Source organism: Struthio camelus, chromosome 1 (genome assembly GCF_040807025.1).
Source record: "Struthio camelus isolate bStrCam1 chromosome 1, bStrCam1.hap1, whole genome shotgun sequence".
In the NCBI taxonomy this organism is placed as follows: domain Eukaryota; kingdom Metazoa; phylum Chordata; class Aves; order Struthioniformes; family Struthionidae; genus Struthio; species Struthio camelus.
The window spans coordinates 149909948-150054126 of NC_090942.1; the positions used below are offsets into that span (position 1 = coordinate 149909948).

The following is a 144179-nucleotide window of genomic DNA, read 5'->3' on the forward strand; positions in this document are numbered from 1 at the left end:
CTCCTAGCAGTATTCCTAAGGGAAGGGGAAAAGGAGAAGGAAAAACGGGTGGTAAGAGAAGAAATGCAGAAAAAGGACCCTGCTTTTTTTCCCCTTGATTAGTGAAAATCTGTGCTCTGGCATGGACCGGTGACCACCAACTGCAGCGTAACCAGAATTAGGAACGGGCTAAGTTTACGTTGTCAGCAGAGCGCGGTGCAGAGGTCCCTGAGCCGGCGCTGACAAAGAGCTGGCTCTGGAACCAAAAGCAACAGAGCCGAGTCAGCGTGCCTCTGTTTCCACGCCAATTAGCCCCGCGGAAAGGGCTAATCAGCCCGGAAGGAGGTTAATAATAACAACAACTGTGCTGTCCTCCAGCCCAACTCATATCTCATGCAAAGTTAAGGCTCCCCGAACACTCACGGGTAACGCAACGGAGAACCCACCGTTCTCAACAGCGTGTACGTTTGGCACCAGCCCAGTTCCCCTTCGTTCCCCTTCGGCCCCACGCGTAAGGGCTGCACCCGCTTCGAGGCCCGCAGCGGTTTTGCTTTCAGCAGGTGCTGGAGCAGAAACACCAGGACCTCGGTCTGGGCTGACGGGGTCCTCAAGAGGCGTCGCTGAAGGCAAGGCCTCAAGTCGAGCACCTCTACCTGCGGCCCGCAGCCCTAGCCGCGGCGGGGCATGCCCTCCAGCCCCCCCCGCGCCCACTGGCGCCGCCACCGCCTCCCTCCCCGCTGCGGGGAAGGTGGGCTGCGGTGACCCCCCCACCGGGGCCCTGCCGCCGGGAGCCCCGCGCCCACGCCGGGGGCAGGGCGAGGCGGGGCGGGGGGGGGCGCTCTCAGCCTCGAGGTGGGGGCAAGGAGGAGGCGGCGGCGCCCGCCCCTGCGACGCCCCGGCCGGCGGGAGGGACGGCGGCGGCGGCGCCCTCTGCTCCCTCCCCGGCGGGCGGGAAGGCGGCGGCGGCGGCGGCGGCGGCGGGGGGGGGGGGGAAGGCAGGCGGCCGGGCTCCGGCGGAGGGCGGCTTCCTCCGGGGCTCGGCGGAGGGCGGCTGCCGGAGCCCGTGGCCGCGGTGCCGGGGTGGGGGATATATATATATATATATATTTTTTTTTTTAATTTTGGGGGGGGGGAGGGAGGGAGGGGGAAACGGGGACTGTCGCCTCCGCCTCTTCCTCAGCGGCAGCCGGGGCAGCAGGATCGCGGCGGCGGGCAGCTGCTGCGGGGAGGGAGCGCGGAGCGGAGGGATGTGGGGCTTTGGGGGAGGCAGGATCTTCGGGATCTTCTCCGCTCCCGTCTTGGTGGCCGTGGTCTGCTGCGCCCAGAGGTAGGAGCCAAAGTGCCCCGGCGGCGGCGGCGGCGGCAGGGCGACGCGGGCTGCGCTTGGCCGCGGAGACGAGCTGACGGGCTCTGCCCTGCCCTGCCCCGGTCCCCTCCGTCGCCCCCCTCCCCCTCACCCACCCCTCGCCGTCTCTTTCGCCCCCACAGTGTGAACGATCCCGGCAACATGTCCTTCGTGAAAGAAACTGTGGATAAATTGTTGAAGGGCTACGACATCCGCCTCCGCCCGGATTTCGGAGGTGAGTTGCCCCGGCCGGGCTCGGCGCCCCTGCCCCCTCCCTCCGTGTGCCGCGGGGCGGGGGCGGGGGGGGGGGGAGCTGCTGCCTTCGCCGCCGCCGTTGCGGCTTTCCCCGCACCGCTGGCTAACGGTCGCTAACGGGTAACGGTCTCTTCTCCCCTGCCCGCTCCCACCCCCTTCCAGGTCCGCCCGTGTGCGTGGGGATGAACATCGACATCGCCAGCATCGACATGGTGTCCGAAGTCAACATGGTGAGCGGCGGCGGGGCCCCTCCGGGGGGCGGCAGCGAGGGGCGGGCGGCGGCGGCGGCGGCAGCGCGGGGCTGCCCCCTCGGCCGGGCAGCGCGGGGGCGCCCGCTGCGCCGCCCGGGCCTCCCTCCACGGTGATGTCCGCCCTCTTTTGCGAGAGGAGGTAGAGCTGAGCTGAATGCTAAGCGCAGCCCTGTCTGGCTGCAAACTTTTATTTCCCGGGAGACGCGCTTTGCTTTTTTTTTCCCCCTCTTTTTTTTTTTTTTTATTTTCCTCCTCCTCCGTTTTCACTCCTGCCGCCGGTGGCCGCCTGCCAGCAAGGCTGGGGTCGCCCCGGCGGGCGGGCAGGCAGCCGCGGCTCCCCGGCGCCGCTGAGGGAGAAGCACCTGGCGGCGGCCCGGCCGCGCGGCACCGCACCGCACCGCACCCGGGGTGGGCGCAGCCCCCGGGGCCGGAGCCGCAGCCGGGGCCGGGGGACGGCGGGGTCCGCCGTGGGACCCGGGTCGGGCACGGCTCTTGAGGCGCCTGGCTGGCAGCAGCAGCAGCCACCGCCGCCGCTCTTCTTCGGCGTGTCATTCCTCCGAGAGGGGGAAAAATCGGCTTGCTGGGGGATAAACTCTGACATACGCAAGTGTAGGCATTATTCGTGAGTGTCTGGAGCCGGCGTGATTATGTATGTAGTGTGGAGGAATTAAACGTTTTTGCTTCTCAAAGTGATTATTTCGAGGCTGTCAGATTCGCTAAGAGAAAGGCATGTATTTAGTGCGTTTCCACAGTTCGGTCCTCGGAGTCCGCATAGTTTAATACTTGGGGTTGCAAGCAAGAATTATTATTTCTTGTCCTGATCCTGAATCTGAGGTGGATTTTCCATAGGTTTTTGACTAAATTGCTCACTCCCCCTGAATCTCAGATTCTTCCTTCTGCAAGCCTGAGGTAAAAAGACCAACCTACTCTGCAAATTGTTAGTTACGTTTATGGTGTTAAAAAAATTTCTGCAGGTTTGAAAGCTGAGCCCTCCTTTAGTAAAAATGACACTACCACCAGCACCAGCTCAATTTCTTTGCTGCGGTGTTACAAGCTTGAGTAGTGCGACTTTATGTATGATTGCATATTTTCATTACTCTTGACCCTGCCTTCACCTGCTCTACCCCAAATCATGAGGTACAAACTTCTTGTTACACTTGTGATGGCTTAAAAATGTTTTTAACAGAGATAGTAGTTACCTGTTTGCAATTGCAGTATCACTGACATCTGCCTTCTTAGTCATTCAGAAGAGAAGTTTTTAAGAGAGTTCACTTTAGGCTTTCTGCAAATTCAGGCAGCTGCAGAGACGTCTCTTATATTCCACTGATCAGGCTTTTTTGTATCTGCAGAGTTGCTTCTCAGTAAAGTAAAAGCTGAGGCTTCGGAGGGTAGTTCAGAATTCTGACTTCACTGTCTCCACAGTCACCTCCCTAGCTTTGGCTATACTCCATACTTCAGGGAAGCACTGCATTACAGATTGAAGTAATATTTATATAACACTTGCTATATGTAAAGTGCCACATAGGCCATAATAAATGCCGGAGGGAAACAGAGACATCAAGACTGGGAAAGAAAATGAGAGGGCGTATCGTGTATTTTTTTTAGCATTGGGAAGGCCCCTTAGATCTAAATAATAGCTTTACCAACCCACCGTAGCAGGGGCAAAGGGAAAAGTAAGTAATTCTACTGGTCAGTGGTATGCTGCTGGACTGGGTAATTAGATCTTATATGCAGCAGGACCTCCTCAAGACCAAAAGGTGCCCTCCATTCTTCCTGAACAGGGGTACGAATTACTGACATTTTCTGGCTTGACCCCAGGTTAGTACCTCCTGTTGCCCATCAGTTAGCAGACCTCCAAAGAAGTGAAGAGGTCATTTTCCTGGGGCAATGCAAAGTCTGAAAAATAGCAATATAGTTCTTAAAACGGAAACAAATATGTGTTTCTGAAGGGAATTGCTACAATCCTATTGTTACAGAAACTGTGCTAATTTGCTTCAGATGAAAAATAAGCAGAAAGTGCTTCTGATTGGTGAACACTTCACTGCAAGTAGACTGTCAGCTGATCTTGTCTCTTCTCCCCTTGAAAGAAGTCTTTCACTAAACACAACTATATTCAAACACTGCCAAAGTTGTTTCCTTTCACTTAGTTTAGTTGATTCTTGAGTAAATACCAAGCAACTGGATAAGGATGATAAGACAGCATTTCAAGATTGCCGAAGTATACGTTTGGAGACAGTACTTTGGAAAGAGAAAGTCACAATTAGTTCAAAGACCTGAGCCATATCTGTTGAGCGTCGTGCTGGCTACCAACTAAACTTTTAATCTTTATGTCATTCTTTCATTTGATTCCAGGCAGAAACTGCTATCTTTGACCTTTAGCCTCATTAACTATTGAAAAATATTGCAAGAATTTCTATCTGTAAAGTGTGGTAGTATGGACATTAATTCCTTTGATTTAAATCTAGACACTGGTGTAACCTTTTATAAATTAGCTTGTTAAAATTCATCTCTAGATGAAAAAAAATAAGCAGAGGATTAGCATTCTTAAATTTTATGAATATAAATAAATGTATTACAATAAATTTTATTATTCTGCCTTGTGGGCAGCTTGTAATGTAGATTTCAATGATATGATGACAATTCTTTGTAACAAGAATTATTGTTTGTATCATATTCTTTTCTAGTCTTAATCAAACTGTAGGCTCGTATATAATATCCTCCTCGATGAATCTTTAGTTACTAGCTATTAATTCATGTAACGTTCCGTGATTTTGTTAAATTTCTTTGTGTATTTTTAGTGTTTCTGTTGATAATTATTTAAAATCCTTTGGCCCTCCATACATACAACCTATACGTATTTTTTTGAATAGACATTGAATATTAATATGCATCTTCCACAGATTACATGAAAAAGTTAACATTTTTTTACTTTTGATGCCAAAATACTAAGCTGGATCAGGAGGACTGATGCAAGTATCAGGACTGCACAGCATCGAATCATCTTCCTAAAAAGTTTTAAATAATCAGCAATTTCTGTTTGATCTCATAACGTCGTGAAAACATTGAGTAGCATTATTGAAATAGTTTGTTACTCAGCTATACTGTTTACATAATACTGAAAATATATAACAAATATGAAATAAAACTAATATTCTTTCATGTTTATACTTTGATATATATGGTAGCAAAAATGGATTAATGAAGCTGAATGTAATAAGTGCCTTTTTCCTGGAAGGGCTTGCAGGCTGTTAGTGACCTGCACATATATGTATGTTTGTGTGTATGTATATGCACACACATATATGTATATGTGTCTATATGGGCTTTCTTATCCTCCTGTCCTTTTGCATGCCTTCCCATTATTATATGCCCATTTTACAAATTTTGTCTGCTGTTGGGTAACCACCTACCTATTTTTGAGCATGCTTCCAATAATTGTTTTTAAAACTGCTCTAAATGCCTGCAAAATATACCCTCGTGTATGTCTCCAGACAAAATGCTGACCAATAACATCAGATATGATACTGAAAAAATAACAGTCCTTAGAAAAGGAGTATAGGAGATTACTATTGTCAGCTTATAGCAGTACAGCTTTACAGTTTATCATTTCACGTGAATTTGGTTGACTGTGTTCTATACCTTCTGTCTTTTGGAGGTATGTTTTGCTTTGATGAAGTGAATTGAAAAAGAAATAGTTCTCATGCTTTTTACTGATCTGTCAGCCTCTTTCTCATCTGATAGTGTCCACAATTTGTGAAATTTTATACTGTGATTCTTGTTCAACATTTGGTGTGTGAATCAAAGACATTAGTTCCAGGCATATAATTTTCAAACACCCAAATACTTCCATTGCTTTTTATCCTTCAGAGATTAAATAATCATACATTGATTCCCCAAACAACCTTCTTTTTAAAGTCATCATTACAGCTGGAAGACTAAGGTGCTGTACTTTCATTTTCTCATCATTTTAGGATGTGGTTTATAGTTTATGGGAGGTAAAGCTAAAAAGCGGATGGTGAAAACAGGGGATCAGGGCAAAAATGAATCTGCTTAGAGATAATGTTTTGCAGAAGATAATATGATCTTCTGTACAAAAGAAATCTGGTGCTACTGCTCCCTAAACTGCTGTCTGTATTCTCTCTGTGTACAGAGGGGACTTGAGAGCTGTTGATCCAGGGTTTTTCAAAGGCTCTAATTTCAATAAAATTAAACTCAAACCAGCAAAACCCAGGAGGCATCATTGGCTATATAGTCATCCTGCTGTTTTTGAGAATACTGTACTCAGAAAATTAGTTTGACATAAAGTCAGACCATAAAACTTACGAGTTGTTGTTTCTGAAAAAGATTTAATCTGTTCTATGCTAACACTGAAATTTTTTATTTTTACATGTGTTCCATTATAAAACTGCAAGTAGGCATATGGGCTTCATTGGGTCCCTGCTGATTTTTAACGCAATTTTGACATCTTTTTGACAAACCGTGTTTAGTTGCTTCTGTAAGGTCAACTAAAGTTGTTACTCACTGAGGACAAATATTGTCTGCTTTGCTTAGACAGTGACGCATAGATAATTGTTTTTAGGTGAATTACCCATATTTCTGTTGATGATGTTCATCTTGTCTTAACGTTCAGTGTTTGAAAAATGGGGTTGGGCTCAGTGCATCTAAACTGAGATGTATACAGTCAGATATCTAAATGTGAGCTGAATTCCTAAACTCTGCAATTAGAGTCAGTGGAGATCTAGGACAGGTTTTTATTGCTTAGGTAGAGGTGCCTAGTGTCATTTTTGGTTCTCTTGGTATCATACTTGCCCTACAATTTCCAGTCCAGACTGATGTGTGTATCTCAAATCCTGTGCCATATCCGCATGCTTTGTGCACATAACTCTGTAGGTGCTAAAGTTCAAACAACTGGATCTTATCCTAGTCAATAAGGCTGATGGAGTTTAGAGAACTATTTATCTAAGATAAAGAGGACACGTAAATAGTGCTTCTCAGATATTGTGGATACCCCAAGGTATCCCAGTTGGACTCCAGCTGCCTCTCCAGAAGTGTATGGATCCACCATAGCTTCTGTGCCATACCTACCAGCCCCAGGCAGATGTCTTAGATAATCTAGGGCATCTAAAATGGCACCTGACACTCATGTTTAGATAAGTGAATTATTTCCTAGTTGTCTAGCCTGAACTCTTCATCAAGGCTCGCTCTAGAATCAGTAGAAGGAGAGAGGCACTGATTCATCACATATCTTCGGCAACTACTTTTCAAGGTGGAAGGATTGATCTTTTGGGAGGTATTCCTCTTTCCTGAATGGCTATGCAGACAGTCTTGACAATTTGATTAGTCTGCAGTTGGTTACAGTTAGGGAAGGTGAAGCCTAACCTGTATTTCCTATCATGAACAGCTAATTTCTAAATACTTGACAAAGAAAATCTCTGAAGTTACCTCACGCAGAAAATTATAACTGAGGTATGGCATATTTTGCTTTAAATATTCAGATGGAGAAATGAGTTGAGTTGTAGTAAGAGAGCGATTACATAATCATTTTTGTTACAAACAGAAATTTTCTAATTAAAAGAAAATCTATGTGTGCAGTGCTTGTAACTTGATCACAAACTGCAAGAGTATAAAGTAGGCTGTCTACTTTGATATCCCTAAATATTTTTATTTTTATATATTTTATAATTTTATACAGATAAGGAGACTACTACATCATACTAAATAGACACTGTAGATATATACTTTTATAGCATAATATATATGATCTATGGTTGATAGATCATATGTATAGTATGACCCAGTAGTCTCTACTTTGGTATGGACTACCTCTTTTTCAAGTGTGTTAGCTCCAACTCTTAAAAAGTACATTCAGGCCATTGTCATCCAACTGTTGCAATCAGTAAAGGAAAGATATTGCAGTCTGGACAAAAGGAATTAAGTTTTCATTCTCAGGTATCTCTGTTGCTGTGGAACCTGTGCTCCTGGGACTCTCTTACAGAGGTGAATAATTTGTCAGTGTGAGCCCAACTAATGAGCCTAAACTAACAGCCCAAGCACGTAGAGATAAAGTCAGAAAGACAGAAGTGAAAATGGTGTGCCAGGATTTTTCATGTGAGACCCTACAAGTGATTCCTAGGTCTACAGCACACAAACATCCACTTCAGACTACCTTTCCTCTGATAAAATACACTCGCTAGTCAAGAATCTGTTTCCCAAGCAGAGAAACGTTTCCTCAGGCCAGCATAGCCCTACAAAAATAGTCACAGCTGTGCTGGTGCTGCCACCGAGAAACAGCTAGGGCTAGGAGAGGAAGTGGTGGTACTACAATGCTTTTGATGGTTCCTGCTGACGGACAGACAGAAGTGCTTGTAGTGGAGGGTGTCATAAAGGAACGACTCCTGTTTGGCCAAGGAAGTGGATGGTAAGCTTCTGCTCATTCAGAGGAAAGTGGCTACTGTGATACAGAGGGCTGTCACTGTAAAAGGGAAGAAATAACCTGCTTATGCAGAGACAAGGAGGTAGTTACTGTTGCTGGAGGTTACAATGGGCCTGTGAAAAACACACCTGCCCAAGCTGAATCATCCTGACTTGGATGATGAAATAGCTACGATCCGTGATGATATCGAGCTGGAATGATTGCAAATATTTTAGGGACAAAATGAAAATTGAGAAAGATCTTTATGAATTAGAAGAATGGCCCGAAAGGAAGAGGGTATTAGTAAGGGCAAGCACAAAGTGTTATATATTTTAAGGAAGAAGAAATCCAGTACTTGGAATGAGGGAGGCAGCAGGACAGCGAAAAAGGTTGCAGAGGTTTTACTGGACCTGAGTCTAAAAGCAGGTCAGAAAGTTAATCCAAGTCACCAGTACAATGCAATTGGAAAAAGATGCATCTTATTCTCAGGTACATTAAACAGGAGTGTGATTCACAAGACACGGGCTTTTCTGTTCTATTAGTTCTCACTATTAGTGAGGTCTTAGCAGGAATGCTTCGTCCATTGTTTTTGCACTAGCTTTCAGGGGAGATGTAAATAAAAAAAAAAAACTGTAGGAGAGGGAAACAAATGTTTCTAATTAAAATAATTAGAAAGTAGGGTGTATGAGGCAATGTTGAAGTAAATGGGTTTGTTTAGCTTTGAAAAATAGTTGGAAAGAGGTGGACATAAATTTTCGAATATGCAGGAGGTTCATGGTGAGAGGATGATCAGTTGCTCTTTAGAACCAGCAGGAGAAAGACCTGAAGAAATTAATCAGTTCAGTGCAGAATAATGTTCAGCTAGCTAAATTTGTTGTAGCATCTCCTTTGTTGCACATTTTGAAGAAGAGACTAGAAAAATACCTCTTCCAATGGCGTTGCTCTCATCTCTGGAAAGGCTGAGTTAGCAGATACTTTGAAATCTTTTCCAGCACTGTATTTCTGTGAATCTGTGCTATAATTCAGTTACTATTTCAGACAGTGTGAGGTTCACTGAGTTGCACACACAAATGTGTCCAGCATGGTTTCAGATGCCCCAGCTGGTGTCCTGCTGATTCTCCAATAGATCATGGGTCTCCTGTAGGCCCTTTGTAATATTTGCCAACCTCATGTGGATATGCCAGGCTATCTGAGATGTCATTAGATACCAACATGTTATTTTTGTTGACAGCCTTTCAAAATGCTAAATTGGTGAAGTATTATAGTGACTTGAGTTTTACTGGTGTTGAAAAATCTTGGAAACCTTATGGATATACATCCATATTGCTGTGACTAGCAATTTTTCCCATTTGAAAACAAAGGAAGAGAAAGGAAGGATGCAGTGATATTTATAGGGAGAAGATTTTTATTGATGCAGTAGTGCTTATTCAGGTAACTTTTTAGTCATACAGAAAGCGTAGCATTTTGATAAAGACACCGCAGGCAAGCTCATGTTTAGTAGAAAAGAGCATACAAGCATAAGAACATCCATGACACATTAGACTAAAGGTCCATCCAGCCTGTTATCCTGACTGATACTGGTAGTGGATGCTTAGGGAAGAATGGAATAAATGTGTGTTAATACTTCTCTAGTATACTCTTGTGGCCTCCAGTGATTTGTGGCTTCCTGAGTCAGAGGTAGTGCTTTTTTTTTTTTTTTTAAGTGCCACCAGAGAGTAGGATCATTTAGTAACGAAATACTTTTCCCCCAGAATTTTCATTTTAATCAGGTTTTGATTATATAAAGAATTTTAACTTGGGTAGTGTCAAGTGCAATCCATCAATACTGAAGGATAATAAAACTTTCAGGGGAAGAGATTGAGTTAATATTTAGTTACCGTTAGGGGTTTTAGCTTATCCAGGACAAACTTTATTTTTCCTCCCCTATGACAGAAAGTCATAAAAAATAGCTGGAAGAAGAATCATTTCAAAAGGAGAGTTCATTTAATATTTGTAATTGAATTTCACACTTCTTATAACTACATGGATTGCAAGGAAAAAATCCCTAAGTCTAGGCATGTCTAATTCATTATTCACTATTATGAGTTTGAACCAATAATTTTGGCAAAATAATTTATTCTCTCAGCAGTTAGGAACTGGTTGCAGGTTGCTGTGATAATGTAACCTGCAATATGAATATAACTATTGCATACCGCAGAGAGGGAGGGTAAAACAGCTGTGCTGGGAGGTCTGCACTTCTACTGGATAATTGGCAGTTCCATGGCAGTTAATGACTTTTTTTATTTATACTAATATGAAAGTTGAATTTTCATTAGTTCATGGGTATGTCTACATGGCACAATACAGCACTATGCAGAGAAGGCAGGGGTACCTCTGGTGCAGCTAGTACAGTTACTGGAAACTGTGAAGTTACGTCAATACAGAGTCCTAGCAGGGGCAGTTAAATCAGTGGGAATTAGGCACTTGTATTCAAGGTAGGTATTCTTTTCTTTCACAAATCTTTAAATTGTTTGTCTAACATATGACCAGCATCCAGTCAGAGCTGATCATCAAGGTTCCTTCTGATAAACACTTCCATAAGGCAGTTCTTTATAGTCTAAGACAAGTGTCTAAGACGGGTAGGTTGAATGGCCCTTTGGAAGCACCTGTCTAAAAGTATGGATTAACAGGGAAATGGGGAGGGGGATAGGAGTTTACTGTCTTAGGGTAGATGCTCAGCTTTTAAGTAGTTAATGCTGAGATGAAGCCCACCTGTTCTTAACTACTCCTTAACTTGCCTTTTTGAAGTTAAGTAGAAGAATATACTGAAATGATACACAGCTGATCTTCAGCAGCACTTAGTGATACTACCCAGCAGGTTAAGACGTAAAATTCTGTATCGGCTTTAAACTATAGAGGGTACTTCAGGTAGACCTCCTGAGTGATTCCTAAATTGAAATATATACATATATATATATATATAGGACACAGAGGATAACCCTTAAAAACAAGCGTACATCCACATACCTACAAACAGCTCATCCCCCGATCTTTTAATTGAAACATAAAATGGTCCCACTATCATATTCTGATGATTTGTTAACATTCCGGTTAGTGGAAAGAAAGAGCTTTATTTTTCCTTAGTCACATAAAACCATTCCTTGATCACATCAAGGACATTTTAACATCTCCCTTTCAGATACGTACTTAACTATCATAGCAGCGCTTAGCATGTGAGCTCTTTGCTTTGGTGTAAGTCAAATGTTGTAGGTGCAATGCGATTACCGTGCCATGTGAACCCTGCTGGGCAGGGCCCTCCACTGTGGGCTGGTGCAGAGCTGAGGGCTTCCCATTTCAGGAGCTGATCATGGCTATGCAGGGAAGCTGAGCCCCTCTCACATCTTTCAGTGGGGAAATAAATCTGGAAGAGTAAGAGATTGAGTCTGCCAGTCTTAGAATGCTAAAATGTAGACTAATGGAAACTTAATCGAAAGCTATTCTCTAAGCAGGTAGCTGCTTTTCTTGGTGGGATTGCCAAGGAAGTTGGACAAGCGGTGGTCTGTGATGCTACTATAACTTTTAAAATGCACTGAAATTTTAATGTTGAAAACAATAGACAGTACAAAAATGCGCAGAGTTTCTTAACTGTAAAAATCAACCAACTCAAGATGAGAGTACCGGGTAAAGCAGTAATTCCTGTAATTCATTCAAGATACAGAAGATAAAGTGCCATTTTTTTAAACCACAACACAGTGATGCATCTGTGTTTCTCAGCACCAGCACTCGTTTGCCTTAGCTTTTGACCTCCTGGGCTGTTAATACAATGACACTTAGCCTTTCCCAGCATTTTCCAGTCGTGTTGAATTGGCTTCTTATTTGGACAATAAAAACAACTTCCAAACCAGCTGAAATTTTGCATAGCAGAATATTTGCAGGACTTGCAGAATACATGTGACCCTCAATCATGTTTTCAGAAGAGAAGTTCTTGTGGATTTAAGAGCTATGACTGTCCTGATTGATTATCTGAAGAACGTCAGTATTTCAATATCTGAACTCTGGCGTGCTTCAGCATATGTTAAGTTGTTAGCATGGTTTTGGCCCAGCGTTCTCCTAGATGATGCTGGGGTACTCTCTGGAAGTTAGCGCAGGCCAGATCAATTCCCAGCAGATAGTTTGGATGCAGCCCCCGTTCTGTGAAATAAATGAGTTCAGCTGGATAGATGCAAGCTGGGCTGTGCCATGCCACTTGTCCTTCAGAGCAGAAAACTGTCCCTGCTCTGCTTTATTCACTAGGATAGATGAAGGGAAAGTTCCAAAAAGTGCATTTCATTACATTCATTACATTCACATAAAGGTTATCTAGTCACCCTTTCTAGTGGAGAGGTGTGATTCCAGAGCACAATACATTCTACCTATCTCACAATAGCTATATGAGAAGGCACCTTATTATAGAGGGCTTTCCTCTTTTTACTCTTTTTACAAGGAGCATGGCTTAGGCCAAACGCCTAACTGTTAGGTTGCTGAAAGGAAGTGAGGTGAATGCCACCTGCATGTCCTCTTGTCTCTGCCCTTTTGTCTGAGCTCTCTGCTTTTCCCTGAGAATGTGTTTCCTGAAGGAAATACAGGGACAAATATTCTCTACACGTTTAAGAAACTTCTGTCAGGAACTTGTTCCTCAGGGACAGGTGGTCTTGCTCTTGGTCTTGTTTGCTTTGTACCCATTCATAGTGATTTTTCACATGTTTAGGAAGCTACACGTCAAGATGAATCACATAGCAGAAAGCAGGTAGATGAGCAATAGCTAACAATGTAGAGGAGAGAAGAAGAAGCTTGAGGTGGGATCCTAGCTATGTTAGGCAGTCAATGCACGCTTAAATCCAGGTGGAGACTTCCTCTCAGTTTAGGTAGATACAGTCTTTCTGTGGAGGGTTTCCAGAGTACTTACCTCCCTTCATCAATAATCTAAAGTGCCTGAATCCCCCAAGTAGTCTACATTAGGCATGTAGAAATGAGGTGCAAGTTAATTGCTTAGTGGAGGTGGACTGGACTTCACCTTCACTTTTTGTGATCGAGAAAGCAATTTGACCTTGAGCATTAAGGGGTTTTGCCTATGAAATGTGAGGAGAGGTGGTGTTAGCAGTACCTATGTGTTTGTGTGATGAAGGAGAGGTGATTAAGGGAAATCATTTTTAGGGAGGGAATACTTCATTTCCTTTCAATCAAAAAATGGTGTCTCCTTTGGCTTTTTTTCTGTCTTTTTCCCCCATAAAGTTGGTTGAGCTAGCTTGGTAGTAGATTAGCTATTTTTTAAATGTTGATTATCTGTCTGCAATTCTCTTTATAAACCCTCCTCCTTAAACAGACAGAAAAAAGAGACAAAGAAAAGGATGGGCAGTGAATTAGAAAATGCATTTAAGATAGTTGATCAGCTTATCTTTCCAGCAGACCCACATTAGTCTCATGCTCATATATTATTAACCTGACTGTAAAGCACTGCATCAAGGTTGAAATTGTGTGTATTTCCTGGCATACCCATTTATGTGGGGTTAGGAGTTGCCTTTTGAATTGCATGCTGCTGATGCTTAAATTTGGAAAGGGAAACCAGAAGTTTGCATGAAGTAATCTTGTTATCCATTAGCAAAGTGCTTCTTTACATTAAAAAAGTACTTCCAGCCTCTGGTGAGAAGATACCTTTTGCCTAGCCTTCCTAAAGAAACCATCTAGCACAAACACTTATGATGTTGCACCTTTCCTTCATTAGTCACATCTAAAAGGGTCTCATTTATAATCTTGCCTCTTATTCCTCTAATTTACCCGCAGAGACAAATGTGTAATGTCATTTAGTAACCTGCTGGCACAAAGGTTCCTATATGTGCAAAATGAAAAAAAGAATTATTCCACTCAGATAAATATTCCTCATAACTTGGCTGCTGTTGCTAACTGAACAGCTGTCCTTAAGACAAAAGTCATAATCATTTATTACTATCTTCCTCTAAAAGTTCCCGAATGAGTTTTTTTAATAGCTCAAGGAAGTGACCAAATCTCATGTGACTCCTCTGTGAATCTTTTGCAATTTTGGCTTCTCTTCCCTCTTGACTCTTGATTATCTACGTCTATTGTGCTTTAAAGCAGGAGGCTGCATTCTTCTGATCACTGTTTGTCTGGTCCTTTTCCTAAGGTGGGCAGCCTAAAAAAGAAAAGAAATACTCTTTTCTGTTGTGGGAAAGATGATCACACGCTGCTGAATTAAGCTAAATAGAAATGCAGCCTGCTGTTTACTGGCACCCAGTTAGCTAGTTGTTTTGAGCTTGACTCTAGGTGGTGCTCGCTACTGTATAGCATGGTCATAATTGAATTCTGAAATTCTTTGCAACACTGTATACTGTTTGATTAGAAAATTTACAGACCAATATTGAATTCCACATGTCTCTTTATACACTGTTATTGTGACCTCCTTCATGATTGTAAAACCAAAGTAGACCTGAAATAAAATGTTATGATAAATTTATTGTTAATGGCAGATCACTTCTGAGGAATTCAATTAAAACACAGCAATAATGTAGTAACAATGCTGAAGATTTAGAAGACGGATGTAGTTAATTGCTTCTAGAGGACACAGTGAAATACTGTCTTTCAGAGATGAATGATAAATCTTTAGATATATAGAAATAATGGGTGTGAAGATTGACCAGACGTGGTGTTGATGAAGGCAATCGAAGGATGAAAGTGTCAGTGTTACTTTTCAATCCATTGTCGAATTGTGGCCATCTATCATTGCTACCATGTTTTCCCCATGTTTTCTACTGAAACTGCCAGTATGCTTCCATCTTTTCGTCCCTGTTGTTCCTTGCTGAATTTTCTTGCTTGTAACTCTCTAGTCATCTTTTTGTCAGAAGGGTGATTTTTTTTTTCATCAGTTCTTGCAGCACAACTAACCCATTTCTACCTTTCCATGCCTTTCCATGTTCTTCAAGATGCCCTTCCCTGGTTGGCTTCCATGCCTCATTGCTCAGCCTTTGGTTTCCAATCATTTTCTGTGTCTGATTTTCTACTAGTGTGCCATGGCTGTCAGTACAGGCTGGTTTTTGGGGTTTTTTTTGAAAACAGAAAGTGCTTATTTTTGCTGATACTGTTATGCTACGGCTTGTTTGTTTGTTTATTTTGACTTGGAACAACAGACATTTGTATGATTGTGTAAATAAATACAAAAAGGGACAGATATCTTTGCAAGACTTTAGTGACCACAACTGTGTGAACAAATTGTCTAGTTTATTTGTGCTTTTGCTGTATTGTGCCATGCTATAAACTGTGAATATTTCTAATACAGAGTTAGGGAACACGGAGAAGGGGGAATGAGGAATTGTTCACTTTTAGATTAGTGTAAGATGACAATTGACTGGAAGTTTAATTTTGTTTGGTTATTGTCATTTAGCAGGGGCAGGGTATGTTTACTGTTTTTCACAGAAATCATTGGTAGATAGCCAGTTACTTGGAAGGAGCTGTAGTTGCCACTTGATCAAGAACATATATTTAAATATTCCTCCAAAAACCTTTGCTTTACTGATTGACTGAAACAACTCCAAAAGAGACTGTTTTAGCATATTATGTCATATCAGACCTTTGAGGAACATGTTTTCCATTCCTTTCCAGGGAAAATACAGTGTCAAATTTGACTATTACATACAGCGATGCAGTTCCAGTGATGTCAAAGAGAACAAATTTTGGCCCACAGTCTGGCAGCTGTCACATAAACTGGCAGAAGCAAAGCAGTCCAGCACTAACCCTGATAGCATGACTGCAAACTTAGCCCGTTCTGTCTGCATATGATGGCAAAAAAGCTACAGACTCACAAATCTTCACACTAAGACTAGAATATTTAAGTAGTTAGCTATGATAAGCTGAATTTGTAGGTGCTTTGAGGGGGAAAACGTGGTCATGCTTTCTCTCTTAAGTATATCCCCTGAAAAACTGGGGCTGTGGCACTGTGAGTATTGCACAGAGCTTGTTTAAAACAGAAGAGGAATTATATGTAATTACAAGGCTAAATTCTGAAAACACTTTGCATCTTTATTTCTTAGAAAAAATAGATTGTTTTCGGATGTTACCTGTGTTGTTTCACAGTCTGTATGAACTTTAGGTCTAATTCTGCCTTCTCATTGTTTCTAAAAGCGGCAAAACACTTAGTAAGAGTTGCAGCTGGTGTTCAGTTCATCTTTGCACATACATAAACACTGTTTTGGGTACTCCTTAACTTTACAGAAATATTAGTTGGAATTGTGAAATGCTAATGCGCTTCTAAAATTGGGACTTTTGTGTTAATCAGCCTCTGGCTTATCTTTGTTGTTTATTAAGTGTTCTTTTTAGTGGCCAGCAACTGTAATTCCAGTTGTGAACCACGCTGATATGTTGCCTAACACTTCTCCATGCATTTTTTGTCTGTGAAAAAGGGTTTCTTTAATCAAGAAGTCTAGAAAGTAGCCAGATCCTTTTCTGGAATCTGGCTATTGTTTGTTGTCTCAGTGCAACAGACTAAATAACAAGCTAAGAATTCCCTTTGGGCAGAAGGGAATAAAAACACCTTTAGAAATGCCTTCCTGGTGCGTATGCCACCTTTCTATCTAGGTAAGATATGGAGAGAAGTTTGTCAAAAAAAAGCAGAAGATGGATTTTTTATGCAGTGTGGTCCCTTTTGACATACAGATGACTCAGCAAGCAGTGTCGTACTGGAATAGTCCTTCCTTACTCTGCTGCAGTTCATACTGGGAGCTGTCTGGGACCCATACTGTCCAGTCTGGCATCGGAGGAACAGGAAGTTGGTTTAAAACAACTTTTCCCATTCTTCCCTTCATCTGTTTTGACTGTAAGCTCTACCTGATGAAGATCTGATTAGTACATTTTCAAAACATTGCTTTATTGATTCTTTTAAAGCAAAATCCCCCGATGAAAAACAGAGAGACCGAATAAGTAGTGTTGGTTGGCTCAGTGTCTATTATCTACGAGGAGGTCCAACACAATTTTTTTCTTAGTTTGTGAGGATAAACAAACTGGGACATTAGACACCGAGAAAAGGGGAGAAAAACTGTTTTATTAATTATTCAGTAATCTCCAGAGGCTTAGTGTCATTTTGAGTTAGTGTACATCCCAAAGAAATTATTAAACACTTCACAGTTCAACAGTTATTGCCAGAGCATGAAAAAGTATCCCAAGGAACTGAATTTCCCTTAGCTACCTTCCTGTGTGTGTAGTTCCTTTGTATTCCCACCACTACTCTCAGCTGTTCCTACACAAGAAAGGCAAAGGACATATACATGCAGGCACATGTACAAATAGCCTATGTATATGCTGGTAAATTAAACCATTCCAAAAAACATTCCCGAGTACTGAAGCTTGATCAGCTGCACCGATAAATTCTTAGAATACTTCCTGGGACGGCTTTGGCCTCTGCCCGCTACCACTCTCTCAAACACTTCCCAGACACTGTTCAGGAGTTAGCACAGGCCAGAGACTGTTTCTGATATACTGTTAGCCTACAGCAACCCTTTTCTGAAGGGTGAGAAAGTTTAATAGTAAGGGCTCGAGATGTTCTTGCCAGATGGCCTCAGTGCCAGAGAGTATGTTTGATATTCTAGTCATGTTTAATTCACTAGTATAGACATAAGCATAGAGTGTCTTTGAGAAATATATATCATGACCTATAGCCCTAATAAACTTAGCTTTTTTTTGTACCAGATGTCACTGGCTGTACTGCACTGAGGCATATTAAAAAGTTCCCACCAAGTCATACCAGTCAGACTTTTGAATTAAGGTGAATTCTCAGCTGGAATTAAATCAGGAGTTAAGGAAACTTTCTGTAGTTTTCTGTGCAAAAGGCTGTGGCTCTAGTGATGTTAGCATTTTAGCTCTTTTTCTGAGGCAAATACATGACTCGGGACTCGCAGGCCTCAGATCTATACCTGATGGTGCACTGGCAAATTGCCCCGTATGGTGTGCTGTCCAGCTGGCTTTGCTGGGCCTCTGGGTTGATTCCATCATCTATATGCTTTTTATCCGGGCAGTGTTAGAGCCTTATTGTGTGTACATTTTTCTTCCAGTTTTCCTTGCAGTGCTTCAAAGAAGTGCTTGATTGTCAGCATGTGTAAGAGAGGAAAGAGAAAATGACCATAACGTTAATGCAGATAAAAATTTGTTTGATGTGTACTAATCAGACCAAGTAATTATTTTTAATGCTCTATAGAATTACTTTGCATACTTTGTTATGTTAACAAATGTGGGAAACCGTCTTTTGGAAACATGGCAATGGAGAGTGGAGCAATCTAAGATTACCATTTACAGCAGCAATCTAAGATTTCCATTAAAAGAAATAACCCCTTCCTAAGCTAGTCAGATCTATTTACATTCTGTATAGATTGACCTTTGGACCACTGATGTGGTCTAGAAGGTCTAATGCGATTTGAGTTCAACACAAACACTCGTCCTTTGGAGTGAGGTCTCTGACAAGTGGTACGTGGGCACAGGATAGATAGTTTACAAAACTGAGGTGTAATGCCAGAAGTTTGTAAGTGAATTGATTGCTGGAATATAATAGCACACATTTGAAGTAACTGTCGAAGCAATGCTTTGCATTTGTAGCTTTCAAAGCTCCGTACAGAGGAAGTAAATGCTGTTATGATGAGGGGGTCTCAGAGAGGAGAGGAAGTGTGTCCGGGCTCGTTCAGCCGACCAGTAACAGATCACCTTTTTCTGAGATCCGGTCCAGTTTTTGGTCACAAAGGCCAGTCACGGTGCAGCCCAGTAGGTGTAGATCTGTAGAATGAGGCAGTCGGTGCTGAGTGCCGAATGTCCATATTAAATGCTGTTGGTGAGAGTTTACTTTGTAGTAGTGGTTATAGTTTGGTTCTGTGGACTGCATAACAATTTGTAGTTGGAGCTTTAGGTATGCTTCTGGAGAGCACCTCTGGTTTGACTCTGTCCAAAAGGAGTAAACTTTACATGCTCCAAAACAGACAGGACGATTGGGAGATTCACTTAAAAAGCACATTCCTTATCTAAGTTGCAACGTAGATAACCTAAGGTCAGGCTGACTGCCATTTTTAGAGTCAATTGTCATTTCATTTTGGGACACTGCAGCACATCTCCATTTGATATGTTAAAAAGTCATCACTTACTTAGAGACTAGTTCCAAAGTGATACGTTCATCTTTATTCTCATTTTTCTGCTTATGTTTAAGAGACGCAGTGATAAAGAGATAGAAGAATTGCTGTATCAGCTCAGACCAAATGTCTCTTAGCTCAGTACCATATCTCTGACTGCGGCCAGTATCAGATGATTAAAGAATAGCATAAAACAATGGTAAACTCTCCCAGTCTTCCTGGTTTCCAGCTCAGGAATGTCCATAGTTACAGTTGGTTTCTTGATGTTTAAACTAAGGGATATTAACAAATGATTGTACTTTTTTAGCAAAAATTATCCTAGATGAAGGATATCTGTACATATAGTTGGTCACATTTGTCCATGCGAATCATACTTTTTATAGCATGTTGTTATAACGCCCATCGTCGTAGTCATTAGTTACAGTCACTAAATGAATATCCTAAAGCTATCCAGTGTTAAATCACTGACACTGCAGTGAAATCTACCTCCTTGCACGCATTCAGATTTCTGGAAGCTGCTTGCTTTCACCAGCATTTCCTGTGAATGCTGGAAAACTTGAATTTACAGACATTATGAAGCATTGTGTGTCTTTCTGCTGATGTAAAGGGGAAAACTCTAAACTCTTCTCTAAACCATTCCAGTTCAGAGATCTCAACGCAGCAGTTTGTGTGCTTTAAATTGCACTGGTTCTCAAAAATCCTTCTGAATTAATGTTTGAATTAGATTATTATGAATTCAGGAAGAGGAAGTCCAAACATCTTTGAATATTCAGTCATGGAGTAATTTATGTTTGAGATTGTTTTATTCGGGCTTCTTTTGCCCACAATATTGAGTTCTATGATATAAGGTATAGGATTGTGCGGCCCCTGAGGTGACAGTTTCTCGTGACTTCAGTGAACTTCAAAAAGAGAAACTGTAATGCATTTTGAAACCTGTTAAAATCTATATTTTTTATGCAGAGTAGGAATTCAGAGCAGATGTAGTATTTTTTCCAGCACCTGCGATTCCTCCCTTTCCAGTAACTTTTCAGAACTAAGTCATCGTGACGTCTACGATGGAAAACTCCTTGTAGCTTGGGAGTAAATTTTACCATCAGATGGGCAATATAATTATTACTTGATTCATTAAAATGTGGAGAAATATGATACTTGGAGGAAAGAGGAAGACATTTTGTGGGCTTTTTTTTTTCTTTTTTTATTAGGGTGAGACCTATCTGTCCTTAGCCTTGTGCTTATGCCCTCTGGTGTTTCCCAGAGTCCTGGTCCCTGGTTGTCCAAACTAAGTAAGAGAGCTCTGTGGTTTCCTCCCTGGCTGGAGTTGTGTTTCCTTTGAGGAGAAGCCTCGGTGCCTGTGCGGGGAGCGAGTGCAGGGGCTGAGGCTGGGGAAGGAGGAGCAGTGCACGTTCAGTCTTGTTCTGACCTGTGGTCAGAGCATTCTTGGCACACGCGCCCAGAGACACGTGCCCTTATTCTGGAACTGGGAAGAGCTCCCAGGTGTCTCAGACTAGACGTAGCCTGCGGTTCCCACTGCGCTCAGAGGCCTTTCACTGACACACAGTCTTAACTTGTAAGTACATACTTCCTCGCATTCTTCACCCCAGTAACTTCTTCACTGTTAGCTACCTTAGAAGCAGTACAGATTTTTCCAGATGGATCATTTAGTGTAGCTTAAGATAAGATATGAAGAACAAGAGGAGAAAAGCGAACAGGCAGGCAAAGGGAGAAGCTAATCCTGACAAGAATTTTCTCATTCTGTTATAATGCAGTGAGCTGCTGAAAATCTTCTCTAGTGGGTTATTTCAAGGCATTGCAAGACGTTATTATAGGAATAAGTTGCTGATCAGATAGTGCAAGAGAAGTCACAAGTGCTTGTCGTTCTCCACCCCTCCTTAAATGTATTTATGGAGAATCTTGGAGTTGTCAGACTCCAGCATAGATCCCGTCCGCAATCGGATATGCGGACAACGGGAATTGTGCACGGCGCAGAGGAATGTTACTGTCTTTTGCCTGATGAAGTCTGGGATAGGAGGTGTAGTGTTAGGATTGGTTATACTAGCTAGCAGTGCATGTACAGATACAGCAAGGCATTCTTAAACATACGGTAAGCTGGCTGAACTGAAGGGGAGCCTAACTAAGTGTGCTTTGTCTACACTGGGATTTTAAAAGTTGTTAACTGATGCGTGCTTATACTGGGCTATTAATTCCTAGGTAAGACCATGTTTATCAAAGAAATCGCAGAATGCCCCAGACTGTTACGGCAGAGCTATTACTGGAACCATACTGTGATAATTTCATACTCCTCAAGATCGTGCTGTCATGCTTACAGTCCAAGCTCAGGAAAGTAGCTCCGGGTGCATGCAGTGATACCAAATTTGTAATGACCATGTCACTGTATTAGAATGCTTGCTACTGGAGCAGCAAGTCGGCTTCAGAGATTACTCTAAAATATAGACTGTATCTTCTATTTGAGTCATAATTTGTCCATTTACTTTTGCCATAGATTTATTTAAATCAGTTCTGTTACACTCTTAAATCACCACAGACAGTATGTGTTTTCTATTCTCAGTAACACATATAGCTTCTCTGTGAATTATAGTGAGGAGGAAAATAAATACCCTAATCAAAATTGAAAGCCTTTCTTGAAGTCACAGACTTTCCAGTGCTGACGTGCATCCCAGAGCCTAGCCTGCTCCCTCGCCTTCGTGCATCTGGCATAGCTGACAAAGTAACTTTTTAGCTGAAATCATCCTCTGACTCAATATGCACACCACTATCTGGCATACCTCAGTTCTGAAGTTAGAGATAACATGGAATTTTTATCAGTTGGGAGTTGGTTCAGTGTTTTAGATGCTAGCTTCTTAGAAGTAATTTCACCTTTAGGAAGAACATTTTTGAAGCTGCTGTGTCGTATTTCTTCTATGGAAATAAGATCAAATTCTGCTGTGCTGCGTTTTACTAGTTTAGCTTAGATTCAATACAGTAGAACAAAGCAAAAATGGAGACTTAAGGATTAAAAAAACAAGATATTTGGTTAGGTATCTTAATCAATCATTCCTCTCTAGAATGTCCAGGTTTTGTTCAGGTTATTTTATTTGTCAGGTGTCGCCTGTTCTTCCTTTGTACGTGAAATGATTGAATGTCAGCGTAGCACCGCTTAACCTGTATTAGTTATTTAAGTGGGGAAAATAATCTATTTAAAATGCCTGGAATCACAACTGCAAAACATATATTAGGATCAGTATTTTACAAGTATGTTGATTTTGGAATCAGTTACCCAGACATGTTTCTAGAGCAGCTACTAAAGTATATTGATGTAAAAATTACTGTTTTAATTTTGACTATCTCTTAACAAATGCGTTAGAGTACCAGTATTTTGTGCCTGTTAGTGTGAAATAAAAGTATTCACATAATAATGCTTAGACAAGCTCATAATTATTTATGACTTGTTGATTACTTAATAGAGCATTAGTCACCTTACTTTTAATCTGATTTTCCTTTAAGATATCTCATAATTTTAGAAATAAACAAAAACTTCAAACATTTTACCTAAATTGTTTCATTGCTTCTTGTAAATACTGTTTTCATTGAATTCTTCAAAATGACATTTTGCCTTTTGTTCAGATAGTGTTTCTGCTTGAACCGTTCATAGGCATTTTTGTAGTGTCTGAACGACTTCTCCTCATGAGGCAGGCATTTGCCTCCAAGGTACAGTCCCATATTGCATTCAGTCTTCTACAAATCCAGTTAACATTTTAGAAAGGTGAAATCATGGATAATTCTGTGTTCTCAGCGTGGCATAAATAATACAAAGGAAGCAACGCTAAATTTTGTATTATTTCAGTCAACACTATTTTTTATTCATGTACATTAAAAGATACTCTTCACGGAGTATCCTTGCTTCAGACCTTTAGTACTCATAGAACTAGCTCCCAGTTGCATTCCCACTGTGAGCGTTTTTTCCCAAGCGCTCACTTGGATAGGATCATAGGATAAAAAAAATATATTTTTTATATAGATTTCCTTTTACTGGAGTGATTGAATGAATATAAGCAAATTGTAGAGAAGTGGTACTGAACTGCATTTGCTTCTTTCTTTCTTTCATACAATTTCACTATTTTATTTGAAGATTTCAAAAGCAGCTGTAGACTTCTGCCTATTAACATGTGTGGTTAAAACCCTAAGGTATACTTTTTCATTATTTTTACTGCAGAATGATAAAAGTAATAGCAATTCTAACCTTTTCCCTTCTCTCAGTTATTTTAAATAGTCTTCTATACTTGGAGAGTTAATATTAAATTTATAATGCTAGTATCAATGAAGTTTTGTTACCGGTTCTTGTACTGTAGTTATATACGGTGCATATCATAATGCAGCAGAGCAGCCACCAAAGGAAAAACCCTCTAAACATACTGCGATTTACTTCCAAAATCCCAGGGCACTCCAAAGATTCTGTGAAGGCTCTATGTAGATTTTCTGCTCTGTTAATTAAAAATAATTTCTTCATGGTAAAGAACACGGTAGTCACTACCTTGATTACAGTCATAAATTCCTAATCCCTTTTTTTGTCATGTTGTAGAAGTTTGGATGATTTCTGACTAGAATTCGTCACTTTAGCTTAAATGTTTTTTTCATGTTCTTGAATGAAAGTATAAGCAAATGTGGCTTCACCACTTGGGAACAGAAGCTATTTTGAAAAAGTTACCTCGCTATTTTTATTATTTTCTATATCATGGAGAAGCATAGAACTGTGCAGTCCAGAAAAAAAATTACTCTTCTTTCCATCCTAAATCTACTACTTCCCCCAGAAATTAGATAGAGCTTGCAACGCTTACTGTCCCCTGGAGCTACTGCATTAACTCAAAGCGAGATTACTTCAGTCTTCCAGTTAATGCTTTTGATAAATTACTAAAGGAGCTGATGACTTCCTTTGGTGTGAGCAGCATAGGTGAGGAGGTGAAGGACTTCTCCCAACAGTGAGGATTCCCTGAGGACTCGCTGGAGGGGAACCAGTGCCACTTCTGCCAGGCTATGTGTTGTTACAGCTGTTTTGGTCTTTAACGCCTTTCTTTCTAACAGCACTGCCCACTGTACCCTCTTCAAAGGGAAAGAGGGTACTACAAAAGGGCAGCATAGAAATACAAGAAATGTCGTACGTTCTGTAGGTCAGCATTGCCGGTATTCTTTGCAGTACTGAAACACGCTTAGCCTCTGATACAGCGCAGCCCTAAGGCCCAGAGCTTATATTCTGGCGGCAGCTATGTCCTTTTGGTTTACCTATTGAAAAACACCTAGATGGTGACAGCATTCTGGCCAAGTCTAGTCAACTCCAGTCGTACTTTTATGGGAGTCATTTCTGCCTAGTTTATAGTGTCATTATACCACAGCAATACCGAAAGGATGCAAAACAGTGGAACAGATTCTCCAGAATTGTTAAAACCGGCAGTGATATTGTAAGGCATTGATTCTGCATTCCTATGAGGCATGGTATGGTCAACAGAGTTAAGTACATTCCTAACGTGAAATGATTTGCTAAATAGAGGTAGATAAAGTAAAATGTACTTTTTTGACTTGATATTACAATTGGGAAGGAAATGCTTTGTAAAGTATTTATTCATGAAACAGTTTACTGGATAACATTTTCAAGATTCATGGTCAATTTAAAAATGCAATTCAATAAATGCCAAGTACTTCAAGAGTATAGCCTTACTTCTCTCTCACATCGTTTTTATGCTTCTAATTCTAGCGCAACATCATTCTTATATGCACTATTAAGTGTCATTTGGTATTTTGTCACATGATCTTTTTTTGCACTGTAAATTTTAAGAACAGAAGTGAGTATTCTGTAGGTAGGTCAGAAAATAAAATTAAAGTAAATGCTAATAATTAATTAGAAATAGTGTATTTCTCAATGAAAAAATGACAAATTGCCTTCTGTTTTCTGTGGCATCAGGTCAAGCGCAAGAATAGTTTCTGTGGTCAGCAGATACAGTATAATTTAACACCCTAATCCCGAGGTAATCTGTGCTTCTAGTGTACAAATATCAAAAAGAAAAAGAACAATTCAGAATCACTCATGCAGATAATATATATGTGCTATACAAATAATCTGTATGGCAGTGATTTAGAATAAATGTGAGGGAAGTCTTGTCAGTGGGATGTGTTGGACCGCAGAGCAGATTGACAGTAAAATGGAAATCTCCATTTGTAAACTGTGTACCAGCACACATGTTTAGGAAGAAGCAATTTGAAATCATTAAGTGACTGGATTAGCTTGTTTAGTCAGTGTCTTTTGCCATCTCGAAGATCTATATTTCTACCAAAAAAACCCTCACTTTATTCTGCAGGTTTTTTGTTATTCTTTCAGCCCTTACAATGTAGTCTGTCTCATGCTTTCTCTCTGTGCACCTTCATTCAATTTTCTTCTTTCCTCTTTGATTTCTGTGCGCGGGTTGAAAATGAAGCATACTTCCTTCTGCGCTACTGACGGACTTTGCCTCCAACCTTGAGACAGTGGTAAATTTCACCTATGTATTAAAATATAGAATGAAATCAAATGAACAGCAGCAGATCCTTTAAAAGAAGCATCTAGAGGGATCTGAAGCTCTCAGCTCATCAGTCCTTAGCTGTCTCCAAATGTCAAGACTGGAGAACCCAGGACAACAGAAGCTCTGAGAGAAATGGTCTGCATAATATTTTTGTAGATGCTTGTCAGTACTAATGCGTGGGAAAGCTTTCATTATAGCATTCAATTTTTTTAGTTTTTTAAACTCATTTTTGAGTGTTAATAATGCAATTTTGGGTTTACATATCTTAATTGAGTAAAACGTATTTTATTGATGCCTTTGTGATCTTCAGCATCGCAGCATGGTTGAGAATGCAGAAATGCTAGAATTTTAATATTTGTTTCTGAGAGCCAGATAAACACGTTTTATCGTCAATGGGTTTTTGAATCACGCTCTAAATCATATTGATAGCATGATCTTAATCTCCAAGGATACCTCACAGAATTGGGGCAATATGTAGTCTATATTTGCTGATAAATTACAGTCAGTGTTAGAGCTGCGAGTTGGGCTAGGTGGGAATCATCTGTCAGAAGGCACAATGTTGAGTCGAAGCGTGGCAGTGCTTTGTTTTAGGGCTATATGCCGGGTGAGAATTTTAGCGATGGCTATTGCATGTTGAAACTGATTACAAAGCTGGATTGTATTAGAGCTTGTCAGATGTTAAAAACAATTTGTGAGGCATTTTATTGTTTTATGGATTTTGAGCAGTGAGAGTTCACATTTTCAAGTTTATTTCTGCAACTGTTATGGACTAGAAACCTCTTTAAAAAAAACCCTGAAATTCTTGTGTAACTTGTATGACTCCAGAACCAGAGCATTTCCTGTACCTTTCCTTTTTATGCTCCAGTCTAAAGGTGTGTGTCTTTGAACAGAACTTCTCTAGTCCAGCAGAGGGGCACCGTGAAGTAGACATTTCTAGCAGTATTTCAATAAGAAGTATATCTAAAAATGTTGGAAAAGGAAGGGGTCAAAGTGATCTGAAAGACACCATGATTCATCATTCCTTCTCTTCCCAGTGAGACCTCACTGGCTAGCTAAAGCTCAGTCATATTGCTTAAATCTTCTGTCACTTTGTAGAGTGGCAACAGTGCAGGTATCCACCCTGCATCTTGCATCTGCAATGGAATATATTGACATCTCCTGACCCACGTATTATTGAGAAGGCACAGTAAATAATTGTCCTATTGCTTTATATTTTTAAAGAGGGTTGCACTGTGTGCACAATGTTTTTTGAGGAGGAGTGCTAGTAAACACATAGAGCTCAGCCTTTGGCACATCATTGTCCATGGCAGAAGGGATATATTTGGCGTAGAAATATACTGTAAATGTAAATTGTTTACTTTAGGAATAGTTACTATTTTAGTAGTTCAAGTAACAAAAATAATGTTATTGCTTACAGAGCTTAAGAGCAGTTAATAGTGACAAAATATTATCATTTTTATCATTCAGATTTCCCTAATGGTAGCACCTTTCACAACTTATGATTTTAATAATTGTGCTGTTGGAGAAAATCTGGCAGAGATTTCACCAGGGTCTTAAGTACAGAACTCCTCCTTCTTCTGCCTTTCATCATCCTACCGTGATTTTATAATAGGCTTGTATTGAATGTGTACATGGAAATAATGGCTTTTAACTTACCTGCTCATATCAGGCTGGAATTTGGATGGGTTAAGTTGAAAATGTCTTCTCTGCCTACTTTGCCTCTGTAGAAGAGTGTGTAAAATAAGGATTGAGTGCTTTAAATTGTACAGATGATTCAATAATGTTTGTACTTCTTTTATTAATGCTGGGATATGGTCTCGTCATTTGTATACTCATAAAATGTAGTTAGGTTTTGAATAATTGCCTTCATAAATGTTCAGCTTGAGCTGCCTTGTTTCTAGGGTATTAACGGTGGACCACAGAATGGTACAGATACATTTAGTATATTTGCAGTATAGCATCTCTGAGTTTTCTTCATGAAATGTTTAGTAATATTTTAATGTGTAGTAATATAACATTTATTTACTGCACTGCGTACAGCAAATGATAGGCACGAAACCACTTACATAAGTTCTTAAAAATATATTTAAGTGCCTAGCTCTAAATATTCATTTTAGGAAGATATTGGCTTAAGTGATTTGCCTGGTGAAAGAAAATGAATCATCAGAAAAAATGTGGTAAAATTTGGAAGTTCTTGGCTCTCAGTACTGTGTTCAAACCACTATCTTACGGTGTTAGGCATCTTAAAACCCTTTTTTAACTTCAAATATTTGCAAAAAATTCCAGTGATGTAACTTCTGCACACCTGAAGTATGGCTTCCGAGCTCTACAGGATGTACTTTTCTATTGCGCTTGTAATAGCTTTTAGCTTAGAGGACATTCCAAATGAAGGGCTTAGTAGGAGTATAGATAAGGGAGGTGGATTTCAAGAGAAATTTCCTCTATTTCTGTTGCAATGAACCTGTCATATTTAAAAAAAAAAATTCTCTTTTGCACTCCATTAGTTTACTTTTGGAGGTAGACCTGGCCAAGCATTGCCAACGATTTGGCTACTTAGAATGCAGTATGCGTATAAACACTAAAATGACCTAATCAAGCAGATCTTGATTTGCCAGACTTGACCTGTCAGCTTTCACTGACTGCCCACCTGGATGTCTCTTGCACTCAGTCAGGAGATGAATCTGGGAGTGTTTTAGTGCTGAAGTTAATTGAGAGGTGCTTGCCCAAAATATATCAAAAAGTTTGAATTGTGTATAGGGCCTTAGATTCTGGAAATGGCTTTTTTTTTTTTTTTTTAATTTGTCCACTTGCATGTCCGTATCAGATGCATTTTAGTTAGTATCTAAGAAAACTCTCAAAATCTGGTGATTCCATTCCAGGGTAAGAAAATGAAAACCAAGCTTCCTGGTATCTTGGAGGCACTGTTTACGGCACTGCACTGTTTACGGCACTACACTGTTTATCTGAGTGGACATTGCCTATGTTTATACTGCTGTGTGTGCCTTCTACGAGCATTGAAACAATTTATGCCCATAGGAATACTCTGGGCGTATGAACATTAAAGTTGAAAACTGAAAGTCATGCCTTTTATATAATGATTTTTAGTACGATAGGAAAAGCAGTGGTTGCAACAGTCTGAGAACCTTAATTTAGGAGCCTGATTCTGTTAGTACTCTTAGTGGATGGAACTGTGTATCTAATCATGTCGTTGCAAGGGATCAGATTCAGTAACTTATATGGTACGTTCCTATTCTGTGTTCCTGTGCTCGTAAACCCATAGTGCATTTATGTAAATGTAGCCAGTATTTTATCCAGAGGACTCATTTACAGAGTAAAGAACTCTGGCATGCCCTGTGTGCCACATGAGTGAAGTTTGCAGGATGTGGTCAGTAAGGAGTTAAATAATAATTGTAACCTTTGTGCTAGGGCTGCACAGTCTGGAATTTAGGCTTAAGTTATTTGAATATTTCCTAATCTTATTTAATTGCTGTATCTTATGAAAAGTGTTCCTTTCCCCCATGAGAACTCTCAAATCTTGAAAATACGCTCATGGCAAAATCTCAGCATGCTAAATTAGCCTAGGCAGACAGTCGTATTACTGCAGCTATAGTATTGAAGTAGTCTTCAGATAACCAGGCAATTTTTTTTTTTTTTGGTGTTAGCTTGTGCATTGTTTATCCTCAAACATGATATTGTACCATATAGAGAAACTTCAGAGTTTTTTAAGCATTCTGGTATGAATTACGGTTTTCCTTTCCAGAAACAATTCTCCTAAGGTTGTTTGTCTAATCAGTCTGATCTGTACAACCTGGGTAACAAATCTTCAGTAGTAAATGTTTCTTTTAGCTGTTCTCAGCCAGTCCACAGATGGAAAAATACTGGGTGAACTGTAAGCAATGATGTTCATTTAATGACTGCTTGCTGTTGAGGGCACCCAACTGACAGTAAATGAGTAAAGCTGATGAGATGTGCAGATGCACAGACACCTGTATGGGTTTATGTGTAATAAACAATTTTTACAGAGCATTTCATGATGCTACTCTATACATGAGCCCGATCTGTGCTGCTGCCTCCTTTACCTTGCGCACTGTTCCTGCTCAAGAACAGGCCTGTAATGGGGAGGCTTTCTTGGTTACCCAGCAAAGAGGTAAAATTTGTAAATCACACTCTTCTGCGGTTCAGTCATCCCATTACAGGTGAAATGGTTAGCTGTAATGCTCGTTCAACAGTTGCACAAGTTAAGAAATATTTTTACATTAGAAATGAGATTATAGACATGGATCCATTCCTTCTGAAGCTCTGGAATTTGTGTTGGATATACTGCTCGTCAGTACTCGTGGCACTGAAAGATCCCTCTAATCTATCCTTCGCTTGTTTCTGTTGCCTCAGCATATTATTTCCTTGTGATTTTAGTATTTATGATGGTCCAGGTTCTACAGTGATCTTCTGAAATATACATCAGGTAGTAAAACTATTGTATCAGAGCTTTTGCTTCTCTCAAGTTTCATTGTGCTGTGGAAAGCCTAGCTCTCTGTATTGTCTCTTGTATATTTAATTAGTCAAGACTGTGATCAGACATGGCCCTTGCCATCACATTTTCTCTGCATTGACTGGAGACTCTCTTTCACCTTTTTCATCTTTTCTTATATCCCTTTCCCTGACTCTGTTTACTGTCCTTAAAATGGTCTAATTTCTATTCTGTTATCACTATCTACTGTGGCTTTCTCCACAACCACATACTGAACTTCTATGGGTTATGAAATCAAATCAATAGTCAGTAAATGATCATACAGTGCTCCTATCTCTGATACTTTGCCAGGAGATTACTCAAAAATTTACACAGAAATAATTTACCCAACGGAAAAGAATTGTTACTTCACACTTAAAGGCAAATAGCTTGGGATGTGTGTTTCAAAAACAATTTTTTCTGAATTTTTCTTATATTTTCTTCCTAATTTATTCAAGGCAGATCTGTGTTTTACTGAAAAACAGGATGACATTTCACTTTGGAAAGACAGAGAGTAAGATCTGATTCTGGTATTCCTACCCTTACTGCCCAGCCCTCTCTGTAGTCAGGGTTCAGTTGGCTTATTACTTGGCTTAGTGTAGCAGAATAAAGATATTAAGACTCTAGCCTTTAATACAATTTTCTTACGCAACTTTAGCAAGTTTGTGTAAGATAATGTAACCTTACATGTGACATAATCTATATTAAAAGATGTATCCCCCCCACCTCATTCCCACTCGCACACATATTTTTGGTTACCTTCCCATTCAGAACGTAAAGAATGTTCTGACTGTATCCCTCTATGAAGAATTTTTCCAAATCCCACTAGGAAACTTCTGTTTTGTAAAAAATAGGGTAATTTTTGCCTGCGTAGTTTCAATCCTGGAGAAGACTTCTTTCTTTTTTGATGTGTGCTTATAGACAGTGTTTTATACTTAATGCTGAAGTACTTCTTTCTTTCTGTTCAACCTCTAATGATATACAAAATATCAATCACTGAAATAGTTATTAAAATTCTTAGTCAGAAGATGTAATTTAAGAGATCCAGACTGTCCAGAGGGCAGTAGACATAGATCACTGCTAAAAATGCAAGACATATAAACTACTTTTTGCCAGCAGTTAATCAATAGCATGAAAAATAGAAAACTTCTGACAGTAATAAGTTTAATTATTGTTCTAGTCACTCAGGTAGACAGACCTTTCGTTCTAAATCTGTGTCAAAAGCAACAAAATTTCACATATGTATTAATAAATTTTCTGGGCATGACAAGTCATTAGAGTTCAGATTTTCCTTTTTTTATGTTTTGTCGTCGCCCCCCCCCCCCCCCCCAATTCAGAATTAGAATGTCTGCAGTACATTTGATGCTATTTAATACTATAAATGCATAGCTTCTAATTTTTCTTTTATTTTAAAATTCCTTTTGGTTGCTTAACATATAGAATATTAAATATTCTACACGTTAAGAAGCATTCAGTGGTATTCATGGAATTTGTTTCTACTGGCTGTAACATTCATGCCCTGTTTTCTAATACAAGGATATATGTGTATTTGACTAATCTTTCTCTTTTTTTTTTTTGGTTTTAAATGGTAGATTGGGATTGGCTACATGTGTGCACAGGAGAACTAAGTGGGTTGAAAGAACAGCCTTTCAGCCTTGGTTATGCTACCTACTTATCTTCCTGATGATTCCTAAGTTGTAGGGGAAGCCAATAGCTTTGCAGTTGAATTGTGCCAGCATAGAGAATGCTGATCACAAATCACTCCTGCTCCTTAAAAATGGGAGGCAAGGAGGTAACTGTGACCCTAGAAGATTTGTTGGAGGCAAAATGACTGCTGTCAGTCATAGATCCCGTGATGCAGGAGTATGCATGCATGCACTTATCTTTTCTCAGCATTGACCAAAAACGTGTAGTCCAGCTCAAACGTAGGAGGCAGGAAGACTAATTTACACAAAGGCTGTAGCAGGGAACCCAAAGCTTAGCAGAACAGCAGCAAGTAAGATTGTTACAGTACAGCAGAATGATAATGTATTAGAGCATATACGCCTCCAAAACCACCCCCCCACCACCAAAAGCAGTTTTGTTTTACTAAGAGCAAAATACCAAAAAATTCTGCATTGTAATCTCTACTACAGATAAAGAAGATTGACTTGAAGCTCCAAGAAGCACCTCAGGTAATTGCACTTTCTGCTGCATACAGATTTTTTTGCTTATTTGGAGCTGCTTCAGCACTTTCCAAAATAAAGTCATTGTCACTTAAGTGAACATACGTAATACAACAGCTTCAGTTGATGAATTGCATTGGTCCAAAATCTTCCTGGTGTATATTCACTGGAATTACTCCACAGATGAGATTGGTTCATTTTTTCCTGTAGCACTAAATTGCATTCTGAGTTATTATTTTGCATCAAAAGGCAAATCATAATAATAAAAATCAGCCTGCTTAGTCCAACATCGTAAGTATTTTAATGGCATAATGATTTCAGCTATTGTGCTTATCAGCAATATGCTTGGGGTTGTGCCAGTTGAAGAGTATGTAGTATAAAGTAACACAGCTGACATACTGTCTTTAAGAATTTTAGTATTCCTTAAATGTACAACATGTTTCCAAAAAATATTAAACATAAAACTGTTCTCATGCTGTTCTCAACTTTTTTTTTTTTATTAATACTGAGTATCAGATTTGCTTAAACAAATTGCTAGTGAAAAGATTTGCTTTCTTACTGCTGCATGAAGCTAAGATTCTATACACAATTTAAATTATAGTTGATGTAAGGAGAAAAGAGTAGAGAAATTTAATTAAATTAAAGGACCAGATTGTCTCCATCCAAACACATTTGTTCAAATCTGTGCCAGCAGTCTCTGAAGCAATGGTCAGGCTGACCCCAGCCAAAATACAGCTAAAATGTACTGTCTGAACTTGGAATAAAAGCAAAACAGAACTAAACAAAACAACCCCCTCTTATGTAAGGATTTGGTGAATAGCATTAGAATCAAATAAGAATTTACTAATTTAAATTTTGTGTGTGTGTATCATAAAGAGATACACTTCGTGATGGAGTGTCTTGCTATGCATTCTTTGCATTCCATGCAAAGACTTACAGGAAAAGATCCACTTTTTTTTTTTTTTTTGAAAGTTCCCAGACTGTCCAGGAGACCAGCAGAGTAACCATCTAATAATTCTGTTATTACACATCCAGGGGAGTTAAGACATTAAATGGTTCTGCCTGAATACCCCATTACTCATTAAAAGAAAAAAAAATCCTCACACATGCACAAAATGGTTATTCAGAGTTTTGTGGCTTGAGCTCTTTTAAGTGACTGTCATACTCTTCTGTGTTGCAGAGCTATATGTTCTTCTTTGAGCCCTTCCTTCATCCTGGACTGCAGACTAAAAATAAGTCCTTGGGGGCAGTATTTTTCAGATGAAATAATGCATGCATTCTATATGTTGCATCTATATCTTACATGTTCCTCTAAATACTATTTTGTAGAATTAAAAAAAAAAAAAAGCCTTGGGCTTTATTCTTCTCTACAATTTCATGAACAGAGTTGTATTTTTGTTCATTTTGGTTCTTACTTTTTTCTTCAAGGTTTATATATCTAAGATATTTTAATATGTTGCTGTTGCAGGTGTTGTGATGCTTTGGTGTGTCAATGCTATTTTCTTTGGTAGAAATTTTTATTATAAAACATACATAAAGCACAATAAAGGAAGATCAGAAATACCCCATTGTGTGTGTAAGCTGATAATTTATCTTAATAATCCACTGTAACAGATCTTGGATGGAGACTAAAGCCTGCTCTCTGAACATATACTGCCCTTCTGATTTTAGTGCTAGTGAAGCAATACCAATATTTACAGAAGGATTTAAAAATTAAAGACAATGCATTGACAGTTTGTTTCAAGGAAAAGCAGACTAAGTCCTGTAGGAACTGAAACTATAGTGTCATCAGTATTTTATCCGGTGGCAAAGCTGGCTTTGCTGTGCCCCTAACCACTTCTGTCTCCTGCGTGTCATCCGTTCAAGGCCCATGACTCTGTCAATGCAGCGCTTTGTAAAGCGGCTAATTTTTTCAACTTACCTGCTTCACAAGAAAGCTCTGCAGTAGTTGCATCAGCACAACGGAGGGACAGCATGCAATGATAAAGCAATACAGATACCAAAAGTTGCAACAAGTTTATATGGCTATATGGAAGTATGATTTCAGTTTTGTTTTTAGGTGATTTTTAGATAACGTAAGAGAACAATCTGCTAACTTCGGAAGGTTTTGCAAAGTTTCTCAGAACTGGGATCCAGTTCTTGAGTTTTACTTTCAGGCTAGCTTAGCTACAATAGTGACTACTTTAGATTAAGTTTCCCCTAAAATTTCTCTTCAATTTCTCTTTCCATTTCCAAATCCCATCCAAATTATAATGTTATTGGTTTTGTTTCTTATCCTGTTCTGACCCTTTTTTGAGGGAGCTTTCCTTTGTTGCGAAAAGATGGTTTTGCCACATGTTAGCCAGCTAGCCAGAATTCTTATTTTGTCTGTAAACAAACACGTTTACACTAAGTAACTGTTCCTTTTGCCAACAGAAGATGTTGGTAGTGCTGAGTTCCATTATCTCTGGATATATATGAATTAAGTGCATGATTTTTCTAACATATACATGCAGAACTGATCATCACAGAAATGTATAAACCGGTAAAGGCTAGACACAATCACAGAGTGGTTGAGGTTGGAAGAGACCTCTGGAGATCATCTGATCTAATGAGTGGATGCAAACAAACTGGGGTAATTGTGTGTTTAGTTTAAACAACCAACAGATACCACTTGTTGGGAACACTGAGCTACTCTTAGTGAGAATCTGCACGTATGCTCAGCATAAGTGACCATACTCACAATCCTGCATGCCTGTTAGTGAAGTCCAAGGCACTGGTTTTAGCCACCTGGCTGGTATGCTGGATTGTTCTGCTTCACTGAGGGGCTGGGCTGAGAGTAGTCATTGCTGAGTTTCTGAATAACAGAAATTCTGAAATCACAGGAGCTTAGTCACTTGTGATTGTCCATCCAGTAACTGTCTGCTTAAGCCAGTAGCTCTTAATACGTTATTCTCTTTTACCACTTCTCTCTTGTGCTCCTTCGCGTCTGCCTATTTTTTCTTTTCTCACCTCTATTTGTTTTTGTCACCCTGCCTTATATATCCATATGTAAAACGCATGGCACTCTCTCTGTATAAAGTATATACTAATATAACTTGGCTGTCACTGTCATGCTATTCACTCTGCTTGTTTTTTTGTTTTAACTTTTCTGGATATTCTACGTTCTTTGGTTTGGAGATTTTTGGTGTGAGGTCCCAAAGTGCTGTCTTAATGCAAATCAATGGCAATAATTAACAGAGTCTTCTGAATTCTCTTGTAATGAGAATAGCTTTTAAGTGTCATGCATTCAGCATATCAAAATAATTCTTATATGGGTGAAGAGGAAAGGGTAAGCTGAAAAAAATCTTATGTTATAAAGATTTATAAAATTATGCTGTTGTACAGTACTCTTTTAGACATTGCGAGAGACTGGTTTACAGGGAAATTTTTACACCAGTCTGTAGCTTTAAAAATTGTTTTTAATGTCACAGAACCATCACTGATTTGTGGTCACTCTGCATAACAATACAGTTTTTCTCAAGGAAAAACTCCCTATCTATTCATTTTAATAAAGCCTACTGGAGTAAAGTACTATCAAGGAAGAATGATACGTATTTTAATAATACTTAGCACGTCAGAAAAGTATCAAATAAAATATCAAACCTATGCAGAACACACACGCATTGTAATTATGACTTTTTGACTAGAAATCATTTTTGAATATAGTGAGAGTGATGCTTTCATCTGAACATTTCATTTTTCTTGAAAACTAAAAATAGCTTCTTATTCAGATAGATTATCTAGCTATGTTGCATGGAAACCATTTTTCTCTATTATTGTACTTACGTAACCATACTTTCTCCCGGACGCTGGCTTCAGGCTGAAGAGCACAACTGTATTTTTGTTAAGTTAACATTTTAAGGTCGGGTTGTTTGTACTTTTGTTATTTTATAGACACATACAAGTCTTATTTCACATAACCTCTGTGTCTTTATAGTACATACTTTTCTCCTGTAGCATAATGAAAATGTTTCCAATAAGTATGGAAGTTTGACTTCCATCTTCTGTCCTTAGTCAAGTTATTGGAAATTACAACTTTTGTGTGAGCTCTCCGAGGATCTCAGAAGAATGGTGTTAGGATAAAAATGCAGAAGTTGAATTCAAGTAATTCTGCTTTATTTTTAACTGATGAAAATGACCTGTTCTGTTCTTGCTGAAAAGGGACATCCCAGAGTTACTGAATTAGGTTTTATGTTGTTCTTCTTGTTCCACATGAATAGCTTTTGGACAGATGCAGAGCTTTTTGGATCACAGTGCTCTGAATCTTTGAATTTCAGTTGTATTTAACACATAATTTCCTTCCTTCTAGTGGTTATTTGACCTTGCGTGAAATATTCTTATATTACCTTTAGATATTGAAATATGTTCTTAACTATGATTTTAGCGCAATAAAGATTTTTCTAGGAATTTATTTTCTGAATCTTTTACTCTTCTATGTAATACATTGTGATGTTTCCATGGGTCAGTGGATTCTCTATATTGCTTCACAGTTTTCCATTTTCCCTGCCTCTCCCCCAAGGTTTGGAGAGTTGCATGTGTCCACCTCTGCAGTTTCTCAGTCTTCCCACAGTCTGCATGTAATAATTTTTGCTTTACTCCTTACAGACCTGCAGATATACAGAGCTGCAACAAATAAGGCAGTGGTCCTCAGTGTTTATTAACACAGCATCTGCCTCTGCCACTACTGTTGTGTCTTTATTATAGATAAGGGATATTTCACTGTCAGGGTTTGACGGGTAGGAGAGTTGGGCCACTGAACGAGAGAAAAATGAAATCTGTGTGATAGTGATCTTTAGGCAAACCTGTTGTCAAGGCAGAATGTCGTATTAAATGGTTCTTCTCTCTGTGAAGAGCACCTTTGCTGGTGGAGTTAAACAGGATGGTTGTACACAGAAAAGACTGTACTGAGACTCTCAAAGACCTTAAGAGAGTGTGGGCTTGTTAGGAGATCATGCGTTTGTTCTACGTCTTTATTTTAAGAAGGAACTCTAGTGTACTAATCTTGAGATGAAATTATATATTTGTGTGAGCTGCTATTTGAAATCTTTTTTTTTTCTCCCCTCTTTTTTTAAATGTGTGGTTCGAGCATCTCTATAGACATACATTAGGAAGCCTTCTGTTACTGGTCACATTTCCCCAAAAGAAAAAAAAAAACACACATGGATACCCCAAGCTCAGTTCAATCTGCCAGCTCTCAGCCAGTTTTTTTCATATATAGCTCATCCTTATTACAGCCTGTGAGCAGAAGTTCCATAAAATTTTATCCTCAGAGGAAAGGCTCCACAGCATGCCTTGCGTCCTGGTCCCCAGCAGTGCGGTTCAGGGGCCTGGCTGGCAGGCTCCACAATTCCTTTCTGGCCTCCATGTCAGCACCTGGAAGAGGATTTTTGGGTCCATCTAGACATGATTCGCAAAGGGCTAGGTGTCTCATAACCCTGGGCACATCAGTACATCATAAGTTGTATGCTTTAACATGCTATAACGCTCTTCAGGAAACCTTCAGTGGGACCCCATTTTTCCATTGCAAACTTGAATTTAGCTGATTTGGGCACTAGTGTCATCCTGAAGATGTCTTTTTATGGCACTGCTGACTGTAAAAACCTCCTTGCCATTTGCCTTGAAAATCTGTATCTCCAAACCAGGTGGAACTGAGCTCAGTTCCACCACTTCAACAATCTTGTTATTCCTTTGTTTTCTCCGAAGCTGTGTTAGCTTATAGTTAAGCATAAGGATTAGGACTCCAAATCTTATGCAGTCATTTCACATCCTTTAAAAATCTTTCAAAGCTTATAAGATTCTTCTTACTTTCCTAATTACCAACAAATAATGTCCCAAAATGCCTTTCTGCTTCTTCTAATGGCCCTTTTCAGCTACACCTCACTTCAGATGAGATTTATTTGGAGTTTCTAGAACAGACAGTTTTTGGAGATGTAGCGTGGCAGAAAGTGCGAAGAGACTCTTCAAAACGTAATTAACACCTATTTATCCCGAGTCTTATATCTTACAAGTGGTTTTGCCGACCTCTCAAATTTGGGCCAAAAAAAGGTCTACTAATGAGAAAATGTCTGCAATAGCTAAAAAAAGAAACAAGAGCATTTTTGTTTTCTTAGGATTTTTCTGTTTGTCTGCTTGGGTTCTTTTGAAGGATCTAAAGCATAGAGGTAGAGTTGAGAACAATAGTGTGTTCAGAACGGAAGGAAAGCAAAGGGCCGAATGGTGAATGGCTACAACTTTGTGTCGTTCCTTTGGTCTATACCAGGTTGTGATCTAAGAAATTGACTGAATTTCTGATTCCTGAAAGGAAGATGGTATAGGATCAAAGGCAAAAATCTCACTGAAGTGTTTCCTCAGGTATTCTAAGAAAAATCTCAAATGCACAGCTTCTCTCCCCTAAAAAGCAGATTAAAAATGCCAGATGAGTAAAAGAATCTCAGCTGTGCCATTTCCTTCAGCTACAGGGCTTTTAGTTCCCCTGTATTTTCCATTCACCTATAGCGAAGCAGCCTGACAGGACTGCTGTGCACAGCTATTAGATTTAATTGCCATTGCTTTAGTTTGCTTTTCTTTAACCAGAACATGTTTGTGATGAAAAGTAGAGCTTGCTTTTCTGATTCAGATATAACATCTGTAGGAGCTTCATAGGTTACGTATTGTTTGCTAGCAGAATAGTGATTTACAAAATACTCACAAGGGACCAACTCTATTTGTAGGGAACTTAAGAATTCTCAGTGCAGGATTGTTCTAGATGGTCATCAGTGACTGTAGTTTTTAACTCTGTTGTCCCTCCCCTCTTCAGCCCTGCCTTGCTTTTCTTTTTATTTAAGCAGTTGTTTGGCAAATGATGCATTTCTATGTGCAGAAAGGAGCAGTATGGACCTCATTAAACATAAATGCTCAGATAAAATTAGACGATTACTCTTTTGCATTTTACATGCTCTAGGTAAAGAATAGCGGACAACCCACAAGCAAAGACTTAGGATAAGAACTATAGTATCCTGTCTCCATCTTGACCTGTGTCACCAAATGGAAGTTGAGCCTTGTCAGCTCACCGCTTCGAAAGTCAGTACTTCAACCACCTACCTGTAGCCATCTACATCTCTTATAGTTGACAAACTATTTCCTCCACTGATTCTGGCAAAGTGAACTCAAGGTTACTGTGCAGTGAACTTGCTCTTGTATAAAGTAAACTAAAATTTGCTGGCAGCAATACTAAATCCATCACCACCTGCCAAATATTTTTTCTTTCTATTTGTTATGGTAAATTAATTATCATATCAAACAGCTAGCCTTCTCTTTTCTCTGAATTCTTGTTCACACAGTGTTCTTGATCTCTTCTTACATGCTAGAATATGCTAGAAAAAGAATGGCTTTTGTTTTCTAATAGACTGTAACCCCAGTAGTACAATGTGCAGAAAATAATGTAAAGATCCTCGAGGTAGCTCTGCACCCTGGTTCTCAAAGATAATAGAAATATTGTCATCTTAGATATCTAAAAGATGTGGGCTGACCTATGGGCTACTCATCAGTAGTATGAAAAGTCGTCTTTTTCTTCGATATGTATGTGTTTGTATCTGTGTATACCATTTTAAAATACAATTTTTATTGCTTGTGAAGGGCGCAGAACCAGGCTGATAGCCTTGAGGGATGCATTCTCCTGTTAATGCACAAGCCAGGTACCAGCAGTCAGTGCCATGCCAATATTAAGGGTAAACAGGATGAGAGAGAGCCTAAGGGACCTGATTCCTAAGAATAGCAAGATAGTCCTGGAAACCAAACCTAGTGCAGTGCCGCTCTGGCAATGAAAGGGATGACCACAGGATGGCTAGCTAGGCCTCAGCAGCACAAGAGCAGTTCTGTGCTAATAGACCATACTTTCAGCTAAAGGTGGCTGACCTACAGCTAAAGGTAGCTGATTACAAAATCGGCTATTTCTCAGCTGGACTTGGAACTGCAGCAAGAGGCTTCTTTCATTCCCTGCCAAAACAGATGAGGAAGTGTCAAGGGAGTTCTAGAAACAGAGATATAAGGTGATGCTCTGGGTGAATAGAGTTTCTCCTCCCTTCTTAACCTCTGACAGCAAGTGAAAAAGAAGGTCTGGAAACCTGCTGAGGGAATAAAGATAAAAGTAAGGGGAGAGAGAAGACTCTACGCATGTCAGAAATAAGGGAAACTAGCATAGGAGAGAGAAAGGGAAAGACACTCGAGTGCTGAGGGAATAGGGAATTCACAATGACTTTGACGTTAGAAAATACTCTCATTAGGAAAAAGCAAACTATGTGGAAAAACGGGGTCCCACTGAAGGTTTCCTGAAGAGCGTTAGCATGTTAAAGCATGCAACTTATGATGTACTGATGTGCCCAGGGTTATGAGACACCTAGCCCTTTGCGAATTATGTCTAGATGGACCCAAACTATGATCAGCAAACTACTGGAATATTTCTTTGTTTTTCTCCTGGTGTGCCCCTGAGGAAATGCTTTGGTTTGTTTTTTTGCAGCTGATGTTGTGATAAAATAATGTTAATTGAAAAGACAGTATGGCCAAAACCAGTGTATTTAAACAAGATCTCCATTAGTTTATTAATCACTATATCATTTAATGAAATACACCATAAAGAACAACTGTTTCTCTAGATTGAAAACAGTATTTAGCAAGCGGAATTCCCATCTCGAGATACAATTACATCCTTTCTGCTAAAGAATTTTATCCTTAGTTTTCAGGTACTTTGTTGAATGGCATATGTTTTCCAAAGGTGTTATTAGCAGAGGTTACCCCGCTCTTCCAAGAGAGTTTTTAATCTTCCTACATTATTCCCATTTCTGCAAACAACCCTTCAAATACTGAATAAAATCCACATTCAGCATTTTGTGTATGGATTTCGAGTTTTAATTTGATTAAAGACCATGGTGTTAACATCCTGAAAAACAGTATAATTGCACAGAACATGAAGAGTCAAACTGAGATCTGCTCTGGAGCTAATTTCAGAAGCCTAGGACTTTTGGAGTGCCAGTGGAAGTATTAGAAGGGGTTTGCTATATAATCACTGTCTGTAGATTGCATAGAAAATAGCACCTGTCTTGTCACAAAGGCAGAATTCTCTACATTCCCTGCTGATATAATTTTGCTTGTGTCTATAGGAAGCCAACTCTAGGGGCAAAGTGGTAATTTATTCTCTATGAATTTGGCCTGCCAGCTGAGCTTCCTCACAAGGGTGTAGTTTAGGCCTTATTCAGCAGATCACTTAGGTATATGTTCAACATGGATCATGCAAGTTGTCCTCTTGACTTCAGTGTGATCTCTGCCCAGGGTTAAAGTTAAGAATATGCTAAAATGTTTTGGAAAGTATGAATTTATTTAAACAGGTGTATATCTAGGAAAAAAAAGTGCTCTTCTTTCAAAATTGAGACCTTAACCCTGCTTGTGATATGCTCTTTAAGACTTCATTAAGGAGACCAAAATATTTCATATAAGTGAACCACAGTTGATACAGTAGTGAATCTGGCTGTTGTAACCTGTACTGGATTTAGAGAAATGACCTTGTGAGGCAAAGTTCTGGGCTGTCTATTTTTCATGCTGTTTCTAAAAATAAATACATTTTAAAATCTCTAGAAAGGAGCTCCTCAGCCACTTAACACATTATGTCAGTAGGAGTTGTTTTTGGTTGTTCCATGTTTGCCAGAATGTTTCTACAGGTTTTCGTTTTGCAGCTGTTAGGATTATCCTCATTATGCACATAAATATACCCTGCACTTGTGTACAGAATTACTTTTGTTTGAAGAATGTACTTACCAATGGGATCTTTTCAATACAAATTAAGCCAGCTTGAACTATTTAAGTTAATTTATATAATAGACCTGAGCTATGAAGCTTAGCATTTTCGTCTTGATTATAAACAAGGATAACTGGGAGTACACTCATTACTCCTGTGAAGCCTCCCTACTGTGCAGATGTAGTGAAGTTTTGTTTGTTTAGGTTTTCGAAAGTTTACAGTTAGATCTAAGCCTACACAAAATATGTGTAGACATATTTGGGTAGAAATACTGTTCAGATGCCTTTCTTCTCCTTAAGACATTAGGGCTAATGAACAGCAAACATTTCAGAAGTTTTCTGCGCTAGTACAAATAGCCTTGTCTACGCACAGACAAGGAGACTGGGCACAAGATGCCAGTCCCAATTCCTCTCCTCTCCTCTTCCTTCCGGAAGCAGGGGAGGATACCTCAAATTGCAAGTAGAGAAAGATCAGGAGCCATAAAACTGTCTGCTGAACTTAGCCTGGGGATGAAGAGGGGCTTTAAAGTAGTCTTCTCTTGCTTCCTTTCATGCTTGGCCTTCGAAGTGTGCCAAGAACAGTAGGAGGGGAATAGGAAGAAGAGTGTACAAAGTTCACAGAGAAGGACTAGACTGAGGCTGTAAAGAAGTAAGATGCAAATGATAAGCAACTATCTGTAATTCCAACAGCTGGCCATCTAAGAAAGACTAAACTTTCTCCACTAGAGCCCTGTGTAGAGTAGTTCGGCAATGATTTCAGAAACCCAACCGGAAAACAAAAAGCTGAGCTTTAAATGCACACAATCTTATTGAGTATCTTTCAGGAAGATTTATTCAGCATTGACTATTATAAAGACAAGAGTTGAATTTCTTTCTTTTCATAACTTATACCAAATAATTCACAGAATCAGAGTCACAGAATGGTTTAGGTTGGAAGGGACCTCTGGAGATCATCTAGTCCAACCGCCCTGATCAAGCAGGGTCCTCTAGAGCATATTTCCCAGGGTCACATCCAGACGGGTTTTGACTATCTCCAGCGAAGGAGACTCCACGACCTCTCTGGGCAACCTGCTCCAGTGCTCTGTCACCCTCACAGTGAAGAAGTTTTTTCTCAGGTTTAGGTGGAACTTCCTGTGGTTCAGTTTGTGCTGCTTTCCTCTCATCTTATCACTGGGCACCACGGAAAAGAGACTGGCCCCATTGTCTTTACACCCTCCCTTCAGATATTTATATGAATTGATGAGATCCCCCCCGCAGTCCTCTCTTTTTCCAGGCTGAACTCTCTTTCCAGCTCTCTCAGCCTCTCCTCATATGAGAGCTACTCCAGTCCCTTAATCATCTTTGCAGATGGACTCTGCAAAGTAGCGCCATGTCTCTCTTGTCCTGGGGAGCCCGGCACTGGACACAGTACTCCAGGTGAGGCCTCCGCAGGGCTGAGTAGAAGGGGAGGCCTCACCTCCCTTGACCTGCTGGCAACAGTCTTCCTCATGCAGCCCAGGATGCCATTGGCCTTCTTGGCCACAAGGGCACCTTGCTGGCTCATGCTTAACTTGTTGTCCCCCAGCACTCCCAGGTCCTTCTCTGCAGAGCTGCTTTCCAGCAGGCCAGCCCCCAGCCTGTCCTGGTGCATGGGGTTATTCGTCCCCAGGTGCAGGACCCTGCACTTGCCTTTGTTGAACTTCCTGAGGTTCCTCTCCGCCCAGCTCTCCAGCCTGTCCAGGTCCCTCTGAAGGGCAGCACAGTCTTCTGGTGTGTCAGCCTCTCCCCCTGCTTTACTATCATCAGCAAACTTGCTGAGGGTGCACTCTGTGCCTTCCTCCAGGTCATCGATGAATATATTGAACAAGACTGGACCCAGGACTGACCCCTGGGGCACACCGCTAGCTACAGGCCTCCAACTAGACTCTGCACCACTGACCACAACCCTTTCTGCACCCCGACCACAACCAACAATTCCAATTGTTTGTGTGTATCAGATAGTTAAATTCAGTCATGAATTCTCTTGTCTGGATCTGAACCAGCACTAACTATTTATTGTGAGCGCACTCTTATCTGACATTTGATGTCATTTGTGTCTAGAAGTTTGGTTCATGTTGGTCAACACTGAACAACAGTTAGATGAATAAGGAGCCCCATACTTGCCACTGCATTCATATTCTGTGTTTATTTAAGATAACAACTTAGAGAAGTTTTGTTTTTTCTCTTTCTGTTTGTAACTGCTAATGCAGGTCCAGAATAAATTTCTAAAGCATGTTTTTGTGCTATTCATACTTACTTCAGCATCCTTTAGTGATATTGTCTTTCCTTCTCTGGCCTTCCTCACATTTTTCTAATTTTTCCTTCAAGTCATTTTTTTTAAGTTTAGATAGTCAAGCAATTTTTTTTTTTTTTGTTGGCAGTAAGTTTAAACTCAGAACTCTCACACTGGGAATCCCTCCACTAATTCTTCTCCCTGTTTCACCGCAAAAGCTTTACGTTTTTCATTCTCTGCGTATAGCTGTATCTTTCCTGGCTGGTTTGCTTTTGAATTTTACAGCATTGCCTTCTACCCCTCCACAAGGGGAGCAGTCCTCATCTGTTTCCCCTGTCTGTTTCTTACAGAAAAATGTGCGTGCCTTTTCTGATGCAGCTCTTTATCATGAGTAAATTCTCAGTCTGCTCCTGATGCACTTGTGCTGGAATGCCAGTGAGAGATTTTCAGGTTTTGGTGCTTTGAACTGCACTGAAAGGATAGTGGCGTAAGAATAATTGACTATTGTTTTAATAGTAAAAGAGGTCAATGTATTGGTAGTATCAGTTGTGTTCATATTTCTTCCCAGACATCCTTTTGCATGTCATATATGTCTTAGAGCATAAACAGTACAGCATGAAAACTGTATTCATGTCTACTCTGTACAATAGCTACCAAATGCAGCCAAATTTGAACTAAGACCTTCAGGTGCTGGTTTAATATTACTTTTTAATAATAATAAAAGGAGTCTTTTTTGTAACTAATAGCACTAAATACTACTTCAGTTCCACATTATTGCTTGCTACTGTTTTGCCTCACTGGCTTCTTTTTTTTTTCAGACTATGGGAATGCTAACATCCAAATTCAAAGGAAAAGTCATTTGCTGTGTTTAACATTATGAACTGATGCTTTAAAAAATTATCTGCTTCAGTGCTAATTTTACCTTGTGATGGAAGTTAGGCTTTAAATATGTAAAATGCAATGAGATGGCAACAGCCTCTATCAGTAGCCTGGAGAAGTTGTCTTGTTTGCCTCAGAATAAATGATGACTTGCCCCTTAGAGCCAGGGCTGTTCAGTTACCAAACTAGCTGGAAACGGAAGGGAACATTGTGGAAACCAGCCAGTGGTTTAGCTGAGGAGGATCAGCAGGTGACATCTTGCAGGAACTGCTGAAGTTGGAAGGGACTTGAAGGAAAAGTAGTGTCCTTCAAGTTCGTGAAATAAATGCTTTGAGGGCTGTAGACACCTCGAAGGCTAGGAACTATTGTTCCAAGACTCTACTGAAAGAAGAGGAGTCCAAAAGTCCGTATATATAAGATAACAATTTGTCTTTTGAGTCTTTTGAACTCTTCTTCCGTGTGGCATAATGGGGAAAAGCCTGTGTAGGGCTTTATAAGGCCTATGCTAACAGTAATAACATCTCTTATGACTTCCAAGTGTCGATTATTAGCTACATGTTTTGCATTGATTAATAAGAGAAGGGAAACTCTAAATTCTGCAGAGGGAGGATAGTATTCAGCTGAAGAAAAACTGACAGCCCTCTTTTCTACCTCCCCCTCCAGCAGTGTATATCCGTAATGAATTTCTTTAAACAGTCCAGATTTCATGGTTCATAGAATGAAGCCTCCATGGACTATGACTGAATTCAAGAGACAGTTCTAGAGAAATCTGTGCAACTTGAGCAAAAAAGGCCTTATTAAAGTCAAAATAGCAATTGTAGCCCATGCTAATTACATTATATACACCCCAACAACTGATAGCCATTGACCTGTATGGAACATTTCCAGTTACAAACTGATTAAAACTGCTTCAGGCAGTCGTTCTGTTTTAGGGGGAAGCACTGATGCCTGACATAATGATATGACCAATGCTAAGCGAATGCAAAGCCCTCTAAGCAGAGTAGTACAAATATAGACAGCCAAAAGGCCATGCTTATCAGCTGTGAATGCTGAGAGCAGGTTTCACAGCCATGAATAATACTCAGCTAGCTAGTCATCCTCAGCATGTTCACATGTAGCTGAATGTACAGGGGCTTATTTCTGGGCTGAACTGGATGCATTTTCAGCAATATCTTAGTTTCTGTGGTGATGCAAGAAGTTACAGTCATGTCCCATTTGAATGTGGTAAGAGGATGAAAAGCGTCAGTGGATAGTCATTGCTCCACTCAGGGCAGCTCAAGCATTTTATCTCCTCCTCTAGCCCGTTTCCAGTCCTGAGTTAAAAAGTCCTGAAAGATTTGGGACCCCACTTTCTGGTATATATTTGTGCATGCAAAAGGTGTGTCTCCTTTCCTGCCAGTAGTCCTTGAGGAGTTTTATGTGAAGTATAGGTATTTACATAATTAGGATACACATTTAAGGGCCACTAAACATGAGAATGTAACAATATTTGACATACTGTAGAGCCCTGAAGGCTTTAGAAACTTAGATTTGTTGTATGTGAATAATGTAGTTGTCATAAATTGATGTTATCCTTTCTGTATCTACACATACAGATTTGATAATATAAACCAAAGATTGCCATATGCTGCATGCCACACACCAAGACATTAACATTTATCCAGTTTGCTTTGGCTCTTCTTTATAAGCCAGTCTTGTATAACCCATATAAAGACCCTGTACTACATCAAAGTGATGTATGACTTTCACCATGCCAGTGCTGCTATGAGTGGTTAGGATGACTGCATCTGTAAATTATCCTTTTCATTCTCTCTTGGCACTGTTTTGAAAACTTTAAACCTATTAAAATTCAGAATTTTGATTTTTTTTTTTCTGTGATGCATTGCTAAATAAAAAAAATAATTTTCTTAGCAAATCAATAAAAAGAGTAAGTAAAACTAATGATGTAGATTATTTAAGTATTAGAAATAAGTATGCAAGTCTCCCTTGTCAGTGTCTCTCTCTCTTTTATATCAAATGGTAAAAAGAAAAAATTGTGCTTGAAATTTCCAGGCACTGATTATTCTTATTGGGAAAGATAACATTGGTATACCTGGTAGGTTTTTGGTGAATTTTTCAAAAAAAAAATCTGCAAATGTGAGTCAGAAGGAGGCAGTGTAGCAATAAACAGCAATGAAGATTCTGACATTCTTGTTTGCAGTTCAGCAGTTTCTTTGTTTCCAAGCTCAATGCAAGTCAGATCAACTCCCTTACCTCACTAATGCTTTCAAACCACTGATGTTACAGGTTGCTGGTGATGTTAGTCAAAAAAGCAGGAGGATACGGTAAAGGTATGAATAGCTGGCTGGCTGAGAGAAAAAGGTGAATTTCAGTTAGGAAAAAGATAGTTTCCTCCTCTGTTTTTTTCTACTTAGCTGGACCAGCAAGGATGATATTTAGGTTCAGGAAGGACATACACATCTGGTTATGGAATCCAGTAGATGATACAGCTCCAAGCTGAACAAATGACAAATTCAACCGTTAAGGAAATATTAAAATGTGGCAGTGACCATTTCCCATCTCTCTTTAATGAAAACAAATTCTCTGTGACCCACATGTTATGTAAACTCCTCCTTCCCCCCCCCCCCCGGCCCCCCAAAAGATTCTGGTCTGTTGCTATAACAACTTTGTAGCTTCATCAGAGTAACAAAAACAAACAGCTAAGCTAGGCCGTGGAACCTCAGTTCACCCCCTTTTACTCTGCTCTGTATTTCCTTTCAACAGTAGTTTTGTATAACACACACAGAGAATTCACATGGCCCTCCACACAAATAAAAGTTTCAATCAAATAGTACTCAGCATAACTGTACATCCTTCTCAACTTTTGCATTTTACTAGTTGATGGTATTACAGAGTAGGTTAGTGTTTGGCATATGATTTTAAAAAAATGAAACAAACAGCATACATTTGCACTGTGAAAATCAATTATATTATTGTGTACATTGGGTGATTTTCCTCTCCTGTATCATATGTTATCTTGGTAATGGCTTATGCAGCTGTAATTACATCCACAAACAAGGGAGAGTGAGCCACAGGATTGTGTAAGACTCGTGCCTGGGATTTACTACGTGTCTCTGGAAAACAGCCAGCAAAGTAGCATTTCCATTACTGACATGACTTGGACATCTTTTCCCTTGGAGAATCTACTTCACACCTGAGAAGTATTTTGTTTTAATACGGTGACTGGGAGACAGAGAGGACTTAGCTTTGGATAATTGCAGAGAACGATGTAGCAACCCCAAGAAAGACAGCTGGTCTGTTACTTTCCTTTTCTCAGAGGATCACAGCTTGATTAGGCAGTAATTGTGTTTCTTCCCTCCAGTAGCGGGGAGAAACAGGTACTAGCATGAATTAGCACTAGCTCATATGTGGAAATATATAAATAAACTCAGACGACTTTCCAGTTAAAGATGAAGATGCCACAGAGACTCTTTTTCAGCCATTTCCTTTATTTAGTATTATTGTTTTTCCATAAACTTGGAACATTGCTCTTTATGAGGTTTGAAAGAAAGGCCGGTAAAGATCATGGTCTTTTCTAATATATCTTTTGACTTGTAAACTGATTGGGTTAGCTTTCTAATTTTCTGTTCAGTCTCTATAGGCTTCTTTTGGAGCATGGTGAATTTTTCTTCTCTAAATAGTTTACAATGAGAGTTGTCTTTTTTGTGGAAAAAGTGAGATTGATTCAGGAAAAAAAAAATTGAGTCAGAACACTGAAACAGAAGAGGTTTCATTCTACTTGGAGTCTTTCAGTGGCATTCCTCTCATGCATCAACATTCCAGGGTCAGTTCCTTTCTTTGTTGAAATGGATTTGACTGATTTGCCATTTGGAAGACCAAACTGTGAACATAAGCTAATCACGTACAGGTTCCTTCAATATGTATCTCCTCTTTGTAGGTGGAGTAGTGAGTGTACTTTGCATGTAACGACGTTTCAGTGTTCACTGGAGCAGGAATAGGAGCCCATTTTGTAGGTGAATGACTTAATCATCTGCTGATAGAGTTAACTTCATATTTACTTCCTTGTAGATCCGTGAGTATTTGAGCGTTTAAACTTAGTGGCAGAACAAGAAGCCTTAGAGATAGGAGTAGCTTAAAGGCATTTCAGAATACCTTTTACAATACCCATGGGAAGGGGCATATCCTCAAGAAATCTGAATTCAGATCTCTACAGCTAAAGGTAGGTACCATCCCTGTGAAGTGTTCTACTGAATAAAAATGTTACTCCCTTCCCCCCACCCCCCCATCTTTCATGTATTGTGCATGGTTCAAAGCCTAGCCCTCTGCTTCTGTTACTCTGATCGTATGTAAAATGTTTGAAATGGCTACCCAGTTAAATGATGTCTCTTTGGCATCCTTTGTAATTGTTAGTTTATGGTTAGTTTTGATTAATCTAGGTTGGAGATTAAAGAGATGTAACTTGTCATTACATATGCTAGTGTGGGCAGTCTCCCATATATTTTGGCACTGGAGCAGAGAAAAAGGCAGAGAAAGACCTGTGTGGCTCTCACTCTCCCACGCAAGTTTGGATAGGAAAGAAGAAATGGATGGAATTTCTATTCCAACCTTTCTGTGCATCTGGCTCACAGAGAACAGTAGGAGCAGCAAGAATAAGCTGTCTGCAGCAGAGCAAGTGCTGGCGAAAGTCACTGTTCTTCTCGTTTGGAGGTGATAAGTAGGGAATGCATCATAAGTCTGAACTAATTATTCTATACACAGACCATTGAAGAAGCCACAGTCAAGCCCTGAAGTACCATCTTGAGATTGTTCCAAAGCGTTGGTATTGGTTCTTTTGCTGAATTGTTAATAAAAACACTGTTAATTTGTTGTTGTCTCTCCAATTAAGATGTACTGCGTGAACTTCTGAATTCTGAGGAAAGAAGAAGGGAGAAAGAGGGCAAAACAATCACACATTTACCATGGCTAATCCGAACAGAAAAATACCCACTTAAGAGTTTTGTGGTCAATTTTCTAAACTTGTCTGCTATATAAATAAATATTTGTTATTACTTAAAAGCAAACTGTTTCTGATCCCATAGTTTGCATACTCCTATCAAAAGTGATGTGATTAATTATATTAATTTGGCCTTGTGTCCTTGCCTGGATACCTGACCACAAAGAAATCATAGCAATACTCTGCATGGTTAATGCATAAAACGTAGGAAATTCTGCCTCCAGGTTTATTTGTTTACATTTGCTTATTTGTTTGTTTTGGTTTTCCCTGGTACAGTTTATGAGCGGGTGATGTGCACTGCCATGCAGTTGTGTCTGTGGTTTGCCTGAAGCCTTCAATTTGATCTACAGATGCTTGAACCCCCTCCCCCCCAACCTGGCATCAGTACAAGTCTTCTTACATTAACTTGTTTCATGGGAAGGTAAAAATATACTGCAGCTGCTGACCTCACCTACTGGCATTTAGGTTGGTCTAGGATTTCTTTGCGTTTTAAAAAGCAAAGGCACAATTCAGATTGTGTCTTGCCAGTGGCTACCCCTGTCCGTAAGTGCTCTGATGCAAAGGATGTTTTACAGTTATGTTCCAACTTAAGTAGTTCTCTGCCATCCTGCTCTGTGCACTTGCAGACAACATGGAAACCCCGTGTAAGGGAGAAGCGCAGGAGTGGCTAGGGAGATGTAGGCCTGATCCTGGGATGCTCTTCTAGAACTATCCTGTACTTGGATCTGTGCACATACTTATGCTATCAGTACAACAGCCTGAATCTTACTGAAGTTCACCCAAAATTACTGCTTTGCCATTGCTTAAATTTAGCTTTCTTGTGTTTCACCATGTCATAAGAAGTACCTAACCCGAAGCTCCTCCCTCCTGTCCTCCCTCTGTTCCTTGCCTGCTTCCTTCTGCTCTTCCTTCTTTCCCTCCCTGCTTCCCTCCCTTGTGGCAGCCACCAACAGAGGTAAACTCAGTGCTGAATCTGTTGCAAGAATCTTTTGCAAATTCAGTACTGCAGTTTTCCCTACAGGACCTGCTGTCATGCTTGTTTAAAACACAGCATATCCTTCCAGTACATCTGTCCTGAACAAATTCCCCTAAGCTAACATAGTCAGGAATGACTTGAATGTCTTATCCAAAAGTTTGTGTAGGTCACATTAGGATTGCTTCTTTTTATTTATCCCCAATGAATTTCTTCATGTGGATGCAGACTTCATGGATGCCCCCTGATCAAGCAGGATCACTTAAAGCAGGTTGCACAGACAGCTTTTGAATATCTCCAAGGATGGAGACTCCACCACCTCTCTGGGCAACCTGCTCCAGTGCTCTGTCACCCTCACAGTGAAGAAGTTTTTTCTCAGGTTTAGGTGGAACTTCCTGTGGTTCAGTTTGTGCTGCTTTCCTCTCATCTTATCACTGGGCACCACGGAAAAGAGACTGGCCCCATTGTCTTTACACCCTCCCTTCAGATATTTATATGAATTGATGAGATCCCCCCCGCAGTCCTCTTTTTCCAGGCTGAACTCTCTTTCCAGCTCTCTCAGCCTCTCCTCATATGAGAGCTACTCCAGTCCCTTAATCATCTTTGCAGATGGACTCTGCAAAGTAGCGCCATGTCTCTCTTGTCCTGGGGAGCCCAGCACTGGACACAGTACTCCAGGTGAGGCCTCCCCAGGGCTGAGTAGAAGGGGAGGCCTCACCTCCCTTGACCTGCTGGCAACAGTCTTCCTCATGCAGCCCAGGATGCCATTGGCCTTCTTGGCCACAAGGGCACCTTGCTGGCTCATGCTTAACTTGTTGTCCCCCAGGACTCCCAGGTCCTTCTCTGCAGAGCTGCTTTCCAGCAGGCCAGCCCCCAGCCTGTCCTGGTGCATGGGGTTATTCGTCCCCAGGTGCAGGACCCTGCACTTGCCTTTGTTGAACTTCCTGAGGTTCCTCTCCGCCCAGCTCTCCAGCCTGTCCAGGTCCCTCTGAAGGGCAGCGCAGTCTTCTGGTGTGTCAGCCTCTCCCCTCTGTTTAGCATCATCGGCAAACTTGCAGCCGGTGTACTCTACAGCTTGCATAGCAGTGTCTGGGCTCTGCTTGGGCCTTTTGTGGACCTTACTGGAAGTTGTGGAGGCTTTCTGGGGTTCCCCAAGGAACTAGACAGTGCTTGCTGCTAGCAGGAAAAGAGAACTAAGCAAGGACAACTGCAAGAGGACTTAACTTATCCTGGGAAGCTCTAGCTAGGTGTGGCTGCTGCTAAAGAGCTCTCTTAATTGCCCCTGCTCGGAGGGAGTTGGGGCCTTTGATCCAGGTGGTCCTTGACTGGGGTGAGTCAAGCATCCTGTGAGTCACTGCTAGGCAGAGCCAGGCCTACAGTACAGCTAACAGAGACAGTGAACAGATGCAGCAGTTCATGCAGAAGGGCACGAAATGGCAAGAAGGCACCTTCATTTCTTGTAGTAGTGTGTGCTTCCTCAGGTATGGTCATGACACACTGCAGAGCACATTCCCTGTGGCTTTTGGAGTTGCTGTATCACCTGTGTCTGAAGCTTCAACCCAGACAGACCTTCTGACAGCACATGCAGCTCTGCAGGTGTCAAGCTGCAGGGAGTGCCTCGGGCCTCTCCGTGAGGCCTGGGCTGGCAGTCAGCTCTCCTGCAGAAGGCGTGCTGTGGTTGATGAGTTGTATTGCCAGGTAAAGGAGTTATGGGAGGAAGTCAGTAGGCTGCATAGCATCTGAGAAGATGAGCAAGATATAGAGAGGGTATTCTCAGAGACCATGCAGCCCCAGGAGACCCAACCACCCACTGCAGTGGTGTTGCCAGAGTGCTCTGTGCTGTGTGAAATGGTAACACTGTTGAAGAAGGGTGGAAACTGATCACTTCTTGTAGAAGGAGAAAGACTCTTGCTCCTCCTGAAGACTTGCCTTTGAGGAACGGTTTTAGTGCCCTCCAGGCTGAGGAGGACCTGGGCATGGCTTCAAGGAAAGCAACTGGCCTGACAGACCCTGTGCCATGTGGGAACACCGGAAAGAAGAGGGGGGTGATTGTTGTGGGTGACTCCCTGCTGCAGGGGACAGAGGCACCTATCTGCTGACCTCACCTGTTGTCCAGAGAGGTTTGCTGCCTGCCAGGGGCTCGAATAAGAGATTTCATGGAAAGACTGCCAAGGCTTGTCCATGCATCGGACTATTACCCTCTGCTGCTCTTCCATGTGGGCACTAATGACAAGGCAAATTGGATGCCATCAAACAGGATTTCAGAACTCTGGGGATGGTGGTCAAGGGTCTGGGAGCCCAGGTCGTTTTCTCCTCAATCCTGCCTGTGAGGGGAAAGGACAGGAGGAGGAGTGGATGGGTTTTCCAAGTTAACAACTGGCTGAGCCGCTAGTGTTGGCAGGAGGGTTTTGATTTCTATGACCATGGGACCCTGTTTGAAGATGAGCAGCTGATGAGGAGAGATGGGATCCACCTCACTAAGTGGGGCATGTGTGTCTTTGCCAACAGGTTGGCTAGCGTGGTAAGGAGGGCTTTAAATGAGAAAAGATGGGGGAAGGGGAATGGTATAGTGACAGGGTAGTGAGTAAAACACCACTTGAGTCAGGATGCCTCCAGCGGGTGCATGCAGCCACAGGAGTGCATATGGGACATGGCTATGGAGGATCTTCTTGCACCTCTCCTGGGAAGCTTACATGCTCGATTGGCTCTCTAAAGTGCCTGTACACCAATGCACGCAGCACGAGGAATAAGCAGGAAGAGTTAGAGATCTGTGTGGGGTCGCAGGGCCATGATCTCATTGCGGTTACAGAGACATGGTGGGATAGCTCACATGACTGGAATGCTGTCATGGAGGGCTATGTACTTTTTAGGAAAGACAGGCCAGGAAGGCGAGGTGGTGGAGTTGCTGTTTATGTGAGGGAGCAACTAGAATGTGTGGAGCTCTGCCTCGGGGTGGATGAAGAGCAGGTTGAGAGCCTATGGGTAAGGATTAAAGGGCAGGCTAACATGGGTGACACGGTGGTGGGGGTTTACTGCAGGCCACCTGATCAGGAAGAGGAAGTCGATGAGGCCTTCTACCGACAGCTGGAAGTAGCCTCACGATCACAGGCCCTGGTTCTCATGGGGGACTTCAACCACCCTGACATCTGTTGGCAAGACAGCACAGCTAGGCACAAACAGTCCAAGAGGTTCCTGCAAAGCACTGATGATAATTTCTTGACCCAGGTGGTGGAGACGCCAACGAGGAGAGGTGCACTGCTAGACCTTGTACTAACAAACAAAGAAGGTCTAGTTGGAGATGTGAAGGTTGGGGGCAGCCTTGGCTGCAGTGACCGTGAGATGGTGGAGTTCAGGATCCTATGAGGAGGAAGCAAGGCAATGAGTAGGATTGCAACCCTGGACTTCAGGAGAGCTAACTCTGGCCTCTTCAGGGACCTACTTAGGGGAACCTCATGGGGTAGGGCCCTAGAAGGAAGAGGGGGTCCAGGAGAGCTGGTTAATATTCAAGCATCACCTCCTCCAGGCTCAAGACGGGTGCATCCCTCTGAGGAAGAAGTCCAGCAAAGCGGGCAGGAGCCCTGCATGGATGAGCAAGGGACTCCTGGCAAAACTCCAACAGAAGAAGGAAGTGGACAGAATGCGGAAAAGGGGACAGGCCACTTGGGAGGAGTACGGGGATATTGTCAGAGTGTGCAGGGATGCGACAAGGAAGGCTAAGGCCCAGTTGGAATTAAATCTGGCAAGGGATGTCAAGGACAACAAGAAGGGCGTCTTCAAATACATCAATAACAAAAGGAAGACTAGGGAAAATGTGGGCCCGCTGCTGAATGGGGCGGGTGCCCCGGTAACGAAGGATACAGAGAAGGCAGAGTTACTGAATGCCTTCTTTGCTTCAGTCTTTTCTGCTAAGGCCAGCCCTCAGGAAATCCCAGGCCCTGGGGACAAGAGAGAAAGTCTGGAGAAAGGAAAACTCTCCCTTGGGTGAGGAGGATCAGGTTAGAGATCACTTAAACTGTTCAAGCTGTTGCACCACCTTTCCAGGGATGGAGGTGAGGCTGACAGACCTGTAGTTTCCTGGCTCCTCCTCCTTGTCCTTTTTGAAGACTGGAGTGACATGGGCTTTCTTCCAGCCCTCAGGCACCTCTCTTCCTCTCCGTCTTTCCAAGATGATGGAGAGTGGCCTAGCAATAACATCCGCCAGCTCCCTCAGCACTCATGGGTGCATCCTATCAGGGCCCATGGACTTGTGTATGTGCAGTTTGTTTGAGTGATCTCTAACCCGATCCTCCCCCAGCAAGGGAAAGTCTTCCTTTCTCCAGACTTTCTCTCTTGTCCCCAGGGTCTGGGATTTCCTGAGGGCTGGTCTTACCAGTAAAGACTGTGTAAAATGAGTGATATCTAACAGATACAATACATTTCTGATACTGATTAACTTAATTAATTCAGTGCAGAATTAACCAGAATAACTGAATCTTTTCCTGCTATTCTTGTTGGCTCTGTTTTGTGAGCTTTCAGAGATCACATTTGTACGCTAGAAGAGGAGATGAGTAAGATGTAAACACTCCGGTATTCTGGAGATGCACATTTGCGTGAATACTTAAACTCATTTCTTTTTAGGTCATAAAACAGATAGCAAGTATAATATCAATTTAATTAAATTATGCTTTGATTCCTCTTCCTACTTGGAAAAAGCTGGAGTGCTTGAACCAGAAGACCACTTTTGCATGAGCACAGATGCCACGCATGTAACTGTAACAGAAAAATTTTGCACCAGCAAGATTAATTCCTCCTGAAGTTATTTATATCTTATCATTTGCTGTACATCACAGAGATATTAGGAACTGGTCTATCTACCTATTCAAGATAAAATCCTGCCCTCTTTGAAGCCATTGGTAATAAGCCATTCCGGGAAAAAAAAAGTGTTTACTCTATCAGTACTTATATTGTCAACAATATAGATCTTACAGCTTTGGAAGTTGAAATTCCCATGCTGGTAACTTGTTTTTGGGCATGTCTGGGTAGAAGAGTTGCAAGTGAGCATCACAGAAATGGTCTGAAAAGGAGTTGAATCAGTTAAGTATTTCTTGTCATATTTTATCTCATTTCTCCTTTGACTCATTTGTAAAAAGAAAAAAACAAAAAAAAACCAAAAAAAAACGTGGTAGAGAAACAGCAGGAGCTTTTTATATGAGTAAGTTAGCAAAATAGAACAGAAAGTGGGAGAAGTTACACAGGAGGCATGAAATTTGTTTGACATCAAAATTTGTGGCCCATCCTTTTGCCTGCTACTTGTGACTCAGTCAGCTCTTTCAGTCTGGTGTATCTGTAGCTTTAAAATACTTCTGCTCATCTCTCTATTTTTTTTTTCTTTTTTAATCTGTATTAATTTTGTAATAGACAGACAGGGTCTGGATTCCTTTGATGAATTATAGGCATCTAGTGTCCCTTTAGGTCCTGCAGGTATTTCACCTGGCCTCCAAGTACCGTCCCAGAAAAGGAGCGGGTCTTCTGAAGGTCACTATCCTGTCTGGCAGTCCTATGCAGAAGTGTTAGTTATCTGAGACGACTCTGTTCCTGTCTTCTGGCAACTGAATTGTGGCCCCAGTTACCACAGGGACATGTGAATCAGCTTCTAGGCCAGCCCAGAGGCACTATTACAAGGTGCTTTAAAGCACAGCAGCAGAACACTGAGACCTGCCAGAGCCACCAGAATGCAGAAATGCACCAGCTCCAAGAGAGTGAATTTTTGTCACAAGTCCATTCACGTCTATATATTAACACCTATTGTAGTAAAATACCTGGGCAGGCAGTGTTTTCCAACATTATGATTGAAGCATGGAAATATTTGTTCGGCCTTATGATTAATAAGTCCTCCAGACCAAAGGTTAATTCTCTGAAAACAGAAAGAAACTTGAATTGAGTTTAGGGTCTGGTTGTATGTCTGAATTTGTTCCATAATGTTAGATAGTTTATAGTTGAACTATTTGTTCATTTACGCTGTTTTTTTTTCCTACAATAAATCTGAAAAGAGTTTCTAATAAATAGGAAATTTCAGCTTTAGGAAATGTGCGAAAATTAAGCTAATGATTGTGTGTACAAACAATTTATGTACTGCATTGCGATGAGAATATGGAGTGTATTTGCAAGATGACAGCAGCACACGATTATTTGTCCAGTAATCTTTGAGTGTCTCTAACAAGTACAACTGCCAGAAACAATTTAAGTTCAGGTAGGTGTGTTATTCCTTACTTTATTTCTACAAGCGTATGTGTTGACTGACAATTTGTAGGGGCATGCACTGTGCCAGAAGAGGTTAGCTATCTTTCTAGCTACTCTCTTGAGTGGTAAGTAGACAGTGGTGGATACTTCCTATTCACAGAACATTTAGAGTCAGCAGGAAAGTAAAACAGAAGGCTTTTTCTAAACCTATTAAAAACAAATATCAGCTCTTCACGTTGAGAAATATAATGAGGGACTAAAATGGTGACGAGTTTCTATACATTCATGACTTTCTACATGTTTAATCTGGAGAGGTTTAAGAATGAAATAAAGAGCCAGTGTAATGAAAGGAAAGGAAAAAGTATGAAGAAAATTTGGAAGAGAGGAAAGTGGATGAACTACAATTTCTGCAATTATGTAATGGAAAACAGAATAACGAGAATAAAACTACATTTGCAATAAACATTTGGTTCACATTTTGAGATATTTGAGAGATGGCTTTGTTTCAGTCCTAAATTAGTCCAAATTGAGTAGCATGCCTGTGGAAACTGAATCAAAGTTCAAGAGGTGCCTAAGTTACAAGTGCATTTGTCCTGGGCTGCATGTACAGTGAATGGAAAAAAGAAAATGCATCTCCAGAGGATTCAGTTTGCCTAAGATCTAAATTGCCTTCTGGTGTTGCCTGTATTCCTCCACTGATCTAGGGCAATTTTACTTGGCATTTGTTCAAGTGCCTAAAATTAGTGGGATGAATCTGGGCCTAAGGACACATGTTCTCTGAACAGGTAATAGATGTCTTCTCTTTCTATTTCATGTCTTTCATAAAAAAGAAAACATAGTAATCATGTAGTCTACATTCAGAATCATTATCCGTACAATAAAACAGAAGATTGTCTAGGTTTCAGGTGTTTATTATAGGGTGTAGTATTCCTTTCCTTGGAAGCTTTTGCCTCTTTAAGGTCCAGCAATGTTTTGGCTTATTGGCTGTGAAGGAGTTTTTCAATGATCACAAGTGTTCAAAATATGGAAGCACCAACTGAAGTAAGCAATCACATCTTCCTTCCTGCTTAGCCATGATCACTAATCTGTGCTCAGGAGAGGTGCAGGACTTGAGTATTATAATAAGAAAGCAATACACCAGGACTGAAATACAGTGAGAGTATCCTGGGAAAGCTTTGTGTGGGGTAGCATTCCTGGCAAGACAGATGCTGCCTTCACTACACATTGGATCAAATAATATTCAGTTACAGACTTGGCTGTTGTTGAAAAGAAGAGAGAAAAAGCATGTGGAAAAAGAAAGGAAAAAGGTAAAATGGTTGGGAGTGGGAACATTTGAATCCATGTTAGGTAATCAACAAGCTAATAATAGGTTCAGAAATGGTGTTTTAATCTGTTTGCCTGAAGTTATAAACTGTTAAGTTCATGAGTCATCTTGTGTCAGGTATCCGGTAGAGTGAAAATGTTCTTTTTCTTGAAAGATGTGAGATTGGTTACTGTATTGCAAGGTCACAAGCTAGTGTCTGGGTGCCAGATTCTGAGTACTCTGAAAAAACAAAACCTTGAGCACTAAAAGAGCTGTAAGTTAACACACACAGACAGTGTATTCTAGACTGGAATCATTTTATAAAGAGCCACTAAACGAAATCCCAATAAATCCTTGTACAATAAGTGCCCAACTATTTATTTCATCCACTCAATAAAAAAAAATATTTACCTACTTTCTAAGTTAATTTATCTTGTAATCAATATTCGTATTTCTAGATTTGAACAGGTTTTCTCACGTTTGTAATATTTATATTACAGAACAAATAGGCTTCCGTGACTTCTTTAACGTAGATTTCAGAAAAAAACTTTATGAATATATTCTTTGAAATGATGTGTTCACATACCTATCAAAGGAACAATGCAGAGATCATAAGTCTTAGATTACAATTACATTAAATTTTTACAGACTATATATAAACAATGTTTGTTAGATAGAATTTTGATTTCAGATTCATTTGTAATTGTCTCTTCCTGAAGAGTCAAGAAGGAAAAAAAACCCTAGTAATCATTGCCACTGATTTTCTATCCTGTTTATATATGCTGTCATTTGTTTTATAAAAGACAGAGGGAGAGAGCTTGTACTAGCATCAGTTTTAAGTGATTTACATAATTCACTTGTAGTCACACTATTCATGTATATTGTCAGATCAGCACTGTATACCAACCAAATGTATCCTGATTTTACCATGGTGCTATTCATGACTGCAATTTACAAAAGTTATTTAACATTTGGGTACTTTTTTATACCCGTTCTCCTTTTGGTGCTTGGTCCTTTTGGACTTTCTGTACTCTCAATGAGAATAACATTGGCAAACCCAACTGCTAAGGACAGTTAGAATATCGCCTAAGACAATAAAAATCTTCTGAAAAGGTTCTTCTGCAACTAAAATAGCTTTTTTTTCCTGAAAACTTTCTGAGTGCTTTTTAAGGACCAAGAGCCCACAGGCTATCAAGGATAGGCACAAATATGTGTGGGAGTACAGAAGGGAAAAATATGAAGCATTTTTGTCATAGGGAAAACTGTTTGGCAAGAAAAGAGCGTTGGAATTAGTTCTAGCTAGATTATATTGGTAGACAGAGATCACCTAATAGTCCGAAGCTACCGAAAGAGGCCAGATGCAAAGAAGAAATGTGTTTATCTTATGTTTATGAGGATGCAAATGATGTGCACTTAGGAATGTTGAATAGCCTCTGAAACACTAGTGCGTCTGCCTTTGGAATTTTGTGTTGCTTCTTCACTAAAACTGGCATGGCAGAAATTTGGCAGACACTCCAGTTTGATTATTGTATTTTTTTAAATCTATCTAAAGCAAGCCACTTTTTAATCAAGTTTGCTTTAATATTTTAATTGAGTTGATTTAGCTGAACATGCCAATACCAGTTAACAAAGTCATTACATCCTATTGCATATGCGTTCATTCTGCTGCTGCTAATATTGGCTATTTATGGCAATAACAAAGTAAAAGTGCTGATAGGAAGGTGAGCACTAACAAAGGCAAAGTTATTTCATCCATAGTGCATAATATAAAGTGTTACTATTTTTTTAGGAGAAATGCAATAAAATCTGCATAGCAGGCTGACAGCTCTACTGCCCTCAGCTAACACATATATTTCCCTAGCTTTAGCCAAGTCGTATCATTATTTTTATACAGAAATTCATTGTGTCAGCTGACATTTTACTACTTTCTATTTTTTGCGATCTGAAATGGCAGTCACTGATTCTGAAAGAAAGAGGTGTTTTCACCTGCTACCCCCATCAAATGCATTAAGCTGAAGAGGTTTGCTATTCCTAGGCAGGCAACTTTTTTAAAATTAATTTCATTTCTAAAAATAATAGTAAAGAAATCTTTAAGGTGTCCTACTGTTAGTCTCTGCATTGTATGAGAAAAGAAACCTTGAAAAACTTGGATTTTAACCACACACTCTATTTAGTTAGCCATGCACTGATATTTTCCTGAATTGGACATGCTGAAATGATCGCCTAGTTCTACGAATGAGCTGATTCAGCCTTTGAGTTCAATATACAGGCAATTATGAACTCATTTGTTTACTCTTTTTTATATTGTAAGTGTAGAATAACACGATGTTTCTTTGTTCTAGACATCCACAGGGTGTCAATTACTTTTAACAGTAGCTTAAATCTCAAAAGCTGAAGTGAAAACTAAAGGTTTTACTAAAAATATTACATGTGTAATACAAACACATCAGGATATAAACAGCCTTGAAGCCTATTTCTTCTTGTCTTTTCCATGTATGTAGTACTTAATAATGTATATTCCAGACACAACCAAATTTTAAAACCTAATTAGTGAAATCTATACTGTAAATATTAATTAATTAATCATTAAAACTGTAACAGCACATGTGTGCATAATATCGTGTCATGGTTCGTGTGGTTTAGGGTCTTGTTACCTTTCTGGTGAGAAAGGGCAATGAATGAATTTGGTGCTTTTTGGTCCAATCCTGTGTGTTTACAAAAGCAATATACAAAGCTAAGAACATATATAAAATCCCATTTTCCTGGTCACGCTCTGTGTAAACGACAGGAGTCTCCCAAGTGTTCAGAAATAAGTCAGTCGTTGCCGCAAGCACTCTGCAAAAAATCCGTGGGTCTCAGCTTTCTTTCAGGGCTTTGCACACAGAGTTGTCCTCATTGTTAGTGCGTTTTTACTCTGCTACTCAGTTCCTTTCGTTTATATCTTTATAACTAACTTAAAACTCCAGGATCTGCATTTGCAAACTCTTGTCAGACACTGGCATGTTACGTACCTTTTCCTGCTGCGTAAGGTGCTGTCATGAATCATGCATTGATTCATTACACGTGAATCATGCATAAGGTGCTGTCCTGTAGTTATTTCTGAACAAAAGAGCATTTAATTCCTCCTTTTTTGGTCCAAATGTAGCATGCTTAATATACCTATTGATTTTGTCAGCACTATGATGAATTCTCACTATAAATGTCTTCTAATATAATAAGTAGACTAATAATTAACTTTTCCCTATATACCTTCCTGAATATTTAGTTAATGTATGTATGTATCACTAAAAGACAACATGCCCTCCCGCTGCTGTTTTTCTTCATTAACGCTGTGCTTTCTAGTCCAGAGATAGGTGACACCCCTCAATATCTAGCTTATCCCAGCTGACGCGAGAAGTCTGCAGCACTGATGCATGCCACTGAGTTAGTTAGGAAACTAAAGCACCCTTTGTAGACAGAGGAAAGAAAGCGTTGTCACGCTTTTAGGGTGAGGTTTGGTTGTCTACGTCAGGAAGATGTGGACAAAGGGGTGTCTCAGCAAAATGTCTAGCTACAGGTCTGTGTGTTAGTGAAAAGATTCTCCTGGGTTATCAAACTCATACTGTTTCACTTGCACATCTAAAAAAGCTTTGGAAAGATTTCCATTCTTTCACTGGAACTCTGAGCTCTTTGGGGAAAGCATGCTTGCCCAAATAGCGTATCTCCTTTTGATCGAAATACTTGCCAAGCTTCTTAAGGATAGTGCTTTAGTTTTTTTTTTTGTTGTTGTTTTGTTTTTTTTTAAATCTCTGGCATCAGTGAAGGCAAATGACAGAAAAATATTTTCAGTGTCAATCTCTATTTCATATATGTGTCACTCTGTGTTCCTTTTATTTATACTGGTTTAAAACTTGTCAGCTGCTGGCACATGTGATAGTGATAGATAATCAAAACAAAATACTTCTGTCTTTTAATACCAAACAAGAGAGAGCATGACCCCAAAGCCACTCTATCTGACTTCATCACAACAGAACATTTGCCTAAATCATTGTCATCTCTGCTGTAGGGATTCTTTATACAGTTTAACTAAATCGTGCACATACTTACAAAGTGTTAAAACTCATTTGTAGTGTTTTGTGGGAAGCAATTTCCTCTTGGGAAGCGATAGCTAGACAAAGTGAATGCAGTCTCATTATTGATTAGAGACCTTAGTAACAGCTGCACTGCAATTTGTGAATGTTTAAACGTTAGGGCTGAAGTTGCCCGGGACTGTGATAGTGTTGTTCTAGTTTGCTTCCGAGATATAAAACAGCAAAGAATTTTTGAAGCTAATCAGTAAAGTGCAAAAAATTAAAAATAAGATCAATATTTTAGCTATGCAGAGGATAGCACTGCTCCAGCAACGCTGAGGATTTTCTGGTAACTGGTGAGAATCTGAGTGATCAGTGAAGGAAAAGTATGTACACCCCAAAATATTCTTAAGTACTATATCTAAAGAGTATCTTTTGAGTTAAGAGTATGAACATTTTTTTTACTGTATACGTAAATTAAAATTTGCAGTCAAGATGCAATATTCAGAATAGAAATTTCTAAAGATGATTTTTAGAAAGAAATGTGTGAAATTATGTAGAAAGGTAGAATTTGACTAACCCATCTGTAGTGGAGTTTGAGCGTTCTGAGAAAGCTGAGATTTGTGTTGTATATGAGGGAAACTAATAAAAAAGTATAAGGACTGTATCTGATTAGTCTGGTTGAAATCCACTGTGGGTTGCCCCTTGGTAGTGAGTGTTTCAGATACTCCCAACAGTTGTTCTGAGATGTTTCTGAGGAACTGATTTGAAACCTGTTTAGTTTGAAGGAAAGTATCTCAGTGACTAAATGCCATTTCCTTAATGGTATCTATATAACTATCCAGGTAGTTACACTGGAATGAACTGCCTCGCTCTTCTGTGGATAACTTCTTTTCTGTAGCTCAGCATTAAAACACAGAACAATATCAGTGGAATTTGGCAGAAGGTGAGAGAGATGTAGGTTATAGTCATCTACTTTTTTATCTGCATATAAATCTTAGGATAAAATACAGAATGCTTTTACCTGAACTTTGCAAGCCTTTTAATTTTCCTCTTCTATTACTGTGTGTGGAATTCATGGGCCTGGTAAGTTTGAACCTGGGTGGTTCAAGTTGTGTGTAAAAACGTGTGGATAATGATAAAATAGTTAGTGATTAGGTAGCTTCAATGATCTACTCTATTTTTTTCAAAGGTTTGGCAGTACATTTACTAACTATGTGGATGGGAGAGATTTAGATTAGTGAGGCTGAAATTGAATTAACGATGCTAATACACAGAAGTATGGCAAAAGCCAGTATATATAGCACTCAGCAAAGTTCCCCAGAGCAGCCCTGCGACGTTGTGTGGCTCTTTATTGTTCATCGCACTTTGGTAAGGAAGAGAAATGTTTATTAAAACATATTTACATAAATCCAAACACTCGTTTGCATAAAAATACCAATTCCAACACCTTACAATGTTTTAGTTCAGTTTCTGCACTGCTACTTCTGTGTGAACTTGAACTAACTCCTCAGCAGAGAAATAATGAGGAATTCATTCATTGCTCTGGACTGATAATACTATAACCACAAGTATAATCTAAAAAGTAGGCAGGGACAGAAACATAAGAGAGTGCGTTTAGAGGAGAGGTATGATTTCCGAAAATGGAATACATTTAAAAAGATCAAATAAGATCTTTTGATCTTTTGATTACAGATCAAATAAGATATGCTCAGAAACAAAAATAGAGAAAAGAGGATAAAGCCCCAGTAGGATAAACCATATAACGGCTGATTGTAGATGAAATACTAAAAAAAGCAAGAATGCACTCAGTACACACTCCGTAGATTTTATCTGAGCACTAACTCAATTTATAGAAGCAGAGATCTAGCAGGCAGAAACCAACAAAAGGGCAGTGTTTGCTGTGAAAGCAGGGGAGTTTACATGTTTAATTTTGGGTTGTATTCAGTGCTGCATCATAGTATTCTACATGTTATTTTACTGTTTCCTGGGAGAAAAACACACCTGCTTTACATTAATGCAACCTCATAAAAATCAGTAGAATTCTAAGAGTAAGCTGAGTCCAGCGCATTACTGTAAAATGAGCTTAATCCAGAATCTGATACAGATAATAGAAATATTTTAAAATGTGCAGTCCCTTTGCTGTCACTCTATTCTAGAGAATGCTTATCCAGGCATGGCTATATCACAGGTTTGGTATATTAAAACCATAAGTATGCTGTCATCCGATCTAACTGCGGTATTTACATCTAAATGGCATGCGCTCATTTTTGAAGATGTTCATCAAGAACATCTTCTCCTTTTAGTACTTCCTTTCTGTCAATAATAAAGTTGTGATTATGCTATTATGCTAACATGATGACGTGGAAGTAGTCTGAAAGCAGCAACTGCTTATTACCTGGGCTGTAACTTATACCCTGGTTTTGCCAATCGTCAGAGATGCCAAAGCAAACTTCTCGAGCAACGCTTTACCTCTGCTTTGTGTCTTCTTTCTTCATCAGCCTTTCTCATGAGTTTTCCAGGATCTTGATAGTGGGAGGCACAGTGAAACTCCAAGCTGCAGGTCCACAAAAGCACAGAAGTCTCAAACTCCTATTTACGGACCTGTCAAGCCATTCACAGTGCACTTTCCTAGTGGGCCCTTGTCTCGGTCTCCTGCGCTGCTAGTCCTTTATGTCAGTTTTTGTGGAGGCAGCCCATCAGCAGAGGGTGTCATGCCAGTACCCCTAGAAGACGCGCTCCACTGTTGCAGCTGGACACCGTCATCCCTCCAATATCTTTAGACTAGGTGCACGTGGTTTCACATGCTCCAGAGGTCGGTGTTTCAGTTTCTAAGTTCATACTGATGCATATGTGCGATGTGAAGTAAGCACCTAAATAGGAGTAAGACATGTAAACAGCTTGTTAGCTTTAGCCCTAAGTACACTCAGATAACCTCATAGGACAAATCCATTAGGTTTAGTGCAGATTTTCTCTTTCAGCACTGAATGTTCTAAAATAAAAACCTTGAACATTACATTAGTGCTAATCAATGACAGTGACCAATGAATCGGATCAACATTAAGTTGCCAACTCTTGCTTCTACATATAATTAATACATTTTATTCCTAAACATTTATAAACATGCTAATTAATTTAGTCTAACTTAATTCCCATTAAAAATTGGAAAATGTATTTGATGAGATCTTGGGTAAGGAGTTCAAGATCCTATGTGGTTTAGGAGCCTACATCCTAACTGCAACTTTGAAAAAAAAGATCTGTTGCCTATTTTTTATATAAATTGGAGTTTATTTTAGGTCTACCTGGGAAAGTTATTGTTAAATGATGGAGCAGTGCAGTTGGGTGGCTCGTGAAGCAATCCCTTCTGAATTCTCTTAGATTACGTCTGAATGGAGGGTCTCAGGAACACTTCCTTCCCCAGGATCTGAGTAAGCAAACCACGCGCATCCTCACTGCATGTTGCAAGAAGACATAGGTGCACACATTCCCTCCATCTCTTACTATTCTGTTTGAAAGAAATCAGAGTGTGTGTGCAGGGCAGGAGTTAGGATATGTTTATTTCTCATTTCACTGAGCTAAACAAGCCAGTGTTTCATAACCCAGGTTCTCTCTTCCCGTGACCTTTTTATTAGGTCTTCTCTACATGTTTTCCGGTTTAAGTTTTTGCTCAAAGGTGGTCAGAACTTCATAGTATATTTTGAGTGAAATCTTAACTGATATTTTGTGCGGTGGCACTGGTACTTTCATTACCTGGTGCATGCTAGGATTGCAATAGTATCTTTCGCATAAGTATATCATTAATAACTCATAGTTCTCTTGCAACCAACCAAAATACCCAGCTCCATCTTCCACACTTCAACTTACTAGCTAATGCTCTCATTTTTCAGTCCCTCAGTGCATGACTTTCCACTTTTATGTTACTTAATTTCAACCCCCTTCATCATCCTCAGGGAGTTTATATTTGCTGGAAAGAGAGCTTAACTAAATAAGAATGAGTGGAAAATGTGCTGAACATAAGACACCTTATGAAAACCTAGCCTTATGAAAGGCAGTGGTTAATTTCCAGCTGTTTTCAAGATAATAGTTCTTGGTCATTACTGGAAACACATAAGTGACCGTTACATTCCATAGTCATTTGAGGAGTACTCCTGCGTATGAAAGTCAATTCTGAAAACACAAAGTGTATATAATAAATTCTTCCACTCCAAAAAAGCAGTATTACTTGCTGATATTTTAAAATCAACTCAAATTAGCCTTCTAGAATTCATGGCCGTAGGTAAATGTTTTGAAATAGTAGCCTCAAACAGTCATACTTTCGTGTATTTCAGATGGCTTATGAATGGCCAAAAATTACTTTTTTAAAATAGTAAGATTGACTAAAACAGTAGCTTTGTAATCACAGAATCACAGAATGGTTTAGGTTGGAAGGGACCTCTGGAGATCATCTAGTCCAACCGCCCTGATCAAGCAGGGTCCTCTAGAGCATATTTCCCAAGATCACATCCAGACGGGCTTGACTATCTCCAGGGAAGGAGACTCCACGACCTCTCTGGGCAACCTGCTCCAGTGCTCTGTCACCCTCACAGTGAAGAAGTTTTTCCTCAGGTTCAGGTGGAACTTCCTGTGGTTCAGTTTCTGCCCGTTGCCTCTTGTCCTGTCGCTGGGCACCACGGAGAAGAGACCGGCCTCATCGTCTCGACACGCCCCCTTCAGATACTTGTACACATTGATGAGATCGCCTCTCAGTCTTCTCTTCTGGAGGCTGAACAGGCCCAGCTCTCGCAGCCTTTCTTCAGAGGAGAGATGCTCCAGTCCCCTCATCATCTTAGTAGCCCTCCGCTGGACTCTCTCCAGTAGTGCCATGAAGGCACTAATATCTAGGTAGGTTAGCTATATTACTGGAAATGCAAGCTGGAGTAACTTGAAGCCATTAGATGTTTTTCTCTTTTACACTAGCACAGAACCAGGATTTAAAGCCTACTTAACTTGCATATATAAATGCATGTATAATCTGTATTTCTGGGAAGAAAGATAAATCCTTTATATTTGTATTTGATTATTATATTATCAGGCATCCACTTTATCAATCCATTTGGAATATTTATACCATTTGGAATATTTATACCATGTCAGGTTATTCTAATAATAACACCTACATCAATAATCCTAGCAAAGACCTTTTCTAAGCATAAAATAAATCACTGCACTGGAGAACAGCATCTGATTCCAAAGAAAGTCAATTCTTTTATTAGTGTAAACACATTCATTACAGTTCATTGTAAAAGATAACCAATAAGCCAAGTTTTTCAAAAGTATCTAATTTCCATCAGTAGGACCAGATTTCCAAGAGCTTTTCTCCCGGTGTAGCATCAGATGTTTTAATGTGCTTAACATCCAGCAACTTCTATTCTGAAGGCAAGCTGTGGTATTTGAGATAACACAGAAAAGTTGGCCATATATATGAAGGGATTCTTTGTAAGATGAACTTGGACAAACGTAAGAGAGAGAATGTGAAACTAGTTTATATCCTTTATTACAAATCACACGTGTATTTAGTTTCAGAGCGTAAAATATGTCCTGCTTTTTGTTGTTGTTTTATATAATCAAGTGATTTGGTAATTCTAATTCAGCTAGTAGTTGATAATTGTAGTTCTGATTACCAAAAATTACAAACTGATCCTGATTCTCACAGAAACCAGTTAATTATGTTCAAAAACTATTTGCTTACCTAAACAGAACAGAATTAAAGTTCACTATAACACAGTAAACTGCATGAATAATTATTTTTAGCTTGTCCACTGATTTATACTGGCATGTAATGTGGTTTCTGGTATATCCTTGTCATCTAGCAGAATTTAAACTATTTGTGAGTATCATACCATCTAGTAGATTTGATACTTGATTTGGTAATGAACAGACCCATTTGGTCCACACACTGTGTATAACAGCAGATGATTTAATGGTGAAACAAATGTCCTTAAAATTTAAACAGGTAATAGAATGTATCTACAGATTGAAATATATACCTTAAAGTCAAATGTTTCCTTCTTTATTGCCATAATCTGTGCTCTTTGTATGAGAGTTGATACTCTAACCAACTGTGCTCTTGATGTGAGTAGTACAACTTCTTGATTTGTTTGATGTGATGATGTTGTTCTTGCTAATGAAGCAGTCCACAGAGCTCAGTTTTTCCTGATAAAATTGCCCTGAAAACCTGTCTCTCCTTCTTCCTGCAATGCATTTTATAACCACGAGGAATCAGGAGACTCTCCAGACTACTGCAGTCCGGAGCAGCAGCCTTGCCTGGAACAGGCCAGGCAGTGATCTGTCAGAAAGATGGATCTGGAGCCAGGAGCTACTCCCTTGCAAGACCCTGCAGGTCAGGCCGACAACGGTGTCTGCCTGGAGGCTTGTATGGCAGTCCCATGGCAGCAGCAGCCAGCTGACTGGCAGCAGTTCTTCCCTGTGCAAGGCAGCCAGTCCAAGAGCTGCTCTGTAGGGCTGTCAAAAATTGACCCCAAATCACCTGCACGCAGGTAAGAATGGTGGAGTGTGGAAGATGTAAAAGGAGTGTGAGTTTGCAGAGAGAGAAGGAGAAAATGTTAGGGGCTATAAGACTGGAGGTCCCAATTTGAGAAGACAGGTATTTGAGTATAGTGTCACAGAGGATTTAAGTTAAACCTGTTTCTCCTGAAGACCAGAAATCTATTTCTTTATATTTATTGTGTTGTGTTAAAAAAGGGTAAACATACCTTTAACTGGGATTTTTGCCAACTTAAAAATATGAAAACTAATTTAAAAGAACATGTGCAAAACAAATAAAATGTGAATGGTGTTGTAGTATGAAAGTAAGTTCAAGAATATTTCCCTTATCAACATAAATTGAGAAGAACACTGTTCTGACTTCAAGTTCCAAACTAATTTAAATTCCACATAGAATAACTATATCTATCATCTTTAATAATATTTTCACTTTGAATAATATATCTCCTATGTTTATTTGCTGACTTCCCAGCTATAAAGTAGATATTTTAGTTATCTGATTCATTGCTATGTCGTTTGCTACAGAGGCATTTTACCTTTCCTTCACAGAAATCTAATTTTTTCATGTTCTTATTCATGCTATGCATATACAAGTATCGAAAGGTAATAATTAGACGCATCTGCTTACATTTACCAGGAGCAGATGTTAGATGAATTGAAATGAACATAACTATCACTCAACATCATTAAGGAAGCGACTCTATAATAATTTCTGAACTTTGACAGGCAGTTAAATATTCTACACTGGCACAGTTACGCTATTTGCAAAAATCTCATGTACAAAATTATCTTCATATGCAGTCAAATCAAAAATGAATTTGTAAAGTGTTCCAGGTCACAACATCTACTTCCCTCAGCCAAGCCGTCAGCCATGGCAGCAATGCTTATTAACGCCACAGGACAATCCTATCAGCTCATGAGCAGTGCAGCAGAGTTGTAAGTAAGTGATTTAATAGCGCACTCCAAGAAGATAAGGACGTAAGAATGGCCTTACTAAGTTAAACCAAAAGCCCATCTTTCTCAGCAGCCTATTTTCAACTATTGCCAATGGTGAAGGCTCAAGAGGAGTATAAGAATAGGACTAGTGTTTCCCTGGTATTCCCCTTGTGTTAAAACATGGGACAGCTTAGGTGATTCTGAGACAGAGAAGTTGTCTGATTTTCATCTTTTATTTTGAACCTCTGGAAATTTTTGGTGTTAAAATATATTCTGTAGATAAAAACTGCACAGTTTAAACACGCAAATCGATATGCAGATAGATGAAAAAAAAAAGAGTATCCTTTCATTTGGTTTGAGCCTGACATCTGATAATTTCTTTGGCTGCTCTTTCTCAGAAATGACAAGCAGTGAATAATTGTTAGCCTCCTCCACAACATTGTTTTTACAGATATCTACAATATACTTCTTTCTTCTTTTCAATGCAGAAGAGTCCTTGTTTGTTTAGTCTCTCTTTCTATTAGATACGTTCTGTGTCTTCCATTATTCTTGCTGCAGTTCTTGGTACCTTTTTTGGTTATACTCTGCCCTGTTGGAGATGGGGACCAGAACCTCATACAGCGTTCAAGATGGCAGTAAACTAAAATGGTGTGGTATAATGGTGTTTTTTCTCTCTCTATTCCTTTTCCTAATAATCTTAACAGTCTGTTTGTTTCTTTTGACCTTTACAGAATATTGAGCTGCTCTCTTCATAAAACTATTGATTAATGTTGCAGTATTTTTTCCCCTGAGTGGTCAAGGTTAGCTAAGAACCAATCACTCTGTGCGTGGTAAGGATTGCTTTTTCCCTATATGCATCACTTTGCACTTAACCAGCACTGAGTTTCATTTCCTATTTTATCACGAGTTATGCAGTGTACTGCTGTCCTTCTACACCTCTCCACCTTCACATCTTTCATTTTTAGTATTCTGAGAAATGCTATAGCAAATACAGTCATCTTATTGTTCATCCCTTTTCTATGCCGTTTATGAGTACAATGACCAGAATGGAGTCCTGCACAGATCCCTGTGCAGCTCTGCTAGTGACCTCCTGCAGCTGTGAAAACTGTTCTGCTGTTAGTTTCTTTTTTTTTTTTTTAATGTGGTTATTAATTCATAACAGGAACTGTTTTCTCATTCTATGAGAGTTTCTGTAGGACCATTTAATGATTTTAATAGGTGTTTATGTCTCTGGCAATTTTTTGCTTAGGTGTTTTTGGCTTGCTGTTCTGGGTTTCTCTTCTTATCTATTCTCCTTTGGCTATGACTTCATACTTTTGAAGTAGATCTTCTTACATGTGATGAAATTATTTACCCTAAAATGTAAGCATTCAAGGTTCTCTGTTTGTTTTTAAGTCTAAACTTACCTTTGGTATAGAGACTCATACTATGATGACTATAAGCAATCATTTTACCACTTGGAATCAAGCTTCCTCATTCGTATAGTCTACTTTTTGAAATTAAACACCAGTGTAATGAATTTTTAGGCTTTTTTTGGTTTTAAAAGGTGCTTACCTAATTCCGTCGGGGTCACAGTTACAGAACAGCCAGTCTGTAGCAGCATTTTGAACCATGGCTTACGTGTTCCTCAAGTAAGTCAAGAATGTCTTGTCTTGTTTGAGGTTTCACCACAAGCTCCTCCGTGAGTCAGTGATTTGTGGTGTCATTTAGTCTCTGCATCACACCCCAACCTGACATTTATCCAGTCTATGTGGGGGTGATTGAAGTTTCTGATTACTAATTTGTTTTTTTGCTGTCTCTTAGATCTCTGTTGGCATCTCCCTGACGCCATTGTCATCCTGATTAGGCAGTGATAATTTATTTCTAATGCTTATGTAGGCCTGGAGTTTTAATCCATAGAGATTATGTGTTACATTCAATACAGTTCATTCTTTGACGCAAAGCTTTCTTTAACATACAGTACAGCTTTCTCTTTCTTGCCTGGGTAGTTTGTTTTGCGTATTACAGTTTCCCACGGACTGCTTTCTTCCATCAAGTCTCTGATATTCCTATTAGGCCAATATTCTCACTTAAAACTAGATATTCTAGTTCCTCCATGTTATTTTTAGACTTTCAGTGTTGGAGTAGTAAGTAGCATGTATGCATTTGGTCTGATTGCTTATTTTTCTATGCTGTGTTTAAATGGTATTTTTACGTGCAGATTGCGCTTAACTTGTGTCCTAAATGAGTTTTACCAGCTTCTCACTTAGCTTTTTTCTCAAGGATATAGAGCTTTTATGATTTCACTCCTTTATGATTCATCACCCCAAGCCAGATTTTCTTCTGCACCTATTGGCTTTCTGATATTCTCTAATGTAACCCCTTTCTCTGGTAGCTGTTATATTTTTGAGTCCAGCAGCTTTAGCTGAATCCTATTTTTGGTGTACAGACTTTATCTATTCCACAAGTTTGTCCAGTTCATGATAAATTCAAACCCTCCATCCCTACACCATTTTCTAAATTTCTACATCCCACAGATAGCATGAAAAAGCACTACTGAAACAGCTGCTGAGATAGGTGATGAAGGATATAATTTTTGTGTTTGAGGAGGCCATCTGATTATCATAATTGAAATGATCTGTAGAATAGTAATCTCTGACTGAAAGCAATGTTATATAATGTACCTTTTAAACACTTCTTTACTCAGCCAAAGGCTTAGTAGAGAATGGGAATAAAGTGATTTCTTGTCTCCTAATGGGCTTTGCGGTATCTGAGGTATTTGACAATAGCAGTTGAATAGGTGAGTAATTTAACAGTCGTTATAAGACTGTACCTGTGTTAGGGAAGATTCCTGTCTCTTGAGTACACAGTCTGTGTCTTTTGAGCTTGAGTAGCCCCACTGAAGTCGGTGTGTCCAGCTAACATGGATGTATACGAGTAATTTTGCTGTAGAAGAAGCATTCAGATACAGCAGAGTAAGCATTAAATAAAGGGAAAACAGTTTGTATAAGGGAGATGGATAACACCTAGTGTTAAGCTCTTACTGTTTTCACCAGCTTACCAAGGAAATAGAAGAATTTTCCTCTGTCCTTTTAATCAGTACTAAATTAGGAAGAATGTCACAGTACACAATTAGCCCTTTCTGCATTCAGTTATTTGAAGTGAACACTCCGTGACATAACGTTCACAACAATTTTTCCTTGTTACATATGTCCTATATTGCACGTGTGTGCTGATGTTGCAAAATAGCCTACAAAAGCCTTGATAAAACTTTTTATTACACATAGAGAAGAGAAAGTAACCAACAGGTTATCCACTGTAGAATCAGTTATATTCTAAGTGTGCAGTGTAGATACAAGGCCATGTGAGCGTCAGCTGTCATCAGAGAATTCTGTTTTTAAAAAAATTCAGCTATTAAAACTGGAAGTTATGAAAATTTGTAATTAAACACATATTTCATGTTGATTGTTTAAACCATCCTGTTTGCTGCTTCAGAAGCCAGAAAGCAAAGCCATTTGAAACCCTCCCCATCTTTATTTATACAGTGATACATTCTGATTCCCGAATTACTAAAGCTAATGGCAGGTCTTTGCAGTGTGTTCAAATCATAGGCAGAAGAGAAGACATTCCCTTAGCAAGCCATATTCCTTTAATCTCACTCATAGCTGAATTTATTAAAAGGCACTGGCAGGGTAACATTCCACTTTTTTGCAAGCCTTTGTGCATGAAAAAGTCTATGTGGGGATTGAGTATATTGTGTATTTGTAATACTTCCTTTTGGATGCAGTATTCGGCTTCTTTACCCGTTTATTTATTCTGCTTTTTACCGAGCTTTGTGAGCATAACTGTCACGTGATCAGTTTATCCTGCGTGCAGTAATGAGCTTTTAGCAAATACACTGTTTTCCTTCTGACTTACCATGCCTCCCAGTTTCGTTACTGCGAGATAGAAAATTGGATTTAACACTACTGATAGGCAGAGTGAAAGAATGAAATAAAGGAAGCTCGAAGCCTAAGTAACTTGTGCAGAGGGAAGGAAATAGGCAAAAGAGTGTAGTTACCTAGTCAGCTTTGCAAGTCTATTCTATGATGGAGAAATTCCCTACACTTTATTTCCTTACCCAGAAATGAACGCGTAATATCCTGAAGCCGGAAAAGTCAGCAGCAAACTACCGTTTACGTATACAGAGCCTACCAGGCAGGGGCAGGGCTGTGGTGGGGCTGGACCTGGCACCGCTGTGGGGTCACGGGGCAGGGACCACTGGTCCTGAGCTGGGCTGAGATGGGGCTGGGGCTGGGCCGGGGGGAGCCTGGCGGGCAGAGGTGGGCAGAGACAGCAGGGGCTGCTGATGCCCCCGGGGACCTCGCACACGCAAACAATGTGGGCTGCAACCCCGACACTTACATAGGTAATGTTTTAAGTTAAACCTTTCAAAACCATTTGGAACCCCAAATGTTCTTACTCTGTTCTTCAAATGGAATTGTGTTCATGCTGGCTTTTTTGCATACAGTTTAGTTTAAGAATATTTGAGGGTTCAAATAATCACAGACAACAGGTAAAAATTGATATGCTCGTTGATAGGCTCATTGATATGCTAATGCCAGTGAGAGTTGATGTTTCCCAAAGTGAGCACGATGGACAAGTTTAGGAATGAAATTTAAAAAGTTATCTCCACGGTGGAGTAAATATTCATTTTTTTCAACCAAAAGTGTGCCCATGAGCAGATATGTATTTCAGTTTTATTTAAGGGCATGTTTTCCTTAGTTCTTTGCACTTAAATACAGTTTTATTTTATTTATTAACTCTTGAGTACGAAAAAAATATATGAGTTCTCAGACGCCTTTTAAAAGGTCTTTGGAGATTACATAGTAACAAAAAGATAGCCTTGTGGACTTTTCTTCTTATCAGTCTAAAATACTGTTTCACTGAAAACTGTTCTGGGTGGTTTTTGTGTGCAATGTTAGCAAATAATAGGGGTATGGAGCTATGCATTTATAGTCACAATATTTAAAACACATCTGTATGTGCACAGCTGTGTAGGCTTTTAGTACCTCCAGCCCTGCTGTCCTAGAACATCTTGCAGACGCTAAAGGAGTTATACGTACAATAGTCTATGAAATAGCAAAGTACTGAACAAATATGCCATATAATATCAACTTTCAGAGCTCTGAGTTTTGTTTTTCCTTCCCGATTTGTATTGATAATTCAAGTAATGCCAAAGAGATATTTAGCGTGATACATTTGTGAAAAGAACAAGTGAAAGTATGAGAAATCCTTCCTTTTCTGAAGCAGATACATAGTAGATCCCTATCTCATGACTGGCAAGACAATCCCTTAGCTGCAAGACTTTAGGGTGCCCGCTCAGTTCTCTGACTAGCTGGTGGCACATCCCCTCTGCTGTGTAGGAGGCGCAGAAGCCATTAGCTGTCAGTTCCCATTTCACTGAGGTCAGCTGCTTCAGTCGTGGGAACCAGCTGACAGCTGATCAAAGTTGATTTTTTCCCCCCTGTAGGTTCTTAGCAGGATTTCAATTAGTGCCATTAAATGTACCTGTTTCCTTGAGGTTCTGGCAGCTCTGCAATAAATAAATTTGCATTGTATGAAGCAAATTCAGTGCCTCACTGAGCCTAGGGTTCTTCTTCTTTCAGATGGGTGGTTCTGGGGGATATTTGGTGCTTTTTTTTTTTTTTTTTTTCTTTTCCTCACTTGATCTCTTTCAGAGCTTTATTTTGAGCATAGCACATAAACATTTGACATTTCTGTTTTCCTCTTTTTTAATTTATTTTTTTAGGAGGAGTTCCATTAGGTGTGAAATTTTATGTCATATCAGTCCATCATCAAGTGGATTTTCACTGCAGCTTATCACACAACCTTTGGATAGATCTTTAGGAATGTAGCAGAAGACCATACTTCTGTCTTCTAGCTAGCTTTCTGCCACCAAATCAATGAGGGTATTATACTCCTGATATGTAAAGGCAGATATTAGATTTTCTTTGATCAGTCCATTGGGTTTAGAAACTCCTGATTAGTGAGATGTCTGTGGTGTTGTAATACCAGTGATTCGCTGAATTAGAGAAGGAATATTCCGTGTTCTGCGCCCACCCCTCTCTGTCAGGGATTAAATAGCCCAGACTGATTTGTTCTGACTTGAGTTATGCCCCGGAACTAAAGTATATACAGGGACTTTCTTCTACCTCTTTGTGCATCCACGTGCCAAAGTACAGCCCAAGCCTCTATCTCTTGCCAGCGGGTGTCCTGCGCTAGTTCGATGAGAGCGTACCCCAAGACGGGGAGGGCATTCCCATGACTTCACTAAAGCCAGAGGAGCACGCACACAGAAAAGCCGCAGTCCCGCTTTCGAAAGGCGAACGCTCTCGGGTGGGTTCCCACGGCAGGAACGCGCCGCCGTGAGGCAGCGCCCACTGCAGCTGGCCCAGCTGTTCTCATCCTTCCCGGGCAGCAGCTCCTTCGCTTGCGCCCGCCACCACCACCACCTTCCTTCCCTGGCAAGCTGGAGGGAAGGCTGCTTTGGCCGGTTGCTATGCCAACGGCGCTCCCTGCGCCTGCAGAAAGCCCAGCGCTGGTTGGTATGGCAACCCTCCGCAGGGCGCTCGGAGATGCCAGGCAGGGGACGGGCACTTTGGAGAAGGCACTTTGGTTGCACTGGAAATGGGAGCTCTCCTGCCAAAGGGCATGAAAGGGCAGAAGATGCCCAGGGAATCATACGTTTATTCTTTTCCTTTGTACCCATCGAGTGGGTTCTTGGGGGCTGAGTATTTCTTTATAGCTATTTATAACTCCATCTCTGTGCGCTGCAGTGAGAGATGAAAAACAAACTCGTGGTGATTTGGTAGAAAAGATACCAAGACAACCTAGATGTATGAAGGGTCCCAGTGAAATCAGTGTAACTGAGATGCTTTAGCATTGCATTTTCTTAACAGAGCAGCATTTTAACCCCAGCCAAAAAAGTGCTGCTGCTAGGGAGGATGTGTGCCATACTTGCAGCCTGTCACTGCGGGAGGGTTCTTGAGTCATATCAAGGAGACGCCTGAGGCAGGATCTTAAAGGTAAAATGAATTTTTAATATGAAAACAAGTAGATCAAGAAACGTTAGAGGCATTGGTGGGGCAGAGGGAGGATCTGTGTACAAGTGTCTCCTTCACTCAGGCTGCTCATGAACGACATCTCACAGTGGTCCCACAGTGAGAGACTCTAGTCAGGTAATTTTCTTGTGAAAGGCTTTGCTGATCAAGAGGCTTTGGTGATTTTTTTCCATTCACTGACAATTACCTAAGTGGTATATATTTTAGACATGTTGGGCAAATTGAAATGTCAACAAATAAACATAACAGGAAAGTCATCAAACCTTTCAGAAGATTTTGAATGCCCAGAAAAATATGTAATTGGTCATCTCAGGCAGCTGAATAGTACTGCTGGTAAATGCTGACTTCTTAAGGTTGACCTCTCTGAATATGGCATATGTATGTATGAATCTTATTTCTCAGGTCTCTTCTGTATATAAGCAGGCGGAAAGACTTGCAGGTGTGTTGTCAAAGCACAAGATCCATGAGTTTGGCTGTGCAACTCGCTTTAGGCTGATGGGCAAGAGTGTAATTCAGTCATACCAGTGCTTCAAGAATAGCTGCTTATTCTACAGCAGCCTCATCTAATTTGAAGTTATGCGGAAGGCAGGTAACCTTGAAGTTATATGGAGATTAGGGATTGGGTTTTCAATACATCTTTTTATCCACTGAAATAGTGATCTGATGTTCTTTACTAGTTCATCAAAAGTAAATCATCCAAAACCTGATGGAAATAATTACATTTGTCTGCAGGTCAAGAAAACAAGGATGTGAATTTATATCCAAATACAAATCTAAGACAGTAATCTGCATTTCAAGTAGATATAAGGCTGTGCCCCAAAGCACTGGAATAGTTATTTTTTGCATAACTTATTTCCAATATTTGCAAAAATTTCCAATATATTTATTTATTTTGCATTTAAAATTGCTTATAATTAACTACCATATTAACATTATTCCTTCATAATTATTAATTATAATATTCTGTTTATTAGTCATTTTGAAGAAACACAAGTTTTTACAGCTAATGGATAACTTTTAACATCCTTGGTGCATAACACACTAAGACTGTAAACATTGATAGTCCATTTTAGAGGATTATTGGTCCCGTAGTACTGTTAATTTTATTTTGATGAGCAAACGCTATTTTTAAAATTTTCTTTCCTTTTATTGAGTGCAGGAGAGAAAAGGTAAAAATAGCTAACTCTGTAAAAACAAATTATTGTTTGCTTGTAATATTACAGCATATTAGTATTTATAGTTCATTAGTCCTATAGTTAGTGCATTAGGTACTGTGGAATGGTGTAATATAATACATTTTGATTGTCTGAAATGGATTTGTAGTTAACTTATAGTTGTATTTCCTACATGATATGTTCAGTCCATGAGGAGAGAATACCATGTAGAAAATGCTTACTACACAGTTGGCACATGTAATGATATTTTTGACTCTATCATTTTTGCTTAGTATGTGCAGAAATCACAGATAATACACATGAAGAAGACAGAGATATCGTGCTCTTTTAAAGTTGTGATATAGACCCCTTTCCCATTTTATCTTGATGATTTCCCAAATATTATTTGCTATTTGTCTTTTGTTTTCTTTTGTTCTTTTTTTTTTTTCCCAGGGAAAACTATGTTTAAAAACCAGCAACAAAACTGCATGTGTGCCTTTCCTTACATTCGTAGCAACACACTCAGAGATGCATCAGAAAAAAGCTCTTGTTGCCTGTGCAGTCAAGCTTTTCCCATTTTGAGAATATTTCTCCTGTGCTCCAGAAGTAGTGTTTGTCCTTCTGACAGGGCTTTGAGGGATTTTATTAGCATTGTAGCCCCGAAGCACCTAATACTGTGAGGAACTGGAGAAGAGGGGTAGGGAAAGCGGGACCTTGAATGTGGTATGGTATTGTATTAAAAATAAATATGATGATTTATGGAGGTCTTTGCTGCTGAGGGAATTGTCTGCTGCTCTGTGCAGTGGTTAGAATTTCCTGAAGCTGGCAGCTCTGTGTCCTCTTAGGCAGTTAATAGCACCCTGATACAGTAGCTGCAGTGGGATTAATCTCTCCCGGCTTTGGACATCTACCCTCTTGACCTCTCTATCTGAGCTAGTCATCTTAAGCTCCCCATGGAGGAAGGTGGCCCTTGATAAAGCTCCTAGGCTACTTAGCTAGGAATGAAAGTGCATTTGCTCATCTTGCCTACTAAATACTTTGTGATTTTTTTCCAGTTCACGTTCAAAGCCATTTTAGCATTTCCTCTGGCATGTAGGAAGAGGGAAGACTTCCTTTGTAGGTACAGAGCCTAGCAAATAAGCTAATCAAATAATGAATACTGACATAGCTGTGGGTTTTAATAAGCTTCGTTGCCAGTGGTGACTTTAGTAGAACTACCCTAAGGAGCTGGCCTTTGCTGTTCATTCTTTTATCACTCCTTGCACAACCAGGCAGGTTCAGCATGGGCCTATTAGGAGAATTTGCCTCTTCTTTTTGCTTTGAGCTTATCAGAAAAAGCGTGATAGTGAGCAAGCATGGTTTGTGTTCATTCTTGCTATCGCATTATTTTCAGAGCAGGTCAGACTGGCAGAGCACAAATACGCAGTGATCCTTCAAGGTGCATGAGAGCATGCACGCTTTCTGGGGCATAAGAGAGCTCTGCGAGATGTCCTGCCTGTGCTGTGTCTTGTTCAAAGTCCAGGGAGTGGGCTTAGGCGGACGTTGCAGTGCATCTGAGTAGTATGTAGGCATTGCAGAAGACACTACTTAAGCATTTTGCTCAGTAGACACTGAGTGAGGAACTGGGAAGAAGCTGGTATTTCACATGTGGTACTGTGCTGTTGTCAAGTGACTGGATGGAGTATCACTACTTACAGTACATGAAAATATAGTCGTATAGTACGCATGTAGAGAAGTATTTTTATTTAAGTTAAGATGAAAAAAGAAGGGAAGGATAACTGAGAAACTGCTGATGAAGTTTGTACCTTGAGAAGTATTTTGGAAGTTTGTTTTCTAGTCAAGATGCAGAAAATTCCTGATGTTTGTTCGGTGTTGCTGTTTCTGCATACGATTTGTAAACTCCTTTCTGTTTTGTTCCCTGACACAGTAAATTTTAGTTGAGTAAACAAATATAATGACAGAATATTACTGCTTGTATTGTTACATATGTTTCACTTAGCTAGTTAATTACTCCATTCGTTAGCTGTTAGTGTGTATTTTATTTCATGCCAAAGGAGAAAGGAACCTAGCCTAAAGCTCTTTTCTGTTCAAACATGCTGCTTCCATTATATTTTAGTGCTAGCAGGATCCACTTATTTCAATGCAATATAGTGACACCCTATTTCTTTATTTCAGTTTTGATTATTTTAATGTGCATTGTGCATTTCTACGTAATGAACTTTGGTCTATTGCATATGTGTCCGCTGCTTTTATAATCCCCAATTTCTTGACGTTGATGTGCAAAACATTATAAAAGCCAAGCACATAGCAAATTTTAAATGGTAATAGAAACAAGCTTTAATTATGCCAAAACTGAACTGGTGGAGGATATTCATTCCACTGCATCAATGTCAGAAAATTGGTTGCACAGAGCATGAGGAGAGATGTGGTCTTCCTGATGTGGTAATGGGAGCGAGTCATGTGCACTGAGTGTAGCATGTACCTTGTTCACTGATGAGCAGTGACGATTAGTCCTACTGAAGAAAGCTTTCAACAAAAAGATTGGAGCAAGTTCTTCTCAGCAGTCATGTCGGATCTGGATTTTAAAAATGAGCTTACACTCAGCCAGTTCCACAAGGGCTCCTTTTCTCCCATCAGTGGGTCCTTTTGTTTTCAAAGGTCTCTTATTACTTTCCTAAAAAGGGAACAGCTTGTCCTTGACACCTATAATGATTTATTTTCTAAGCAATTAAAATTGATTTCTTAAAGCTACAGCAGCTACCTCATTAAAAAGAATGAATCACTAAATAAAAAAGCACAAAGGCTCTGAATGTGAAAGGCATTCTGAAGTTTCATTTGATTTCAAGCAATGGCGTTAAGGGTTGAGAGGAGCACGGGCAGGATCAGTGCCTGAAATTGGGTTGTCTCCACATGAAACCCATTACAGGAATGGACCATTCCCAACAGTCGTACTTAGAATCACTGAGCATCCTTTTCCCAAACAAGCAGCAAGCCTGAGGGGTTTTGTATCACCAGCTTGTAGAAGCAGATGCAAATGCAGGTATCCTGTGGCTTGCACACCTGCTGCTAAATTTTTAAATGTGTTTGGAGATCACATGAATTTCTCAGTGTTTCACAAAGAGTTTTATTGTTTAAAGTACTTGTATAATTTGAAAATCAGACTTTTAATGACCTGTGCTTAACAGCCTCATTTTTTTCACGGTGAAATATGGCAATATTATCAGACCTAAAAGCAATGCTTTCTTTAATTCATTTCCATATGTAAGAAAGTATTATTTTCAGATGTTAACCTATTTTATCTCATGCATTAAAAAATAACTTTTTCTAAAAATGAAAATGTCCTTCCACACTTTGCAAGTTATGAGGGAAAGAAAACATGGCGATATCTCTTTTCTAACAGAAAATTTTACTATAAAATTCATGTGATTTTTTTTCAGTTTTGCTGACACTTAACTTTGAAACGTTCCCATACGTTTTTATACCCTTTCGTAATATCATGACACTAACAAAGGAGGCATATTGCCTAAGACTTTTCAGAGTGTTTCAATGTAGCTTTATTAAGACATGGCCAAGTCAAATTAGTAAATTCTGAAATGAAGGAAAGACTTTTAAAACAGATGCTTAAAGTTAGGTTTCTATATCCATCTTTAGGCTCTTAAGTTAGTTATCAGAGCTCTTAGCAGACAACGTAGACCTTTATTTACACAATTACGAAAACCAAACCTTGACACTTGCAGGACTTGCGCTACAAGTTACTGTTTGTCTAATTCCTGTTTTGCCAGTTGATGAGAAAATCTTTGTGCCACTGCAAGATGCCATCTCACACAAAGGCACACATATAAACAGCATCTTTCCAGCTTACTTTTCAGGTGTGATTTTGAATGCTACTTTAAATTATTTGGAATATTTTTCAGTTCATCTGTCAGTTTTAAAAATGGAAGGATGACAACATTTACCGATTATCTAGTTTGCTATTCCACAAACATATAGTTTCAGGTAATTTTCAGGGGGGTGGCTACATGGAAGAAAAGAAGGAGCAAGACAAAAGATACCAAGAATAGCTGAATTTCTTACGATTTTGAAATACTGCTTAGACCAGGATGGCTCTTGAATTATTAAAACTATTTAATAACTCTTAGAAATATTGAGTATTTTGATTAAGCATTATTTTTGCAAGAAAATATTAAAAATACATTAAACCAAACCAGCAAAATTAGCTAGCGACAGGAAAAAATGATTATTTTTCTAGTTATGCCACATATGATCGACTGTTGTGATTCTCTTTTTTTCCCTCACCAGGATTATACTTTGACTATGTATTTTCAACAGTACTGGAGAGATAAGAGACTGGCTTATGCTGGCATACCTCTCAACCTCACCCTTGATAATCGAGTGGCAGATCAGCTCTGGGTGCCTGACACTTACTTCTTAAATGACAAGAAATCGTTTGTGCATGGTGTTACTGTGAAGAATCGGATGATTCGCCTTCACCCAGATGGAACGGTGCTTTATGGCCTCAGGTCTGTACCTTTATGATGAAGATTTCATACCCATTGTTATATATTGTTGATATTTGTTTCCTGGTACAAGGTTATTACAAACATTGTGTAGCATATTATGTAACGTTCCCTGTAACTCTGAAAGATGCCCATAGGAAATAAATGACATACTCAGTGTTTCTTAATTTTGCCAGGAGCGTCTTCAGTCAGGTTTTATCTGTTTGTGTAGAGTCACCATATCTGAAAAGCCCAGTGGCGGTAGAAAGCAGAAAGGCAAGCATTAATTGCAAACCTGAAAATTTCATTCAAAGCACAGGCGGTAAGACTGAACGTGGGTGCTTATGTTGTCTTTTGATGTGTCTGTAGTCTGTAAAGAAAAAGAAAATCACAAATAACCCTGGTTAATTGAAAAAAGCCAATTAAAACATGACTGTGTACGCTTCCAGCAGTTCCTTCAAACCTGGACCAGCACTGCAATGTTTTATATTTTAACCCAGAGGTACAAAGTGATATTACACTATCCCACTATCGTACTCTTTACCTATTTTAGCCTTGACCTGTGCTTCCTTTTTTTTTTTTTCCTCTCATAGCTTTTGTGGTTAGGATTGCCAATAAATCCTTCGCTTAATAAATATTATTACTGTAGCAAAAATCTTAATGGAGACTCAGTAGTACAAAAAGTCCTTCTGTTTGGACAGGCTATTCCATTTGCTTCAGTGGTTCAAATTATATCGACAAAACAAGTCTTTGCCAGTGTAAGCTCCATTTCCGTCATAGGAAGTTTCTTATGTTTTTAAGCACAGATAATACTCAAGACTGCTGCACGTGGACAGTGCAGGACAAGGAAGGCCTAGTATAAAAGTGAATCAGGTCTGAAAAGTGGTATAGATGGGTTATGCTTCTAGTAACATTATTTTACCTGCTTTTGTTTATTATCAGCAGTTCAATTTTTTATGTGACTTGAGTCTTAACTCCTCACCTCTTTAACTCCTATTACATACTGTATATGAGCCATAGTTAGATGAGTCTTTCTAGACAAAATTAAAACAGACTCAGCCTATTATGAAGCCGTGAAGAAGTCCTGTATGTTCAGGAAATGATTTCTTCAGAATTAATTGTTTTTAGCAAACTTTCGTCTTGTGTACTTTGTATCCAATATTGAATGCTGCCGATTTAGGACTCTTTCTGCAGGTACTTAAATATCAAAAATGATGTAAGATCTTTTTGTTTCCTTTACTCTGTCTCAAGAACCATCCCCAGAACCAATGGAAAAAAAAAGTTATGGAAATTAGAACTTTTGTGATCATAACAGTGTACAAAAGTGTGTCACACACTGAAAACATTTAAAGTCTTTCAGGTGAGGATTATTTGTCATAAAATAGTGTATTTAAATAAGTTAGCTTCCTCTTCTGCAAAATGTGAATGTCCACAAGCAGACTGCACTCCACTTCATGTGGCAATCTTTTTCCCATTTCCTTTCTTCTGGACACAAACCATATTCATGGTTAGATTTTGCTGTGTGTGAATGAGCGTAGCTGCTTAATGAAGGATGAAGATTAACCTGTCTACAATTAAATCTTGTCAAAATACGGGATGCTATTATAAGAAGGAAGAATATATCTGTGAACATTAGCTCCCTTGATCTAAAGACCTTGGCTTTGCATTGCTCTGCTGCTATACTAACTTCTTGTGGCTTCTGAATATCCAAACGACACTGGTCTCAAGCCACTCTCTGGAGAAAATGGTTCATGCTATGCTATGGGTTGAGAACCAGAGTCTGAAGTTTTTCATGTGTGCCACAAAACACGGGGTAACTGAGAATAAGCAGGGAAATTTTAGGGAGTAAAACAGATTATAGAATATCTACTGAGCAAGACAGATCTTCAAGAAATATATAATGAAAGTAATTGCCGGTCTACACTGGCCTTGTGTTCTCTTCTGAACAATTTAGAATTTTTCATAGTTTTTAAAGACTTAACCTTCAGTTATCTTAGATTTATTTCTACTTCAGAGAAAGCAGTTTGCTGCAACAGCAAAAGTCTGTGAAAATGAGGGAATGGGACTGTAGCTTTTTGAAATTCAATCCATTGCTGGGGAATTTTTTGCTTTGGGCATCGTACTGACTTTGTCCTACCTTATTCATAGCAATGTGCAAGGTATATGACTATACAACAGATTTGTTCGTAGTAGAACAAAACAGAGATAATGACATTTATATACTGGGGATCAAAAATAGAGTCTTTCTGACTGCCTGCGTGCTTGCCGTATATAGACCTATTGTTCTCAGGCGCTACAATGTTACATGTTATAAATAAATAGAGTGGAGGAATATATTTTTTTTATCTGAAAGGATTGTTCATGTAGTTATCAGCCATATCTAAATTATGATGGATGTCGGCAAGGTAAGGAGGTTAGTTGTGATTGGTCAGAAATGCAACTAGACTTAGTTCTATTTGTTATTGAATAAATGTATTTCTGCATCAAGGTGAGAAGAGGATCAAATTAGCCATCAGAACTGTGACCCTGTCACAGAGTATTTATATTGCTTAAACTGAATTAAATTGTAAACATATCTTTCTGTCATTTGTTTATGCAGCACCACCTAGCATTTCAGTGATGGGGTCCCTATACAACATATCAATATAAAGTAAGGTGATCAGTCCAGCAATAAAGTAGCAGAAAAAGATAAGAGAAACTATATACAGAGAACAGATACATACAGAGAAGAGAGTCCAGTTCCCCTGGACTGGGGAATTCTAAACAATCAAAAATATTTCTTTTGTGTATTGCTTTCACCGAAAATGCACGTATATCCGTGTACAGCTTTATCTTTGTCTTGCTCTTGTAATTGTTTCTCTGTCACTGCCATGATGATGAGTTCTTGAAACCTTGTCGTCCTGCTGTGCCAGGCAGCATCCCATCCCATAAACCTGTTCTTTTCAGGAGCATGCACAAGCCTGAGCAATTAACATTTGCTTTGTCCAAGTTAAATTTGTTTACTTGGAAGTTCATTCAGAAGGGAACTGCAATAACTTACTGTGAGTAAATGAGGCAAATATATTTCCACTCATATTTATCTATATCTTCTTTTCTCAGTAGACCTCTGTGAAATTCAAGATACCTATTTTGCAGTTGTGTAAGCAGGTCCTTGGGAAAGAATGTGCAGTTTCTGGTACTGGAACTTGTCAAACAGAACCACTGTGGACAGGCTAAACTCAAAACACCTTCCTTAAAAAGTCATAAGGCAATTAATATGTTGAATGCAAGTTGGCAAGTTGCATAATTTTTAATAAATCTGACAGATTAATCATTTATAAATGCATATTTCTGTATAGGTGGCATTTAAAACTAATTGTACAACATAACAGTTGGAATTCCTGGTACCACACTCACGCTTGTATCAACTTAGCTCATTTGTATTCTATTGCAGGATCTTAAATGAGCCCTAGTTCAGTGTAGCTCAGTGTACTGAAACATGAGATAGAAACCTTATAGTAACAACGTCCGAATGTGCCTGATTGCTTTACTTGGAGTACAATTATCAGTTGAGCAGAAGCAAGATCATTTGATTGCATAATCAGTATGGCCTTGTAAAGATGTTAACTGCTACTTTTGTCATTTAAAATGTTTATCAGTGATCACAGATTTAAGGTTAAGTTTTCTCCTCTAAGAACCTAGGCTTAGCTAGAGCTCCTAATGTTAGAGAGACATTAATCTCCATAACTAATAGCCCTGTGTCTAGCACCTTGCTTGAGGGTTCAGAAGGGCACTTGTAAACATTCAGTTTAGAGAAAACCTCCTGCTAAACCACAGAGCAGCTGAGAAATTGCTGTTTGGAAACTACTCCGGCCCACTGGGACATGTGTCAACAGAGGAACCAGAACATCTGCCAGCAGGCAGCTAGAGGACCAGGTAGGAGGGCTGACCTAAAGCATCCTCCTATGATGCGATACGTGGTACCTGAAAAACCTGGAGGCTAACATAGAGGACGTTCAGAGGACAGCTCAGAGTGGACAGCAGTGATGGAGGCATGACCGTGCCATAAGCATAGGGACCATAAGGACAGAGATCAGGCGTATGCCTTTCTCACTGACTGCCAGTAGGAATGCAAATGAGAAGATATGCTGAGTAACAGATCCTTGAGATTTTCCTTCTCCTGGCCTTATCCATTGCCGTTGTGGTCATATAACTAGATCTTCCTGTGCAAAGAAATGATAATATTTTCTTGCAAAAGGACCTTCTGCAGTCCTAATCTATCTTCTATTGTCTTGTGAAAAGGTTCTAATGATCTCACTCCCTTCCTTTGGGTATTGTGTGAAGATATCCACCTGAAGTAACTCACATGCTGAGGATAAGCATTCTTTCATTTCTGTTCTGGGAGAATTAGATAAGGGATTCATAATAACAGCACGATTTTTTTTAGTGTGAACGAATTGAAGAAGGGCACCTAAACAATTTTCTTCTCCTGAATTTCAGATTGGTCTACCAAATTAGGAGACTGTCAGTCAGGAAGGTAAAGGGATTAAGTAGAAAGTTTCGAAACTGAGAAAACACATGGACAAAACCTTAACACTGAGGGTTCCAGCTTCTAGAGGTATATTTAAAGGATTTCTCCTCTTGTGTTATGAGCATAAAGTTTTTCCAGAATGCAGTTTGTTTAGGAATTAACTGCGTATGGGGTCCATGTCCTGTTTATATCAGAAAAAGAGCAGTGAGGAACGGGCCTAGCCAAACACAGAAGATAAGTTAAATGTGAAATTTACCTGCAGACGTTATAAAGAAAATGATACAAAATAATGTTCATACTCTTGATGAAGGCTACGATTCAGCAAAACACTGAAATATACTGAAGATGATTCATGAGCTAGTGTGTGTGGTTATATCTGTCTAAAGGTTAGTACGAATATATAAAGCCATTAATTTTGCAAAAAAGTGCAAATGCTGCATGCAGCTGTTAATATATTTGTTTTCATTGTGTATGTGTATTGTTGGCTCTTACTTTTGACATACAAGGGCTGGGTGAAAAATGTAGACTCATCAACATTGAAATGTTTTGCAAATTCATCTTAATTTTGCTAAGTTGCCTACATCGGAAATAAAAAAAGCGAAATTATCTTCTGACTTTGGGGGTAAATTAAAAATTCAGTATGACTCCTCATTATAAAATCCCCTCATTATTTAATTAAATTTTGAAGAGAAATATACTTGTCTTTGAAACAAAGCATTTTGTTGGACTATTGTTCAACATTGCAGTGTATCTCTTGTTTTCCTACAGATGCCGCAGAACCAAAAAATCAGTTATTCGCAAGCTCGAATCATTTTGAAAAGTCTGTAGCAGACTTTTATCGCTTCACATTTTAAAGTCATATTGTTTAATCTCAGCAAATATTTTTATATATTTACACATGCAGATAGGTCCATTAAACCCCAAAGGGATTGGTCACATAACTGTAAGTTACGGCAAGTTGTTCCACTGAAATCGATGTAACCAGTCTTGTAGTAAGCTACTACTCAATATAAAATTGTGGACCAGGTTCTCAATTATTATAAGCCATTCTTCAAACAGTCCTCACTTTCAAAAAAATACCTGGATTGCTGCATGTATGGTAATCTTGTTTGATGTTTGCATTTCAGAATCACAACCACTGCAGCTTGTATGATGGACTTGAGAAGATATCCATTAGATGAACAGAACTGTACTCTGGAAATAGAAAGCTGTATGTACATAAGAAGATGCATGTAAAACTTAGTTTAGATGCGGGGCAGTTTTCCTTTAATATAGCTTTAGAATAGTTACACTGCTGTCTTTAACCATTAAGTAAATCATGTAAATAGCACCCTTTGGTTTTTTTTTTACTGTTTGCTTATTTGGCACTTTTTAATATATAAGGGATCATCCATTTCTGGTTTGCAAATGTGATATAGAAAAAAGGGTCTAGGACAGAATGAAGCAATTTATTGCTCCAGAGGCAGTGACTGGATGCTTATCTTCAACACAGGAGAATGAATGTTCATATTTTAATCAGATTCACTTGAAAGAGAGCAAACACTGTGGTATAATTTTCTTTCAATGATGTGCTTTATTATGCATGGATGGTCTTGCTGCAGGACCCCCTGGGCACCTTCAGATAGGTTCCATGTATGATTTGGAATTCTGTTCTACACAAAAATAGATTCTCTCTTCAACCTAGTCATATGCTATAACTAGAATATTCAGACGTATGTTTATGCTTCAAGAGCTTCTGCTGCCTTTCTAGTACCAGCTGAAGGTTTTGTGCCTTATACAGAAAATGCTACTACATATTATTATGCTCTTGTGAAAATTATATTCAGCTGGAGTTCTCCGCTGCAGAAGCTAATGGAAATGGTGCCACTCACACTCTTCAGTATGGGTGGAAAATATCTGCCCAGCTATGTTTGTCAGCATTCATAGAATAATCCATCTTTTTCTGACAATTATTGTCAGGAGAGTGCACTTGGTTTTAGTTCTAGATGTGTATGATGTCTTAATTCACACTGTTCTGCGATCTTGCAGGTTGCAATCAGTAATCCCTGGAACTGGTAATGTGGTAACATTTTCTGGCTCATAGGGGCCATTCGTCCTTTGTGGATTTCATGAGAATGATACTGAAAAAGAAGAAAATAGAGTAGTTTGCCTCAAATTTCTGTGCAGATTGTAATGAAACAGCTCTTCAGGAGATCTTCTCAGCATGCTAGCATACCACAGACGTTTGTACCAAAATACCATGCCCCATTCCAGCTGTTCTAATTCTTTCATTGTCTCAAATGACAAACCACATATACTGTGACTGCAGCTCCATTAGGGTCTGCTGTTTCTTCCATCTTATTCTCATGCTTTGTCTGCAGATGGCTATACAACGGATGACATAGAGTTCTACTGGAGAGGTGGAGATAATGCAGTCACTGGCGTAGAAAGAATTGAACTTCCTCAGTTCTCCATTGTGGAATACAGACTAGTGTCAAAGAATGTTGTCTTTGCCACAGGCAAGTATTATCATTTGCCTATTCAGTGCTTAATTTCCTTGTGTGCAACAGTTGCTACTTTATTAATCATTATCATATATAGTCTTAGCACTGTGTTCAGTGTTTGGCTAAAGAAATGACTTACTTCCTAAAGTCTTTATGCAGAAATCTATGAAATAGCCTTTCTTACTGCATTTTTCTGTTTATTTCTGTGTCTGTGAGTGTGTGTGTCTCTGTCATACTTAACCAGGCGCCTAAATATCTAGGATTTAACAAATACGAAGTCATTCACCTCTGAATCATCAGTTTAACCGTAGCCTGCAGGGTTACTGATCATACAGAGTATGCTATGGCATACTAGGTCAAAAAGCCACATATTTTTGAACACCTCCCTACAGCTTTTCAGGGCATGTTTGTTTTGTTGTTGTACAATGAATTTAGAATGCCTTTGATTTCTTGGTTTGTACTGATGTTACTAAATAGTAGTGTATGCATAGCCAACACTTTACATCATCGTTGTTGAGATGCTAAAAATTAAATCCCTGGGTTGCCTCCTTCTTGTTCCCTTGAAAAAATGATAAGAAATTCCATTACCTCACAGCATTGGACCTCTTCAGATGACAAAGCACAGCATGAATTTACGTGCTTAATATTAGACACCAGCATATTAAAATGTTGCTCTGTGTGACAAGACCAAAGCAACACAGAAAGTCATTAGCAATTGTGGGCCATTGTTTGGGACCTCCATGTTTTCAATCCAAAGCAGACAATGGAAGTGTACTCTTCCTTCTATCCCAGAGCACTAGAACAAACGAAGCACAACTCTGTTACGTTTATAAGCATCACGTCAACCGTTCTTTGGATGCAGCATCTTTTTCAAAGTACATAGAAACACTAGTTATATTCCAGAACAAAATATAAATATTGCTGAGATCAAAATTAATGTGAGGGGTTTTGCCAGGTGCTGCCATCTTTGGCTGTCATTGCAAATGGCAGCTTTTTTTTTTTTAAACTATTTTTAGCAGAAAGTAAAAGAGATATTTTAATCCTATATCTCTTCCTTCTGCAGCTGGTGCCACCTTTGGCAGTCAGGGCCCGCCACAGGACTGGAGGTACTTTTGTGAACAGCTTTTTGGACAGCAATGACAATACAGAGAACTTCATATTTAGGAAGTTTTGACGACAGTCCAAAACCACTTTTCAGTTCAGTATGGAATATTTCAGTAAAGAAATGATTTAGTAATTTAGAGATGAGAGAGTTCTGTTACATTCAGGAAAAAAAGAAATCCAAAGAGCTATGAAACATATGAGAGAGATTGAAAAGCAAATAAAAACTAGAGGTAGACATTTATATGGCTAACAAAATACTCAGAATCCTAACAGTTCCTTCCAATAAATTTTTTGAAGGAATATAACATCTCATGCTTCAGAGTTTAAGACAGCTTGACACTAGGGACTAGGGTGAGGATGAGACTGTCATGAAGAACAGACTACTCCGTGTTTCTTGTATCGTTTTCTGAAGTATATAATTTTTTACACTTTTCAAGACAGGAAGCTGCATCTACTGTTGTTTTCGTACAGGATATTAAAAAATTATGAATTTTTTGGACAAATATTCCTGTGCAAGGCAATTATCACATTTATTTCTCAAAACCACACGTCTAGCGCTAAGTCTGAAACATGTTAGCCAATCCGATGGATAAAGCCAGCACAGTCCCTTCACATTTCTTCTCAAGACCCTCCTTTTTTATGTTCCTGACAATTAAGGCCAGTTTCTATATTTTTGTGGAAAATTAGTCGTGTGTGTTTCTTTTTTTTCTGGCCTAGAGGTTATTAGAGTGTCAAGGGAAGATACTGGTTCTTTGAGCACAATATCTTAGTGAAGATTTCAGAGGTTTCAGTACAGCTGCTCTTTGATTGTATTAAACTAAAAGAAGACTTCAGAGTCGTGCCGTAAACATCTTTTCGAGTAGCTATTTCTCCTGTCCTCCATGAAGGAGTAGTACTGTATAGTCCTGTGTAACTTATGCAAATGGAAAAATCTGTTCCCATAGTTACTAAGAAGCAACAGTAAGCATATACAAAAAATATAGCTAATGATATAAAGCTGGGAGGGACAGTAAAAATACTGGAGGAACTGCAAGCATATTGAAACCTAACATTGGAGTTTAGAATGATCTTGCCAAACAGATCTGAAAAAAAACCTATAAAAGTCTATGTGGACAAGTAAAGACAACAACTATACAGCTAATTATACCTATCCAAACTCAGGAAGGGAACAACTGGTTGGGCAAGATTTTTGTGTGTAGAGATGTGGGGGTTATTGTTGATCACAGACTGAACATGAGCCAATAAATCTTGTTTGGGAAGCAACAAACATCTTACGACTTGTGCTGCTAAGCTGAGTATTTCTGGTCAGGGGTAGCGTTCTTCAAGAAAGCTGTTTGCCAACAGAAGACAGTCTAGGAAAAAGTAGCAAGAATCAGTGGAAGTCTAGCAAATATAATCCATGAGGAAAAAGAGAACCATGTATGATTGTGTAGGGAATAACACAGGATTAAACTGTTCCTTTTATCTATGATGGATAGAACAGAAAGTAATTGTTGTGAAATTGCGGTGAAAAAAAGTCTGTGGTTTGACTATCCGAATGGCAGTTGAAGGCCATACAGGCTACCATAAGACGTCTCAAACGGCACTAGCTGCCTATGTGTCAGTAGCTGAATCAAGCCCCTAGTCAAATCAGTGCTGTCTGTGGAGTCTAAAGCACTATTCAGCTCTTAAACACCTCTATTTTATCAACTGAATATCTCCTAGGACACTATTCAGGTGCCTTTACATAGGTGTCTGGTACCACCAGAGATTCTGTGGAGATCCTGCTTAGCAATTAGGCAGCCGTTCCAAAGAGTCTGAGAGTCCTGTGTCCATTGCGTCAGTATTAACTACTTCATTAGTATTATTTAAGTCCTACTCTTCAGTATCCTAGGCATCTCAAAAGGCATTAGACACTTTGTATGTAGGTAATTGAATCACACCCTTAGAATCAGCTAGCTGTAAATCTAGATCTCCATGGTTTATTCTGAGAGCATAGACACCTTCCATATGTAAATACCTCTATGCAAAACATCTGAAATAATTAAATTCCTAAGTTTGTGAGCTGAATCCCCCTCCTAACTGATTGTTATACAGGAACGTTAAGAAACTGAGCAGCAATGGGGAAGTATAAGACACAGCCTAAAAACTTCAAGATCCATAGCAGTTAGAGCCAGATTAGCAACCTATTTGTAAGAGGAAGGTAGTCCTAAAAAGTTTGAAAATTAATTATTTAGCATATTCTGAAAGATCAGTCTATAGAGTACATTTCCAATTAGCTGAAGAACTTTCCCAGAAGAACAGATTAATATAAGAATTCTGTAGCTGACCAACTCTGCTGTCTTGGTTCATACTTGGATAAAACAGCAAGAGACTAATTTAGCCTTGGAGCTAGATATTTCAGCTTGCTAGCTTTTAACGAAATTGAAACAGAAAAAAGTAATTATTTTTTACCAAGTGCTTGAATATATGAAAAAGGAATATTTTGAGCTCAGTTATTGATTAAGTATTTGTTTTCAAGTCTGCATTCTCAATCCTGTGGTTAGATTCAGATATTGAAGGCCAAATTCTATTATTCCTGTAGTATTTAGATTATTCCATAGACATCCACATGTTATATGATGTGGGAGGAAGGGTAACAAATCTGGTCTTTGGATAGCACCACTGTTCTTTAGGCAAAAAGCAAATTTTGATGGAATGGTGGCAACTAGAATTTTAATCTCTAAAGGTACAGAGCTTTAATGGACAAATCATTATCCAAGCATAGTAAGGCAAGTAACAGTGTAATTGTTGAGCTCACCAAGAAATCCATTTTTGTTAAAGAAATTCCACATGATGATTCCTTCTTAGGTAAATAAAGATCTGGGCTTACCGTCTTTGTTCCATGCAGGTGAAGGCCTATCCTGTTCACTTAGCTTTAGTCATCCATATAAGGCGGGGAAATAAGCTGCCTTCACAGGAGGAGCTTCTTTTGGGTCCCTTTTCTATAGAGCGCTGTGTTTGCTGGAAATGAGATAGGACAGCAGGGATGGCAGGCTGGAGGCAGGACCCATAAACCATCTGTAAAGGCATAAGAGTAATACAGATGAAAGTAATACAAACTTCCATAGTCTCAGGGACAGCTACATAGCAGAAGACCCTGGCAGCATGGTATTTGTGCTGTTTGGAAGCGGCAGGAGGTAGAACTGTCTGAAAAAACAAGGCAACCAGTTCGTGTTTCAGTTTCAGGCTGAACTATGCAAAGACCAAATTATTTTGAAATTTTCTGAGAACCAGACTTCCCAATTGGAGCTTGAAAAGTCACCATGAAACAGGATGATGTTCTTTTTACCTGTGTGAAACTGAGCAATGTGTCAACTCCAGTGAGTAGAAGTGATGCTGACAAGACTGGCAGTTAGTCTGCTTGGAAGCCACAGACCCTCAGAACCTACCCTGAGACGTACGGGGCTGGCATTTGTCTTGCTCTAACTTAAGATGAATATTGTTTCAGTGTCTGCATGGGAGCTAGGTGCCTAAGCTCCTATTACAGATGATGGGGAATCTAGTCAATACTGTCAGTGGAGTCTGGAGAGGTATATTTACCAGCCCCATGCTGGTGTCTGAGATCTCAAACAGCATCTCAAAAGGCACGGTGCACCTTCAGATTTGCAACTGAATCCCTCTGTTACAGTTCTGAGTCCAAACTCTACAGCAGGAAGACAGAGAGCACGGACAACCCTGGCCCTAAGTGTGGTTCTTAGCATTTTCTTTTCTAGATTCTGGTCAAAAACTTGAGACTTCAAACAACTTCATGTTGAGCTCTCTGGCCTTGATGCAATCTGTCTGGAGAGTCCACCTCTAAGGCTTTAGTCGCACTAGTGTCAGTAATTACCTTACCTCATTAGACAGCGTGTTGCAGATGAAAAATTGAAGAAAAATATCGTAAGTCTGTTTGCTCTGTTATGAAGTTTCTCAGTTCAGGATTTCATTACTAAACATTACTGACACACCTAACGCATTACTTCTCTGCACTCTTGACACTTCTCCTCCATCCACACCTTTTTTCCTGCTTTGCTAGTAGCAAAATGATCTCTTTCTTCTCTCTCTGAGATTCCCCAGTGCTTCCAGGGTCCTTGGTACTGGAACAGCCCAAGAAGAGGCATTGATTCTGTGATCAGTCCATTGAACTTGGCATATACTTGAATGAATCATTTAGACTCTTGAAGAAGCAGTATTTTATGGGAGACTTTCCAGTTTTCACCTCTATCAATCAATGGTATTCCCCAGACACCCAGACCTGGATAGGGCTTTTGAATGGAAGAGATTTTTAGAGAATCCTTTCCATTGGTGGTATATTTTATGAAGTAATTTTCCTCAACAGAGCTTTATACAGATTTCTGCCTGATGCACTACCCTTCTTACTGCAAAAAGGTGATCATGCCTGCTAAATTTTTAGTGTATATCATGGCGGGAGATGTTCCTATTTCATTTACACGGTCTGCACACACAAGGTGGTAGAAACTGTTTCATGAGGAAACTCAATGAAAAAGTTAAGCTCTGTTAGCAAAAAAAGCTGACATGATTTCAAGGAGAGTTTGTCCTTGAAAATGAAACATTTCATTGGAAAATGAAGGTGTTAAGCTAACTAAAGTCTGAATGATTCTTTGCTGAGAATGTATGAGAATTATGTGTTGTATGAGAATTAGGTATTGTATGAGAATTATGTATGCTTTAGACAATAGAAAACTTTGGTCTGGTTTCCGTAATGAAGTAAATTGCTCTTGCTCTACCAATATTCATCTGTTTGTGAAACTAGAAGACAATTCCATTTCATTCTGGAAAAAATATTATTGATTGAAATAATAACAACAACAAAATGCATCTACCAGATATTTCCTTTGTAGTCATAGTTTTTCCAAGATGTGTTTGATAAAACAATTAAGTGTTGTTGCATAAGGTTTGATACTCCCAGGATGCTCCTGCTATCTGAATACAGTATAGGATTTTTCCTGTCACATGACCCAAAGTATACCTAACTATCAGGAAAGTGATAAAGAGAAATCTGCAGTTTTCTATTCCTTCTTTCCCTTTCTCTCTAAGGAAATCCATCTTTCTTGCGTACACAGACATATGAAATTTCTTATGCTCATATGCAAAAATATAAATGTAATAATTTTACATGAGGTTTGTAAATTTTTAATTGTTCCTAGATCTAATCTTTCACACCTTATACGTGTTTGTATTAGAATGGGCAGGAAATGATCTACTACCTAGAATGGGAGCCTTGTGTTCAGAAATGATTTTTAGAATATTGACTGTAAAGAGAGCTTTTTGAAGAGCTGTTAGAAGTATCATATCTAAAACTAGTAATGCAAACACTGAAATCAAGGTGCTAATGTTTATGTGAAAGACTAACTTTTTCTGGTACAACTGTAAAACCAAGCATACCCAGATTTAATCCTCATTTTTTTGCTAAAACAGTTCTGGAGGAAAAATTTCGTCCAGCTCTAATTGATATTATGAACTTTGGATCAGGTCTGAAGGCTTTTTCTCACTGTGATTCAGTACAATTTACTTTTGACACTTCAGGTAGCATGTTTCTCATAGTTCCGATGTAATTAAAAAGGGCTGTGTCGAGAATAACTGTTCTATATAAATACCAAACAATGCACATTTAAGATTTGGAACTCTGCTGATACTCTCAATAAAAATACTATATATAAAAATTGTGTATTTGGATAAGCATTTTACATGGAGATCTAGGCATCTGTTTTTAAAAATTAACCGGTGCTCACCCATCTGTTCAATAATTTAGAATGACTTGCTCTCTCTATTCTTCCCAAATTCAAATTGCTTGCATAGCACTATATTCTCTGCAAGGTTTCTTTTAAGACCAACCAGTAACACAGAGAAGGCATTTTCCCTACTGTTCTGCAGATGTCATAATACCCAATAAAATATGCATGCTTTAATTTCTACGGAAACTGAAGACAAATATCTGCAAATGTCTTTTCTTTGGTATAAATAACACTGATTTTCCCTCCCTTTCCCTAGGTGCCTATCCAAGACTCTCACTGAGCTTCAGGTTGAAGAGAAATATTGGATACTTTATTCTTCAAACCTACATGCCCTCCATACTGATTACTATTTTATCATGGGTGTCATTCTGGATCAATTATGATGCATCAGCAGCAAGAGTTGCCCTTGGTATGTGATAAGGATGAGTGGGACATTAAAATGTCAGACTGAATGTAGCCTTTGGAGGTTGTTAAGCACTGCAACATGATGTCAGTGTTTTGATATTCCAAAATCATTTACGTCAAAATCATGTCATTCATTATTGCCTCAGAAGTGATGAGTTCTCCCTGCATGCACAAATGTAGCTACCACTAAATCTCAGACATAAGCTGCTCTTACAGGTTCCGGCCTTGTTCTCGTCAAATGTATTGCTGTTGTCAGTGAGGGGACCAGCTCCAGAATCATACTCCAAGGGTTCGAGCGTGAGCTTTTAGTCCAGCTCAGTGTGGGAAGAAAAATGTGGCTCTAAGCCTCCACCTGGGGTCCTGGCTCAAGTTATCGGGGCTGCTTTAACTTACAGTGGCAGGAAAAGACCTCAAGGTCCTCCGTGCTAGTTGGGAATATCAAAACACAGGGACACATGAGCTGCAGACCATGACATCCCATCTCACTCTCAGAAAGCCCAGTATGCTGAGTGCATTTTTAGGACAGCTTTAAGTGTCTTTTACCCCATGGCAGAAAAACATGGATTTAACACAAATTGGTGGCCAATCCCAGGCTTTTTCAGGTCAAAGTTTCCTTTAGATAAGGGAAGGTAGCTTCAGAATATTTCATAGGAAATATTTCATCTGTTACAGAAGTATACACAGCTGTAGACGAGGAAGATTAAATGGATCCATAGATAATCCTTACGATTACTGCTGCCTCTCATCTAATCCCAAACCCCATCTCCAGCTGGTGTTTCCCGGTAGGACATACCTTCCCACCTGCAACTTGACAATAAACCCGTGCTATATAACATCTGACTATACTCCCTTCTCTTTTAAAAAGAGAAGCATATTGCCTAGTTCTGTTATTTTTCTCATACGTACCACAGCAAACAAAGACTCCAAGCCATGCCTGTACATTTACCCGTCTCTATACCCCTTACCTTCATAGATCCCACATATCAAAGCAGGCTGGGCAACTACAATTATACCTATGTGCAATATCATATTACATCCTGGTATCTGAACTGGGCTACTGAAAATACTGCAGATTAATTGCAGTTATTGTACAGTAATTCTGCAGACACTGTGGATTAGCTGGTGCATGTGCGCATGGTACAAGTCGCACAATATGGCATTACCACACAACAGCTAACGCTTGTTCAGCAGGTTGCAGATATGTGGTAGCTTAATGGAAGGTGGGACATACATAGAATCCAAACAGCTCTGTTATATTCATAAATGAGCTACTGATACGGAAGATCCACCCCAGAAACATTATGGCCTTTTATAGGCTGGTAGGGGTGAGAGGAACACTTCAGAATCATCTGCTAGCATCTAGGTTTTAAAAGCTGGCCAGAACTGCAGTAAACAGAGGTGGTTAGACAGAACTTACCAAACCCTGGTAACACTCCACACCCTCCTACAATGGGCTCACAAATTTTTCACTTTTGTCCCTGTTTAAGGAACAAGACTATCTCATGTGACCTATTTCTGGGTTGCACAAGGGCCTCCTGGTTCATCAAGTGCTGTACTTTAATAACACAAATATTAGAACAACAGTCAATCGGTACATTCAGAGGAATCTCAAGATCCCAGATGTTCTATTTCCAGTTGATGGAAAGGCCTCTGGAGGGGATGAAAATCTATCTGATAAGATCTTCTGAGAAAACAATTAGTGCCTTGGTGATTTTGGCTTGTATCATTTCGTATTTGTATAATAAAGTTCTGTACCACAGGTCTAATCCTGTGTTCCTTCGTATAGCGAGTTTTATGAGTCTGAGGCTGATAGGAAGTATTATCAGAGCTTAAAGGCAGAGTTGCATCTTTGGACATACCTGGCTCTGGAAGGCTCAGTACAGAGGACAATAAGGCCTGCTGGCCTAAGTATTTATTAGAGGAAGGATTCCCTGTGCAATCCTGAAAGACATGGAGTCTAGCTTTTACTCAAGCCCTGCAGGAAGCCTGCATTCTCTGAAAGCCTGATTCTAATTCATTCACTTCCCTGTTTTGCTGCAGCCTGTGGTCCCTCGATGCACAGATTATCTGTGCTCCAGCCTGGAGTGAACCAAGTAGTTCCCTGAACCAAGAGACCCAGGCACAGAGCAAAGGACCGTTCATTCTAGTGCTTTGTGCTATAGACACTCCATATGGAGGCTGAGGTCAAGAGAAATACTCAAACCCTTCAACTGTGGTGCACCAGTGCTCAGAATTGTGAGTTTTCGCTGCTTAGCCCTTGAGGTTCCTAAGTTCAGTCCTCTGAGTGAGGAGAAAAGTAATCTTGGGGTTCTCAGTCCTTGGGAAGGGCTGTAGTCAGCAAAATATCCTATTTTGATATGATGAGTAAATGACAGCTACTTCTCCTCCAGCTGTGCTTTAAAAGAAATTCAGCCTCTTCAAAGGAGAAATACTGATCCTGCATGGGTGTGGCATGCACCCATGCATTGTGTAACTCAGGATCTCCCAAGGAACATCTTTCCTTCTCGTTAGTGGTAGACACCTCTGTGTTCAGTATGCATACTGCTCGGGATCACCAAAAGAGCCACTGGACTCTCCGCAGGTAGTGTGTAGGGCCTTATCTTCAGAATCCAGGTTCCACCCTGGGAACCAGCACCAAAAATGCAGGCATTGCAACACCTGCTGGGTGAGTTTCTAAGTCTCTTGATGGATCTAGGCTTTGGTAAGCACCTGTGGGATGATAATGAGATGCCAAAGGTGTGTAAAAAGATGAATCTGTGGATTTCTGATACAGGAATCAATTTTATCTTTCTTGGAATACTTTATAGGAAGCAACAGCAGGAAACTGTACAAAGAAAGAAACTAATTCAGGCTAGAGAAATCGCATGGGATGCAAATGTGTGATAATATTTGCTACAGTCCTCCAACATTCTCACCCTTTTCCCTGTGCTGGCAGTAAGGTTTTCTAGAGAGCTTGTCAAAGTTTCATTAGGTAAAAATAACTCTAATGTGACTCTGGCATGTCAAAATTATACTCCTCATTTTACTGCAGAGTTGGGTGGATTATATACAATGCAGTTTTTAAAATAAGCTTGTGCTGTATGTATCTCCACTGTATTTCAAGCTGTGAAACATCTGACATCAGCACACACTTGTTTCACAGTTTAGAGGAAAAGCATTGAAAACCACATGACACTGACCTAACTATACAAAATATCTCTTATAGACACTCATAGGCTACTACTACTGGTCCCCAGAGTGACGCTGTTTATACAAACAGCAGCTTGATTTGGAGTTATGTTGTGTTTATTTCTGTCTTCAGGTAAAAGAAGCTGTGCTTTCTGATATGCTGGAATTTTTCTTTTGTTCTTTATTTTTGTTCTGCCTGCATTTTAGTGTCTACTTACAAACTGATGGTATAATTATGGAATAACAGAAAATAATAATGGAAGGGGATCTATTAGAATGGCTTGCCTCTTTTACCAATGCAGAATTATTCTACAAATCAGTGTTTTCAGCCTTCTGTGATTTGTGATTCCCATAAAATTTCCAGCAGAGATACAGACCCTGCAGTTTATTGCAGGTTCAAGCAGACTGACAATAAATTTGCTTTTCTTACTGCCTTTTCAAAAACAGGGCTCTGTAATATACTTTCAAGTGCGATGTCCATCCTTAGGTAATAAATGAGGGTTTCACATATGTAATAGATCTTCTGGGTACTTTATTAGTGTCCAGTGGATCACTCTAAAAATACTGCTCTGCCTCTTTGGCTTTTTCTTTCCTCAAATATGCGTACCTGTCTGCTTCTCATTGCTCATCTCACCTCTTTCTAGCTATCTCAAAATTAGGCTACTGATCCAAACTAGTCATCTCAAGACCCTCTTAATGAAGAGAGTACATCCTGAAATAGATGTTTAAAACAAATGGCTTGAACTGCTCGAGAAAAGTGCCTATTTCTCTCCCTCTATTATAGAGGGACAGACTTCAACCAACTGTTAAACTGTTAGAAATTTAAAACGGGATGAAAGGAATCTCTTGCCAAGGTAGTGGGCTATGCAAACACTCTCCCTTAATATGTTCACACGGCTTTATCTATCCAGACCCCTCATCAGTTTTGTTACTTCCTAAAACTTTCTCTCCGCTGTGTGATGTTAGCACGGTGAAGTGATGCTATGCCCTCTTGTTTGCTGTTCTCCCAGATCACCTAGAGAAAATGTTGTAACAGAATAATAACGCATCCAGCTTTAATTTTGCTTTCGTTTGCCGTGAGACTCACTTGAGAGACTTCTTTCACAAATGTTTAAGCTTCTGCACCCTGACAAGGGAAATTTACCAAAAAGGAAAAGAAAACCGAAGCATGTTCTGCATAGGTTGGTAAGATATGTGTTCCTTTATTTCTTTGTCTAGGAATTACAACTGTGCTGACTATGACAACAATCAACACTCATCTGAGAGAGACTTTACCCAAAATTCCATACGTTAAAGCCATTGACATGTATCTTATGGGCTGCTTTGTATTTGTCTTCTTGGCCTTACTTGAATACGCCTTTGTCAACTATATTTTCTTCGGAAAAGGCCCTCAGAGGCAGAAGAAACTTGCAGAAAAAACAGCAAAGGCAAACAACGATCGCTCAAAATTTGAAGGCAACCGGGTAGGATTCTTTAACCTATATATGGTCTGTCTTGTCTTCCTATTACAAAAGCTAATTGTAGGAAATAAACAGAAAAATCATGCATAAAAACAATGCAAACCACATCTCCTTTTTGTGGGCAAACTTTGGCATTTTTGTGTTCAAAAACCTAAACAGAAGAATTATATTTAGGCATGCAGAAAACTAAATGAGTATGATTTGCATGACAAGAAACTGTTAAGAAGAAAATGAAGGGAGTGCAGCTAGCTGGAAAATAAAAGCCTAGATCTACAAAGTCATTTATCTGTCTAAATCAAATCTAATTTCGTAGTGATTTGGTCTAAATACCTGCATGAGGGAATCCTGGATCTGAGCATACTTTTTCTCCCGTCTCTTAGAGCATATGTATTTAGAATGGGAGAAAACAAATAAAGGATTAGTTGTAGTATGCTAATTAATTGCCCTGCAGAGCTGAACTACTGCATATAGCATTCTCATCCGCTGCTCTTGAAGGCCAGCAGAAAATTAAAATTCCTAAAAGAGACTTTCAGACTGATTTCTGAGGCAGAGTGTTGGCGTGGTCAGTGCTCATTATACGCCAGCATATTTCCTTGCCTTGAGTATTACTTAATGCGATGAATTACTTTTTTTCCCTTTGAAAAACAGAAAACAAAAGCGGTCATCAACACAATATGATATTAGCAAGGCATGTCAATTTCAGTAGAACATCTTTTTTTGGCTAAAATGGTTCCAATGCGGCCTTTCCGTTCAGTTCTGCGATGCAAGACTGTTTTTTGTATCATCTGTACATTCATTAAAAGAGTTCAAAGTGACAACACTACTGCCTGTTTATTAAACAGAAATATCACAGATGTAATTGCAATCTCTGTGTTATGATTCTAATGGTACTGGCTGCTATACAGCAAATGCAATACAGAACTACGCCTGATTGTCTCTGTGAAATATTTTTTGAACCGATAAACCCATTTTTGTCCACTATATTATGAAACCAGAATCTGCTCACAGTTGGCAGCACTGCTATAGGACTAAGCTAGCAAGAAGAATGAATTCCCTTTCTTTGAAAAATAGATAATGATAATAATAAAAAAGCAGATGGAAAAAGAGAGTATCACAACTGAAAGCAGTAGAGAAGATTTTTGCTGCAAGCAGGTAATGCAGATGTTTGCGCTAGGGTTCAGTTCTCCCAATGAGAGCCATCTGGCGAATATCATCTATTTAAATGATTAACATAATTCAGTATAGGTCTTATTAATGGCACCAATATCTCCCCACGTCTGAATTTTCTTCCTTACTGAGATCAGTTGGTCTATATTGTTAGAAGAAGCAAGAGTACCTTAACTAATGAAAATGAGGGGTTTTCATACCCAGATCGTGTCATGTTTATATCCCAGACCTGATCATACCATATGTCAACATTTTATCTCACTTTTGACTTACAACCGCTTCTTTTCTTTCTGGATCATCCTAAGCAAATAGTGTGGGTTGTTCTGAATTCTCTTCTGGTTTAATATCGACCGTGTGTGGACTGAACTTAAGATACAGATTCCGCACACCGGAGGTGAAATAAGAGTATGCTTCTTTGTTCCTTAAGGGTAAGGGAACTCTGTATACTTGGTTGAAACATATATACTAATAGTGAATGTGAATATTTGCTGTTCAAAGGCATTTAGGATAAATCACATGATGTGTTCCCATTCTGTGCGTTAAACATTTTGTCTCCAGGCCTCAGGTGGTGAAGTCAACAGAGCTGCATTGCGGTCACTGGAGTCAATGCCTTTAGAGGAGTGCTACCAGCATGCAACAGGCAAAGACAGGGACATTAGGTAGAGCTGATCATAAATCTTCTATTGGAGCAAAAAACAGGCAGAAGGTGCAGATTCAGTGGGTGTAGGATGTCTAATCTGAATTTCCTATTTGAGAAACACTAACCAAGCCAGAGGAGATAGCTCAGAGCATATCAACCCCATGGTTTTCAGTACCATCAGCTCAAGGGAAATGCATCTAGCAGAGCCACTTTGGACAAAGTGCTCCAGAGCACGCAGTTATCAGGCCTTACAGAGACCTCTGCCCTCAAGCAGGAAAACTGTTTCCACAGTTCTGGGCCATGCCCCCATGTACCATGCTATACAGGCATCCATGGATGTAGCAGAACAGGTGGTCATGCCAGAGTTTTAGCATATTTGCCATGAAGGAAAGTACCTAAAGCTCTGCAGTCTTGTCTCTGACCTCTTCAGGAGGAATAAAGAGGCATCGCATTCCAACCTTTTCTTCAGTGAGTCTTGAAGGTCATTGAGTCTGATGGAAATAATGGCTTCTTGGCCCTTGCTTGCTTCTTACTGTAGAGCTGTGACTAAGGAGCTGAATGTCCTGGGAGAGGCTCACAAACTGGAGGGCATACTGCATGGTAAGGGAATCTCAGAGCCATAGATTTAGACTACCTTTCGTGAGCTCAATGAAATGATAGTTTTTGTCATTTCAGTGAGGCTTCATGCTTCCATGGAGTCTCTTTCAGTTCAGAAAGGCAAGGTGTCTAACACTGGGAAATATTTCGTATCTAACATGATTTGGGCCTGACGTACATTTTTTTAAAAAAGGAAAGTGCCTGAAAACTGGAAGCACATTTGCAGTTATCTCCACTCTTTGGTGGCTGTCAAAATGTACACTGTAAGGGAAAGAAAAAGGGTTCAAATGTAAAACCGAGCAAAGGCACTTTTTTTAGTTTGTCTCTGAGACTACCATTTTGGGCTGATTTTGGTTGCTGTTTTGTTGTAGTAGTTGAATTTTCTTGTATATGAACTGTGTGCATGAACTCCCTGGCATTGATTTAGAGTCCTAGCTCAGGGCATCAGAAAAACAAACAAACAAACAAACAACGTGCAATTTATGGGCCACATCAAGGTCAGTAACCTATGGGTGTAGTGACAGAACAACTCTGTGTTCTGTCAGGTCCAGAAACTCAACCTGAGTCAGTGCTCACACAGGCAGAACTTGCAGAGCAGAGACAGCACACTGTATTGCCTGGACTCCAGGTCTTGAGTTTGACCATTGCTCTAGAGGTAACTGAGGCTGGGAGTGCTACTGAGGCAGAGGATTTCTCTCTCAGGCACAGGAAATAGGAGAAGAGAAAATGTCATGATATTTTCACTCAGGAGCATTTTAATTCATGGAAAGCTGTAAAACCAGCATGGAAACTGATGTTGCAGTTCATTTTGTACATGTCAGAGGACTGAAGCCTGGCATGCAAGCTACCAGGTTTGGTTGTAAACGCTCCACATATATGTGGCAAAAGGGCTTTTCATGCTTTTGTAGTCTGATTTGATTACAGAGCAGGAGACTTTTAATAACAAAAATGTTAAAGGCCACAAAATCCACAGCTTTGAGTATGAGTCTGTTTTATTTGATAATTGCTATGAAAAGCGGCCAATGTTGACACTCAGAAACTATTTCCTAATGAATCTGTTCACACTATACTGTGTCGGAGGGGTCTGGATTTGAAAAACTGACACTGTGGTACAGATAACTCTGGTTCTTATCATGGTGGTGGTGCTGCTACGAACACGTCAAGCTTTCAGGAGCATTTCTCTGCCACGCTGCTGACATGCTGTTGCTGAGACCTGCTGTGCCACGGAGGGCTTGGCCAGCTGCTGCTGAGCTGCCTGGCTGTGTCCCTGCTGCCCTGTACAGCCTCACGTCCAGTTCTGCCTCTATGTTGAAGCTAATGGGCACAGTAGCTCCAGGCATAAGGGAAAGAAGAGCCCTTGTAGCACACGAACGGCACAGCTGGTGTTGTCACATTGCAGAGGTGGCAAAGAAAAGCAAGGGGGAAAGGAAAACTGTGCCCTATTTTCTCCCATGTAGCACTATTTGAAGGTAGAACAGTGACTGAGGCATGTCTGAGTAACTCAAATCTCTGCAAATGGTTTCAGAATATTCAAAGCTGGTGATGAGATGAAACCCGAGAGAACCTTTGCAAGTGACTCATATAGGGATCAGTAGTTGACTACAAAGAAAATTTCATGCATAGCCATTTCTTCTTTTGACTCCTTTTTCATCCTATTTTATTTCCGATAACACACCTGAAATAGTATTCCTCTCTGAGCTTTTCCAGCCTACCCCACCAAACCCTGGTTACTGGAGAGAAGCATAGAGAGATGCTCTTTCTTTGCATGAACTTTGTACTGGTACCAGTTTAGTGTTGAAAACCTCGATACACTGGCTTCATATATGAGGACAAGCTCTAGGAAGAACTGGATTTTGATTTTTCATAAAATCTTTTGCCAGTAGTATTGGTGCCTAAATTAAAGTCCTGTGTTTATGGAAGAATTTGACACAAAAGAATGGATGGCCTGTAAAAATGTTTTCCCTTGAAAACTGATCACCTGTTTCTCAGATCAATTCTGTTTGTCCTATTTGTGTTGATAGTTGCAGGTTTAATTTGTAGCTCTCTGCACTTTCGGTTTTGTTGAATAAATTGTTTCTTTTAAATAAGGCTCAGATACAGCCTAATTTACAACTGAGTCAGCACGAGAGAGCTCTAAGGCAATGCTGTTCTCACTTGTTGTTCGCTCTTGTGGTAGAGGCTTCTGGCAAATCAGCTGGTGAGCATGTGTTTTGGGCATTGCTCCTTCTGGGCCAGTCCACAGAGGTTATGATTTGTTAACAGTCCCCAGCTGAAAATATTGCTGCTTAGTTCAAGCTGTGGCAATTTACGTTTTCCATTTGGTGGGACCAAGAGTGCAGCCCCAGGGTATCAATCAGGAGGGTAGCTATCACACAGGCTCATTCAAGCTTCAAACCCCTGTGGCTGCCAGACATGTGGGAAGAGCTTCCTTTGAGCAGAAATAATACATAACCCTTTGTAAAAAGGCCCTGCTAGTTCAGCAGTACTGCATGTTTTTTCGCTCTGCAGATCCCTAGTTCAAACTCCCACTGTTGGCCACAGCTTCCCATCAGGTGTTACTTAGAATATGAGGCCCAGGCCGCTTACATCTACTTAGAGCTTTTAAAGAATTGTTAATTACAGCGATGATTCCCACAAGTGGCATTTTATTCTGAGAATGAATATCTTGGCTGCTGTGGTAGAATTATCATTCAGTTTAAATTGAGAAATATGAGAATAGCAAAGCTGGCAGTATTCTCCTGTGCGTCTTCATCTTTTCTGGATACTTTTTTTGGTGCTATTTGGAATAGTGGGATATTTTTGAAACGTGGGCGTGATGAGTAGGTGCCAGGTTTTGAAAAATATCTCTCAGGGCAACAAACACAGTTCCTGTGGGAAGAATTCTAGCTCTGCAGCATTTATGATGGAGGCATCCAACGTGCGCTGGGAGAGTCATGCATTACTTATTTTGTTCTACAGCAGCTTTGCACAGTTTTGAATGGTGCCAGTCCACATGCTATGAGAAAGATTGTATGTACAGTCCATAGTACAATCCAGAGATCGTATGAATCCACATATGATATGAAATATAAGACTGGGGAGTAGCGTATATTTATTTCCTTTTCTTCATCGATTCAAATTCATCACGGTTAGTATCAAGCGATAGTAATATGCAGCTTCCTATACTTTTTTACTTTTTTATTCTTCATGCTTTCCTCTTTTTTTAATATCTTTCCATCTTGTCCATTCTGCTGGCTACCCTAGGTGCTACTGTGCTAATAGTAACATAATTTTCCCTTTCATTCCTTTGTGCTTATTAATTAATGTAAGCAATTAGATTAAAGCGGTAGTGAGGGAAGTATCAACTTTTAGGCTCATTAGTGAGAATACTCAACAATATCATTTTTGTTGTACCTGTAGTTCTAGATTATTTAAAAATATCAGCAGAATACTACGGTCAATGCATTTTGTTTTAGGCACAGATAACACTTAGGGCCTGATTGCTTACTATTCTGTATGTTGGAAAGCCATTTACACAGAAGAAGATCAAAACTGCTGCCGCGTATTTTACCCCTTGCACAATTATGGAATCAGGTAGCTGGAGTCTAGATTACAATTTCCACCCAAAATAATTTCCATTTTATAATAATTTTAAGGGGAGATCTGTTTTGCAGGATAATGTACTTGCATAGTAATTTTCATGTAAAATAATGCAAGACTAACTACAGAGACAGCTTTTCATGCTGTTCTTGAAAGCTGCTATTTGCATTTCTATTATTTCATGTGATGGAAAGTGTTTACATGGTATTTAAAAATTTGGGATTGATGAACTCCTAAACATACCTATGGAGTTTGAGCAAAATATTTCCTCTTTTTCTTGCTGTGGAAGAGCGTGAAGGACTTATCAGGAAGAAGGAGCTTAATTGTAAAATACTCCTTAAAATTTATGAAGTATTAAACAGAGAACTAAATGAAGCTGAAATAATTCAGACACTATCTAATAGTAAATCAAGCCTCCTGGTAGTTTTCTGATCATAAGAAAGTGTTTTCAAACTGACATTAAAACTGGAAATTTCCAAGATGCTTGATTAGAGAATGGTGTTCAATAGCAGCTCTTTTCTTTCATTTCTATGAAAATACAGTATCTAACATCTAAACAAGACGGTATCTTCTTGTCTAGAATTAAGGAGTAGATCTGAGGCTTTCCAGGGGTAAAACGATGTTGAAATTTCAGAACTACAATATAAAGCTCAAACAGAGCAGAACTTGTTCTGCACAGAGTTGAGCATATTGGTGAAGTTGTGTTGCTCCAAGAGTAAGGACCAGAGTTTCTTCATGAGCCTCCTATTAATCCTCTTTAGCTTCAGTTAGATAAGTTATAACCCTTTTCCTGTTATGACATTAGGCTGCTAGAGTCTCTGGATTTTTTTTTTTAATGTCGTATATCTGCATTAGAAATGGCGAACCTTCAAAAAGGAACCTGTTTTTATGTGTGTAAAATATCTCTCAGTGTTTCATGCTTCTCAGCTTCTAACTGGAATTATGTGAGAACCAATCCTTTCACCCTGGTGCAGGAACTGTAGTTGTGTAGAGGTGGGAGGAATGGGGTTTGATTAAAATTGATGCTGAGATAAGAGCACTGTTTTTGCATATTTAGGTCTGTGCTGATTCAGCAGGGAATTAATTAATGATTTGGTGCTCAGCTGTTTCCATCTGCTCTGATGAGCTTGCTGGGAAGCACTCCATGGAACAACCAGCTCTGGGTTGTGTCAGGAAAGCGATGGGAGTATGGGCGGTAGAGCCCAGCTGCAGGGAAAAGGGCGGTGAATGGGTTCAGGTGTAGCTGTGGTTGAAGAGGCAGAAAGGAGACTGCAGGGAGGCCCAGGGGCGGTAGAGAAGACAGGACAGATAAATCTTTAGGTTAAAGTAGGGTCGCAGGGAAGGAGGGGAAAACAGCTAAATATAGACTGTCACCTCCAATTTTTAACAGGGTTCAAGAACGAAGCTTAGCATTAACATTTTTGGGAGAATTTCCAGTGCACAAATAGTGACGTTTCTGAGCCAAGTGATAAGATTATATTTTAAGGCTCATGAGGAGTAAAACTAAGTTTTATCATAGATACTGGTCATGTTGTTAATCATAGGATGGGTTGTGTATTTCTGCAGCCATGACCATCTGTAATCGGCTCGGTGAGGTGTCTTAACTTTATATGTACCTGGAGTAACTGCACAGCTTGCCTGAAGCCACTGAGCTGCATTCATGTTCACTCATGGAAGGTTTTGCCTGTACCTTGAGACAAACGTGAATTCGGTTGCACAGGATGCCCTGCCATTTTCAGTTTGCTTCTTTTAGTCACTGAGAGAGCCAGTGTCTATTTGTCGAAGTCATTTAAATCATTGCTTAAATCATTCAGAAGTCCTGCTTATGTACAAATACTTTTTAACATGTTGCATACATTAACTATTCATACTTCACAGCATCACCTTAAGACTGCCACAAAGCGTTACTGTCTATTGCTCTCATTTTGTCAGGAGTTTAGGTGGTTTGTCCAAAACCTCAGAAGGAATTAATACAATTTGCAGAAACAGGTCTCAAGAGTATCTGTGAACCAGAAGCCTGATTTCAGTTTCTGCAGGCATCTTCTTCTCTCTGCCGGCTTCTTCCTTATATTTGGCGTGCTAGTCTCTAAGTCTGTTAACCAAGAGATACGTTTTCAAATGGATATTTCCAAATATGTTTCATTTGTCCTTTTGAGATAATATATGCTGTCATGCAACCTCATAGGACATAATGTTTTGTTCAAACAAAGCATTTACACAAACACTGTAACTTTCTTGGCTACCTTTCAGGCTTGATTTATAGGTGCAGTGACTTAACAACGAAAAGTGGCAGCATTGCTTGTGGAATGGAAGATCAGAGGCAGAAGTTACGGGGGGGTGTGTGTAACATTGGTAGATAAGGTGAAGGAGGCTATGGAACACGATTAAGTAAGTGAAATCAAAGTAATACTTTCATGAGACGGGAGAACCGTGACTACCTAGGTTTCCCCCCAAGAGTGCAGGCTTTCATCTGACACCTCATAAAAATCCAGTGCTCAGTATAGAAGGACAAAGCACCCATGGACAGGCTAATGTCTTTCTGTAGGTATAGGTGGCAGACAGAATCAGGAGAGATCAGCAAGTCCTGAGGAAATAAGCAGCTAACATCTGAAGCTATGGAAGGAAAGGGAGTAGAGACCTGCAAAGAGAAGTCAATACTATCAGAGCAGTAGCACAGTAAAATGGTCTTTGCCAGGATTTTGAATAAGTTAAAGGAAAATGATGTAACACTTCTCAAAGCTTAAAAGTTGAAAGGAAAAGATATGGCATGTGACACTGTGGAGGCCTGTATAAGAGGTTTAGTTTTAAGCTTCATAAGGAAAAATACAGATCTTAGAGATGTTTTACACAATGATGTTACAAAGCCTGATCTTAATTTGTACAAATTGTGAAAAAAACACCAAGCCCACAACAGAACAGACTGAGTCAATTATTTTCAGAGACCACTGTCAGTAGTGATGGTGCCCAAGGTTGTATTCTACAGCTGTGTGTATTCCCTGATTACAGATCCTGCTCGAAAGCATGAACTCGTTTTTACAAACCTCAAGCCCATACTTTTACCCAGTGGGTTTTTACCATGGGGAAAATAAATTCTTCTTAATGACTCCTGAGGTTTCTTCACCCCATTATGTCGGTTCACATTGTTTATTTTAATTGATAGGCACTCATCAGCATAACATATGGTTGCCTACGATACCTTAGTTTGTTTTTTTTTCCCTTTCTCTACTTGCTTGTTTCTCATTCATAGCCTTATATATACTTACTCCGTTTATATGCAGCTTGGCAAAGTGTTAGTGATATACTATCATAGTTATTTTCACTGAGAAAAAAAAAAACTGTAATATCTATATTTGACGAAAGAAATATCCATTTTACAGAATTTTAGCAGGACTGAAAAAAGCTGAATGCATATGTACAGAGACACATAACTTTGTAAACTCCCAGCATGTAACAGAAAGCTTGCAAAGGAACTGCTATCAGATGACTGTGCCAACTTAAGGCCATGGCAAAAGTCTGTTTTCTTAGCCACTTTTATACAGATGCTTCTAGGGTGAGATGTTTAACTGCACACAGCTAGATCACATAGCAGGTTTGAAAACAATGTTTAAGAACCAAAGCGCAGAATGAATTATAGAGGAGCAAATTGTGTAAGTAGAACTGGAAATTATCCTGTATACCATGGCTCGCAATCTATTTGTGAGATGGGGGACTGAGTTCACTTGAGCAGAGTGAGACATTCATTAACTGATCAGAAATACCCAGCCAAACATTTATTGTAAAATAAATGTAAAATAAACATAAAATAAATTTAATATAAACATAAAATAAACATAAAATAAATGACATTTAAATTTCATTTCCTGATTGCGGGCAGGAAGGTTGGAGCTGCTCCCTGCACCAGCTTTGTCCTCTGCCTCTCCTCCAGTGTGCGGGGAAAGGGGTGCAAAGACATGTGGGTGTCCACTACTGAAGTTACCCAATATCGACTGACATGGCCTCATTTGGGACGTTATGTCCATGCCACTCACTGGAACTGGAACTTCCTCTGTCTGGATTGAAGGAGCTGTGCCTGGCTCTTGCGCGCTCCTCCTCCACTAGTACTCCAGGGGACCAGAGAGTCTGGCCCGAATTTCTGAAGGACTCCAAGTGATCAGGACCTTCCTTGTATTACTCAAAATGGCAGCCTGTTGCCCTTCAACACTGTGCTTACCTCCTTCTGGATATGAAGTTTGAAGGAAAGAGTGCCAGCTATTCAGTTCAGCAGCTTTCTTCCTCGACTTAGTTCATTGCTCTTTATGGTCACTCATCCAAGTGGAAAGGCCCTGCGGTTATGCATTACCGTGATTACAAAACTGAGCAAATGACTCTGGAATGAAAAAAGTGTAACAGAAAAGTTATGTGTAAAGTATATATAAGCTCGGTGTCATTCCCGTAGTCAAAATGTTCAGCAGGTCAGAACTATTCTTGTGATTTTATCAAACTTCATATGCAGTTTGTTCATCTGGTTTTAAATCCTGGATGGAAAAAAACTATTCTAGTTTAATTTGATTTCCTACTGTAGAAGAGCTGTCAGTGATGTTCCATCCCTTACCCTCACTCTCCCCCACCAGCTGTGTAGAGATTTCACTGATCTACACCATCCTTCAAAATGTGGCTGGTTTAGAGGGAGGGGAAAATGCATGGTTATGTCGAATGTGTTTTTGTACTGTTTGCTGGTAACATGTTTATAACCCTATATGTAAAAGTATTCAAATACTTGCATGTTTTCAAGCAGCTGAGCAGTCCCGTTTTTGTAAGTTTATCACATGCTTAAAGTGAATACATGCTTTCTTAAAATATGTGTTTTTGTGAAATTTCAATGAGCTCAAATTTTGCTGGAACATGGTCAAATCTTTTAAAACAATGTCTGTTTCTGTTTTTGCCCCCAAGGTGGACACCCATGGAAATATTTTGCTAACATCACTGGAAATGCACAATGAGGTGGCAAGCAATGAGGTCACAACCAGTGTTACTGATGCCAGAAATTCAACCATATCCTTTGACAGCTCAGGAATCCAGTACAGAAAACAAAGCTCACATCGCGAAAGCCTTGGAAGGCGCTCATCAGAAAGAACAGGCACCCACAGCAAGAGGACCCATTTACGAAGAAGGTCTTCACAACTGAAAATAAAAATCCCTGATCTAACAGATGTGAATGCCATCGACAGATGGTCAAGAATGGTGTTTCCATTCACATTTTCTCTTTTCAACTTAATTTACTGGCTATACTATGTTAACTGACTGACTGAACTTTTTTAAAGGACTTCAATTACAAGTGAAGCACTACTTGCCTGCAGAGTTTATATATATTTATATATAAAAATATATATGAACTTTTACTGTGTAGAGAAAACTCATGTATGTGTGAATACATATATCACAGAATTGTGTGTATATGTAAGCACACTGAAAAGCAAAAGTATATATATGCACACATACATGTACATGTTCATTCTGAGGTTACGGACAATTTATCATAGAATGCACTTCAAAGGAACTTTTTACATTGAAAGGCAGATGTCGTCACAAGAACAAGCCTTGAGAAAGTAAGTGTTGTATATCATTACTACCAAATTTTGATTGTCATAGAAATTTTCAAACAAACAGCTGTAATGGTGTATATAGTCAGTATTTAGTAACATTGTTTGTAAATGCTGCCATACGCGCTAATCATAAAATGATAGCGATACATTGGTGAGTTTAAAATAAGGCATTTATATTGCAGATCCATCGACTGTAATTTCATCAAGCCAAATTTGTTTTTCTTTGCTAAAATTTCTTGGTTTTATATATGTTGTAATAGAATTTTTCCCAGTCATGAATGAGTGTCATTTTTTAGTGATCTCTTGCTTTCTCTCCAGCAGTAAGCAAGCTGATCCTAGGGGTGTTGCTCTAGGTCTTTGGAGACATATACATGTTCATCATATTTCAAACAAGCATTTTAAGTGTCCATCAACAGTGAAAAGAATCTTTTGTAAGTACTGTAAATGTGCAGCACATTTTCCTTCCCGTGGACTAATTCCAGCTGCCATGTCATTTTGAAAGAGAACAGCACATTTTTAGTGTAATTTAGCTGAGAATTCAACTACTGTCAATGTGTTCTACATCTGCTATAGATTTAAAGATTGTTATTGCAGTGAAAGCATAGAAGATGTCTCAGGTTATTTACTACTTCAATGTGAAACCGTCTAGATGTAGTCTTTTTTAAACACACATTCACATTATTTAACATTCTTATAACATTGTATGTTAATGTAAAATATGTTTGCATAATATGCATATATAAGTATATTTTCTCAATATTTTTCTTTTTTGTGCTTGCTATCGTGACCGCATGCTATGTCATATTTTTGTTTCTGTGATGTTACAAACTTTTTATTCTCTAGAATTGAGCAAATAGAGCACTTCTAAAACTTCGATTCAGTAATGGAGCATTTTCATATTTTATTTATATACTTACAGTATACACACGTACACTTATAAAACTAGTGTGCTGCAGTCACAAATCACAAAAGATAGCAAACAGTGTGTCTTGTTTCAACATTAACTGTGTTCAAAGATTTTCTTCATGTGAATATGGCCAGTTTTGTTTTCATTCCAGTTCGCTCCCTCATCAGGATTCTAACTTTTTCAGCCTAGTAGATTGTAGTTGTCAAGGTATACCAATTTCAAATCTGTAAAACTTAATTTGTTATTTATCACCACTGAACCTTTCTAAAGAAAAGAAGATATATTTTTTGTAAACAGTGTTTCTACCATGTACGCTCACAAATAACAACAGATACAGTAGCATGAATAGATCTAAAAAAAAAAAAAAAAATTCCAGGTGTGGCCCTGCCAATTCTCTGCATGTAGAATTCCTGTGGAAATCAATGGGAATTTTTGGCAGATAGAGAGCTTTGAATGCTAATAGAGACATCTGCGGGAGAAAAATGTGTGGATATGCATCTATCAAAAAACCCCAGATGGGATGAAACTGGGAAGGCTGCCTTGGCTCTGTAATGACCTGTATTCTCAGTAGTACCTGATTTATCTGGGAGTAAAGCAGTGACACTTGCGCTGCTGCGGCATACAGTCTGTTGTTTCCATCCTCGACTGTTCGCAACTGAACTGTGAAACTTCCCTCTGGGCTGAAACTCAGCGTAGAACATCTTGCGTTACAAAGTTGTTGTAATCCCAGCCTTGGGGTTGCTTCTTGAACAGCAGCGCGCACCACACTGTTCTGCCTTGCAGCAAAACTGCAATGTGATCCCCAGCCTGGAGCATTTACAGTAACCCCAGATGCCAGCGCGTGCAGGATCAGCACCGCAGTCCTGCTGCATCGCTGGCAGTGGTGCAAAGCACCTAAGACTGCAGTTTTCAAGCGCTGCATCTGCAAACAACTATACAGTATGAAGAGCCTGAAAGAAATCCGTATAGCTGGAACAGAAAAAAACGTTTTTTGAAAGCTCCTCAGTATTAGCTCCCATTGGTAAACCGTAATATATTACAGGGTTGCTAATACCTTTTCAAACTGTGAAGGGATTATAGAGCACATTGTTATCATTATAATCAAAGTAATTAAACAATTCACCCCCTCCCGAAGTACATATTTAGTAGAATTGTTAAAAAGCCTTCCCGAGATTTTTTCTTAATATCAAAATATAATTAAAAAAATTTAATTTTAAAAAACTTACAACCTGTAGCTTTTATGGAGAAAAATTACCTTCATAAAATGATCTTCGAGGAAGTCTTTCAGTAAGTGCTCTGAACACCTATGCTGAAAAATGGGATTCAAGACGACAGTGGTCTCATGCTCACGATTTAATCACGGTTCTCGCTTTTCTTGAAGTCCTGGCTCCTGGAATCCTGTGCTCAGGCATGGATCTTTAACAGCAAGGAGACTATTTTAGTTGTGATTGATGGAAATGTGTATTCTGGATCCTGTTGAAGTCATCAGTGACTTCAGTCAGGATTTTCAAGTAGATGGGAAAATTATAGTCTTGCCTGAGTAAAGAAGCAGTACACATTTTCAGGACCCAGGAATGTGCAGGAAAACAAACAGGGTCTCTGAGGACGCCCCCTGTGCTCCCCTTTGCACAACTGGAGGGAGGCATGTTACTGCATCCCCTTTCATGAAGCAGTACTTTACACCACCACCTTCTCCTCTCCTTGCCAAAAATAGGCAATTGGACACTTCAGCTTTTTCACAGGATTTCATGTTCATGAGTCCAGCCGAGTTCCACGGGACACAGAGAGCTTGAACCTTGAACAGATACAGCTATGGGTTTGACTTGAAAAAAAGCCGGGAAATTGCCACTTAAGGTTAACACTCCATCCTTAACACACACTTTTGTGCCTTTTTTGCCAATTCCCTTCCTCCAGTCCCTGCACCACTTCTTACACACAGATGGACACACAACCATGTGTTAAGAATAGTGTTTGCCTTGATCTCTCATTTTCTGGCTATTGTCACTTTATGCTAACTGCAGTGTATGATTTTAACTATAGGTGGCTTTGAGACTAAAATGGTAATTCCAACCAAATTGCGCCAGAGTAATGTATTTCATAGCTAATTAACTCATTTCTAACTCACACTACTATAAATAACATTTACACATCATTTGTTTGTGAAAGGCATTAAAGAAAACTGGAATTAGCTTGTGTTGTGTAGCCCAAAGGGTCAATAAACAGTAGAAATATGATGGTGGTTTAACTCCGAGTTGATTTCATCCCATTGTAAAGATAAACTAAAACCCAGTCCTTTTTGCTTACGGCACATTTCTGTATTTTTGGTATTCTTCAGCAATGGAAAAAAAAGGATAGTAAAATGGAATGATGAAGAGATGCTTTATGAAAATATTGATGAATGAATATTCATTTATTAAAAAGGGTTTAAAGATTAATTGCTTACTTTTTTATTTGTTTTCTGGGGATGCGGGGGGATGATGACTGTATTTTGCTAAATTTTAATGTTTATTTAGCTTTTAAATGTCATGTGATGTCATATACAATTTAAAAAAAGGAGATGAAAATATTTTCAAATTGATTAACAAGAGAAATAGGATTTATTAAGCCTGAATTTACTATATTTCCTAGTATTTTCTGTTATGGGGGAAGGAAGAGGGGAAAATTACATCCACTGACTTGGCAAGTTTCTTAATGGCAAACCAAGCTTTCTTCAGTCTGGGGTGTTACCTGTTAAAAGTAGAAAGTTTGTCTTTTACTTTATATGATCTCTACCAGTCCAGGACACAAAAGAGCTTTTGATATCCAAATAAGACAGTGCTAGCCTGTTTATTTCTTTCATTCATAAATGAAAGCCCACCCGTTCTTCAACTATGCTAATTGTGTCAGGAATGCTAATTGTGTTCATTACACTTTTTATTACTAGCTGTTACTAAGTTATTTTAGAGGAGTCGGGATACTGATAGATTCCAATAGGGGTTTCTAAGGTCATCTTGTTAGTAGTATAGCAACCCCATTCCTCAAAAACAAAAAAATACCCTGAAAAACCCTCTAAAAACAAAAGGCCATTCAGAAAGCAGAGTCTGTAAGCCCAGTTGTTGTGTTTTGCATTAGAACAAGCTGTCATGCACTTACTTAAATCTTACAGTGTCTAATGATACATGACAAAACTTTAAATAGTAGATAAAATATTCAGCACAGTAGAGTTGATTGCAAGGCCTTTGAAGTCAACAGAAGACTCCCTCTGACTTTAGCAAGTTTCTGCTTAGTTCTATCAGCTCTTCCCAGATTATAGGCAATATCAATAATCTATCTATTTCAGTCCAGCCTATATTATCATATAGCATAGTTTTGTTGCTGGGAATAACTGGTCAGAGATATATTTCGTTGTGTACTTTGGAGCTGATGTACGGATAAATATTATCAATTAATTGCTTAGACACCACTTATTCCATTAAAAGACTTCAAGTGCTATTAGAAATGATTGGATATTTTCCCAACATAAAAATGGTTCTTAGTATCAAGACTATTTCCATAACTGTTGATTTTACTGTCACAACTGTCACAACAGCAAACGCTGCCGGCAAAAAAATCCCAGTGAAAAATGCTAGCAGAAGAACGAGGACACACAGCTGAAAACTAAACGAAAAGTAGTGGGAATCCTAAAACTTCTCTGAATTTTTTTGAACAAAGACAGAATCTCTCATAAGTGATTCAAAGGGTAATTCAAACTCTCCTTCAAATACACGATCTGAATTTTTCTAAAATTATTTCATTTTCTGGATGTTTCATTTCTGTGGTTCATATGGCTTTTGCAGGCCGAATCTGTGGAGTCATCTGTGTCTCCTGAAAATCCAACCTTTTGGCAGCTTACCAAACATACAGCATCGCTTGTCACACTTGAAAACTAAAGACATAGGGGTGCAATATATAATAGTACAAAAAGAACAACTACTGTCCTTAAAATCACCCAGAGTTTAAATTCTGGGTATATATTATATATTAGCTGTTCTTAGGTAAGGCTTAAGCAAGTGCAATATTTATAAAGGGGTATTGGTCTGGGCGATGTACGTTACCTTTGCAATGTGCTATTGCAGTATGCCTTTGTCCCAGCATTGCAGCCTAATTCAGGTTTTGGATTTTTTCTCCCTTGGAATCCTGAGAAAACAGAGAAGATGACTGCTCGGGACAAATTTGCCACTCTGGGGTACTTTCAGAGAGGGGCAGGGTGAGCACCTCCCTGGGTTTTCTCTCAAGCCTAGAGAGTGACAGACCTAAAGAGACCTCCCAAAGGCCATTCAGATGCCTGCTCCAAATCACTCTGCTGAGGCACTAATCTCTCTTGACTACAGAGGGAGCCTTAGGCTAAAATGTGCAAATTATCCCCCAGCTTACCACGAGCAGTTTCAGGCTTTTTGATGTTATCGCTCCTGCTGCAAAAACCTGGAGATAAAGCAGCTATTATCCTAGCCGGCTGGAGGCACATAGGCAAACAGCATGGGTACTTGAGGCTATGATATATTACGGTAAGCTTCAGGCTATTCATTCTAATACTGTATTTAAATATATTTTCCTTTATGCTGTAGCTTTTGGGTGTTAGCACGGTTGTTTCCAGGTGCTGATGGCTTTTGTGTGTATACGCTTGGGAGTATGGGGCAGAGCATGGGGAGTTTTCTAACGGCTTTAAACCAGTTCTGTAGGACACTTTTGGCCTTCTCTGTTACATCCATACCACAGGTCAGAGTTTACATTACCACTGTACTAGGTTGACCACCCATCTACAGGCTACCACAAGCTCAAGCCTGCAGAAGTGCTGCCAAATGTTTATTTCTCTCAGCCGCCCCAGCAGACCTACCAACATTAAATACTCTGCTTGTTGGAAAGCGTTTCGCAGATTAGAGGCTGCATTCATCAAACAACTAACTGCTGCTCTACACTTCCTCCATCTAAAATGCCAGTACTGCCACTAGAGACCCCATTTTCCCATCCTTTGAAGATTAGTAGAAAAAGGGGAAATTTGCAGGCTGTCAGGCAATTAAGAGTCCCTCCGTACATCCAGGCTTAAATTTTGCTCCAGGTTATGCACTAGTCCACAGGGACAGAAGTAATTTAGTACAAAATTCTTCCTGGCTAGGTCTTCTCTTAAGAGTCTGCACTCCCAGAAGCCATTAACGTAGGCATATGTGAAGGTATTTAAAATTATTAGCAATGAGGTCTTTCCGTCTTTTTTTTTCTTTTTTTTTTTCCCAAGGCTATTTAATGTGAAATGCACAAATTATTGTGGGAGCAGGAACCAGCACCCAGGACTCTCCTAGTACACACAGCCAGCGGACTAGATTGGAGTCAGGCACTTGCGCGCCTTGTGGTTTCGAAGATGATTTCCTGGCTGAGCAGCTGGACATTCCCAGTTCAACCTCATCAGCCAAGGATATGACCTAGACTATCCATCTCACAAGTGCTCTAGGCATTAGCCTACAATGTAAAAAGTGGGCAAAAACACTTCAAATAACTGCATCTTAAAAGCTGAAGCCTCCTGTCATGGAAATGTTTTGGGTCCCAAGTAGTAGCAAGTGCCTTCCAGGCACCAGATTCTCCATAAGCTTGTATTTGCAGTTTTTCCTCTTTGTATTTCTTATTTCTGAACGACTACGGACTGAACGTTCTGCTTGGTTTGGTTTGCCGTTCAGAGCTGTTAAATTCTCCCGTCTGCTGCAGAGGGACAAAAGGGCCCAAATTTGTTTCATCTCATATTGCACATTTAACTGAGGTGTCGTGGCTAGTCCCTCAGTCATTGTAGACCATATTTACAATCAGTGGAAATAAAAACTATAATCATCCCTAGGACTATTTAAAGCCCACATTTTGGAATTCCAAGCCAATATTTTTAGCGTTAATTCTTTTAACAGTTGCAAAACCAGCTTCCAGAGAAACTTGTGTGAGATCACAGAGGGAACTGTGTGCACAGCAGCGCTGCTGCAAGGCACTTGGTAGCTGCAGCTGGAGTTGCAGCAGTTTGCACGTGGCAAGGAGCGCAAGAGAGCTAAGCAGAGCTGTTCTCACAGCAGGCTGAGAAGCCAACAGATCAGCTACGTAAAGAGTTTCCTGAGAATCAGAATTGCTGCAGGTCTTCCTGGCACGGCATAACCGGGCTGGGTTTTTCCCAGAGAAATGGAAATAATTCCTACCGTTGCCTAGATTTATAACTTTTGGGACTAAAGTATTTCATCTGCAGCTAACAGATCTTTCATGCAGAGAGCCTGTCATGCAAATGATCCCATATCATGATCAACACTGTCCCACTCACCTCTCCTTTGGTATGTGTGCTAGTCTAAGTGGGGATCAGTGAGAGCTAAATGCAGGCTTACAACTTTGACTTGACACTCAGGACCACGTTGGCTGTTGTGAAATAACTTCTGATTGCCTAGTGAGATCAGAAAACTGTGACATGACTTCATGTGCAAAAGGGAACAGTTCCCACACACATTTTCCCGTGAACTTAACTCTTCTGACTTTGCTTATTCCAAGCCAAAAACTCTTGCCTCATTAGCACTTTTTTCAATTACCGTTAAGTTTTTCATCATTTAATGGGAAGCAGTTGGAGTTTGTGTTGGTTTGAGTTACTAAAAATGCAATACTCATTTTCAGTAGGAAAGTAATTAATTAGCAGAATTAATGTATATACAACTGAACATAACACAAAGTATTGTGAAACAACGTAAGGGATTGCAGTGAAACAACCTAAGGAATACCCATAACCTGCTATTACTATTTGAACGCTATTCTGTCCGCAGTTACATTTGCAAAGTATTCTTAGTTTATAATGACACTGATTAGATATTCTATACAGCCACTTAATACAGCATTCATCCATGTATCTCATTTACTGTGACAAAGCAGTTTTTGGTTAAGCCAGTGCTGGAACAATTTCCTAATGACCTCAGTGGTGCTAAATTTCTCCTGATCATCATTTCTTGCAGACCTGTAGCATTCTGAATGCAGATGACAGTTTTGACATTCACAAAGATGTAGGTTTAATTATCATCTTGATTACTTGAGCTGGAAAGCCAGATGCCTAAATATCATGAAAGGTCGAGTAGAACAAATCCTGATAGTTGGTATCTTTTGATATCAGAAACATTGCTTGAATTGGAAGATGACTTAAAAATAGTAGCAAGTAATTGGAAAATCACAGGCTTTTGCCTTTGCACGTTATTATTGCAAAAAGATTTTGTTTAAACAAGAATCTGATGCTAAAGATGCAGGGATTCAAGCTGGAGTACTAAAGACAGGTAATTTACCTCAAATAACAGAGAACAGGAAAGAGAAGTATGCAAGATGCTTAAGATTATATATAAAGAATCGTAGTTTTTCCCAGTGTCCCATGGTAGGTAACACTTTATTGCTGAGAGACTCACATAAAACACAGCAAGCTTCCTCTTTTACAGCAGAGAATTTGTCAATATCCTTTACTTTTATGTGCATGATTTATAAATCTATTTTCTAAAGCAATTTGAGGGTTGTAAAATCATACCATTATTTAGTACATAGCTCCTCATGGATTCTGGTTTATCAACTGTTAGGTAAAGAGTACAAAAAACATCTGCTAATCACTCATTAAACTAGAGTAGATTCAAACAAATGACTGCTATTAACAGTCCTGATCCAAAGCCCATTAAAGTCAACCGAAAAGCTCTCAGAGGTTTCAACAGGCTTCGCATAAGACCTCAAGTTAATATTAACAGATTGATGGAAAATTTACATCTTACTCGATTACATAAAATTCAAGATATATAACAAAACAGAACTTAAGTCATCTATGGAAAAGAACAAAACACACCAGAGGATTGAAAATCTGAAATTGCAATAGGCACAAGGGATAGAAATCAGTACAAGTTTAGTTTGATCGAGTACATTGCTTCTGTTAAGGTGGGAAATAGCCATACTGCATTTTCATTTACCCACAAATGTCCACAAAACCTAGGCTTGTTTCTTAACAGCAAAAAGCAAAACCAATAAACAAAAAAAAACCTGACTCCAAAAAAAAGTGAGTGTGGATCATCTCCGGTACGTTGAACAGTACTACCCACTGCAGAAGCAGACCATAGCTTTTAGTGCCCTGCCTCTTAGGGCCCTGCTGGAATGACCTCTGGAGCTCAATATTAACAACATTATTGTTAGTTAATAATAATGTTAACATATTATATGCTTTGTTGACAAGGAAATCTTATCCGAGTGCTGACTATGCTGAGCCAGGGTACAGTAGCCCAGGTCTATGAGACAACTCTCATCTGGGAAGTGAGGAAGTTTTGGCCAGAAAATGCTTTCAGACGTATAGAAGTAAAAATAAGGCCTGATTCTTACTGTACTTGCTGCCCACTGACACCTGCCTGGCAGTCACCTGTGGTGAGTTACCACAGATTTGAATGAGGACTGAGAAATCATGAAAACTGGAAAGGAAAAGAACCTCAAATGCAGGCAGATAAGGGGAGCTGCCATCATCATATAGTGAATGAAGCATTTTAGCAAGAATTTCTGTTTAAAATTTAAGCAGTCCATTTGGAATTCTGCTCTAGCTGACACGTCAAATGATCTTGAAAAGCATATTTGGCATCTTCAGGTGTAACAGGAGAAATGGTAGCTGAACACAGAAGGATTTGTCTTTACTGGTACACACCTTCTTCCATTGTAAAGTTAGCATAAAAAATGACCGTAAGAGCTTCAGGGGACTGGCTGGGTGAAGGGTCTAATAGCTTGCTATGGAAATTTTTAGTGCGGTCAGTCCTACTCCTAGTAGCTATCAGTTTATAACAAAAAGGCTACCACCAAATCCTGCACTGATTTCCAATTTTATTGGCTTTTTTCAAGAGCAAGACGTGAACATTAGGAATAGAGTCATCCTCTCTTTCCAGATCAGCCATGTCATTCACTCCTTTTCATGAAGTGATCCACCTCTACCTCTGAGGCAGCGAGATTGGCCTGGTGACTTCAGCTGAGAGGGCGTTGCAGTTTCTTGCTGCTCGTGTGGTTAGAAAGCTTTCCAGGTTGAATCTGTGGCTGATTTTTTCCCCCTTTGTTCTTGTGCCAAAATTGCCCTTTAGCTCAAATAGCACTTCTCTATCTGGCATTTACTCTTTCGATATATTTCTAGAGAGAAATCACATCTTTCTCAGCCTTCACTTTGCCGAGCTCAAACAAGTTCAGCTATTTTTAGTCACATCATGCTCTTCTCTCCCCTGACCACCCTACTAGTGTTTCGCTGCATCTGTTGCAGAATTAAAAAAAAAAAATCCTAAATGACCAAAATCATATGCACTATTGCTTTTCTCCTTGTTTCATCTGATCACTTTGTCTCCTTTGTTGCTCTTTGGACGCATTCTCCTAATAATCATTGTCAATCTTTCCCCCTGCTTACCCTGATGCCTCTTTTCTTATCTCATCGCTTGTTTTCATTCTTGCTTTGTGCCTCTAAGGCTCTTCTGTGTATGCTATCCACTTGCCTTCTGATGTTAGCACAGGAATTCATATTAACATCACCTACAGGGGAGGAGAATTTCTGAATTAAAGGTGTAGTAAAAGCTTGTATTTTATCTCAGTGATGAATAATAGAGACTGGAGTCTTCTATATCTTTCATGAAGCCCCACTGGCAAAAAAGACACGAATGGGTTTTGAAGAGCAGAGAAATCCAGACATCTACAGGTGATGGGTTTTTTTCAACGTGCCATATTTCTTCTGTAAAGTCCTGGGGCTCAGGTTTAACACACTCTGTTACAAGGTGAGCACTAACACACTGGCATGAAATTGTCTGCAGGGGAGACTTTAAACACCGAAATGTCTCGGGATTTGCGGCGGAAACCAGTATATGTGCGTGAAGCAAGATGCCTGTGTAAATGGTGTTCAGGAAGCACAGGATGGTGCCACAGCAGACCAAAGCACCTATTTTCACCAGCTCAGCTAAGCCATAGAAAATGCTCACAAATGTTCTACCTAATAACCACCATGGGAAAAACAACGACGACAACCACAAAATGTGAAGTAGAGCAGCGTGCTTCAGTTATAACAAGCCATTGCCACCTCCGGCTGCCCTGAGCACGTAACGCCCCGTGGGTGCAGGCAAAGCCCACTGGAGCAGGCATATTTCAGAAAGCCAGAGAAGATTGCCTCCTCGTGCAGAGATGTATTTTAAAGCCCACCACTGAATACTAGCTGACATTTTCTAAAATGACTAAAACTGCCTGCCCTTTCCTTTTCTTTTTTTGGTACTCCACTTGCAGTGCTGTACAGGGACCCGATTTCCCAAATGTCCCTGCCAAAAATCAGATCCCATTAAAGCACCAAGGCAAGCTGTGATACCGCAGCTCATCGTGCCTTCATGATTCTCATGCGAAATGGGGAGGTATTTCGTTTAACGGGACAGAAACAAGCCGAAGAGTGAAGGAGGAAGGTTGCGCAGTACCTGATTCCTGATCAACTGTTGAATGATTAAATTGCTGGTGTCAGCCCTCTCTGCCTCTCTGTGGCACTTCCCTGCCGAGGGGTGCCCTGGCTGCAGGGCAGGGACTGATGATGGCTGAGACACTGTCTCTCTCCTGTGCCCTGGTGCAGGGCAGACCAGGACGTCGGGGAGCAGCAGCAGCCAGGGGAGCGCAAGAGCAGCGATGGACCCCATCCCGCCCCGTGTGCCGGAAGTAGCCTCGCTGTGGCTCCAAGGCGGGGATACGGCTGATCCTACCAGCACCTGAAAAGATGCTCTGCAAAGGGTCAAGTGCATTACCAAGAGTAATTTTTATTATTAGACACAAATCTTGTTTGGATCCCGATTCTGTCAGGTGTTCCAGTTACCCATTATCAAGGATGGGAATAGCCTTAAAGACACAGAACTTGAGAGCAGTGCGAAAATGCATTCACATCAGGGTTGTTACTGGGGGACAAGAGGATTGTTTATGGCTTTTCACATAGCAGAGTACTTGTCACAGCTGCAGTTGTGGGCTTTTTAAATCTAATTGCTGACTCGAAATGCAAATGACTAAAATTTCACAGATGCATTTTAAAAATGCAAATTGCATGTGATGACAAAGTAATTTTCCCATACTGTTTTTTGTTGCTTAAGAGTAGGATTTTCTGTTTGTCTGGGGCTTTTTGGAAACTTCCTAGTTTAGAAATTTTAAAATGTGGCAATTAAAATGCCTCACTTAAATTATGGAGACAAATATAAATACTTGTAAATACTAGGGACATATTTTACCCATATTAAAGAACAAATACACTACACACTAGGTATGCAACCTGCATTCTCATAAATGCACTTATTTACAGGTCCTGATCTGCATGATTTTTCCCTTTGTGCAGCATCCATGTAACAGCTTGGGACAAAATTTTAAAAATTATTTGGCTAAAAAGTCTGAATATTTGAAGTGGTGGTGGCACTTGGATACTCAAAAATTTCAGGAAATCAGTCAGATGTCTGAAAATGTAAATTTGTCATCAGGAGCTAGGAAAGGCTCTGTGGCAGCCGGATTGGGTGTGAGTTTGTGGTTTGGACTAGGCAACTCGTCCATGGTTGCCTGCAGCTATTGGATGGGATGTAGTGATACTGGTGGTCCCTCCCTTTCTATTTTTGAAGATCTTGTCCCTTACTGTTGGTGCTAGAGTATATCTGTGTACTTGCTAAAAAAAGTGGGATGAATACCAGTTGTTGGAACAAATTGCTCTTGCTGCGAACAAAGCCAATCACTTATTAATATAGCATGCCAGTAGGAGACTTGCCAAATTTGGGTTAGGCCTCCAGGCGATAATGCTGTGCAAATACCATTAGATTGCAACTAAATGCCTGAAACTGAGGAAAAAGAGAATTGCAGAGCAGATGTGTAGCAAACAGAGAAGCAAAATAGGAGGAATACATAAGAAAGGTCTATAACAACATAGGAAGCCTGTGATTTCCCCACACAAAGACTCTCAAAAACTGAGCTGTCACTTCAGTGCCGTAATTTTTGTACTCACACCCAGTGTTCTCAACAAGGACTAACTTATTTTCAGAGGCAGCTGCTCTGCAATTTCTCCAGAAATGGGATTACGTCTCTCGATCTGAAGCTGGGAGTCCCAGTCATGGGCCCCCCCAGATTGCTTACTCTTTTAGGAGAGACCGTAAAAGAACAACCAGAAATCTTTTACACATAAATGTAAACTCAAAGTAGATTAAACTACAGCCTTGTTATTGGCAACTTAACACTGAGCTTTGCACTCTCAAAATTTCTGCTCCTTCTGTTGAACAGAAGCTGATTTTCTGCAATTTTTTAAAGTTTCATCCAGTGGGTTCTTCAATACACAGCTTTGCTTAGTCAGTGGACGTAGGATACTTTAAAGATATTTATGGAGAGGCTTAAATGAAGAGTTCAGCTTCTGGCTGCTGAAATCTGATATCTAATATATGTAAATATATATGTATACATGTATGTACATATATTTGTATAGCAGAGTATATAGGTAGCAACTCAGACAGATTTGAGAAATGCCTGCCCTGAGCTGCGTTTGGTTGCTCACTGACTAGAGACAGCGTTAGCTCTGCAACTGAAAGCAGAAAAAATATGCCTCCACAGCTCTTCTTACAGCCTAATAAATCCTTCTGCGAGGCAAAGCTTACGAGCTTGGCATAGCTTCCTTGTAGCTCTGAGATTGAGACCCGGACTAGTATCTCTAGCACTGCGCAGCACTGTGCGATGCCAGCATACAGCTTGGGTCACCGCTAGTTCAGGCATATCTACGCCATGCTCCACTGCACCGTGTAAACATGCCCTTCACGTCCCTTCTGTTATTCTCTGAATGGTGCAAATGTACGGTATAATCAGTTGCATAAAGGCAGAGGTATAAATAACAACAACTGATTAGGCGAACACTGCAATTAATCACAAGAATGCAGGCTCGATGAACTCTGCTGTCATTTTTAACGAACCATACATTATAATTAGAGACACCCAAGGGGGATTGTAACTGCTTGCCCGTGGAGGGATGCTGAGTACAAGAATCTGCATGAAATGCTTCTTGTAATGCCATTCGTTGTGCTCTCTGAGGTGTCTTCAGGAACTGGAGGCTGGGTCTCGGCAATGGCCAAAGAACTCGGCACAGAAGCAAAGAACGTGAAAAAAGAAAGGATGAAAAATAGGTCCAGACTAGTTCTTTATATTCCTATGGGGCTGTGTTGGGGTTCCACAAGATCTGCAAGAAGTGTGGAAATAATACAGACGAAATCCCTCTGTTGCATCCAAGTTACAACCACATCTCAAGGAATGGGGTAACAGACCAAACACCAGCAATGGGAGTTCATTTCCCTTTAACGTTACTAAACTAATACTGACATACATAGCAACAGAGCACAGGCTATCAGAGTGAACAGTTCTGCATACCCAGCTCTGAAGAAAAGCAGTCTCTGCACAACTCAGTCATGTGTGTTAGAGTCTTATATACCTAACCTATGCTTTTAGTTATGGTCAGCTTTGATAATTCTTCATGTGATTGATTTATGTGATCCCTATGCAAGGGTAGTTAGTTTTCCCACAAAAGGTTCATGTTTGCTTTAATTTGATAACACATATGTTCTGTGGAGAATTCATCAAGGTATCCTTTTCCAGGCAGCCTGTCCCTCTGAGAACTGTGTATTTTCCAAGATAACCTGCTTATCTGTGGAACATCCCCCAAGGTATATTTTTCTTCAGATTTAGATTGTCAATATTTTAAGGTATTACTAGTGTTTTTCCAAGTGTGATTCAAGACAGCTTTAATATACTCTTGGTCACACATGCATCCTTCCTTTAGAGTTCCCAGACTTCTCAGGGTCTGTAGAAATTAATGTAATGTAGCAGTATAAAAAGATGATGTAGGTTATTATCTTATGATATTATTTATATACATATTTATTGTCTACAAAATAAATAAATGTGTATATATCTTTTATCTCATGAATATATGGATTATATGCACATAAACGTATAGCTCTTTCTGACTACTTGTTACTAAAAGCTATCTAATTAAGGCAATGTTATCAAACTTGTTTACCTAAATTCATTTGATTGTATTCAAGCTGCTACACTTCAGATGGCATTTCTAGTAGACTTTCAATCATATTAAAAGATATCCTGGCATTTCAAAGAGTAGGGGAGTAAAGCTACCTCAGGAATTCCCATGAGATAGCTGGTGGGATTTGATTTGTTTAGTCAGATGATATCTATAAGTCTCATACGTACACTCTAATGTTCAGAGCAAGCATAAGATTTTTGACAGCCTGAAGTAAGAGCCTGACAGCATGGTTAAGTGCTTTTTTCCCCTTGGAGTTTACAGCTTGCATGAAATGTGACACAGACTAGTCTGAGCTAGGAGGGAAATTCAAGACAGCGGGAGTACAGATGAACAACACTTTGAAGAGCCTTCCTGAATATTTATTTTGTTTGGGATCTATCTGAGATCATCCTTAGGGTTAAAGACTTTTGTGCATCTAATTCAAAAAGTTAAACATGGTTAAGTGCTTTTTTCCCTCAGAGATTTCCTTTCTTCAATTACGTATCTGAGAACAGCCAGCAAGCATGGCCAGGGAGATTTTTTTGTTAGCAGATGTGAAGAATAGGAGCAGCTCAGCAGTGAATTTTTGTTTGTGGTTGAAAAGCAAATAAAGAGCATAGGTGCACACGGTAGTACTTTAGAAGAGTGATCAAAAAAGCCACCAACCTTTAATCTCCTTCTCTGAATTTTAAGATTTTTAGGCCTGTTAATCTACAATTAGCTGCACAGCCCCAGCTGTTTAGGTTCAAGCAGTAGGGTCACAGCTACCCTGCCTTAATCTGTCAGCATCAACAGATATTCCAACCTGTAATTTGTTAATTCTTCAAGAAAAGAAAGAAACCAAATGTAAAAGAAAGGAAGGGAGGAAGATGGGACATGCCATGATGGATAGGTAGTCCTCCTGGTCACACATAGTCATTAGGCCTAAGCATGCAGCATCAGGAGATACTGTTGTCTCTGCCTGGCTGTACTGACCTCCTGAAGAATGATTTTGGAGCAGCTTTCTAATCCCAATGAAAGTAATATTAATGAAACAGAACTTGTAGTGGTGTGACTGAAGGGATGAGGAGAAACAGGGTTTTTTTTCCTAAGATAGATGTTGCTTAAAAAGGTGGTCACAACTCCTCATTAAAATAAACTGTTGATTCCCGGATGCCTACTTGTAGATCAAGAAGAAAACAACAACAAAACTAAAAATAAAATTCAGAACTGATGGAGAAGATTTTTTTATATCATCTTTGGCAAAACAGTATTTTTCACCATTTCCAGCTAATACATTTTTTCACAAAGGCATTGCACAGAATTTGTCCTCTGTGTATTTCTTTCTTTTTCACGTACATGCTAGTTTCCTTACACAACCTGGAAATTACGAATGTCGTAATGAATGGAAGACCCCAACAACACCTTGGGAACGGTGCAAATCTGCTCCTGCACAGATGAGGTAAGTGATGCTGCTGCTATTTTTGTTTTAATTCCCCAAGTTGCTCCTCATTTGTGGTAGCCCTAGAGATTAAGCAAGCAAAGCTGTATGGGCCTTGATGACCAAGAGCCATACGACCATATAACTGTATTTCATAAGTAAATATTAAAATTATTGGTTCAGAGAATTACTACCTTCCATAACTCTTGCAGAGTTATAGAAGACTGTGTGACAATGTTAGGAAGCGATGGCCAAAGACAGCTTCTGCACTGAGGAGATGCTGTCTCTGTGCCAGCACACCACTGACTTCACTGGACTCGCTGTTGCTTTACACCTCTATAACTGAGAGAAATATTATACCTTGTAGGGCAAGAATATGACAGTAAAAACAAAATCAACAAACAGAAGAACAGATGACAAATCACAGAGGAGAACAAAATGCTCATCACTGATGTAAGACAAACAGCTGTTGTCCAGGTTAATCTGGAAGTACAGATGGCCTGGGCTTCCTCTTCATCTGAGTTTGGAAAAATAACAGAAAAAAATGAATCCACTGCAAAAATAGCAGAGTGAACTCATTGTGCCCTTCTCCCACATTTTAAAAATTGCCCAACTGTGTTACGCTTTTGTTACCCAGTTGCAAAAGAAAGCAATGATTTTGATTTTGGATGAGAGGTTTTTTGCCTCTGTGGATAACGCACTTTGGATCCTCATTAGCAGTGAATCTAAGCATGTGATGCCCTCATTCTCAATGACACCTTTCACCGGCATCCAAGGAAACTCTAGACTCTGATTAGTGCTGAACTTGGGCTGCTCATGATGTAGGTATCAATGGCAGAGCACTTGTGCTTTTAGCCCTTTGTCCCTCTGGAATAAATACCTTGGTTCCACAGCAAAACCTGTGCCCAAATGAGGGACTGCGCAAGACTTGCCTAATGAGGCTCATTTGCTCTTTGCTGAGTAGATCTTTGTAATGGTGATTAACTTCACTTTCTCTTTGGTTCACTTTCTCTTATAGTACCAATGAGCTGCATCCTTTATTTTCACTCTTTTGCTTCTGTTGATGGCGAGGAAGGTGATTTACTCGTCTTTTGCTGTGCCTTACCTTCAGCAGCCTGAAGAATGGCTACTTGACTGCAACAGGTCATCCAGGATTTAAAAAAAAGGAGCTTGTTGCTCTCATATGCTTAAGTACACATGCATCATCTCTCACCACAGATTGGCAGATTTTTTTCTAAAATACCGTTGTGAGAAATCAGCCGCTGCCCTGCGTGATAGGTACAGTGGGCGGCAGGCACAAACAGAAGAGGATCAGGTACCAGGAGGGCTGGGGGAGGATCTGTCTCAGCTGACTTTTGCCGTCTAAAATGTAGTTGCATTGTGGAGGCAGTCGCCTGTGACCCTAAAAAGTCACAGGGGAGAAACAGGCAGCTTCGGGAGGAACCATCCCTCCTGAGGTCAGAGCCTGAGACAGTTGGGAGGAATCACTTCTCTGCCTTGGTTGACTCTCCAAGGAGCTTAGGTAGCTAGCTCAGCGCAGATCACTGTCTCCTAGTTTCACCTTGCCTTTTCCACGTTGCTCCAGGGCTTGACGCACAGCATGAAACAACCCAGAAAACAGCCATGCTTTGCCTCATCTTAAGACAGAAGAACCTTCCTGTGGATCCATTTCCACACAGCCCCTTAAAAAGTCTGATTTCCAGTTATATCACAGAATCAGCAGGTAAAAATAGACTCTGAGATCAACTCCTTGCCCAGCCTGACTTTCCCAAGCAAACATGAGGACATTTTGTCTATCTGTGCTTGCTCCCAGGCCCTAAAAGCACATCAGAGTGTGGCTGGAGATCCCCTGATTCCCAGGGTAGAACTGGGACACATGGCACAATTTTGCTCTAATCTGCAGCAGGGGCCTTTGCATCAGTGCTGTGTTACAGGCTACGCAAAAGTGGCTCCCAGTCTTGCTCGCTGCTGTCATGCTCCCACTCAGCCCATGCCACCAGCGAGGGGCAGGAAGGTCCCTGAGACAGAGACCATGCAAGTGCCTGGGTGATCCTGAGGTGCCCCAGCTGCAAAGAGGCCAGTCCTGTGCAGGGTGCTCAGGACCCTTTGTGACTGAAGACTTTTTATCACCGAAGCTCTTACCAAGACAGTCTCTCGTCTGATATATCCTACTCCCCTTGTAGGAGAAGAGGGAATGGGGCAGGGATCAGCCTGTGTTCCTTAGGCTTCTGACTTCAGGTGCTCACACTGGTGAGGGACCCTAACTAATCTGCAGAGGTAGGCTTCTTCTCCAAAAATATTTAGAGCACCTTACTGACTTTCCTCCTCTTATTTACCTTCTGGAAGTACCCTATCTACCTCTGATTTCTTCATGGGGAAGCTAGGCTTCTGACTGAGACACCTGAAGGTAGCTCTTCATATCTTTGAAGGTCATTTTGGAAACCTACTGATTAAGCGTGATCTATCAGTTTCATAAATACACTCCAATCCCATCTGTATCTATAGCATATCTGTGCCTTTGGTGATAAATGGAAATCCAGTAATTATTTATCTAATAAGTCGTGAGGCCATAAAGGCTGGAATATATCTTACTGCAGAGGAGACAAAAGATTTTATTGAATAAAAGAGCAAGTGCAAGATTTAACTGAGTGCAATATTAAAAACATAAAGGAGCCATCTGTCTTTCTTCATGGAGAATGGTTTTGTGTACTCTGCAGACATTAATGATGTGCATTGGAAGAGTATGCTTTATTTATTCGAAGTGTGCCTAATGGCACACCAATTAGGGTTCCTAGAAGTCAAAATGCCGTGGAAATAGAGGAATTACCTAGCTACAAAAAACATTAGCACATTCATGCATTCCTAATGTCCAGCAATACAAATACAAGAATGGGAAAATGACATTTTTTGAGAAAATCTTCAATACCCTCTGCATATGCATGTGTGTAGCACAGGTATACATATGCCACTCACAAATACCATATACAAAACAGTAAATAGAGTCGCATTTATAGTTCACTTGAAGAAGCTGATGGAGCAATATTTTATTAACCTTTGATAAATTTTTCTCCCATAATGTAAACATTTTTAGTGGATGTAATAAAAAAGCCTCTATGAAGAAGAAAATATAGAATAATGCTTATGCAGTTAAGTGCTATCATTTATTCTTAACAACAACGCAGTCTGCCCATTTCTCTCATGAAGTCAAGTTTGATGTTACTGAGAAAAAAATATTAGCAGAATGAACATATATACAGAAAAATACGCAAGAACATGTATACATACATGTTCACAAATACGTGCATGGACAAGCACACATGTATATCTATGTACATATGCTTACACACATACACACACCAAATATATAGACTTTGTGGAGGTTAAATTCAAACATATGAAAGGCTAAGCAATAAAAAGCACCAGCTTAAGCAAAATCTATAAACTGTTTAAAGGGAATTAATGCTCCAAACTCTTACAGTTAAAAAAGATTTCATTTTGCAGGTCAGTGTAAACTGCTTCTCATTAACTTCAACACTGGCTTACATGGAAAACACAAAGTTTAAATAATGCTACTATTGTTGCCAAAAAAAGCACTCATGAGCTGGGTGGGAAAGCTCAGAATTTAAAGAGTCTATGCAATTTGAATTTAACTCCCCTCCTCCGTTGTGTATGCCTTATAACAGACTCCTTACATTTTCAGAGTTTATTTTTTCCATAAGACCCTAGCAACTTTTAATATATACGTCACCAAAGACTGAATTGCACTTGATTCTGACACTGCTTATCTTTGAGAACATTAAGTCTGTAAACTCAGCATTCTTTGACTTTGTTTTTGAGTTTACTTGTGCATAAAGTCTTCACAGCTTTTTAAAAATTGCAAATAGAAAAGAAATCCAGAGTGCTTTTAGGGAGCATCCTATTGACTCAGCTATGGGCTGGAATTTTTGGTCATATTGCCCAGGGTTAGCAGAGGTCCTCGCAGCTGCTCTGCAGCGTCCCCATCCGCAGGGACCAGCCACCAGACCTGAGTAAACCATGGACTCTGTCATTGCATTTCACAGCTATGTGTTGACAGCAGGAGAAGAACAATGCTCAGAGTTTTGGAGTGCAATTCTGCACGTCCTTCCATATCTCAGCCCCAAACCTGAGCTATCAGCATGCTTTTACCTTGAGCCTGCTGTCTCTCACTGAAATCTTCATCTCTGTCTCCATCTCCTCTTCCCTATTCCTTCAGCAGCCACAGCCTCAGTGTGAATTTCTGTGAGCTTCCCATGCCTCTTGCCTCCTCCTCACTCTGGGACACCCTGCCTCCTGCTAGGGGCAGTAAGTCTTCCCTGCCACAGATCCTCGCCCCATTTCTGGGGACTAGTCCCAAATTTCACACTTCAGTTGCCTAATCAGTCTTAATATTACTGAATGACTTTCATCTGTGTCTACATGTGCATCTGGAAGGCTCTAACCAAGGCTTCAGAGTAACTGAAACACTGCCTATCACTTTTCCTCAAAATACGAAGTCCCAAGTAATGTGACAAACAAGTGAGAGCTGGCAATGCCGAATCCTATACCTTGCAGAAAGCCTCTGAAAGTCGACATTGCTCTCTTTGTCTGCAGAACTGTGACAATGCCTTTACCTTTATTTTCCTGGCAATAAAGCCTAAAATCTCAGCCAGTACCACTGTGGGCTTTACACTAATATTCAGCAAAACAGACTTTGCAGAAGTGTATAGTCTCCCTCCATCAAAGGAAATAAGGATAGCAGGGCCTTCCCCCAGCCTCACTTGCTCCTCGGCCTGAGTGCTGGAGACCTCTAATGCAGCCAGCCAAGACACAGAAGAAGAAAGGAAATGCTTCAAGAAGAGAAGAGCTACAGTAATTCTAGAGGACTCAGGCCAACCTGAGAAAGCTCTCCCTTGATTTCTTGTTTATAGTGGTATTTGCAAGGCCTAAGAGGAGCCTGCCATGCCTCTGGTAGTTGCTTCTACTGGTGATGAAGAGCTGGGGAAGGACTAACTCTCATTCCTTTGAAGCTATGTGAAGTCTTAAAGAACTGGAGCTATAACTCATCCTTCTGTTGCTTGTTTCCTCATTACTTTCAGAGAGTGAGATAACCTTCCAGTTTAATTCCAGACAAGTGATGATTAAATCAAAAGTGAGGAGGTGAAAAATAGGAAATAAGGTTATGTGATTTCAGAAGCAACTGTGGAACAAATAGAATAAAGCTTCTGACATTTCTCTTTTTCCTGTGTATTCCCTCAGACTGTTCCAGGAAAAAAGCAATCTTCTCCTTCACCTGGAGAAATAAATCTTGACTCACATATGTCCATATCACAGGATTTAGCCTCAGAGCTGGTTCTCGGGAATGGTGAAACAGTGGCTTTTACGTCTACTTCAGCTAACCAAAGTAGCTGTCCCACTCTCTGGCACTTGAGAGTATCCAGCTACCTTTCCATCAGCAACAGATTCAAAGCCAGAGTGGCTTAGAGGTCACATTAAATGTGACATACTGGGGGCTGGCAGCTGCTACTACCACTGTGTGACCTGAGGAGGAGCAGTCCCATGGCAGCAGGGTGAAGGCAGAGTGGTTTGGAGAACCTGAGGAGGAAGACATAGAAAAGCAACCTGGGCATGTGGGCATGTCACTGTGCTGTGATGTGTAATGATTTGGGAATTGTTTTTGCCTTTTTCTCCCGTAGTTGCCTTTTCCTCTAACGTGATGGATTTTCATTTTTCTTTTTTGGAGTCAGTCTTCTCTTTTCTCATGTCATTGAGATGGTGGTACTGATTGCAGCCCCAAGTCACAACAAACGTATTCTTCAACTTCTGTCATTCTGATATATGGCTCTTCAGTGAGATTCAGTCTAAAATTTCTTCAGTCAGAGATTTTCTAAGGACTTTGAAGAAGTTAATGCTCAAATTCTACAGATTCAATAGAAGCCCAATGCAACTCCATATTGCAGCTTCCCTGGTGGTCATTTGTGGACATTGGAATGGTTTGTTTCAAGACATCCCTCTTCCTTACTACACCATTCAGTGCACTCTTACATCAGCACCAAATGCTTCCTGTTAACTTGAAATCTAGCTAAAGTTTTAAGACTTGTGAGGTACCCCACTTAAAAGCATACTACCCGTCAGAGATTACAGGTTTTCACTAGGTGCCCTGAGATGGATGATCAATGTAAAGCACTAGAATCACATCTCAGAAGAAAGCACCTGGTGATCCTGGCAGCAAGACTATTATAATATGATCGCATCTGAGTTCTGATTAATAATCCTGATGCCCCCATGAGCTGGAGGTTTGTACTTAATGATGACTGGGAGAGGCAGCTAGAAGTGAAGTGAAGCAAAGCATAGTCTGACCCTGAAGGGCGCTATTAAATATTTTGGTTTGCTTCTATGAACATCGGAATGACAGGATGAAATATTTTAATTAACCTAGCTTTTGGCTTGCAAGCTTGGTCCAAACTTTTTTGCTTTTATAGAAGCAAGCTTGCTTTCCACCCATATTCTTCCACCAGATGTCTCTCCCCTGGCCTTCCCCAGTCCTTACAACTGTAGCAAAGTTAGAAAAATCTACCTTGGCAGACAACTATCATTGCTTAAAATAATCTCCCCTACCTGCTGAGCAGGTTGGGTAAAGGCTATTCAGAATGTGTACGTATTGATTCTGTCATTCACATCCGGAAGTAATTGCTCCCTCTGAGCATGTTTATAGATCTATACTAACTCCTGCTTTCCTTCTAGCATGTCAGAAATGAACAGTTCTTTCAGAAATGTGTGCTTCCTGAAGCACATGGGGAGCCATGGAAGTTTTGGGGGCCAATTTAGGAGAAAGCGGCTATCTAAGACAAATTCTTACCGTTGTCAGTGTTAACAGGAAGCTTTAAAAGCGACATGAGCTGCGACGGGAAAGCTGCAATGTGCCTTTCCAAGGACTCACAAGACCACTGACATGCTAAATGCAGCAGCCCTCCTCTCAGGCAAGTTTTCGCCTCATGTGCGTTGCTCTTCAAGGAACTGTGATCTTAAAATCTTCTCCCTAAGTTACGTCCCAGATTCAACCACGGTTTCCTGTGAGGTTTAGAAATGTTTGGAAACTGTTACACTTCACCTTTTCTCCTAAATCCATTGCGAGTTTCCCTCCCCACCATGAACTGACCTTTGTTCTCATCCTTGCTGACTTCTGAGAAAGACCATGAGTCTGCAGGCTTCTCCATTCCCTATACTGGACTGAAACACACTTTTTTGACATTTCTTACTGCAACTGGCAAGATTGAACTGTGATCTCTTCCAATTCACTAGCAGTATTATAGCATGCAAAGGATAACCCCTCTCATAACGGAATACGATGTGCTGTTCCTCAGTGCTTTTGATTTCTTCAACTTTTTCCACTTCTTCCCCACCATCTCCACAAGTATCTATGAGCTCATCGATCTTATTACTGGCAGGAGCAGCTGAGCAAGTAACAACATCAAAGCCCAGCTCACTCTGGCTATGTCTGTAAAGCCAAATAAAAGATGGACAAAGACTGATTCCTGGGGCTGTAGCCAAGTGTGTGTGGGGGGGGTTATAGTCCTCTTATAGAAAATTTGCTCTGCAGAGAGCTAGTCTGAGCAGTTCAAAATAAGGCTAGGGAATGAGCTAATGACTAAGCAAAAAGCTTCAGAAAATATTTTTTTAAATTGACTTCCTCCTCCATGTATACACGTGTGTGCATGCTCACGTACCCATGACCAAAATAATTCTGTGTTGTTTTGGCGTTAAGATAACAAGTTTTCCTACCTTCATTCTCCTTCTATCGCAAGAATACCTGGTTCTTTGGGATAATACAAGACTCTACTCCCACAAAAAAAAAAAAAAAATCACCAAAAGCCACAGCAACAAAGCCTCTTGTGAACCATCTAAAAGCATGTCCCTTGAGAAATCCGTTCTAATTCACTGAATCAGCCTTTCTCAGTAGGGAACACAGGGCGTAGAACCTAATATGCTAATGTGATATGTGGCAAATAGACAACACCAGGACAACTGCCAAAAACGCTGCTTGCAACTGTGAGACCATTGGGGATACTTATTGTTTAATCAGTAATCATGAAGCAGAAACACCTTGAACATTTGATATCTTCATAGGTGTCGGGTCTCTGCCAGAAATACTTATATACTAAGTGATAACATCAAGTCTCCACTGAGCTCTTGGGATAAGTGTTGCTGCAGCTTGTAAGGTAGGGTTGAGAATAAAGAATTTATTAATCAATTATTGATAATTGTTTTTGAAACAGGAAACACTAATTGTTTAATTCATAGCTGCTGTGTATGCCTGGGAGCACTGAGAAGTGGAGAGCCATAACACGTAAGGAGATGACAGGTGACATTGTAGTTTAGCTGCAGAGTGGACTTTCTGCCATTGGTTTCAATGGGTAGCCTTAGTATGATGAATTAGTATCAAAATACTTGTTAAACACCTTACAGTAAGAGGCTTTTCTTGCTAGAATTTTGTGCAAATAATTAAGTCGCATAAAAGCCAAATATTGAGTAAAAGTGGAAGGGTCAAATGATCTCATGCTTCCATATTTTACCTTAAATTACCTTTTTTTGGCTTCCTGTTTAAACAATTTTATCATGCTATCTGTGTCATAAGGTGGCTCTACTTAAGAAACGCTTGGACGTCAGATGGAGAAAAGGAACTAAAATGCAGAAAGAGACTGAAATACGGAGTAGTTTGGATGTACATGTCAGCACTGAAGATGCTCAGATCCCCTAGGTTCAATCAGTGTGCCACCACAAGCCAAAACAGCTCCTAATATGGCAAGGATGTTCACGTGAAGTACGTGGTCAGGAGACAAAATGGTGAATGTGTATGTGTGCCAAATACATAACTGTGCTTTGAAGCCACTTAGGAAGCATGTAAGGCAATGGCACAGAATGTGTATTTTATGCAAAGGACAAACAACTAGGAGACTTGGGAGTCTGGCAGCTGGCCAGTTAGGCTGTAATGGTAATTGCTTGGCCAGACATCTGCCAAATGTTGTGCTGCTTGCTGCATTGCCTAAATAAAGCAAGTGCAATTGGCAGTTCTGGTGTAGTGTTTGTGCTGGGGGAGCTTAGGCAGACAGTGGAGGAGAAGACAAAATTTTACTTTTAGAAAATCACTGAATGGGAGCGCAGAATGGATGTCCAGATATAGCAGCATGTGTTGTCCTGAAGAGGACACAGCCCAGGGACTGAAACTGATGTGCTAACAAATATCAGCAAAGACTTTGTCAGCAAAGAGGTAGCATAAATGTATAAGGATAAGCAGCCATTATGGCCGAGAGCAAAATCCAACAAGCCTGGGCTCTTGCCTCCATAGATGGCCAAGAGCAGAAGAACAAGGCATGCAGATGTGATATTTCCCCAGAAGAGTCTCCCAGCCCCAAAAACCTGAGATGCAGGGGCAGCCTGAGCAAAACGTTGTACCTGTAGGTGTAACAGACCTTGAGACCTTATGATTTTTATCATAGATGTGTCCAGCTCCTTTGGAAATCTAAGCAATCTTCAAGGATTTAAGAATGTGCTCAGTCTTCCCAATATTTATTTTTCCTGTCATCTCCAGAATGGTTAGACTTATCCTGTTCACAGTGCAGATGCAGAAATAAATGAAATATCATGGTATACTGTACAGTCTTTGTGACTATTTGCAGTGGTATTAGAACTGCTGCCACATATGAAGAGGTTGAGCTTCATGGATCAGAACAACCTGAAGCACTTCACGTTTGGATTTATTTATAACTTTGTGAAAATGGGTGTTATGATAAATGTATGACTGCAGAAAAGAGCTGAGCTAGGCAGAGATATTTTCTATATCTGTCTCCAAAAGAAAGCCGTGTATATCTCTTTGTACATGATTAATTGTTGCCTGAGCTCTTCCTGAAGACCTATAGCTGAAGAATCATGGGGTTACTATCTATCCATTTAATTCTACCTCAAACATACACTTCTGTAGAAAGTACTACACAACTTATCTGAAGCTCCACAAGCCTAAGTTTTCTGCAACTTTGCTTACTTGGTGGTGAGTATAAATCTGAACCTTTGATAAAAACAAGTGTGTTTGAACAGTTTTGGAGAACAGAGAAACAGGAGTAAATAAAGCACAATGTTTATGGCTTTACAGAGCACAGAATCAGTCACTTTATTTTATAGTGTAAACAGGAACACGTTCTGCCTCAGTTGTGTCGAGCACCCAAAGGCTAATTTGTGAGTCACACGTGTCTTTGCTACAATGAGGACAGCTATCTTCCCAGGCCAGCAAGATGCACTGCATTGTTATTTTATTTGCCTAGAACAACTGCAAGTCCTTTTCCCGAGCCTCATGTCTGTGCAATATTTGTGGTCACAAAATAAGCCTACTGCTTTTGTGGTGTCTGGCCTGCTTATGCCCTCCCTGGTCAGACCAACTCAATTTGTGTGTCGCAGGAACCTAAGGAGAGGCTGATTTGTGCTATATAATTGATTCTGTGTCCCAGTCATTTTTCCCTTCCCCCTATTCTTTTTCTCTCTCCTATTAGCAGCTGGAAACTAGGTTTTCCTGACTTTGCAATGATCTGCTGTAAGGTTTCCCCAAGCATAATGTGGCATCTTCACCTGTTTTCCTTGATGGCAGGGCTCAGAGGTGCTGTGGAAACAGATAGTGTGGAAATTCCTCTGAGCCAACACTGAACAGGTGCTTTGGATGATGGCTTGCGTTATTGCTGTCCAAGTCAAGATCAGAACGAGACCCTTCCTACACACAGTGTAAAACGAACCCCCGCAAGGAAAGAGAGAAAGACTTCAGTCTTTGGGCTTTTGTTGGGTAACCAGAGTTTCTTATTCCTGTAAACAAGTGCTTTTTCAGATCTACACGGATAATGATAGAGGCCTCTTCTTTCTAATCACCCTTTCTGTGAAACATCTCTTTGTAAGAGTGTAGTTTGTGCCATCTGTGATAGCAATGGGGCTCCAAGGCAGTATTTACATTGAAACATTTGGGCAGCTGCTTTTTTCTGTTCTGCTCTCAATTCTGTAGGGATTGAATCACACTTACATACAGCCCCTTCTCTATGTATTTATCTATTTCTTTATCTTATTTCTAAAACTCCCTTGGTCCAACACTGTTCAGGCTGAAATGTGATAAGAGAAATGAAGTTTCATGGTGTATGGCTCACTCTTGTCAGCTCTCTCCAGAGGTCCAATCAAACTTTCCTGAACTGGCAAACTGTAAATCATTTGTGTTTTCTAAGTTGTGGTTTTCTAAAAATGTGGAATTTTTTTAATCCATCTTTGTACTGATGAGGTTGGTTTTCGGTAGATTTTTTATGAGACTAACATGCTCTACAAAAGCATGCATACTAAGAACTGCATTGTTAAATGGAGTGAATTCAAATGAAATGATCACACAAAATCATGGTTAGTGGATTATAAAATGTGCCTTTAGTTAGTTTTGACCCATAGTTTTCATCATTTGAGAGTGTTTCAGAGTCAACTACAAAATTAGCAGGAATTTACTTAACAATTTACTTAAGGACAATCATTCTCACCTTGTCTGGAGCAGAACTGTATCACTATGTTGACAGGACAGCCCAGACTCTCTATTTCTCAATGAGACTGGTCAATCAACTCACCTTGTAATGAAATTAAGATATGCAGTGATAAATGGAGTTCAGACAGTACACTTTGACAAACGCAGGTTAAAGTGGTTAATCTGTTAAACTCCTGTCTCTTCGTTAAGGAAAGTCTAAACACCAAAATGCATTGCTAGTTCTTTTGTGTGGGCTCAGACTTTTATATGTCCCTTCTGCTTTGATGGGGACAAGTAAAGAAGGGAATCCTTCTGGCTGGTTGTCATCATTTTATTCTCAATCATCTTGGACTTCAGAGTGACACAAATGCTGTGATATGCTATTTTTGTCATTTAGGTCATACACATGAAGCAGATGTGTTGAAGGAACTGCCCATGTGAGAAAAGGACAGAGGTTCAATAACTGATATTCTAGTCAAGCTGGTGTTGTCCCATTTGTTGTGTTCCTGTCTCGGATTAGAGTGGAGAACCCCAGTATCCTGTTATAATGCAACTTGACTCTCATTCTGAAAGATCTGGAGCTACCCAATATCTGTGCTTGGAAAAGCCATTTCAAGTCATTTGTGGAGGTCTTTATGTAAGGCTGGACTTATCAATGTAGCATTTTCCTTTAGAAACGAACAGCTAGAGGAAGTTTCCAGGGTTTTAAAAGTGGCTCAAAGCTACCTGAAAGCTGCAGTACCTGTGAAGATGCAGCATTACAGATATATGATGGTAAGCGGTATATTTCTCTACAAACATGTAAGTACAAGGACTTGACTAATTTTGCTGTTCATACTGAAGACTGCAACTAAATTCAGTATGTGATGCTCCTAAGATAACTTATTTTGCCCTTGGATGAAGTGCTTTTGTGATCTACAGCCAGCAAAACTTTTAAAACTTGTTTACTAAACAGCTTTGCTGCATCCTGGCTTAAAGGCATACATGCTTTGCTATAAACAAAGACTAATTTAAACAGAGCGCAAAAGCAGATGAAATTACCCTTTTCTTTTGGGAAAGTAAAAACAGATGTTTTGCTTGCTCTTAAAATATTTTTGGTAGAATTCAACTATTCCCCATGACAATAGACGTTATACTTGAGTCAGTGGTTTAAGAGAATGGCATTTGATAAAATGGCATGATTTTATTAGGAAATATGATATTGGATGTGCTGCTAATTTGTTGAAATGTTGCGTAATAATATATACGTCCCGAAGGCCAGACTGTATTATGCATATCCCAAATAGGCTGAATCCATCATGACAATGTTGTGATCAGGAGAGTTCACTGAGTACAATTAAGCTTATAGATACAGTTAGGCTCTAAACGTAGATTAGGAAAAGTTATTACAGAAATATATAACAATTTTTTTAGAATAAAAGTCACTTGTGAAACAATTTTTTGCCTGCAACAGAGGAAGCTAAAAGTCACAGTAGTAAATGGAATACGTAGTCCTTACAGCATCTAAATGGTCCCTATTATCCTTACATCATTAATGAAAATTCTTATAGGCTGTTTCCTAAGCACTGTGGGCTCTCATTTTCTGATCGGTGAAGCTGGAAGCATTCAATGAAACACCATCATGCTCAGATAAATTCTGCTCAGATAATGAATACAATTTATAAGGCTGCTACATTACTGGTTCCCTGGATAACACTCATGGCAAAACCAGCATCTAATTCACCACAGTGAACTTCTTGCAGAGGCTGGTAGTTTTTGCTGGTTAGAAGAAAAGTCACAGTTAACTTTCCGGTTTTAGCAGTTTTTTTGGAGGTCAGTTATTGCCTCCCCAAATATTCACGTAAGAGATGTTTCAAAGAGGGATGAGACTACTGTTTTCCTAGCTTTTGGTATCTTCTCTCCAGCATCACTGTGCCATTTGACATGGTTCTATGGGCTGACTCAGTCATATGCCTGTAGACATCAATCCATTTATGGTTGCAGGTAGGAAGGAGTGAGGATGGGAGAGGAGATTTCATGTCACATGTGTTATAATTTCTGCTCATGCTAAAAGTGGTGACAAGCTCTTTGCATACCCCCCAAAATAAACTCAGCAGCCAGAGTTTATTTAGAGCACTAACATACTGCAGGGACAAATGTAGTAATGTCCTACATAATCAGAGGGACTCCTTAAGCTTGACTAGATATCATGTGCCTGACATGAGCTCAAAAAGTCTGCTAAACCCAAGTGAATAGTAAATTCCTGACACTGAAGCAAGCCTAAGCAATTAACCAATGTGCTGTTTTGGTGAGAGCCTTGCAGCTCGGCTTGTCTGCATGTGCTTATCGCAGATTGCTTACATAGACTCTAGCTGAGGTATGAGGTGCTTGAAAAGACTTAAGCCAGCATTTTCTTTCATCAGTTTTCACTATCTTTGGATAACTGCAAACAGATGTGAATCCTATGTATTGAGCTCATTGGCTAGGCCAGAAATGAGACTCAAAGTAGGTATTAGTAGCTGTAAAGGTAGGGCTGAAGTTATCTCATTGATGTCCATACCTCCCTGTCCCATGCACCAGAACTTCTGGCTCATAGAAA

General features: G+C 39.8%; 1 protein-coding gene across 2 annotated transcripts; it reads left to right on the forward strand.

The window, feature by feature from the left end:
* Positions 1-1182: 1182 nt before the first annotated feature.
* On the forward strand, positions 1183-117037 carry GABRB3 (gamma-aminobutyric acid type A receptor subunit beta3). Of its 2 annotated transcripts, XM_068923256.1 has the most exons (9): positions 1183-1306; positions 1468-1559; positions 1742-1809; positions 83056-83276; positions 88890-88972; positions 90123-90260; positions 97362-97514; positions 101897-102141; positions 113051-117037. In XM_068923256.1, exons 1-9 carry the CDS (start codon positions 1227-1229, stop codon positions 113399-113401), a joined length of 1431 nt encoding a protein of 476 aa, XP_068779357.1. In that variant the 5' UTR covers positions 1183-1226; the 3' UTR covers positions 113402-117037. The 2 variants fall into 2 exon arrangements, with proteins under 2 accessions (XP_068779357.1, XP_009664674.1); XM_009666379.2 differs by lacking the exons at positions 1183-1306; positions 1468-1559; positions 1742-1809 and adding an exon at positions 77444-77566.
* The last annotated feature ends 27142 nt before the right edge of the window (positions 117038-144179 follow it).

Coding starts and splice junctions, on each gene's coding strand:
- GABRB3 (XM_068923256.1), top strand. CDS start 1,227: ATGTGGGGCTTTGGGGGAGGCAGGATCTTCGGGATCTTCTCCGCTCCC. Junction 1,560..1,741: donor CCTCCGCCCGGATTTCGGAG/GTGAGTTGCCCC, acceptor ACCCCCTTCCAG/GTCCGCCCGTGTGCGTGGGG. Junction 102,142..113,050: donor CAAAATTTGAAGGCAACCGG/GTAGGATTCTTT, acceptor TTTGCCCCCAAG/GTGGACACCCATGGAAATAT.